This window comes from Aythya fuligula, chromosome 23 (assembly GCF_009819795.1).
Source record: "Aythya fuligula isolate bAytFul2 chromosome 23, bAytFul2.pri, whole genome shotgun sequence".
Taxonomy (NCBI): domain Eukaryota; kingdom Metazoa; phylum Chordata; class Aves; order Anseriformes; family Anatidae; genus Aythya; species Aythya fuligula.
In genome coordinates, this window is record NC_045581.1 from 3,381,426 (window position 1) to 3,491,471 (window position 110,046).

At 61.4% G+C, this 110,046-nt stretch overlaps 7 protein-coding genes across 9 annotated transcripts; 4 read left to right on the top strand and 3 right to left on the bottom strand.

Moving 5' to 3' along the window:
- Positions 1–5,419: 5,419 nt before the first annotated feature.
- AHDC1 (AT-hook DNA binding motif containing 1) lies at positions 5,420–12,591 on the top strand. Its single transcript, XM_032202463.1, has 3 exons — positions 5,420–5,581; positions 7,141–7,184; positions 7,348–12,591. Exon 3 carries the CDS (start codon positions 7,425–7,427, stop codon positions 12,354–12,356), a length of 4,932 nt encoding a protein of 1,643 aa, XP_032058354.1. The 5' UTR covers positions 5,420–5,581; positions 7,141–7,184; positions 7,348–7,424; the 3' UTR covers positions 12,357–12,591.
- Positions 12,592–27,316: 14,725 nt separating this feature from the next.
- Positions 27,317–55,589, top strand: WASF2 (WASP family member 2). The gene is made up of 9 exons (XM_032202312.1): positions 27,317–27,415; positions 43,244–43,397; positions 47,307–47,441; positions 47,964–48,117; positions 49,238–49,355; positions 50,501–50,631; positions 52,134–52,289; positions 53,992–54,512; positions 54,988–55,589. The coding sequence occupies exons 2-9, from the start codon at positions 43,268–43,270 to the stop codon at positions 55,143–55,145; spliced, it is 1,503 nt and encodes a 500-aa protein (XP_032058203.1). The 5' UTR covers positions 27,317–27,415; positions 43,244–43,267; the 3' UTR covers positions 55,146–55,589.
- Positions 55,590–65,317: 9,728 nt separating this feature from the next.
- GPR3 (G protein-coupled receptor 3) lies at positions 65,318–66,304 on the bottom strand. The gene has a single exon (XM_032202464.1). The coding sequence runs from the start codon at positions 66,302–66,304 to the stop codon at positions 65,318–65,320; it is 987 nt and encodes a 328-aa protein (XP_032058355.1).
- A 3,056-nt stretch (positions 66,305–69,360) lies between these two features.
- Positions 69,361–74,504, top strand: CD164L2 (CD164 molecule like 2). 3 transcript variants are annotated; one of them, XM_032202196.1, is made up of 6 exons: positions 69,361–69,469; positions 71,059–71,163; positions 71,591–71,668; positions 71,781–71,849; positions 72,362–72,527; positions 74,052–74,504. In XM_032202196.1, the coding sequence occupies exons 1-6, from the start codon at positions 69,373–69,375 to the stop codon at positions 74,056–74,058; spliced, it is 522 nt and encodes a 173-aa protein (XP_032058087.1). In that variant the 5' UTR covers positions 69,361–69,372; the 3' UTR covers positions 74,059–74,504. The 3 variants fall into 3 exon arrangements, with proteins under 3 accessions (XP_032058087.1, XP_032058085.1, XP_032058086.1); XM_032202194.1 differs by lacking the exon at positions 74,052–74,504 and adding an exon at positions 73,021–73,050; XM_032202195.1 differs by lacking the exon at positions 74,052–74,504 and adding an exon at positions 73,021–73,050 and having other exon boundaries at positions 71,784–71,849.
- A 2,976-nt stretch (positions 74,505–77,480) lies between these two features.
- On the top strand, positions 77,481–86,492 carry MAP3K6 (mitogen-activated protein kinase kinase kinase 6). Its single transcript, XM_032202465.1, has 28 exons — positions 77,481–77,751; positions 78,274–78,413; positions 79,017–79,040; positions 79,362–79,549; positions 79,752–79,920; positions 80,103–80,209; positions 80,318–80,488; positions 80,776–80,888; positions 80,978–81,137; positions 81,224–81,374; positions 81,468–81,575; positions 81,659–81,708; positions 81,801–81,896; positions 82,166–82,250; positions 82,344–82,477; positions 82,569–82,696; positions 82,788–82,924; positions 83,112–83,217; positions 83,365–83,531; positions 83,625–83,805; positions 83,888–84,038; positions 84,233–84,398; positions 84,490–84,675; positions 85,255–85,360; positions 85,483–85,690; positions 85,773–86,016; positions 86,108–86,184; positions 86,274–86,492. Exons 1-28 carry the CDS (start codon positions 77,481–77,483, stop codon positions 86,371–86,373), a joined length of 3,924 nt encoding a protein of 1,307 aa, XP_032058356.1. The 3' UTR covers positions 86,374–86,492.
- Positions 86,493–86,643: 151 nt separating this feature from the next.
- SYTL1 (synaptotagmin like 1) lies at positions 86,644–90,100 on the bottom strand. The gene is made up of 14 exons (XM_032202466.1): positions 89,973–90,100; positions 89,524–89,669; positions 89,334–89,439; positions 89,207–89,240; positions 88,940–89,036; positions 88,715–88,812; positions 88,200–88,307; positions 87,942–88,108; positions 87,752–87,854; positions 87,496–87,657; positions 87,343–87,421; positions 87,154–87,253; positions 86,867–87,072; positions 86,644–86,783 (listed from the first exon to the last, which is right to left on the bottom strand). Exons 1-14 carry the CDS (start codon positions 90,098–90,100, stop codon positions 86,644–86,646), a joined length of 1,674 nt encoding a protein of 557 aa, XP_032058357.1.
- A 6,537-nt stretch (positions 90,101–96,637) lies between these two features.
- On the bottom strand, positions 96,638–102,978 carry TMEM222 (transmembrane protein 222). Its single transcript, XM_032202401.1, has 6 exons — positions 102,863–102,978; positions 100,783–100,867; positions 99,995–100,026; positions 99,213–99,309; positions 98,923–99,053; positions 96,638–97,976 (listed from the first exon to the last, which is right to left on the bottom strand). Exons 1-6 carry the CDS (start codon positions 102,976–102,978, stop codon positions 97,889–97,891), a joined length of 549 nt encoding a protein of 182 aa, XP_032058292.1. The 3' UTR covers positions 96,638–97,888.
- Positions 102,979–110,046: the final 7,068 nt, after the last annotated feature.

Sequence of the window (110,046 nt, forward strand, 5' to 3'; positions counted from 1 at the left end):
GAAACAGGAGCTGCAGCCAGGAGTTTCCGCTCAACTCCGATAAAAAAAAAAAAAAAAATAGAAAAAAAAAAAAAGAAAAACAACAAAAAAAACACCCTGACACCAGCCCGGCCGTAAATCCTGCCCGGCCCTTTCTGCCTTTCTTGTCTAGCCAGTTTCTAAAATTGGCCGGGGGAGGCAACTGGCGGCTCCCCCCTGCCCGGACCCCCTCGGCCCCGCAGGGGCTGCTCCCCACCTGGCCCCGGGGCCGGCACCGAAGGGGTGCAGCGGCGATGCCGCGGGCTCAGCCGGCGCACCTGGCCCGGCACAGGGCCCCCGCCGCCCCCGGCCTCCCCCCGCTGCCCTTCCCCACGGCAGGGACCCACGGTGCCGTGGGGGCGACGGGACACGGGTGGGCGAGGGTGGCTCGGGAGCCCGTGGGGCACGTTGCCGGTGCCCCCCCTGGCCCCTTCGCGCCCTCCCCGGGCAGCCCCCCAGCCCCAGCGCCGGGGGAGCATCGGCTGTGCCGAGCGAGACCTCGGCACGGGCACGCATCCATCTGGCGCCTTCCAAATGTTACTGGCCTCGCAGCATCCCGGCCCCGCTTGGCGTTAACCCGCGGCGCACCGCGGCCTCGCAGCTGGCTCGGGGCTGGGGGGGAGCCGAGCACCGACCCCCCCGGTGGTCCCCAGCGGGGCGTCGGGGGCTGAGGAGCCACTTTGGGGTGCGTGCGAGGGGGTGGCACGGGGCTGGGGGACGGAGCCCGCTCCGTGCCGGGGCGGCCGCGGGTGTTACATGACCCGGCGTGGCCGGGCGCTGGGCAGGGACGCACCGGAGCTGTGACTCATGCTGTGGCTATAAGAGGGAGCGTGGGGAGAAAAGGGGGGGGGGCCGTGGCCGTCTGCGCAGCCTCAGGCCTGCCGGCACGCGGGGGGGGGCCCGGAGCACGCAGGGCAAAGCACCCCACGACGGCACCGGGGACGGCACCCGCAGGGGGGGACCCGCGTGCCAAAGCCCGGCACCCCCAAATTTCCCCCTTGGCACCCGGCTCCGCGCCCCAAAGGGCCGGCTGTCGGGGCGTCCCCGCGGTCCCCAGCGGGGAGGGGGCCGAGGAGGGGGCCAGGCCGGCTGCTCGCCTCCTGCGCCGGCTCAGCGGGGCGGGGGAACAAAGCTGGCACCGAGGGAAGCAGCTAAATTTAGCCCGTTTCCCTGCTAGCTCTGAACTGCGGCTCTCGGCTCCAGCCGGCCGAGGTGCCACCGTCTCTGCAGTCCATCTGTCGAGCGCTTTGGCGGCCCCACCTCCCCGGCCCCCCTCCCCGGCACAGCCCTACAGCCCCCCCCCCCCCCGTGCGCCTGGCGAGGGGACCGAGACCCCTCCAGGGACAGGGGCTGGGGGGCAGAGGGTTGGTGTGAGGGGGCTGCGTCCGTCGTGGCCAATGGCACGGGGTTGGGGGGAGCTGGGCATCGAGGGGAACGTGTGGGGGGGTCCTGACCCCAAAAAAAAAGCAAGGGGAGCATGCCTGGGGGGGGCTGTGGGCCCCCAGGCCTGTACAGGGGAAAATGGTGATTGCAGGGGGGTGGAGGCGGCAGGGGAGGGGGTCGTGGCTGGGGGCTGTGCTGCCTCCCCAGCTCCGTGTGGCCCCCCCCCCGGCAGCGTGGGATGCGGCAGCGGTGCCCGCAGGGGGGCTGCGTCCCCAGCTGGGTTTTGGGGTGGTTTCGGCAGGGAGCTTCCCACAGTGCCTTGCTGCAGCGGGGTGTGGTTGGGGGGGTGCCAAAACCTGCAGGTACCCGGCGCCGCCAGCCCCTCGGTCCCACAGCTCCCCCCCCCCCCTCCCCGGTGCCTGAGCACCCTGGGGTGCCTCGGGGAGGTGTCACCAGCTCTCCCCGTGGACCACATTTCCTTAGGGCGTTTGTCCCCCGCAGCACCCAAACCCTTCCCGGCGGTGCCGTCTCCCTCCCAAAGCACCGCGGGGGTCCGGCAGCTCCCTGCGTGGGGAGGGGACCCCAAAACCCCTCTGCTCCGGTGACCTGCGGCCCCGCGATGGGCAGGGGAGGCCGAGCAGCTCGGCTGGACCCCGTTCCCTGGGATGAAACGCAGGCACCATCTGCTCCCTCTCCTAATTACCACCGCGGCGCAGAGGGCGAGGCAGCAGGGGGAAGCGGCGACAGAGGGGATCGAACAGCCCCGGGAGCGGGCGATGGCCAAAGGCAGGGGGTGTCAGGGCTGTTCGTGAGCCCCCACGCCCCCCAGCACCCGCCTGCGGCCACCCCTGGCCCCCCCCAGTCCCAAGCCACCACCACCACACACCGGTGGCACCGCGGCGGTGGCCGGGGACACCCCACGGGGGTGAGGGGGGCGCAGGGAGGAAGAGGAGGGAGCAGGAGCCGCGTGTTTTGGGGCAGGGGTCGCGATGCTGAGGCCGGGGGGGTGGCGGTGGGGGTGAAACGGGGGGGTCTGCCCGCCCGCCCGACCCCCCGCACGGCGCGGGGAGGAGGTGGCCGGGGGGGGCTGGACGGAGAACACGGAAACCCTCGGAAAGCGCCTGCCAGGAAGCTGTCACTGGAGGGGATTTTCCATTGGTGTCAGCAGGCGCAGGACGGGCTCGGTGGGGATTTGCAGGGCGGGGGGGGGGGCCGGGTGCGTGTGAGCGAGCGAGAGGGGGGCGAAAGCGTGCAAGGGGGGGGCGGCAGCAGGCAGGGGGGAGCCCCCACGGTGCCCCCAAATGCGCGCGTGCAAGGGGGGGAGAGCCGCCACCGTGCCCTGGGGGTGCACGTGTGTGTGTGAGTGTGCAAGGGAGGGGTGGTGTCCCCAGGAGCGTGCAAGGGGTGTGCGTGCACGAGTGGGGCACCCCCCTGATGCCACAATTTGGGGGGGGGCACATCCATGGCGCGTGTGCAAGGGAGGTGCGAGCACACGCACCGGGGACGGACGTGGCAAGCCCGTGCCCGCAGCACCCGCGTGACGGGGGCGCCCAAAACGGGGGATTCGGGGCCCTCCCAACCCACCCCCGGTGCCCAGGGGGCCGGGCAGGCAGCGGGGTGATTGGGGGGGACCCCCCTGCGCCCCCGCACCCCACGCCAGCCCCGCGGGCATCTCGGCACGGGGTGGGGGGCGCGGGGCCGGCGTGTCCCCATCTGTGTGGCGGCTGCGTCCCCGCCGCCTGGCTGTCTCCCGGTGGCATCTCCGGCCCCACCCTGACGTCTGGGTGGCCTCGGAGCCGGGCACCAAACCACGGCCGTGTCTTGCGGGGCCGGCCCCTCCGCCGCAAGCTGCCGCGACGCCGGTGCCAAGCGAACCCTTCCGGGGAGGGGGCCGGGTGCCAGCGGCCCCGGGGAAAGGGGGGGAAGGAGGTGGGGGGAAGGACGCAGCCCCCCGTGCCCTCGCCGTGGCACCTCTCCCGCCCCGCGGCACCGGGTGGCCGTGCCACCCAAGCAGGAGCCCCCCCGGGAAGCCAGCCGGGGCCAGGGGGGGTGGTGGGGGGGAGGCCGTGCCGCCTGCCTCCAGCCTGCGCCGAGCCTGAAACCGTTAAACTAATTAAAGATTTGCAGCAGCAGGATTAAGCCCGGGCAGGGGAGGTGGCGAGCCCAGGTAGTCGATTAGTTCACCAGGCGAGGATATTGGATTTCTGCGAGGCGAGTCAGCAGTCTTCGGGGGCTGTTATCTTTGCGAGGCTCCAGGGGTCAGGAGGTGGGATGCAGAGGTGGCTGCAATTCCCACCCCCCCCCCCCCCTCCTGCCGCCCGCCTCGCCCGCCGCAGCGCCCGGCCTCGCCGCCTCTCCCCCGCCCGCCTCTCCCATCCATCTCTCCCTCTCGCTCGCTCCCTCCATCCCTCCTCTCTTGTGTGGTCTCGGCTGGTGTTTTGTAACAAGCAAGGAAAAAAAAAGAAGGGAAAAAAAAAAAAAAAAAGAAGGAAAACGGCCCTACCCCTGGCTAGCAACCCAGGAATGGCGAAGTCCAGAGCGCCTAATGCGAAACATGTGGCAGCTGCCTGGGGCTGAGCAGAGGAGGTGAAAGTGAGCGCGGCGGCGCGGCGAGCATCCCGGCGCGCCCGGCTCCCTCGCCCCCAAATGGTGGCGGGGGGCCCGTGGGTGCTGCCCGGCCCCTCGGCTGGGTGGGGGGCGCAGGTGGTCCCGGACGGAGGGCGGGAGGAGCGCTGGCAGCACGCGGGGAGCGTCGCCCACCTTGGCACCGGCCGCGTGGCCCCGCCGAGCCGAGGGCAGGAGCCCGGCACCGGGCAGGGTTTGGTAAGAGCCGGCGGCACCGCGCACGGCTGGGGGGGCGCGCACCCATGGGTGCACACAGCAGGGTGCCACGCACACCAGCAGGGAGCCCCGGGCATCCTGCTGTGCAAGGATTTGCGAGCTCGGAGGCGGCTCCGTGCGCTCAGGGTGCGTGCGAGGGGCACCCCACGGCCCCTCGGGGGCAGCCGGGGCGCAGAGGAGGGGACGCGGCCGTGCCCCGTCCTCCCTGGCGAGCCGTGCGCAGCGTGTGCGGCAGGGAGCGGGTCCCAGCGGCTGTTCTGGAAAGCCTCCTGTTTGCTTCCTTCCTGCCTGACTCCCCTCCAACAGCTCTCAGCTCCGGGCACATTAGCAGATTCATCAGAGACTCGACCGGTCTTTCTAGCACATATTTTCCTGCTCCACATTGCCCTTGGTGTAACTCTACACCGTGCAGGCAACACAGCCGCGTTTCTCCGCTGGGCTGCGGGAGAGGTGCCTGTGCCTCCGTGCCAGCGCTGCGCCCAAAGGATCGCGGGGAGACGGGGAGGGGGCTGAGGACGGCCTGACAGGTTTGAATTCTCCTTCCCTGCCTTGTTGATAAGTTGTCACGCTAATCCAGACACCGGGAACAGCCTGGATCACGCCGAGCGGGTGCGTGTGGCTGGGTGTGTGTGTGTGTGTGTGTGTGTGCTGGGGGAGGGAGAGAACAGGCAGAGATTCACACGCGGCTGGGGGGGGAAAATGCAGCCAGACGCAGGCACAGCCGGACCTCGCCGGGCTGGGGGGGGCTCTGCCGTGCTCCCCCCGTGCCAATGTGCACGGGCACACGGCCCCCGGGCGTGCTGGCATCGTGTGGGCACCACCGGAGCAGGCGGCACGGATCCACGCGCACACGCGTGTGCACACACGTGCACATGAGCGGGAAACGTCGCACCCCAGGAGGACAAACCCGAGGCTCGGGGGGAGCAAAGGGGCTCCCAGCCCCAAAACGCACCCCCGTGTGTCCCTGGGCACCCAGAAATGCGCCCCATCCACGTCCCCAAACATCCCCGGGGGGTTGCAAGCATCGTGGCGCAGCCGGCGAGGCGTCGAACGCGGGGGGCGCGGCGCGCCCAGCCCCATAGCGGTGCAGGGCAGGGGGCTGGGGCTGGTTTTTTTTGGGGGGGGGACACCGGGCTGATGCAGCGGGGGTCTCTGTGCTTGCTCGAGCAGATGGGAGCTCGGTCGCCTGCCAGCCCGGCGCACTGGAGAACGGTGCCAGCCTGCCAGCCGAGTGGTTCCCGCGCGCCCAGGGCTCCGGCCTCCACCAGCCCAGCAGCGACGGCGACGGCCCCGACCGCAGCTTCAAAGTGAACCTGCACTGCAAGCACCCGCGGCCCAGGTACCCCGGGGGGGCCCTCGCCCCGGGACGGGGAGCAGAGGGTGCACCGGGGGTGGGGGCGGGCGGCAAAGCCGGCTGCTTCTCTGCCTTGGCACTGGGGGGAGGCTGCGGAGCATCCCTGGGGGCTCCACGGCTTGGCAGACGGCTTGGCTTAGCGGGGTGGGGGCAAAGAGGGGTGCGGGGTGCTGGGAGGGGGCTGTGCCGTGGGTGTCAGCCCCATGATGGGTGCTGGGTGCCCCTTCCCAGCTTTGGGTGCCAACGCCACGCGTCCCTGTGCGCACCCTGGGGCTGTCCCCGCAGTGCCACCCGTTTGCAGCGAGGGGAAACTGAGGCAGGGGGCGATGCGGGGGCCCTGGGGCTGCTGCCACGGGGTGGTGTCACCGCGGGTGCTGCCCCGCTGCAGTTCCCTGGGGGTGGCAGATGAACAGGGGGTGTCCCTGGGGGGGGCAGGGAAGGAAGCAGGGCTGGGCACAGGGCAGGGGTGGGGGGCCAGGGGGGGTGGCACACAGACGGTGCCCGGCCGGGCTGGCCAAGGGGCTGAGGTCGCTTCCTGAGGCCACCAACTTCCCACGAGCAGTGGCCACGGGTGGGCTGGGAGGCGGGGTGACACCCCCCGGATTTTGGGGTGTCCCCGGTGCCTCAGCCCCCTCGTGCCACCCCGGAGCCGTGGCTCGGTGCGTCCCCATCCCGTGCCACGTCCCCTCCACCAGGATGCCAGGGGGGGCACCACCGAGGTCCCCCAGCTGTGTGCCCGCTGCTGCCCGGGGAAGCCCCCCCACGCGCGCCCGTGGGCTTGAGGGCACCCCCACGAGCCGGACCCCCACCCCTCGTGCTTGGCACGGGCAGGGGGGCGCACAGCAGCCCTCCCCTCCCACCCACCCCCGAACAAAGAACTTTGCTCCTCGCCCCCCCCGGCCCCTGTCCATCCCGTTGCCGTCCCCCAGCCGAGCCGGGCCGTGCCGGGCCGGGCCGGGGGGGGCGCACGGCGGGGCCGGGGCGGGGACCGGGGTGTCCGGGAGCGGGGCGGGCGGCTCGGCGGGCGGGCAGCGCGGCTCGCCGGGGACACCTAGCGGCAACGCGGCCGCAGGGCCCCCACCGCGCCCGCTCCCCCCGGCCCGGCACCCCCGGGGCACACCGCGAGGGGACGAGGATGGAGCCCCGGGGGGGGGTTGGAGGGGAGACGGACAGGGTGGGGAGGGGGTGGTGGGGATGGGGTGGGGGGTACAAGGTGGGGTGGGAAGGGAGGGGGGGTGTGGGGGGTGTTAACCCGAGCATCCCTGGACCCGCGTCCCCTCCGGCTCCGTGGAGGGGCTGGTCAACCTGTCCCCTCTGTCCCCAGATCGGAGGCAGCCTCCCCCTGCCCCGCTCGCAGCCCCGACGCCAGGGTGATGGGCACAGGCTGCCCTCTCGGCTGCGCCGGCTCGGGAGCACCCCAGGGAGGACCAGCCCCTGGTATGTCCCTTGCAGGGACTGGCGCTGCGAACCCTGGGGCACGGGGGGGGGGGGAAACCCGGGGACCCCCGGCTCGGGGCTAACCCTGCGCCCCGCTTCCTTTGCAGAGAGCTCACAAAGTGCAACAGCAGGAGCAGCAGCAGAGCCGAGGGTAAGTCAGCGCTGCGCCGGGCGAGGGAGGGGGCGAAGGGGCCAGTGGGTGAGCGGGGGGCCAAACGTGGGCACCCCCAGCGGGGAGGGAGCGGGCGCAGCCGGCCGCTTTGTCCGGCGGCGCCCTGGGGGGGTCCTCACTGTCCCCTCTCTGCCCCGTCCAGGTCCCTGTCTCACCATCCCCGACCCCCATGTCAGCAACTGCTCGGCCAAGCGGCACGCGGGGGAGGAGGAGTTCAGGATGCGCGTGAAGCCCCCGGGCCCAGTGGTAACGACCAGCGTTGTGCGCGGCTCGCCCGACTACGTCCGAGAGCCCAAGTTCTACCCGCCGGGGCACCCGGCGCAGCGGCCCCCGGCCTGCCCGGCGGAGAAGGCCTTATCCTGCAGCGTGCTGAGCTTCCCTGAGGGCTCGTGCCCCGCGCTCGGCCGGGAGCACCAGGCAGGCTCGCTGCTGCACGGCGACCCGGCCGACCGGTGCCAGAGCGTGCACGGCGGCACCAAGGCGGCCGAGGACTTGCTGGGCTGCGCCGGCGAGCCCCGGATCCTGGGGGGCAGCGCGGAGGAGGCAGCCGCCCGCGACCGGGCGCCCAAGACCTTCCCCAACGCGACGCTGGCCTCGGGCCGCTGCAACGTCGACAGCATCGTCGCCCTGCTCCGGAGCAAGTGCGGCAACGGGCACATCAACCTCCACCCTGTGGTGCAGCTCATCGACATCATGAAGGACCTCAACCGCCTCTCCGAGGACCTCAAGAGCAGCGGGGTGCACCTGGACTGCGGCAGCCTCCGCGGCGGCGGCGGCGGTGGCCACGAGGACGGCCGCCTCCTGCCCGCCGACCGCGACCTCCAGTACAGCTTCTTCTCGTCACCCTCCCTGGCCAACAGCATCCGCAGCCCCGAGGAGCGCGGGGTGCTCTGCAAAGCGGAGCCGCCGCGGCACCCCCGGCCCCCGGCCCGCGACGGGGAGGCCGAGGGCGGGGGGGGGAGCGCCCCGCAGCCTCCTCCAGCCTCCAAAGCGCCCGCGGAGGAAGCCGGTTGCTCGCAGCCCGACGCCGGCGACTACTCGGACCTGGCCGAGGCGGACATCCTGAACGAACTGGCCTCCCTGGCGTGCCCGGGGACGCAGCTGCTGGAGTCGCAGTCGATGGAAGCGCAGCCCCAGTTGCTCCCGGCCCAAGAGCTGGACTCCCAGTCCCGGCTGCTGGATTCCCAGTCGCTGGAGTCGCAGCCCCAGCTGCTCGATTCGCAGAGCTTGGAGCCGCTGCCGGAGTCGCTGGAGCTGCAGAACCTGGAGCCGCTGGGGCTGCAGTCGCTGGAGCCGCTCTCCGAGTCGCTGGAGCTGCAGTCGCTGGAGCCGCTCTCCGAATCGCTGGAGCTGCAGTCGCTGGAGCCGTTGGCAGAGCCGCTGGGGCTGCAGACGCTGGAGCCGCTGCCCGGAGCCCTGGAGCCGCAGCTCCTGGAGGCGCGGGCCCCGCTGCTGGCCACCGAGCCCTCGCTGCTGGAGGCGCAGCCGCTGGGGCCCGTGCCGGAGCTGCTGGAGGCGCAGGCGGGCACCGGGGACCCGCTGCGGCCCCACGGCCTGCAGCCCCGCCTGGGGGGGTGTCCCCTGAGCAGCGTGGTGAAACGCGGCCCCTGCGGGGGCCGGGGGGCCGGGAGGTGCGGCGAGGACCACCGCAAGTATGCGCTGCGCCGGACTGACAAGCCAAAGATGCTGTGCCGCAGGAGGAGGGCAGGGCGAGGGCGCCGGGCGGACGTCGCCCCCGAGAGCCGCGTCCTGCCCCTCGCCCTGCCCGCCGAGGTGCCCCCGGGGCCCGAGGAGCCCAGCACCCCGCTGCTGACCCCCCCGCCGCCCCCCGAAGCCCTGGACTCCGACGAGGTGCCCAAGGCCCCCGCGGCGGGGAAGAAGAGCAAGTGCCGCGGGGTGCGGAAGATGGTGGTGAAGATGGCCAAGATCCCCGTGTCGCTGGGGAGGAGGAACAAAACCACCTACAAGGTGTCCTCGCTCAGCAGCAACCTGAACCTGGAGGGCAAGGAGCTGGTGGCCAGCAGCTCCATGGAGCCCACGCCGCTGCTCAAGATGAAGAACAACGGGCGCAACGTGGTGGTGGTCTTCCCCCCCGGCGAGATGCCCATCATCCTGAAGCGCAAGCGGGGCAGGCCCCCCAAGAACCTGCTGCTGGGCCAGGCCAAACCCAAGGAGCCCGCCCCGGAGGTGAAGAAGAGGAGGAGGAGGAAGCAGAAGCTGGCCTCGCCCCAGCCCTCCTACATCGCCGACACCAACGACAGCAAGGCCGACTACTCGGACGTGCTGGCCAAGCTGGCGTTCCTCAACAGGCAGAGCCAGTGCTCGGGGCGCTGCTCGCCGCCCCGCTGCTGGACACCCAGCGAGCCCGAGTCCATCCACCAGGCCCCTGACACGCAGAGCATCTCCCACTTCTTGCACCGCGTGCAGGGCTTCCGCCGGCGCGGCGGCAAGGCGGGCGGCTTCGGAGGGCGCGGTGGCGGGCACGCCGCCCGTGCCTCCCGCTGCTCCTTCAGCGACTTCTTCGAGGGCATCGGCAAGAAGAAGAAGGCCCCCGCCGCCGTGCACGCCGACCCCGTGCACCCGCGCAAGAGGGGCCGGCCGGAGCCCGACCCCGTGGGCAAGCCCAAACGCAAGCGGCGGACCCGCAAGAACGGGGTGCTCTTCCCCGAGCAAAACCCCGGGCAGAGCTTCAGCGACAGTGCCTCCGAGTGGGCCGGGGAGAAGGGCAGCCCCTGGGCCCCCCACCACGGCCACGCCGCCGGCCAGCCCAGCCGCAACTGCAGCTACCAGGGGGCCGAGGCCAGGCCCTTCCACGCCGCGGCGCTGGAGTCGGGCTCCTCCGGCCGGGCCGGCTTCTATGCCGGCAGCGCGGCGTCCTCGCAGGCCGAGGTCAGCCAGGAGCGGCACAGCCTCTTCACGGGGTATTTCCGCTCCTTGCTGGACTCGGACGACTCCTCCGACCTGCTGGACTTCGCCCTCTCGGCCTCGCGCTCCGAGTCCCGCAAATCGGCGGCTGCCTACACGGCTCCCCCCAACGCCCTGGCGGGTCAACGGGGGGGCCTGGCCGCCTACCCGGCCCGGGGGGGCAAAGTGGCGGCAGCAGCAGCAGCCCCCGGTGCCGAGGCCGCTTTCCACGCGGCCATGCAGGGCCGCCAGGCCTTCCCTCCCGGCCGCCCCGCCGCCGGTTACGGGGTGGCACAAGGAGCCTCGGAGTGCCGCGGCGCCGAGGCCTTCCCCAAGCTGGTGCCGCCCTCGGCTGTATCGCGGTCACCCACGGCGCACCCGGCGGCCAGTGGCACCCCCGGCTACCCCCAGTACGGCGGCTACAGCGCGGGGCAGAGCGTGGCGCCCGCCAGCGTCTTCCCCCCGGGGAAGCAGTACCCGTCGGCGCAGGACTGCCCCACCAGCAAGGACTGCAGCTTCGCCTACGGCAGCGGCAGCAGCCTCCCGTCCTCCCCCAGCAGCGCCCACAGCGCCGGCTACGCGCAGCAGACGGCCGGCCCCAGCCTGCCGCTGGGCAAAGCTTCCTTCTTCAACAGCGCCGAGGGCGGCCAGTTCTCCAGCGCCGCCCACACCCCGCTGCGCTGCGACAGCCGGGCCAGCACCGTCTCGCCCGGAGGCTACATGGTGCCCAAAGGCTCGGCCTCCTTCCAGCCCTCGCCCGAGAACTGCCGGCAGTTCCCCAGCGCGTCCCAGTGGGCTTTCCGGCAGGGCTACGGCGGCTTGGACTGGAGCTCGGAGGCCTTCAGCCAGCTCTACAACCCGGGCTTCGAGTGCCACCTCAACGAGCCCAACGTCATCCTGGACATCTCCAACTACACCCCGCAGAAGGCCAAGCAGCAGACGGTCTCCGAGACCTTCTCCGAGTCCTCCTCCGACAGCACCCAGTTCAACCAGCCGGCCGGCTACCGGCGCGCCAACAGCGAGGCCTCGTCCAGCGAGGGCCAGTCCAGCCTCTCCAGCCTGGAGAAGCTCATGATGGACTGGAACGAGGCGTCCTCGGCCCCCGGCTACAACTGGAACCAGAGCGTCCTCTTCCAGAGCAACTCCAAGCCCGGCCGGGGCCGGCGGAAGAAGGTGGACATGTTCGACACGTCCCACCTCAACTTCTCCTCCTCGTCCTCCTCCTCCTCCGTGTACCCCTCCAAGAGGAGCACGGGGCCGCGGCAGCCCCGGGGCTCCCGAGGGGCTTGCGCCTCCAAGAAGGAGCGGGGAACGGGCAAGGCCAAGTTCCCCACCAAGTCGCAGCCGGTGAACCCCCTCTTCCAAGAGAGCACGGACCTGGGCTTGGACTACTACAGCGGGGACAGCAGCATGTCCCCCCTGCCCTCCCAGTCCCGGGGCTTCGGGGTGGGCGAGCGGGACCCCTGCGACTACGCCGGGCCCTACTCCATGAACCCCTCCACCCCCTCGGACGGGACGTTCGTGCAGGGCTTTCAGAGCGACTCCCCCGGCCTGGGGCAGCCGGATTTGGAGAGCAAGCACTTCCCCGCCCTCCCTCACCAGCTGGCGGCCCCCGGCCAGCAGACTGTCTTCGAGGCCGGGCTGCAGAAAGCCTTCTCGCCCAACTGCTCGCCCACGCTGGCCTTCAAGGAGGACCTGCGGGGGGGCGACCTGCGCAAGCTGCCCGCCTGCGACTCGCTCAAACACAGCATGCAGGGGGGGGCCCTGCCGCACGCCCCGCACATGGCCTGCCGCGACCTCCCCATGCCTCAGCCACACTACGACTCCCCCAGCTGCAAAAATCCCCCCTACTGGTACTCGCCCAACGCCAGCACCCGCAGCCCCTCCTCGTACGACGGCAAGGCGGGGGCCGGCATGCTGGTGGACTTCATGGGCAGGACGGACCCCTCGTGTCTCAACCCCCACCTGAGCAGCCCGAGCGGCGCCCACCCCCCCAAGGGCGAGAAGGAGCCCTTGGAGATGGCCCGGGCTCACCACCGAGGCCCCTACGCTTGCCCCCTGATCAATGACTTGAATATCTCCCCCGTACCGAGGGACTCTATGCTGCAGCTGCAGGACAACTACAGGTACCCCAGTTTTGCACCCCAAGGGCACCCCGTCATGGCCCCCGCCCAGAAGAGCGGGTTTTTGGGGCCGATGGTAGAGCAACAGCACCCCGAGGACACTTTTACGGTCACCTCATTGTAGTGTCTGCTGACGTGCCAACCGGACAACGAGGTTTTGTTACAGGGTAGGTGCGGGACCCCCCCTCACCTCGGGGCAGGGGGTCCGTGGGGTGCTGAGATACTGGGGTGGGGGGGCACGGGGCGCCCGGGCCCTTCTCACCCCCCCGCCCCGCTGTTGTGTTTCTCTTGCAGAGGTAATTTAGCCAGCACTTTTTTTCTGGAACACTTTTCAAGTTCTGTATTTAACTGGGATTGGAACCGTTTGTTTGTTTTCAAAAAAAAAAAAAAAAAAAAATAAGAAAAAAAAAAGAAAAGAAAAAAAAGGGAAAAAAAGAAAAAAAAAAGAAAAAAAAATAAAAAATAAGTGAAGCGAAAGAGAAAAAAATAACGGAAGAAGAGAAAAGGAGGAGAGAGACCCCCCCCACCCCAGTTTTTTTCCCCCCTTCATACTAAAACCCGCTCCGTCTGAGAACGCCCCGGCTCTGCTTTCCGGACTGCCGCCCCCACCTCCCGCCCCGCAGCAGGACAATCGGACGGACGGACGGACGGACGGCCAGCCGGACGGACGGACGGACAGCACCGGCCCCCGCCGAGCCCAGGGCAGAGCCGGCGGGCAGGGCAGGAGGCGGCCACGAGACCTGGGGGGTCAGCGGCCCCGAGCCCCCTCCCCGGTGCCGCGGGGACCCTCGGCCGCCCTCGGAGGGTCTGGTTTGTGGTTTTTGGTTTTTTTTTTTTTGCTTTTTTTTTTGTTTTGTTTTGTTTTGTTTTGTTTTTGTTTTTTGTTTTTTTTTTTTTCTGTTTTCCTCCCCGTTTGCTCGCTTGCTGGGGGTGTTTTTCTCGCCGGATGACGCCGATGGGTGTTCGGGAGAGCTGGCCGCACGGAGACTTTTGGCAGCTTCGCCGTGGGTCTCGGAGACGCAGCCGGCGCCCAGTAAGTGCCACGTGCGCCCCGCTGGTGCCTCTCCCCAGATGGCCGCGGCACCTTTCGGGGCTGCGAGCACCCATGGGTGCTGCCGGTGGTGTCCCGTGGCCGAGCACCAACCCGGAGACCTCGGCTGCCCCAGGGTCTGTGGGTGGCTGGAGCGCGGGGTGCTCGGTGCCGGTCCCCAGGGTGCGGGGTGCTGGAGATGGGGGCAGGTGGGGGCTGGACCCGGTGAGGGGGACCCCAGACCCCTGGGTACATGGGTGCTGGGTGAGCGGGACCCCAGATCCTTGGGCAGGTGGGTGCTGGGTGACTGGGACCCCAGATCCTGGGTTTATCGGTGCCAAATGGGGGATTTTTGGGACCCCGGACCCCTGGGCAGGTGGGTGGCAAATGGGGGAGAGCAGGACCCCAGATCCTGGGTGTGTGGGTGCCGGTTGGGGGATTTTTGGGACCCCAGACCCCTGGGCAGGTGGGTGCCAGACCCCTTGGCATGGGGGTGCCTGATGGGGGCTTAGAGGGACCCCAAAATCCTGGGTATGTGGGTGACAAGTGGGCATGTGGGACCCCAAACCCCTGGGCAGGTGGGTGCCAGATGGGAGATTTTTGGGACCCCAGATCCCTGGGCAGGTGGGAGCCAGACCCCTTGGCATGGGGATGATCAATGGGGGGATTTTGAGACCCCAAACCCTTGGGCTTTTGGGTGCCAGATGGGAGATTTGTGGGACCCCAGACTCCTGGGTATGTGGGTGCCAAACGGGCATGTGGGACCCCAAACCCCTGGGCATGTGGGTGCCAGATTTGGGGCATGCAGGACCCCAGTCCCCTTGGTATGGGGGTGTATGGGGAATGTATGGGGGTGGATGGGGATGTATGGGACCCCAGACCCCTGGGCAGGTGGGTGCCAGACTCCTTGGCATGGGGGTGCCAGATTTGGGGCATGCGGATCCCCAAACCCTTTGGCCTGGGGGTGCTGGATATGGGTTTATGGGACCCCAGGCCCCTGGGCAGGTGGGTGCCAGATTTGGGGCACGCAAGACCCCAGACCCCTTGGTGTGGGGGTCCCAGGTGGGGGGTTTGTGGGACCCCAGCCCCCTGGGCCACACGGGCAGCACCCATTCAGCCACGGATCCATCCCTCCTCCACGAAACCGGGCAGGGGGGGCCGTGGGGGCGTCCGGACGCTCACCCCTGTCCCCTCTCCCCCCAGGCAGCCCAGCCAGCGAAGCCCCCACGCCCTCGGCCCCCCGAGCCCACCCGACGGCCCCGGCCACCGGAGCAGAGAGGAGAGGAGGAGAGGAGAGGAGGGGGCCGCCGCCGGTGCCCCCCGGCCCCGCCGCCCCGCTTCGTCGTCCCCCCCCCCGGCCCCCGCCCCGGCCGTGGCGCCGGCGCCGCGCTCTCCTCCCGCCAGAAGCAGAGGGACTCTTTGGATTTATTATTATTATTTTTGTTTTGTTTTGTTTTGTTTTTTAATTTTTTTTTTATTATTATTATTTTATTAAGTTTCGTTTTCTGCACAAAAACCAGCAATTGTAAATACTTTTGAAGAAAAGGAGAAAAACAAAAAAAAAAAAAAATGTTTAAGGAAAAAAAAAAATTTAAAAAAGACGAAAATTCACAAAAAAAAAATAAATAAAAATAAATAAATAAAGGAGAGCCACACACCTGGGAGAGAATCAAAAAGTGACGGAGAATAAAAAAAATAAATAAATAAAAACTGAAGCGCAAGAGAGGCGGATATGCAGGAGAGAAGAGCAAAAACCCCACCAGTATGCACTGAGAAAATTTATTTACAGATCGATCGACAAAAAAAAAAAAAAAAAAAAAAAAAAAAAAAGTAACAATAACCTATTTATTGTATATAATGTTTTATTATAAATCGTGTCTTGTATATTGCATTCTGTACATCTGCTGTGGTTTTGTGGTGTGCAACTTCCGCATGGGTTCCTTGGGTTTCCGTTGCCTTTTTTTAATGACGATGATTTTGAGTTTTATTTTTATTATTATTAATAAGGACGACGCGTTTTTTTGTTTTTTTTTTTTTTTCCTCTCTTTTTTTTTTTTTTGGCAGTACACACCCAAAGATCCGAATTTGTATAAAAAAAAAAGAAAAAAAGGAGTTAAAAAAAAAAAAAAGGAGTTAAAAAAAAGGAGTTTAAAAAAAAAAAAAAAGGAGTTTAAAAAAAAAAAAAAGTTAAAAAACGAGTTAAAAAAAAAAAAAAGATTTAAAAAAAAAAGAAAAGAAATCAATAACACACCCTCTTTGTGGGGAGGGGGAGCTGGGGGGGGGCACGGGGGGGCCGCTCTCCTTCCCGCGGTGACGAGCTCAGGGTGTGCGTGTGCGCGTGGGTGCCGGGGGGGGTCGGCTCCTATTTTCTCCCCAACCCTTTCCCTCTGTCCCCCCCCCTTCATTTTGCCCTTTCCCCTTCATTTTGGCTCCCCCCCCCTCCTTCATTTTGCTTCCCCCCCCCCCCCCTCCCCAAACCCAGGGTTTGGCAACTTCTGTACAGCTTTGTGGATTGTGCAAAAAAAGAAAAAAAAAAAAACGTAAAAAAAAAATTGACCGACCCCTCCCCAAAAATGAAAACCGGTGCAAAAAAAAAGGGCAAAGTGCCCCCCCAAAAAAAGAAAAAGAAAAAGGGGGGGGGATTTAAAATAAAATAAAATAAAATAACCTGGTCAAAATAGCAGCCCCCCCTCCCTCCTCGTGTCGCCCCCCCCTCAAGCTGACCCGCGCAGTGCTTGTGCTGACCCGGCCGGAGATGCCGTGGCCCCCCCCCCCCCCGGAGAGCCCCCCCGGCCCCCGCTCTTGCCCTGAACTGGTCTTTTTGTGTATTTAGGAAGGAATTTTTCATAGGCACTTTTTTTATATTAAAAGAAACCTATATATTGAGCCGTGCCGCTGCGTCCTTGCTTCTCTCGGGGGGGGCGGCACGGCCTCGCTGCGCCAAGGAGGGGGGGGTAAAAGGGGAGTTTGACCCCCCCCCAAGGTTGGGGGGCTCAGCCCCAGCACGGCTACAAGGGGGGGGAAGGCAGCGAGCAGGATGAGGCCCCACGGTGGGATCCCTCCCTTGGGGTCCCCCAGTGGCACCAGTGGGCACCCGCTACTGGGAACGATGGGTGCCAAACCCCCCCCCCCCCACCCCCCTCCCCACGCCCCCAGCCATCAGCACCCACGGGTGCCACCCCCGGTGGGTGACGGAGGAGGCAGCGGCTTGGGGCTGCGGACAGGTTGAGGGCCAAAAGGGCTAAAAAAAAATGATTTAAAAAATTAAAAAATAATTAAGAAAAAAAAAAAAAAAAAAAAAAAAAAAAAAACAACTTCCAGGAATGGGCAGCTCAGCCCTGCAGCATCCTTTTTCTTTTTTTTTTTTTTGGGGGGGGGGGGATTGGAAGGATTTGAGGGGGGGGGGGCAGCAGCTACCTGTGGGTGGGAGAGGTGAGCAATCCCGGCGGGGTCACGGCTGCTGCAGAGCAGTGCGCTGGGGGGGGGGTCTGGGGGGGGGGGAAAAAAAAAAGAAAGAGGTTGCTATGGAGAGCAACACACGGCGCATACTGATGGCTGGGGGTGCGGGGGGAGCGGGGCTGCCAGCACCACGCCGCCGGGCTCCAGCGTGGCTGTGTGGGCGAGGGAGGGGGTAAAAGGGGGGGGCAAGGTGTTTTGGGGAGCCCTGACCCCCTCCTCGCCACGCTGGGGGCTCGGCATCCACGCCCCCCCCCCCCCCCGTGTTCCAGGGCTGCGGTGCGTGGCTGGGTGGTACCAAGTGAGCGTGGTGCCGTGCAGCCCCCCCCCCAAAAAAAAATAATGGAATAAAATTGTTATGGGGTTGGGAGGTGCCCCAGGGGGTGCAGCCGGGTCCCCGCACCCCTTTATAGGGCCGGGGTGCTGGGAGGGAGAGGAGAGGGGGGTGCCAGCCCCGGCCCCCCCCCAGTGCAGGTGGTTTGGGGTGTGGAGGAGGCTGCGTTTCCATGGGGCAGGGGACAAATTGGGGGGACACGGCTCCCCTGCGGTCCCCCCCATCACCCTGGGTGCCCCCTGGGGTCCTTGGGGTAAAGCTGGGGGCGAGGTGAGGGTGGAGGGGAGGGGGCAGGGGGGGGGGCTCTGCTGGTGCCTGTGATGCTGCAGTGTCCCCATCCCTGTCCCCAGGGACCCGCCACGCTCACTGCCTGCTGGGTGCAGCCCTGGTGTCCCCATCGGGGTCCCCCCCACCCCCCCAAAGGCTCATTCCCTTGGGGATGTTGGTGGGGGGCACCCAGCCTTGGCACCGTGGGGAAACTGAGGCAGGTGAGGGGGGGGCCGTGCCATGGGTGCCCTGCACCCTGCACCCACCCCGTGGGCGCTGCACCCATGGGACCAGGGCCAGCTCCGGGGGCTTTGGAGGGCACCAAACGCTTCTGCAGCGACCCCAAGCCAACACCTCGCCCTCCCCGTGAGCCGTTTCCCCACCATTTTGCCTCTTTTTGGCTAGCAGAAAGCAGCGAGGGGGCACGGAAGGGGCTGGGGGGGGTCGTGGCGCCCACCTTCCTGCGCTAACGAGGGCCAGAGCGAGATAGTGGGGGCAGAACCGGGAAATGAATCCCCCCCCGGTGGCATCACCCATCTGGGCCGTGCCCCGGCCTCGCTCCCGGGGTGCAGCGTGACTTTTATATTTTATTTATTTTTTAATAAATGCAATGAAATCCATCGGGCGGGCTCTGCAGCTGAGGAGCCTGGCGCTGGGGCTGATCACTGAGGGTTTATCAGCACGGCCCAGCGGCTCTGCCACCGTGCCAGGCTCTTGGCTGGGTCTCGCCAGCAGAGGCTGCTTGGGGGGGGGAAGAAAAAAGGACAAAAAGCCTTCAAAATTTGGAGGGGAAACGCTCGCTTCGCCCTTTCTTGATTTGCGCATTGAAGTTTGGGGGGAGCCGCTTGCAGGGGGTGCAGCGCCAGGATTTAGGAGCTTTTGCCCCCAAAATCAGCAGCCTCGGGTGCTGTGCGCGGTGCTGAGCGAGGCACCGAGGCGCTGCGGGAGGAGCAGGCGGAGGAAAGCCCCGGCTGTGCCTGGTCGGGGCCAACGGGGCCATTTTTTAATTAAGCAGCCCAAACGTCGCAGCCCTGCTCGGAGGCGGCTCGCTGCCATTTCGGCTTCTCCCATTCCCTCGGAAACAAAGCAGGAATTTGCCTCCCCTCCCTGCCCTCCCCTCCCACCTCCCAGCGTGGGGACGGAGCCCGGGGTGGGGGGGGGACACAACGAGGCCGTGGAAATGCCCCCGTTCCAAGGGGATCCAGGAGCAGGGATGGGGACGGGGCTGCGCACCTGGCACGGGGCGGCACGCGGGACCCCCGTACCCACCCTGATGGGGGGGGACCCTCTGTGCGCCCCCCCGGTGCCAGCTGAACCCCGACACCGGGCTTTCCATCACCACCAGGACATCGGCCCCGGTGCCAGGCGTGCCACCGCAGGTCGCCCTCGCTCTGCTTCGCCCCAGCAGCGATTTTGGGGCCGCGGCAGGGCCCAGCCTTGGCACCGCGCGGGGCCGGGGGCCGGCGGCGCTGTCTGGAGCTGCCCAGGAGATTTGGACACCCCCCCCCACACCCCCCAACCCTTCTCCTTCAAATTAATGGCTGTGCCGCGAAGAAAATTGAAGCCATTATTCTTAGCTCGCATCCTTTATACCCACGAACTTCAACCACTTGACATGCTAATCACAAGCTAACGAGGAAGGGAGGCGATTTCCCACGTCAGACCTGCAATCCAGTGCATCTGGCAGCCCCTGCCCGCCGCCAGCGCCCCTCCGAAGCCCCCCCCCAGCTGCTGGCAGCCCCCGCTGGCCGAACCGTCCTCGTCCCCTGCTCCGGGACAGCCCCGGGACAGCTTTGGGAAGGGGGCTGCGGGCAGGGGACGGTGGCGGTGGCGGTGTCCCCGGGACGTCCCCAGCGCGGGGAGGGCCCCCTGCGCAGCAGCGGGGGCGGCGCGGAGCCCAGCTGCAGCACCAGACCACCCCTGCTTTTCCCAGAGGAAGGGCCAGGCCCTCGCAAGCTATTTCCACCACCCCCCCGCCGGGTTCCCCGTCCCCCCCCCCCTTTTTTCTCCTTCCGCTCCTCCGGCAGCGGCTCGGGCCCCCCAGCACCCAGCGGGATGGCGAACCCGCTTCTGCCCGAGCCCAGCGCCCACAGCCCCGTTTCGGGGTCCCGCTGAGCCCCGGCGCGTTCGCTGCGCCCACCCAGCCCAAACCCAGCCCGTCCCCAGCCACCCCGGCTGGATTCGGCCCAGCCGCTGGCCGGGCAGAAAGCTCTGGAGTCCATTAACATTCCCCCGAGCCATCTAATCCCCTCTCTGCCCTGGCTCTGGCTTTTACTTTGTTTTAATCAAGCCCAGCCTGGCGCCTTTTAAATAACCGGGGCGGACGGCACCCTGCTCTGCGCCAACCCACGGGTGCTGCTGGCTGCGGGGCCACCGCTGCCACGGGTCCCAGTGCGTGCCCGTGTCCCCTGGTGCATGCCCGTGTCCCCCAGTGTGTGCCAGGGTCCCCCAGTACGTGCCCATTTACCCTGGTGCATGCCCATGTACCCCAGTGCGTTCCCATGCCCCCAGCGTGTGCCAGTGTCCCCAGCGTGTGCCATTGTTCCCAGTATGTGCCCGTGTCCCCCAGTGCATGCCCATGTGCCCCAGCGTGTGCCCATGTCCCCAGTGCACTCTCATGGCTCCCACGTGTGCCAATGTCCCTCGGCATGTGTCAGTGTCCCCCACTGTGTGCCCATGTCCCCGGAATATGCCCATGTCCCCTGGTGCATGCTCTTGTCTCCCAGTGTGTACCAGTGCCACCAGTGTGTGCCCATGGCCCCAGTGCGTGCCCATGGCCCCAGTGCATGCCGATGGCCCCCAGTATGTGCCACTGTCTCCCAGTGCGTGCCCATGTCCCCCACATATGCTCGTGTCCCCCAGTGTGTGTCAGTGTCCCCACTGCGTGCCCATGGCCCTCATTTGTGCCCCCAGCCCCCAGCATGTGCCCATGTCCCCCAGTGCATGCCCATGTCCCCCACGTGTGCCCATAATCCACGTGTGCCTGTAGCCCCCACCCAGCATGTGCCTGTGTCCCCCAGCATGTGCCCATAGCCCCCACCCTGTGTGTGCCCACGTCCCCAGTTTGTCCCCATAGCCCCCAGCATGTGTCCATGTCCCCAGTTTGTGCCTGTAGCCCCCACCCAGTGTGTGCCCATGTCCCCAGTGTGTGTCCGTGTCCCCAGTTTGTGCCCATAGCCCCCAGTGTGTACCCATAACCCCCACCCAGCATGTGCCCATGTCCCCAGTATGTGCCCAGAGCCCCCGCCCCAGCACGTGCCAGTGTCCCCAGTGTGTGCCCATGTCCCCAGTTTGTGCCCACAGCCCCCTCCCCAGCATGTGCCAGTGTCCCCAGTGTGTGCTGGTGCTGGAGCTGCCCCCAGCCCGGGGGGGGGGCTGCGGGTGGCCGCAGCAGGCGGGGGCAGAGCGCTCGCAGAGGTCTCCACTCTCCGGTAATTTTAAAAGCCGTTTTGGAGCCGGAGGAGCTGAGATCAGCAGAGCAGGGGCCAGGAAAGTGAGGGAATAAAAGCGAGGGCTGTTGCGGGCTGTTAGCAATATCTGCTGCCTGGCGGGGCTGCTGGAGCCGGGGGGGGCTGGCACGGGGCAGGGGGCTGTGCGCCCACCCTGGGAGGGGGTCCCCGTTATGGGGATGGGGTTTGGCAGCCAGGGTCCTTCCCTGGCACCCAGTGACTGGGGGGGACAAAAAGGGGGGGCTCCACGCCACTGCTCCTAAATCTTGCACAGAGGGGCCCCGGTGGGGGCAAGAGGGGATCGCCCAGTGCCAGTGCTCTGTTGGGGCACAGCCACGGGGGTCTTGGGCTCCATGGGGTGGGGGCACTCAAGGCACATCCCTGACCCCTGGGGAACAGGGGGTGCATGGGGATGGCACCCCCAAGGTGTTCAGGCTCCAGGAGGGGTTCTGCAAGGGACACAGGAGGCCTTTTAGGCTCAGTGGGGCTATGGGGTGGGGAGGGGGCAGCTGCGCCCTATAAAGGCTGAGGGAGCCCCGCTGGGGGCTGGAGCTGCTTGGTTGTGGTGGGGACCTTGGCTGTGCCCTGCAGGAGCAACCAGGTCAGGGTCGCATCCCCTGGGGCTGGCAATGGGTCAGGGTCTGGTTTGGGGGTGCTGGGGTGGGAACCTGGGGGCACCGTGGGGGTTTTTTTTTGGGGGGGTACGGTGCCAGCCCCGCTGTTTGTTTTTCCAAGGGCCCAAATGGTGCGGGTTATCAGCGGCGGCAGAAGCGCCGCGCTTCCTGTCTCGGTGTGCACGCCGGCTCCTCGGGGAGGGATTAAGGGGATTATATTATTATTTGTTATCACTGAGGGGGGAGAAAAAAAAAAAAAAAAGAAGAAGAAGAAACCTCCATTGCTGGGAACTCTGCCTAATCGGGGCAGAGATTAGCTCCTTCCCCAGGCCTCCACCCGGCTGGGCTGTGGCTGCAGACAGCGCCCACAGGCACCAGGACCACGGTGACCCTGCCCGGGATGGGGGTCCGGGGGGGACCACCCTGCAGCAGCCCTGTGGCTCTGTCATCCCTCCCGGCAGGGTGACACAGGGCCACCAGGTCCCTGGGGAGCCGCTTTGCCTGCAGCCACGTGGGGGAGAGGATTTGGGAGGCAGTGGTCACTGTGGGGAGCAGCGCCGTGTCCCTGGGCACGGTGCCACCGTGTCCCTAGGCACCATCGGTGCAGGGTGAGCCAGGGAGAAACGTTCCCAGCAGCGTGGGCAGGGGGTCTCTGCCTTCCCAAATGCCAAACCCATGGAAAACGGCCAGCTTGGGGTGCCCAGGATGCGCACCCAACCCTGGTCCCCTTCGTCTTGCGGAGGGTGCAGGGGGAGGAACGCAGCCCCAGGGGGAGGCGAGGCTCCTGGCGGGGCGCATGGCTGGGTGCCGCAGGCTGGGACGTGCCTCCCGCCCTTCCTCGCCCCGTGTCAGCCGCCCTCTTCCTCGCCCTGAGCCCTGCGGTGAGCGGTGCCCCGCTGCCAGCTCAGCCCTGCCCGCCTCTGACTCACAGGGAGCCGCCCCGGCGGGGCTGCAGGGCGGGCAGGGTGCTGCCATGTGCCACGGGCGTCCCCCTCTCACGGTCCCCTTGATGCGTCCCAACCCATCCTCATCCTCCTGGGGACGAAGGCCGGGTTGTACCACGCTGTTTTGGGGGCACGAGGGAGCCTGCAGGGCAGCGAGGGCTCTGGATGGGGGCCAGGAGGGGGACGATGCCGCAGCCGAGCTGTGCGCCCAGCTTTGTGTGGTGGCGTGCCCCAGCCCATCCTCCTCTCCATGCGCCACCCCCTGCCCAGCCCCATCCCCGTAGGGCTGAGGGCATCCTTTTGGGGAGGCAGAAACCCCCCCCAGCCCTCGGGGCACGGGGCACCCCAGGGCAGCACTGCGACCGGGAGCGCTCTGTGCGCTGGCGCAGAGGTCTCAGGAGATGGGGCTGCCTTTTCCTTCCTCTCCACAGCTCTTCCTGCAGGGCCGGGAGTCCCCCAAGGCCAGCCTTGCTCATTATATTGCAGCTCACCTATTCCTGCCCAGCACAAACAAGCGCACATCGCTAGTTATTTATTTATTTTCCCCTCTTTCCAACCCCCCCCCCCCCCCAACCACCACCGGTTTTGAGCAACCGGAGGCCGATCCGGGTTCAAACGTGGGGTGCAGGCGTGGGGCAGCCCCTCTCCAATTTCACCTTGGCTGTGGCGGGGCTGCAACCGGCGACACCGCGGCAGAAAGGCTGTCATTAGAGCTGCCTCTGCGCACCCTTCCGCTGATGGACCACGCTATTTTCTTTAGTCTTTTATTTACACTTTATTGCTCTTGTTTTTGCACCGGCAAGCGCTGCTGGAGTGCACAGAAATCCTTCAGATCTCGGCTGGCAGCAGAGCTCTGCCTAATCATAGTCATTATCTGGAAGCAGGTAATGGGCATCTTTCCCATGTTAATTTGAAAACAGAACCGGCGAGAGCAGGACGCCGGGGACGGAGCAGGCTCCCCGGGGGGTGCGCGGCCACCCCGCTCACCCCGAGGTTTGGGGAGAGGGCACAGGGGGCGCAAACATGCCAGGCACGGCCACCGCCCGGGCTTTGCATGAAATATAAATCCTCCTCGGGAAGGGATTTGGGCACCGCAGCTGGTTCCTGGCCGGCATCCCGCAGCCGGAGCCCGTCGGTGCTGCCGCAGCAATAAAATCGCCAGGTCTTGTTTTCGCGGCGAGGAGGATGCTGGCTCGCCCTCCTCCCGCGCCGCCGTCAGAACTTGCCCCCGGATCGGCCCAGCCTGGCTCGGTCCTTCGTTAACAAGGACTCGTCCCTTTTATCCCCGGCTGCGGGAGGGGACGGGGATGGAGGGGAGCGGGGAGGATGTCTCCCGTGGGCGAGCCTCCCCCTCGCCGGGGCCGGGAGGGGAAGGCTGGGTGGCGTTGGAGTTTCGTTTGCTGAGATACCATTAACGAGTGAGCAAAGGTTGCGGAGTCTCCATGGAGACAAGACAGCAAGCGAGACGAGCGGGTGTGCAGCCGAGGTTAGAGCTGATTAGTAAATGTCAGCGGCGCGGCAACTGCCCACCGCCAAGCTGGCCCGGGGCCCCGATGGGCAGTGGGCACCCCGTGTGTGTCCTGGGCACCAGGGGCTCCCCATCGTGTCCTGTGTGTCCTGGGCACCATGGGCACTCCGTGCATCCTGCACACCAGGGGTATCCAAAACGTCCAGGGGTGTCCTTTGTGCCCTGAGCAGCGTGGGCACCCCCCGTGTCCGAGGCACTGGGGGTATCCCATGTGTCCTGAGCACCCTGGGGACCATGGGCACCCTGTGTGCCCTGGACTCTAGGGGCACCCCACGTGTCCTGGGAACCACGGGCACCCCGTGCATCCCATGCGTCCTGCACCCCAGGAGCACCTCATATACCCCGTGAACCCTGCGCACCACGGGCACCTGCTGCATCCTGCGTGCTCCATGCACCCTGTGCCCCCTGAGCCCTTCATGCCCCCTCCACGCCGAGTGCCCCCTGTGCCCCCCACGTATCCCCCAGGCCCCAGGAACCCTGCACACTTCCTCGTGTGCCCCGTGCACCCTGAGCATCCCAGGAGCCCTGGGCACCCCGTGCACCCCGTGTGCCCCACGCACCCCGGCTTGCCACCGATACCAGCAGGGAGGTGACTTGTAGGAACCAGGGATTCGGGACACTGCTGGGTGCCCGTTCCCGGAGCATCCTCGCAGCTCTGGCGCTGCCAGCCCTGGCTGCCTTCCCACGGGGAGCGGGGCTGCAGCTGGAGCCGCTCTGCCTGCGCGCCCGCCGCCGTGCCGCGCTCCTCAGCCATTTTGTGAGGCACGGGGGGCAGCGGGGGGGCAGAGCTGCCAGAGGCAAGGACAGGGAAGGGGGCAGCTGGCCAGGGACGGGCACCCGAGGCTCCCCGGCACAGCCTGGGGGGGACTCGAGAGCCGCTTGGCCACCGTCCCCCAGCACCTCCGGGCAAGGATGCGGTCACGGCCTCGTGCGAGGCTGGGGTGGCACGCAGTGATTTTTGTCCCTCCCGTTGAGGATTTCTGCTCATCCCCATCCTCGGGGTGTGGAGAGGAGGGCTGAGGCTGGACCCGCTGGATTTTAGCGGGGAGCAGAGCCCAGGCTGAGGGGTGGGAGGGAGCTGGAGGGGGCAGCAGCACGGGGCAGGACCCTGCTAGGGTTAGGGGGGCTCGGATGCGGCCGGAGCCCACCCAGGGGAGAGGCAGGAGCAGCCTGCACGGCATTTCCCTCCAGCAAAAGGCACCTGGCAGGCGAGAGCATCCCTCTCACCGAGAAACAAGTGTCAGGGGGGTGCCGCGGGGGGGGCCGGATCCCGCAATTTAGCAGGTATTATTCGGCAGCTATAAACAGAGCCTCTCGCACAGGCAGGGGAAGAGATAAAGGTTGCGGCGCAGCTACAGATGAGGTGGTTCCCTTGAGGCTGTGACACCTTGAGATGGAAGCAGATCTTCTTCAAGGCGACGGCTGGCTGGCGGCCTGGAAAACCTGGAGCCCGCGGCCTCCCGCGGCACCTCACACCCAGGGGTGGGTGCTGGTGGGTGGGGGGCACGGCCGGGTGGCACCCATGGGATGCTGTGCGTGGAGGGGCGGCGCAAAATGGGTGGAAAAATGTCATTTCCATCACCACCACGCACCCGTCTTGGCCAGGGTGTGCCGAGGGGGGGTGGTGGGTACCTGGGTACCCAGGGCTGGGGGTGTCTGTCCAGGGAACCGCAGGACTTTCAGGGATTTAATCACTGGGGTTTGCCCCAAAGCACCCGCAGATGCCTCCAGCTTTTTTTGGCTGAACAGAACCGGGTGCTGGTGGCGGTGATCGGGCAGGGGAGGGAAGATTTGGGCAGGGGAGGGAAGATTTGGGCAGGGGAAGGAAGATTTAATGCCCCAGGTGCTGCTGATCGGGTGTGTTTGGGACACTGGGGATCTTTGTTCTCCCTCCTCCTTTCCTTTCCCCCGAGGGTGTCTCCTCCAGGCAGAGGATTTCAGCCCTACAGCAACCTGCCCCACACCGAGCTGTCCCCACACACCCCGGGGGGGACCGGGGAGGACACGGCCGAGCTGGAGGCTGGGGGAGGCTTTTTGGAGCCTCCACTGCCTCAGCCAGAGCTAAACGTGAAAAATCCGAGCACAAATCTGCCTTTGGTGGGGCCCACAAAATTTGTCATTCCCCACAGGCACGCAGGGTGCCAGCCCCGTGGCTACCAGCGTGAGCAGCTGGCTGCAGCCCCGCTGGGTGCCCTGTCCCTGTCCCCCCCCCCGGGCTCTGTGTCACCCCCCCAGGGGTCAGGGGGCTGCAGGGCGCCCCTCTGGCTTCATATCAGGAGAGCTCCTGGATGCAGCCCAGCTGGGTGCCCGGCTGCTGGGCACCCCCTGCGCCCTGTCCCTGTGTCCCCCCCATGCCTTATCCCTGTCCCCCCCCATGCCCCGTGTCCCCCCCTTGCCATGTCACCCTGTGCCCTGTGTCCCCCCAATGCCTTGTCCCTGTCCCCTCCCATGCCCTGTAACCTCCACCATACCCTGTGTCCCCCCTTGTCCATGTCCCCCAGTGCCCTGTGACCCCCCCCATGCCCTGTGTCCCCCTCCCCATGCGCCTATGTGCCCCCCACCCCATGTCCACCCCCATCCTCTACCCCCCCATGCCATGTCCCCTTCATGCCCCGTGTCCCCTCCATCTTGTGGCCCCCCATGCCCTGTCCCCCCTCATGTCCCCCCCATGCCCCGTGTCCCCCCCCATGCCCTGTGACCCCCCCGTGTCCCCCCATGCTCTGTGACCCCCCCCACCTTATCCCTGTCCCCCCCAAACCCTGTGTCCCCCTCCATGCCCCGTGACCCCTCCCATGCCCTATCCCTGCCCCCCCATGCCCTGTGTCCCCCCCCATGTCCCCCCCACCCCCTGTCCCCCCCCATCTATCAGGGGCTTCAGGTTCCCCCCCCCCCCAATGCCCGCAGCAGCAGCGGGGCCCCCCCACGCCCGGCCCGCCCAGCCCAGCCCTGTCCCCGTCCCCCCCCCTCCGCTCCCCTTTGGTCCCGTCCTGCTCCCCCCCCCCCGCTCCCCCATTGGAACGTTCCTCCCAGGGCCTGAGAGCGTAGAGGCGGAGGGCGACACCAAAGGGAGGCTCTTGGGGAGGGGGGAGAAATATACCCCCCTTTTCCTCTAAAGTCGCGGGTAATATCGTCGTGTTTTGTCACTATCAGACCCATGAGAAGATTTTAGAAATGTCGTGACTATGCTCGATGTCGTGGTTCTCCCCTCCGCCCCGGGGATACATCCCAAAGCTCCCCAAGGCTCCCCCCGCCCCGTCCCCTTGATGGTACTTCCCTCCCTGTTTACTCTCTTTGCGCGGCCGCCTTGGGTGGGGTTCTCCGGCTACTCTACTTTCGTACGCAAGTGGCGTAGGGCGGCTTTGATAGACAGCCACGCTCAGCCAATGGCATGGCGGCGCTGCTGGCCGGCGAGCCAATGGCGCGGCGGACCGGCGAGCGGGAGGAGGCGGGGCGAGGCTCAGTCAGGACAGGGAGGGGGAGCCGTGGAATGGCGGACGGCCGGGCTGGGCCGCCCTGGTGGTAGCGAGCCCAGGGGCCCGGAGAGGACAGCACCGGAGCGAGGTGAGTGCTGAGAGCAGCCAGCGGTGCCCCCTCCGGCCCTTCCCGGCCGCTTCTTGCCTCGGGAGAGCGGCGGAGGGGTTGGGGTGGGCTGCTAGGCCCTTGCCAAATAGTGAGCCACGGGGCTGAGGCGGGCGGTGGTTCCTGCCACAAAGTGAGCTTATGGGGCCTGTGAGGGGGCTCCGGTGCCCCCGGGTCAGGGGGGATAGAGGGGGGGCTGTGGCTCTGTCCCGGGCTAGCACTCGCCCGGCCCCTCCCAGGAGCCAGGGCTCGGGGCAGGGCGTGGGCCCTGGGCCGGCCTGAGGGGCTGGGGTGAGCTGGTGGCCCTGGGGTGGGGGGTTGGGGGTCAGGGGGGGTGTAGGGGGGGAAAGGGGGTTTGGGGGGGGGGTTAGTGGGGCTGGAGGTGTGGGGGGCTGGAGAGGGGGTTTAGAGGGGGTGAGTAGGGGGGTCAGGGGGCCTGGAGAGGGGGGTAGGGGAGTTGGGTAGAGGGGGTTAGGGGGGCCGGAGGGGGCATTAGTGGGGCTTGGGGTGTTAGGGGGGGCTGGGAGTGGGTTAGAGGGGCTGGGGAAGGGGGTTAGGGGGTGTGGGAAGGGGGTATAGTGGGGCTGGGGGTGGTAGGGGGGCTGGAAAGTGGGGTAAGGGGGTGTGGGAAGGGGATTGGGGGGTCAGGAGAGTGGGGTTGGGAGGATTGGGGGGGTAGCTGGGGGTCTGGAGGGGAGAGTAGTGGGGCTGGGGGTGTTAGGGGGTCTGGAGAGGGGGGTTAGAGGGGTTGGGGGGGTCAGGAGGGGGTTTAGTGGGGCTGGGGGTGTTGGGGGGTTTAGAAGTGGCTTAGAGGGGCTGGGGAGGGGTGTGGGAAAGGAGTGTGGACTCAGGAGAGGGGGGGTTAGTAGGACTGGAGGGGGAGTTAGGGGGTCTGGGGCAGGGGTTTATGGGGTCTAGGGGGTCTGGGGAAGGTTCAGTGGGGCTGGGGTGTTTGGGGGTCTGGGGAGCATCCCTCATTTTGTGGTCTGGTGCGGGCCGTGCTGTCGGGGTCTGTCAGCAGCCCGCCTCGGAGGTGGTTGTGGAGAAGCGTGCCCACCTCATACCCACACAGCCAGCGTGTGGGGCGCTGGGGGAGCCTCCCTCCGGGATGGGGACCCGCGGGCAGGGGCGTCCCGGCTGCGTGCGAGCCATAAAACGCCCAGCTCCCGGGGGAAGGCAGCCCGGGTGAGGAAATGTCTTTGCCACTGGTAAATCCCTGGGTGCTCGCGGGGAAGGGCGGAACGGGATGAGGTCGGGGAGCTGGGGCAGATGCGCTGCCCTGCCCCTGACCTCAGCCCTCAGCCCTTCGCCTCCTTCCAGGGGAGAAATAAGGTCGCTGGAGGATGTCCTCGGGGTTGTGCCTTGCTAGTTAGGCTCGTGTTGGGGTTGCTCCTTTGGGATACGCGTCGATGCCCTTTGGAGGGAGGTGAGAGATGGCAGCTCCTCCCTCCTGGCGATGATTTGACCTCAAAGAGCGTCCTCGGGTAGGATTTTTTTTTTTATTTCCTCGCCAGAAGTTTCACGTTTGGTGTTAGGTTCTGCTTTCGGCAGCAGCAGAGGTGCAGGAGTTCACGCAGGGCAGAGCCCTGGCGGGTCTGCACGAGGGGCTGGCAGCGCTGCGGGCCCGAAATAATACTGATAACAACAAAAAAAACTGGCATTACGTACACCTGCTCCACATGAGGCTGGAATTTATTAATCCACCAGCAACCCCCGCTCCTGTGTGTCCTTCCCTAGGATGGGGAGGTTGGGGAGCAGCGGCGGGCGCGTGAGTTTCCCAGCGGCAGGGCTGATGCAGAGCGTGACTCGGTGGGAAGCGCTCGGTCACATGAGGAAGGGGAATTGTTGTGTTTCCCCCCCCGGTTTAAGCACCCGCAGAGCTGCCCGAGCGCTGCCTTGCGACACTTTTCGGCCGGCTTCGCCTCTCGTTGACCTTGAGCGGGGTTTTTGTCGGGGGAACCGACCCGGAGCTCGTTCCAAAGCTTGGTTAAAAACAAACCCGCTGGAAACGCGGAGTGGGGATGGGGTGACTTTGAAAATCTGCTCCCTGTCACAGCCAAGGACAAGCTCCGTCCAGGAAGCCGGGTGGAGCAGGGCAGGCACTTCAGCTTTAAGCCTTTTTTTATTATTTTTTGAGTGCTGTTCCTGAAAGTTTGAATGGGAGAGCTTGTTCTAAGCTGCAGAGGCCCAGCTCGTTCTCATCTTTGGTGGAGCTGCGGTTGGTGACGCTGTCCCGGGGCCGGTTGGTGGCTGCAGGGCTCAAACCCAGGAGCTTTGCCTAAAAATGAGCAATTTCTGCGTGGGGAGAAGCCTCGCTCTGCTCGGCCGAGGAGCAGCTCTCCTCGCTGCCCGTCCCAAGCAGGGGTTGTACGAGGTTAGCCTCCAGCAGCCACCCGAATGTAAACTTCTCCCCGCACCGCATATTTGCGCTGCTTTAAAAAATAAACAATTTTTTTTTTATACCTTGTAACAAGTTCAAAAAGTAAATGTCCCAAATTCCAGTCTTTTTTTTTATTTTTATTTTTTTTTTATTTTTTAAACCAACCGAACCCGTGCTGACTCCTGCTTGTCAGAGTCTTCCTCCTCATAGCTGCAGAGGCTCCTTGGGGTTTTGGGAGCTGCTGTGGGGTGACATTAGCAGGACCCCTGCTTAATTTGTCCCTTCCCAGCCCCACAGAATCGGAGGTATGGCAGCAAAGTGCCTGCTCTCGCCCAGATTTCCCCTTTTGGGTTCTGCCTGCTCTGCATTCCTAACAAATCCTTCCAGCTCTGGTTTTCCGAAGCTATGCTGGGGGTGGGCTCGGCAGGAGGATGAAGAGGAGGAAAAAAAGCGATGTGGTGTGCTCCTAGCCACTTTATTTTGTGCAAACCCTCCCTGAAACGTGGTTTAGTGAAGTGAAAAAGGGGCTGGGGGGGCTTGGGGCCGCAGCCCTGGCCTGGTTTCCTGGTGAGCAACGCGCCGAGCGGGGCATTTTTCAGCTGCAATTCAGGAGGCATTTGCGAGCAGTGATTCATAACAAATAACACAACCTCCGTGATAACTGCCAACCCAGTTTCTCAGCATGCCTTGAATGTATCTCATTCTTCGGGGCTGGCCTAGGAAAAGTTGATTTCATTCACAAAGCTTAGATAATCGCGCGGCGTGGGCGGAGGGGTTAAAACTTCAGAGATTGCCTCATATGCACGGAGTTACGCTGGGAAATCAATCTCTTTTTTTTTTATTTATTTTTTTTATTTTGATGGTGATGGGAGAACAAAGGGGGTTGGGATCACCCTGCCCACAAAATCAGGCCAGTTTCCTTTGTCAGGCCACAATGAGGAAGATCTCAAGTGTAAATCCACGCTTTAATCCGCGCAGGTAGTTTGTTTTGGTAGGCTTTCTGGACTCTGATGCTGAATAATTTTGCAAGTGAGGCTTTTCCCTTCAGCTGTGTGTGCTGCACGACTTGGGCAAACCAGGAAAAGGAGGGAGCGGCGACGGTTGGTGAGTGCTGGCGTGTTCCTGTGCCCTCATCCAAGAGGGGCTGGGGGCACCAGGCAGAAACACGCAGCCCAAACCCACTCCCAGGGGTTTCAGCAGCCGGGACGGGGCCCGGTGTGGCCATTTGGGGCTCAGCCTGCTCCTCGCTGTCACTTCTGCACCTCACGGTGCTCAGGAGGTGAAGCAGAAGTGAAGAAATGATGCTTTCCCTGTGCTGAACGAAACTCAGGAGAGCAAAACTCTGCTCCTCTCCCAGCAGAGGTGGCGTGGCCGTGCTCGCTGCTGCCGGGGGCTGTAGGAGGCAGTTGTGTGTTTGTGCTGCGCCTTCCTTCTTGCTGCACAGGGCTAAATATTGGCGAGATCAGGCCCTCGCTTACCACGGATTAACGTTTATTGGAATATTTTTGGTGTTTATAAACGCCGGCTTTAAACCCCGTGTGAAAGTGGCTGCTGGGCATTAGGCAAACGCCTGCTCGGAGCAGAACCACCTCGCTGACATTGACTTCCTTCGTATTTTTGCAACTCGGTGCAATAAAAGGGCTGCGTGCCTCCTTTTTGAGGAGGGGAGGCTCGCTGCCGGGGCGGCCCATCAGCTCCTGAAGCAGGCAGGAGCTGCTGCAGGAGGTCAGCAGCCTCGGGGCTGATCCTGAATCGTGGTTTTCGGGTAGGTAGGGCTTTTTTTTCCCATCCCGGGAGGCAGCAGGGGGAGGTCCCTCCCCAGCAGGGTCGAAGCGTGAACTTCCACGTCGTGCTGTTGAGCAAGCAGCGCAAAGCGCTCGGCGCAGCCTCGGTCCAAAGCTCGCCTTCACCTGAGAAACGGCTCCTCGAGATCCTGCCTTAATTCCTGAGCTAGTGGGAAGCCTCCTGGCATTGGGCTCCTGCAGAAGAGGAGGAGCACAGGCGGATTTCACGTGTGCCTCTGCTGGGAGATTTGCTGGAGAGGTGGTGAAGGAGCAGGGGTCTCCGTTGGGGTCCCCAAAATGGGGTCTGCAGCGACCTGCTCTGTTCTTGTGGCACCTTCTCTGTCGTCTCGTGGAGTGGGATTTGGGAGAAGTGAGCTGTGAGGGGTGCTGTTATGGTGGGAGAGGAAGATGGGGGACTCCTGTGCATCAGCAGCGTCTGACATTTGCTCTTGAAGGCCCAAATCTCTGCATGGGAGGCTGTCACTGTGCCACTGCTCTGAGATCGCCGCTGACCTGTCTGGAAGGTTTCAGTTCTGCACAGGAACGGGGCTGCTGTGCTCTGGGGACAGGGACGGAGAGCGCAGCAAGAGCCCTGCACTGAACGTAGCTCCTTACTGCTGCTGGAAACCAGCCCCCAGCCAGGAGTTCACCACGTTGCTTTCTGCTGGGAAGGCATCAGGAGGAACTGAGATCTTCCCTTGTGCCACGTGATGCCGTCGGATCACCTCGGAAGGCGCTCGTTCAGTACGGCTGGTGATGGGTTGCTTTGACCGACTGCTTTCTGAAGCCAAGGCCCTCTTCCCACACGTGGATTTGAGCTTAAAACCCAATTATAAAGCAAAGGGGGCGAGAGGAGGAAGTGTCTCTTCACCCAGTGCATACTGAACGTGGGCCGTGGGATCCCTGCCCCAGGATTTCACAGGTGCCAGCTGTTCGGGTGCGCTCAGAAACCGATGAGACCTGTTCTTGGAAATGAAATCCCCAGCTTCCAGTGATGGTGTTTGTTGCAGCGTGGTCCGAAGGCCCAGAAGATTGCTGCACCGTGGGAAAGGACAGCAGGGAGAATCATTGCTTCTTGCTTGTTGTGTTTTGGGGCTCTCCTTTCAGCACCTGATACCTGGCACCCGTGGATGGGGGATGTCTGGGGGCTGGATGGCTGAGCCTGGCCGTCCTCGGTGTTGTTCAGGTCTCGCCTCCTGTTCAGTCGCTGGCGTTCCCTGTGATGTTACGGAGCCGTGTGCTTCTTCCAGGCCTTCGTTTCTCCCTGCTCGTAAAACTGGGCTAATGACTCTGACCTTTTGTTTGTAAAGCAAAAGGAAAAGGATCAACAAAATACTGGAGCTTATTTACTATCATTACCGAAATGATGAGCAATGCCACTTTGCGGTACTTCAGAGAGGCTTCGCTTATAAGATGCTGGAAATCCCTAGAGAGAGAGAGAGAGGAGAGAGGAAAAAACGTTTCAGTCAGAAAAGGAGGAGGGGGAACGCTCCTCCCAGCCCAGTCTTGTAAGTTTATCCTCCTGCAGCACATGAGGTGATGGCTCCAGCCGTGGCCCATCCCAGCTGGGCGTTTGGAGTAGCTGCTGATGATCTCTGATATTTTTTTCCTGTAGCAGCCGAAGGGGCTGGTGTCACTCAGCACGTCGCAGTGAGCCCTGCCTGAACCGTTCCCATGCCAGGGCGTTTTGCAGAGCACTTGGTTGACCCGGGGGTATTACCGCTAATAAGATGGAGTGTGGTTTTAATTTCTCATTTCCTCTTTTCACCGGACGCCCTTTTCCTACTCGTGAGAGTCTCGCTCCGAGTCCCCGTGCAGCAGAAGTCCTTTCTGTCACCCAAAGAATGAGCGACGCGAGGCTTGAAGTGGCATTGAGAGCGGGGCCAGCAGCCACAATACCTGGTGTGTCGGCGGGGCCGCGCTTCATGCATGGAGTGCAAGAAATGGGATTTAATTGGGAGGGAGGGGGAACGGCAGCCCGGGCTGAATGGCTGGGTGAAAGTTCCCCGACCACCCCTTAGCCCGGCAAAGAGTTGGTTGAGTGCTTGCCAGAGCGGAAGCGAGTTCCCTTTCAGGCACCCAGCTTTTGTGCACGGTAAGAAAAAGCTCACACTTCGGCTTCGGGCCTTGCAGCTGCAAAAAAAAAAAAAAAGAAAAAAAAAGTGCACACACCCAGATCCTGTTCTTTCAATACCAGCAGCTGCCGAGCCGATCCTGCGCTGGGGGAAGGCGTGTGGCTGTAAACACAGCTTGTGCAAAACCTTTCCCTTCGGTCTAGGGCAGCACGAAACAAGCGGCCGCTTCCCCTTCGGAGGCTCTGGTAGAGGCACGTGTCGTTAGCTCGTACAAAATAGCCTCGTGGTCGCTCAAGAATTCAGCCTTGTGTCGAGGAGGTTGCATTTAGGGGCCGGCTTGACACGAGAGGTTTCCATAAAGCAGCTTATCTGTAGCCCTTGTGGTCAGCTCTGGTGGGAGGACTTGCTTCTGCAGCATCCCAACCAGGGCCTTGAGCTCTGCTTCCGAAGAGGTCGGTGCAGTAACGCGATGCTTTCAGCCCCTCCGAAACACTTCGGGGTGATACAGAGCCCGGTGCTCGCAGATTACAGAAGGTGAGATCACCGCTGGGCTGGGAACGTGCAACATGGAGCCGCCAGTTGGAAAAAAAAAATTGTTTTTTTTTTTTTTAATATTATTATTTTGGCCGTCCCAAGGAGATTACGCAGGCGTCTGTCACCGCATCCAAACTGCAACTCGACCTCCCCTGTCAGACCAGGGGGCCTGGCGGAACCGCTGGGGCCTGCCTGGAAGGTTCTTCGGTGCCTCTGGCTGCGCCGGTGGAGAAAGTGAGCGCGGGGCTTGTCATTGTGCTGAGCGAAACCAGAAGGCTGCTGCTGCTCCCGGCTCCCCGCAGCTCTGCCTGCAAATCCCCAGCGGCAGCCCGGGATCACGCGCCGTGCCCGGGCGCGCACAAAGAGCAGCCCCCGCGTCTGCAGGCAGGTGAGGGAGGATTGGGGAGCCCCCAAAGTGGGGCAGGGCCCCTTCTCCTCGCCCTCGGGCACGGCCAGCCCAGGACAAGAGCAAAGAATGGCTCAGAAAAGCCACCAGGATATGGGGGCTCCTGGTGCTTGGGGGCTTGCCGGGTCTGCCCCGTTTCAGGAGCGCCTCCGTTGCCCTTTCTCCGCTCCTGACATCCAAAAAGCCTATTAAGGGTCCTAATGTGGCACCATATATAACATTTTTTTTGCCTCCCACAATAGAAAACCCATGTGTTATTTTGACTTTATGGAGACACTGTTTATAAACCACTTTAATTTAGATGCTCAAGGCTGTCCTCTCTTTTTTTTTTTTTTGGTGACAAATCCCAGCAGATAAAACACTTCTGGAAAATATCAGGGAGTCACTGTCTGCTTTTCTTTTTCTTCCCCTCTCATGTCAAAGGTTAACTTAAAATATTAATGCTGCGAAGATTCATTTAAGATATTTAAAACTGTTCAGGCAAGAATACATGTACATATTGTAATTACTTCCTTTTTCTTACAATTAAAGTAATTGGATTATATTTAATGAGCTATTTACATTTAATAATTAAGAAAAGACTTATCTTTGCAGTATTCCCCAAGTGCAGCAGAAGGGTGGGGGCACTCGGAGCTGTGATATAATTATCTAGGCGTGAGTTGAAACCGAAAGAGCAGTTGGGCTGCACAGAAAACACTTGGAACGGGTTTGTTCCTTCTTTCATTAATCAAAATAGTTTAGCGCGTGTTAAAGGAGAGGGGGCTGAGCTTAGCTGCAAACGCCGCGGAGTTGATCTGCTGCAGAGGAAGCTTAAAATACGTTCAGGCTTGGGGAATAAGTCGTTTAGGGGAAAAAAAAAAAAAAAAACACAACCCACACCCTCTCTTTCTGTGCTAATTGCCCTCGAAGGCGAGTGTGCTGCTTTGCACCCGGCGCTTTGTGAGAGCCACCGGGCTCCAGCCTCTCCTCCCGCTGCCCGAGGAGGCTGGTGGGGAGGCGAGGAGGCAGCCGTGCTCACACGCTCTCCTCGTTAGCAGTAATTCAGCCCGGGAAGGAGCTCTGGGGCCGTGTTTGCTTTAGCAGCCGCGCACCATTTGCAGAAGGTGGCCTGGAGCCTACCTGCGCTACCTCAAAATGGAGCTGCTGGGAGCCCTGCCGGGGGCACCCACCCGCGGCCCTTCCAGCTCAGTGCGGTGCCAGCGCAGCCTCCGAGCCTCGGGAAATGGGATCTGAGTCTTACCAGTGCTCCTGCCTGTGCCAGGATGGAAACAAAGCCACTTCTGCCCCAGAAAGCTTCATGGCTTCGCGGCCTCGACCTTTAAGGACGTGGTTTTGGGGCCACCCCGTTTTAGCGGGTGCTCTTGTTGGGGACCTCCTGTGGCTGGCCACGAGCCTGCCCCCTGGCCATGCCTCTGCCCCACGCTCCTGGAATATCCGAGAGCCTGCTGGGGCTTTCTGTGCCTCGGTAAACCAAAGTTACCTGCTGTGGAGCTTTTGGTGTTGGTCTGTGTTGGCCCTGACCTTGCACCCCTGCCAAAATGAGGCGTGGGTTTCTGGGGAAGCATTCTGCTCCTTTTGCTCTCCTGTTTCCTAGGAGGCAACAAAGCCCGAGCTCCTCGAGCGCTGGAGGAGCGCTGTCTCTCTCCTGATGGATATCCTCCCAGCAAAGACCTTGAAACCTTTCTGTTTCCGAGCTTTAATTCCTGTTTAATCAATAGTTCCGTATTCTGGGAATCAAATCTCTGTGACAGCTCTCTTTAATTGAACTAAACTGCCTTTCTCTTGTCACAGCTCTTCCAGAGTTTTTATTTCAGCGCGTTTGTTCTGCCTGCATCCTCGCCAGGCGCTGATAGGAACACCAGGTGACCCTCTTTGTTTAACTTGTTTTTCAGCTAAATGAATGAAAACATTAATTAGGGCAATGGTGTGTTTTAGGAATAAAAAAAAAAAAAAAGGCTAGGTCAAACTGCTGGCGCCGTTTGCGCTCAGCAGAAGCTCGGAGGATCTGTTTGTTCCCCAGCAGAGGCACCCCCAGCCTTCCACCCCCGGCCTGGTTCCTGCCAGCAGCTTCGAGCTCGTCCCTCTCCAGGAGAACAGGCTGGCGTTTACTGCAGCAAGATCATCTTCGGGAAAGCTGATAACAAAAGTTTAAAAGGAAGAGCCAAATTTTCCCTCACACCTGTGCAATCCCCTCGAGGGCAGTAAATGATGATGATAATGCATGAGCCAGACAAAAAAAAATGCAGAAAATGGCTTGCCGAGCTTCTTTTGCATTTTTCTGAGCCAGAGGACTGGAAAAAAAAAAGAAAAAAAGGGTATTTTTGCTCTGGGAAGCGAGCAGGCTGGCTGCTTGATGTCTCAAGGACTGCACAATGCTTCCTGCTGCGGTGGGACGGCGCGGTGGAGGCTCTGCCCCTGCCCCACGCCGTAGCCGACACACATTAGGGTCGTGTCACCCTAATTCTGGACTTGGTGGTCACAGTGGGTTGGTAATACACAGAGGGGTGCTTCGGGGGGCTGCCCGTGCTCTCCTCTAGGAGACAGCCTGGTTTTTTTTTGGGAGATGCTGCTCCAGGAAAGCTTCGTGCGGTGGTGGGGCAGAGCCGAGCCCTCTCAGCACCCGGGAGGAGACGTGGGCAGCTCTTTTCCCCCCCGTGCACGGGGATTTACCCGTGCAGCTCCCCCGTGGCTGATGGGGAGAGCAGAGCCCCGTGAAAGGCAGCAGCCCCGCAGCTGCCCAGCGCTGCTGACTCCTGCTCAGCTGCTGGCAGGCTGGGCTCTTAATGACAGATGAGCCCGTGACGCGTTTTTGGGAATGAATACTTGTTACAGCTGGCGGGATTGGAGTAGTTTGTGGCATCGCATGGCAGTTTGCTCTATAATTTCCCTCCCTATTGCTCGGATGCAGCACTGATTGCTAGGTCTCTCTCCGAGTGTGTGACTGTAGCATTCCTGATTGCTGCATCCCACTTCTCTGTGGCTGCATTGTGCGCTCGGATATAGCCCTGAGCGCTCAGCAGAGCCTTCTGCTGAATATTTTTTTTTTTTTTTTCCACTTCTCTGTGTGTGTGTGTGGCTGCTGCTTCCCTTTCTGCTAGTCTTTTGGGGTTACATAAAAGCCGGTCTCTTTCTGGCCATTACAGCTACATGGGGGAGTAGTTACTGCTGAGAGAAGCTTGAAATTTGAAGCAGAGTTGTCACAGACATTAGAAAGAACAGTCAGTCTGCGTTGGCAAGCTACTGAGTTAAGTCTCATTTCATACTGATGGGAATTTCAGATCTGATTATCTCCTTCCTCCCTCATTCCCAAACCTGCTGGTGTGTCTAATCCCCCGGCGGGTGCTCCTAAAGGCTGCTCAGCCCGAGGCTCGGGCTCCGAGGCTGTGGCCAGGCAGAGGATTTGGGGCTTGCCGCTCAGGGCGATTCGGTCACCCCGAGGTGCTCCAAAACCCGGCTGGGTTTTCCCTCCCCTTCCCCAAAACCGTGCCGTGTCCTCCCTGGGTGCTTTGTGCCGCAGCAGACACGGTGACAGATGACGGCACCGCCGGGGTGCAGATTTATTTGCAGATGGTCCCCGATCCGAGAGGTGGCGCGGCGCATCGAGCGGGGAATTACCCAGGTGACTCCCACTAACGCTGTGCTCCCCGCTCAAACACCGGCGAGAAAAACCTCGCCAGATCTCCCCGCCTGTTATTTACAGCCCTTTGTGTGCCTCGCACACCCCCGGCTCACCTTGCAGCACTGCCTGGGCTCCCTGCCTGCCCTACAAACCCCCCCCCAGACCCCCGGTGCTCCTCGCTGCCCCTCTCCAAACCACTCGTTCGGCAGCGTTTGCTGCGAGTTGCTGTTTGCTTTTGACAGAACCCGCGTAGGAAAGCAACTCCTCCATCCGAAAACGTCCCCGCGTTGCTTCTCAATGCTCGTAATCAAAGTCTGTCTCCTTTATTGTCGGGAACAATCGCCCAATTTCCCTGTGCCAGCCCTATTTATTAAAAATAGTCAATAAGGCGCAGCTTTGTGCGCGAGGGGTTTATAGACTGGCAGCCCTCGCTTGAAACGAACCAATTGTACTTGATTCTCATCCAGAGCTGGGATTCCTGTGTGATCTGCTCCAGCAGGGCTCACGCGGAGAGCAGTCAATGACTTGCTGATCAGGAATCTGGGAGCAGCAGGCTCGTCTTAAATTTACCTCGGGCTTTGCTCGAAGTGCTGGATTAGAGAAGGCAAAAATTGCACGCTGCGGGTTTTTTTTTTTTCCCCCTTTACTGGCCCGTGTTGCGCCACGCTTGTCCTCCAGCACCGCAAGAGCATTTACAGAAATAATTGCTGAACTCGGAACCCACTCAAAAATCGGTGAGCGAGGCGTTAAGGTGAGAGCTCGTCGTGGAGGGAGCCGCGTGAAGGAGCCCCGCGCACGAATCCTGCTCTGCTGGAGAAACACGAGGGGTCCCAGCAGGCGGTGAGCCGGCCCGGGAGCTGCTGGGGAGGACGATGGATCCCGAAAACGAGGTGCCAGCCGTGGCTGGAAGAGCACGAGGAATCGCAGAGCAGCAGGCAAGGCTTTTGTCGTCCTCAGCAAACTTTCCGGGCCGGCGCGGAGCGGGCCGGGGCTGAGCAACGCCTGCGTAAGCGTTTTGGGAGAGGGGAAATTCTGAGGAATTCTGGCAATGCCCGGCTGGAGGTGGGGCGGCGTGCAGCTGCGGGGAGGCGAGGGAAGGGAAAAGAGCCACGGGGCGAAGCTGGGCTCTGCGGATGGTTTGGCTTTTAGTCACCACCGTCCTACCACGGCGCGGAGCCTTGCTCCGTTCAAGCCGTGACTTGGAGGCTGCAGGAGCAGTGCTCGCCCCGAGCAGGTAGGGAGCTTCTGCTCCCAGTGGGGGAGAGCAAACTGTGAGTGAACCTCTAAAAGCCCCTTGCTGCTTGTTTCGAAGAAGGTGTGAAGCAGGGCGGGTAGGAGGACGAGCGTTTTGGACGTGGATCGATGCAGCAGCACTCGTGGATCTGGCGCACGAGCAGCACCAGCGCCTTTCCCAACAGCTCTCCCGACCAGCAGCCAGCAAGGATCGCTCAACTCTTCCCTCACACAGCTACACTGGGTTTCAGTGTGCTGCCTTTTTTCCCCAAATTCCCCAGAAATCTGTTGCAGGCAGTTTCCCCTCTCCTCCCCCCGGCAGCGGGGCTGCTCCGTGCCCGCCGAGCGCCTCCCTCGCCGTGTCTAATAAGCAGCGCCCGCGCCCCAGACTCCAGCACCGAAACAAATCTAATCTCGGGCATTAATAAGCGAGTGGAAATGCTTATCTTTGCCCAAAAGATAAGGATTTTTTTTTTTTTTTGGCCTCGCGATTCATTTAAATTGCTTCTGAATGGTAGGATTTAGCCCTAATATATGGGCTGCGGTGGTTACGTGACAGTGACTAATGCCTGATGACCACTCTGGCGAGCTGGGGTGGAAAACTGCTGTGCTGTTCTGCCCTGACTGCTGAAAGTAAAGCATCTCTGGATGGCCCTTGCTGGTAGCGTGCTGTCAATCACTTTCTTAATGACTCTTTTAAAGAATAAAAGCAAGAGCCTCCTGGAAAGCTTTTTTAGGCCTGGCCCTTCCTCGTTTCACTTCGTGTGGCCCTTCCCTGCCCCCAGCCGTGCCTCTTGTGCTGGCTTCGGTGTTTTGCTTCCTCCTTCTCCCTCCGTTCTCGTCTGTTGTCCCTTCTGCACTTTATTTTCGGCCCCTCCTGCTTTCAAAACACACTGCTCATTTTCCAATCCAGCCTATTAATCTCTGTCCCACCTACTCATGAGGCATGAAGGTTTTACAGGAGCCCATTAGCTGTTATCTCTGTACCTACCCGCCAAAGACTGATGGGGAAAAATGAGGTCTAACGGGGAAGTGCCGCCTTCTGGGGGCATTGACTGCTTTTTTTGTTCCTTGCTGCTGTTGGCACCAGGCTCTGGAGGTCCCAGATTTCCTACCTGCTTGCTGCAAAACCACCTGAAACCTCAAACTTCCTTGTCCTTTTCCGCAAGGAAGAGGAAATTTTGCTTTAAACCCCTCACTGCGGAGTCTGGCTGTTCATCCATTACCCATCCCATCCTTCCTGTGCTGTGCAGGGTTCACATCTCCTCGTGCTGCCTCGCCAGCCCTCGTTTGGGGTTAGGAACAGCAGTGGGGCCGCGGAGCCGTCCCCGTTGGAGCCGTCCCCGTTGGAGCCGTCCCCGTTGCCTTGGGAAGAGGCGGCGCCGTCGGAGCCATCACAAGGGCGAAACTCTGGATGCTGCAGAGTGTGGCAGGCTGTGCCGGGAGGGTGGGGGTGGCTGGCAGCACGAGCTAGGCTATAAAGGGAGGGTTTTTCTCAGCCCTTCTCGCTGCTGGCTGTCTTGCACCGGTGCAAATTCCTGCTGGAGTCGGGCAGTGCCCTCGCAAAAAAGCAGCCGGCAGCGCTGCTCCTCGCGTTTGGTTGCAAAACAGGCTTAAGGGAAAGGCTTTGGGAGAGGAAAGGTGCAGACAACGTACCCAGGCTGGTGTGGGGTTGTGGATTCTGGGGGCATTTCTCCATTTTTCTGCCCTTTTTTACCCCATACGTGCAGCGATTTGTGCTACCTGCTCCCCTCTGACCTGCCATACCTAGCATCATCTGCGTAATTTTTCCCTTGCTCACTGCAAGCTCACATCTCTCCCCCTCACAGAGCCATTTTTTTTCCTCTTGCTGTTTTCCTCCCATCTGTCCTGTGCCGTGGAAGGTTTCCAGCCGGGCTCGGTGTCCACCCAGGCTCTGCAGCTCCCACCGCATGTGCTGCCCTGGCCAAGCCCCGAGGAGCACGGGGGAGAAGCTCGACGCAGGCAGCCTGCAAATGCTGCCTTGTTTATGAGAGCTGCTTGTTGGTGCAGACTGCAGTCTGGGGGGAGCTGGGAAACTTTGTCTGGCTTAAAGCGCTAAAGCTGGCAAAAGATTGTAGGGCTTGGGCTGTAATCAATAAAACCCGGGGTGTTTCGAAGCGAAGGTCAGAGTCCTTCCTTATTTCGCCCTGTTCTTTAAATATCCCGGCAGTTACCCAGGGCTGCTGCAGCGTTTGGGCACGGCGAAGAGCGACGCAGACCTCGCTCCTCGGAGAATCTCTGCTGCTCTGGATTTGGAGGCAAAGCTCCCCTCTTCGGGGAGGTTTTGCAATTTCGGGGACCCTCTCCCGGCGCGGGGGCTGAGCGCACAAAACCCCCTCCCTGCTCGGAGGCGTTGCGAAATGGCAACCTCCAGCTGTTTGTCTGGGAGATAGCTCTTGAACTCCTCTGCCTTAATGGGTCAAATTTAGCAATTCAAAATCTGGCTCGGGAGGTAATTAGGAGGGATAATGCCCACTTCTTCCTCTTAACACCCTGATAGAAAAGCATCCAGGAAGGACTCCTGGACCTCAAAGATAAGCTGCCAGCTGCCACGGAGACTATCAAAGGGTGGCTCAAAGTCAAGAGCAAACAGCTGATTTTTTATGGCGCTGGGTTTTTTTGCTGCTGGTGACAGGAAGCCATGTTCCCCGAGCTCTTCGCTTCCTGTTTTATTTTTACACCCAGCCCCGGCAGATCAGCATGCCTATCACATGGGAGCTGGCTGCTCCTCTCGGGCTGCTCCTCTGCTGACCTAGAAAAGCCATTCTTTCCCCTTCTAAATTAATCAGGAGGTCGGGCTGGCTTTGCTTTCGCCGGGTTTTGAAGCTTTGCTGCGCTCCTCGCTCTTGTTCCCCCAAATTTCCCCCCTCTGGTGGAGGCAGACGCTCCGGGAGATGTTTGCAGCTCCCCCATTTGGGCCTGGCAGCGGAGATTTGTCGGTTCGAGGCACGTAAAAGCACTTTCTGCAGCTTAACTTCCTGCCACTTGTGTTTCCTTGATTTTTAAGAAAGCCCTGGAAGCTCGGCCTGCCCGTGGCACAATCAATCCTGATTCCTCCGAGCGCGCTCTGGCCCTGCATCCTGATTACAGCTCCCTCAGCGCTCCGCTGCCCCGGCACGAAAACAATGGTCCAGTGTAAACCTCAGCCCTGGGGGATTTCCCGAGGGAAGAGGGGTGCAGCCTGCAGGATAAGGCACAGCCACCAGAAAGTTTCCTGGTCAGCTGCGAGCGCTTCCTGTTGTTCCAGGAGAGCCCTGGCCGCGCTGCTGCAGGAGGGAGGCACCGTGCCCGCCTCGGCGTGCTGCGAGAAGCCGTGTGGTTTTGTGTTTCGTTGTGTTTTTTTGTTTTTTTTTTTTTTAACCTCTCCCGTCTTCATCCTCTCGCTTTAAGCAAACCTGAGGCGCCGTGCGTGAGCGCGGGAGGAAGGAGACTGCTCCGAGGCGGCGGATGGGTAGGAAGGGAACAACGGCTGCGGCGGTGCCAGCAGCACCTTGCGCGTGGGCGACGGCGTGTAGATCCCAGCGCTGCCTCTGTACCTGAGCTGGCGGGGCTCCGCTGTCACTGCAAGTCGTGGAACAGCAGGATCTTTATGTCTGAAGAACCAGTTTTATAAGGGTGGGGAGGAGGGGGGGAGAGGAGGCTTATAAATAAAGCCATTTGAGAGCAGGAAAAACGAACACCATGGCTCTGGTGTGCCTGGAATTTGCGGTTGAGTAATCCTTTCCTGTTTCTTTTTTGGGTTGTTTTTCATCTTTCAGAACAGTGCCTGAAGCAGGTCCACCATGCCGTTAGTAACGAGGAACATTGAGCCAAGGCACCTGTGCCGTCAGACGTTGCCTAGCGTTCGAAGCGAGCTGGAATGCATGACCAACATCACCCTGGCAAATGTCATTCGACAGCTGGGCAGCCTGAGTGAGTACCATGGCGAGCCTGCGCGTTGCCCTCAGGAGTCGCTAGTGCTCTTTATTTAGCTCCCTTTCTACTCTTGTGTTCCTATTTCTCCCCCATCTGCCTTCCCTGGGTAATGCTAAAATGTTTTCCTAAAGAAATCCGATGCTAATTTCATCTCCCTGGTCCCACTGCCTTCCCCATCAAAAAGAAAATGGGGAGGGGGGGGGGGGGGCGTGTGTGTGTGTGCGTGCGTGCGTGTGTGAAGGGCTGCGGCGAAGCTGCAGATGGAAGGATGGAGCACAACTCAGGCTTGTAAAATGGGAGGCTCTCAGAGCAGCCAGGATCTTGTGCCGGAGAATGTGCCTGTAATTGCACGCGCTACTAAATGGAGCTTGACTGTGTTGAATCTGCAGCGTGTAAGTAGTCTTATTTTTAATGAAAGATAATTAAAGCGCCCATGCAGAAGGCGCCTGCTTGCCCCTGCTGGTTGTTACCTTGGAAGACCCAAAGTCCCCAGCCTGAGCGAAGCCCTGCCTCCGGAGCGTGGGGGGCTCGGGGCTGCTCGCTCAAATGGCGGCGCGGGCTGGAGCCGTGCCGAGCTCAGCTCTCCGGTGGGCTGACCGACAGCCTTGGAAAGGCCAGAGGGAAAACGTGGGCCTACGTGCCATAGGAGGAGAGAAGAGTTAATTGTGGTCTCTCTGGGATGACTCCTTTCCTCCGTCGAAGCGCTCGGGCTTCTGATGAGCCACCTTTGCCCTTGAAGCAAACCTTTGATAATCAAACGAATATATTGTTTGGCTGCGCGGCGGTGCCTGCGAGCGCTCCTGCTTGCTCTGCAAAGCGAGCCCCTTGGCTTTTGCAGCGGCGTGAACATGGCAGGGGAGCTTTGGGCACGGCCTCTTGCCAGCAGGGAAAAACCAGGGCCGTTGGTAAAATCTGGGCCCGTGTTTGCTGCCAGTCAGTACCGCGTTCGGTCGGGCTGCAGACGTGTCGCTGCGCGGGCAGGGCCAGTCTCCCCGCTCGTATCCGACTGACCCTTGCTCGTTTATTAGGTCTGGTAGCCAAGACGGTTGTGGGGTGTGAGTTAAATCCATCTCGTGCATGTGAAATGAGGAGGAAGGAGGCAGGAAAGCCGTGCAAATCTCAGCTGCAGAGCAAGCTAATCCCAGTCCAAAGGCACGCGGGGGGTTAGTGTGGCAGAGCCCTGGCGAGATCCTCCAGATTTAGACCTCAGATATTCAGAGCTTCCCTGCCTCTGCCTCATCAGAGGCAGCAAAGCTCTGGAAGGCAAACTGCAGCCCGGTTCCTATACCGGGGAGCTGCCCCGGGATGGTGCTGGACCAATCTCAGGTACCTCGAGGGGAGCACCGGAGGGGGACCCTCGGGAGAGGTGGCTGCGGTGACACCGGCGTGCTTCTCCCTGACAGAGGGCACGAGGCAGGCGGGGAGGAACGAAGAGCACCACCTCCTACCCGCTTCCCTAGGGTCAGCAGTATTTGAAACGAAGCAATATTTAGACTAGCTGCTGCGGAGCGCTCGCCCCCAGATGACCAACCTCCTGCCCCCCTGCCTTCCCTCTCCCGCTTGGGAGGAAGAAATCTGCTCCTTCCTCGTACGGTGAGCATTACAGGAACGTAAAGCAGGTTCAGTAGGCTGTGACAGCCCTGTCAAGTGAATAATCAGCCAAGCCTAGTGCACCACAGTCTCTTTACAAAGATGCAAACATAAATCTTGTCAAACTTTCATATTCCAGTGAGTTTAGCCTTCGTTACTATCACAGCTGGTAGCACTTTGTATAAGTCGACTGTGCGTTTGTGTGTGGTTTTATAGAATCCACAAGCTAAAGATGGAAAGACCTATTAAATCATGCCGTCTGTCTTCCTGCCAGTGCATGACAGAGATAATTCTGATTGTAAGTTGCACTTTTGCAGTCGAAGTAACTAAACCAAAAAATGAATCTCTGCCTTGCCCCATCTAAAACTGCACGTGAAACACGGAACGGGAGATCCTGGCTGATGAGGCGGTGCCGCTGCGCTTACACAGGCAGGGCAATGCACACCTCCCCTTCTTCTTCCAGGGTCAAAACCACCACAGGCGATGCTGTTTGCGTTATTTTGTGCTTGAAATGGGCTGCTCAGCCTTGCAAACCAAAGACCTTATTTTTTCCCTAATGCTTGCTGCAGCTCCTTGCGAAATTTGGAAACGATTTCTCAGTTCTCATTAAGGTCGAACCGAATTACGACTTTTCCCTTCCGAGCTGTTGCTGGGGGAGTGTCAAATGATCCTACGGTTAAACGCTCGCTTCCTCTGGTCAAACGGGAGAGCCTGGGCTTCGTGAAACCTGGCTACAGCAAGAGCTAGCTGGCCCTTAGGTCTCCAGAAATAAAATCCTCCCCCTGAGTTTGAGGCAGGCTGGCTGGGCTCGTTAATGGAGCATATGCGGAGACGGTGTTGTCTGGGAGAGGGGAAGGAGTTCAGCTGAAGTCAACTTCCAGCATTTGCTTCCTGCAGACACTTCGAGCTGGCGTTGCCACCTAGAAGGCTGGAGGAGGTTGATTTTTGTTTTTTTTTTTTTTTTTAACCTGGCTTGTTCTCTGGGCTTGGCAGTGGAAGGAGAGCTGCATGGGACTGCGAACGAGTCGCTGATAAGGGAAGGAGAATGGACAGCTTCTGCTGGCGATGGTGTCAGCCAGGCAGTTGAAGGTGTCTGTAGAGGCTTTGGCGGGTGCCCTTGCTCGCCATGTGGAAGAGGCTCTTGCCTTTGTGATGTGACTTGGTGCAGACGTGCAGCTTTTCCAGAATTGCTGTGCAACTCGGGCTTCCAACTGGTTCTCCTTCCTTGAATGCCGGCGAGGATCGTTAGGAGTAACAGATTCCAGAGCAAACTGGCGGCCATCTGATGCTGCGCTTCAAAACCAGGCTGCTTATTGGGAGCAGCCTCGTACCCAGCAGCCGTGGCTGGAGATGTTTCCCATCAGTGGGAGCTCCACGGGCCGACGTCTGGTGCCAGTGCCGAGTCTGCTCGGCTCAGCCTTGTCCTCAGCACGCTCGGGGTTCCCGGTTTGAGGTTACGCCTGAGAGCAGAGCAGAAGGACAGCGCTCACTGCAGGCTCTGGGTTTGCTTTCAGTTTGCCTACCTGTGGTCAGCTCCTGTTTCTGTGTAGATTTTAAACTCCCGAGGACAGGGCACATCTTTTTGTTATGCTTCGAAGTGGTGCAGCGAGCTCCTGATCCAAGCCCCTGGGCGCTCGCGCCGTCCAAACGATGGATGATGTTTGTCATCGCGGCCCACTGGGCAATCCAAGCTGTTACAGAGAGAATATTCCCGTTTAAGAAGTTCCCCTTTGCTTTTGATTTAGAATAAACGTGAATGCATCATTTTTTCAGACACTGCCACCTGAAGGAACAAAAGGGTCAGTGCTTTCGTCTGTGGTTATAGCTCGGGCTGTAGGATCAAGGACTTGGTCTGCTCTCTAGTTGCAGAGCACTTTGAGCTTGTAAATACGTGCCAGTTACCCTGGAGGCAGGCCTGCTGGAGACTGGGAGCCTTTGAGATTCTCCAGAGCAATAAAAACCTAACTGTGTTTTCTTGTCTAATAAACAGAACAGCAGAGGATCTTAAAGGACCGGCAGACCCATCCAGATTCAGACCAGGATAATGTTCTCAGCCCCTCTTTTTTTCATCACTTTAATACTGACTTGACTGTGTGTTTCCATTGTTCCTTTATGGCCTAAAGATCCCTTAGAAACGCCAGGTTTTGGTGGAACTGAGCATTGTCTTCCTGGGTATTAAACTTAACGCTGACAAACTTGAAAAGAAAGTACGGTTCTTTCTTCTTCCTTCCTTCCTTCCTTCTTCGGGAGAACAAATCGGGAGGTTGCATGTGGGCTGTGGCTCGTGGGGGTAACGTGGACGCTTTAATATTGCAGGTAAATTTGCAGAAGACATATTTGGAGAGTTGTTTACTCAAGCCAACACTTTTGCCTCTCGGGTGAGCGTTCTAGTCGAGAGAGTTGACCGCTTGCAAGTCAAAGTCACTCAGCTGGATCCCAAAGAGGAAGAAGGTAATGGAGTGGAGCAGAGTCCTTGCAGACCAAGCGTGGTAAAGATCCTCGGTGAATCAGCACGCTTGGTTCGTGACCCTACAATAAGCCCGGTGCTGTGATTGGTGTTGGAATGGCTTCTCTTGGGCTAAGAGGGGCTGTTTCCTCCCCTCCCAGAAAGCACCGTGCTGCTCGTGTGGGCAGCCTTTCTGGCTGAGTCGAGACGTGGTTGTTAGCAAGTCTCCACGTGGAAACTTGCTCCTCAGCAGCTTGATAGCCACGCACTTCTTGGGGCTTGGGTGCAGGGGTTTGCAATCACATCTGTAGAGATACGGCTCTTGAGAGTTCCTGCAGCAGATCTTGGCACGGCATGATCTGAGATTTGCTGGATTTCCCGAGAGATCTGTGGGAAAAGGAACCTGACCTTAAGAAGTGCTAAGCACGCCAAGAACTCCAACTGAAATCAGATGTTTGCTACTTGATCTCCAGTGTCATTGGCCTGGGTCAAGCTGTTCTTCACTTGCTCTCTCCTCTCTCTTACAGTCTCTCTGCAAGGCATCAACACCAGGAAGGCCTTCAAAAGCTCCACTACTCAGGACCAGAAGCTCTTCGACAGAGATTCTCTCCCAGTTCCTGTCCTTGAAACCTATGGGACCTGCAATACTCCTCCACCTCTCAACATTCTCTCCCCATACAGGTAACGCTGCAACGCCTCCTTTGGCCCTGCTGCCGTTACAGAGTACCTCTTCCTGCCAATTTGCTGAGGAGGTCATCTCCCATCCCATGCTTTATTGCACTAACAGTCTTCAGTGGGAAATATTGTTGCCAAACTGAGGTCCACCAGGAAATCTCCATCCTTGGGATTATGTGAAACTTTGCTTTTGAGGCTGTACAAATGAGCATAGCTCGAAAATTATACGTTTGGTTACCCGCTGTCACTTTTGTGACTGCCTTGGGGCAAGGCTTGGCTGGCACTGCATAAACATGCTAGGTGTTGTGCAGATGATGCATTTTTCCTGTGCTTCGCTGTAGCCCTGTGGCTCCTTTCCAGAAAGCCGCAGTGCAAACTGCAGAGCGTACATCTGTATGTGGCTCTCACCCAGGTGGGTGCAGCATACTCCTGTAGGTCTGGAGATACGTCCTGTGGCCTTCAGTGCCTGGCCTGAGACATCTGGTGTGACCTACGCGGGCTGTGCAGCCAGTTCTTAGCAGTCCTGCCGTGCCATTTTCATCTCGTACGAAGTAGAAGTAAGGGGGTCAGAATGCAGAGACTTAGCCCACATCCATAAATATCTTTTGAACAGGTAAAAAGTAATTACAGATAGCTGGAGGCAGCTGTCTTCTGCCAGACGCGGCTGCACTGCAAAGTAGGAGAGTGTGTGTGTGCGTGCACGCGCGCTCATGAGTTTCAAGGACGCTGCCGGTCTGATTTAGGGTTCCTGGGCTGGGAAGAGCTTTTTTTCACACCAAAAATACAAGACAAACAAGTGGGAGTTGGAGTGAGAGACCTGCTGCTCTCCTGGCGGTTGTTCAGAGCGGCTGAGTTCTGCAGGTGCCGAAATCCAGAGTAATGGAGAGTTGGTGTGAGGGCGAAAGCGATGGCAAGTAGGAGAGCTGGGACGAGCGGTGGCTGCTGTGGGGCGGGGGGGTTGCTGCTTGTTTTGAAAAGGAGGACGGAGGCGAGAGCGGAGTGTTTGACCTTCTCACTGCAGATTTTTAAACTATTATCTGGGGTTGTGACTTGTGTTTTCTTTGGGCTTCAAACAAACGCGTGACTTGGCCCTTCTTTGTGTGTGTTTTTCCCTTCCCTCTTCTAGGGACGATGGCAAAGAGGCACTTAAATTCTACACGGATCCTTCGTATTTCTTTGACCTTTGGAAAGAGAAAATGCTGCAGGACACCAAGGATATTATGAAAGAAAAGCGGAAACACAGGGTGAGGAAATGGGAGATCTCTGCCAACAGAAGCATGTCAGGGTGGGAAAGGAGGTGGGAAGTGTTAATGAACCATGGACTCCAAAGTTGCTATCCAAAATTCAGGTTTGCTCTCTTAAGCTCTTCAGGGATCAATTCAGAGAAGTTTTTATCTGGTTTACTTTCATCCCTGTTAATTAAAAAAAGACAACAAAGATATCCTTAATCTGTTTTTCCAAATACCACCTTCTTTGTATGGTTATAATGGCTTAATTTGTAGTCTTCAAACATAGCGCTGGTGCAGTCAGTAGGGGAGAAAGTTGTATCGGTCTTTTTGGTACTTCTGACATCACACGGGGGTCTGTTCAGCATTGAAGTGGTGCAAATCCCACTGCCCCAACACCGTCGTTTCAGGTGCTGTAAAAAAATCTGCTGTGGGAGAGTAAAGATTGGCGAAAATATCCCTTCAGGAGTGCAAAAACAGGCCATAATGTTAAATTAGGGGCAATCAAGAGGCTTAGCAAAACCATCTGAGCTGAAAGCACCAGGTAGAGCTCCTGATTTGATTGCCAGAGGATTTGGACCCCTCTTCCCCAACACCGAACCCCACACCATAAAAGATTCAGTTTGAGCATACTTTATTTAGCTTTTTGAGCAACAGAAGTATTAAATATCCAAACAGATCGTGCTCCTTCTAAATCAAAATAACAAAGGAGGGAGCTGGGGCATGTCAGAACACAGAAAAGGAGCAGTTCTTTGTGGGCAGGCATCCACATTGCACACCCAAAGCACTTAACGCCAGCAAGGTGCTGGTGAGATTTGGCAGTCTTGATGCAGAGGCCAGAAGCTGAATTGATGAGGGGCAGCTGAGCTTTCCCTCTGCCCTCCAGGTGGTCATGCCAGGGTGTAACAATGGCATCATGTCTGGACTGCGCTAAGGAAACTGGATGCTGTTTTTTTGATGCTGTCTGCGCTCCGTCTCCTTTGTTTGGGAGGTCTTTGGAGCTTTCAGCAACCGGGAAAGTGAATGAAAAATCCTGGCCCTCTTTGAGAATGTATTTTCTTGAAACTGCTGCGTCTCCGTCCTATCCCTTCCTGTTCCCAGTGAGTTTAAAGCAAAAAGAAGGCTTTTGTTTGATCCCTCCTCCCTTTCCTTTCCTCCCGTAGAAAGAGAAAAAGGAGAATCCTAACCGAGGAAATGTGAATCCACGGAAAATTAAAACCCGGAAAGAAGAGTGGGAGAAGCTGAAAATGGGACAAGAATTTGTTGAGATAAAGGACAAACACGGTCCTGCTGGGTAAGCAAGTCTGGGGCTCTCTGCTCAGCTCCCCAGCGAGGGGGAGCAGGCGGGCGTTGTTGATTGTAATGCAGTGCACCCTGCTCTGCAGCTCCTCCAGATCTGCTACACAGCGTGGATCGATACCGCCACTAATCAGATTCTCCAAAGTAAATCCGTCTGCTGATTTAAAATTTGCTAAATAAATCAGGGAGCTACACGGTTGAAACAAGGTGGCAGGAACAGCTCCAGCAGCAGGTCTGCTCTCAGCTGCCTGCCCTGCGGGCACAGAGGTGTCGAAAGCTGCGGCTCCCCGGCCCGGCGCAGCGCCCTGCCCATCGCACCTAGCCTCTGGGCCTGACGCTGAGGAGCAGGGTGGCATCGTGGTAGTAGTGTGTGATTGCTTTGTTACATTTCACAAATGGCTCTTCACACCCCAAAGTTGAAGCGGGGGCAGTCCCCAGCCAAGTATTTTGAGCTGCAGATCTGTCTTTAGCTCTGCTGGCTTGGGAATTCATTTAACTTTTGACACCAGGCAGGCTGGAAGCAGCCCGCCTTCCCCACAATGCACTTCTCGCCTGCTTGCTCCTTGCAGCTTCCTTTCATATAAGAAAAATCTCTCTTTAAATCACACTCTCCAGCTAAAAATAAAACTTGCTTTTAGTTTAATAGGAGAGCAGGTTTGGTTTCTAGCAGAGGAATCGAGCAGCACAACAGCACCATTTTCTTGCTCCTCTGTTTTTTTGTGGGCATGCGTCCACGCGTTTGAATTCTTTTGTGGTTTGGAGCCCCCAGGAATTGGGGGGTTTCACCACCCCACCCCACGAGCTCACTGAAACTCGAACGTGAGCCTGGTCTCTTCCTTCAGCAATATTTCAGCTTTGGATGTTTGCTTTTAACAGCATCGCTGTTGGGTGTGCTTTCTGATAATCTATGCTCAAGCTTAATTTGTAATATATTTTAGTACCTCTTAGTTTTTGTCGCTGACGAGAGGCGCTGTAACTTGGAGTCTATCAAGTGCAAGCTGGTCAAAATGCACTCAGAAGTGTTTTTTTTTTCCCCTAGAATCAAATGTTAAGAAAAATATTTGGTTTTTTGTTCAATAAAATATACTCATGTGTTGTTCTGCTGCGTGGCAGCAGTAAATAAACATGAGAGCATCTAGCCAAAGAATTATGCAGAGTAAACTGTACGTGGCTCTTCATGTAGGATGCTCTGAGAAATAGACTTCTTTCTTTTAAATGTTGCTCTAAGGTTTTGTTTTGTGTATCCTGTTGTGGTGCTTGATAAGGTCCCACCTGAAGGCAGGTCCAACTGTGCTGTGAAAAGCCATTCCTGCTAGGAAACCTAATTTCTAAATCTTGCAGGTTGCTCCATCTACGTGGTTAATATCACTGCTGTCTGCTGGTTGAAAGCCGCGCAGCTGCGTGGCTGTAACCCTTCCAGGAGGCAAAGCGAGGGGGAAAATGACCTTTAGATGTTACCCTGCACTCCTAAACACGGCTCTTGCCTTGCTCCCTCAGGTACCCCTCTAACATGGTGTATCAGAACGGCAGCATCGGTTCCAACGAAAGCATGGACGTGAACTGCTACCCGCCACCGCCGCAGACTGACTCTATTGTGCCACCACCTCCTTCGTTCCCAGATGACAGCCTGCCTCCACCCCCGGTGGAATTTAGGTAAGCCTACGGGATCCCTTCTGTCACCGAGGAGTAGGAGGTGGTGTAAAAGGATGACATGAGACAGGCTGAGACAGTTCAGCATAACTTCCTAACGGGTGTTGTATGGGAACCAGGATGCTCCTGTCTGGAGGGGAAGCGCAACTGCAGGCAGGGACAGTGGCAGCTCAGCTCTGCAAATCCCAGCTGCCACTGTTGGTCCTGTACAGGAGGGCAGAACGGGCTTGGGAGAGAACTCGAGCAGACTCGTTTGGCCTTCTGAAAGACTGGGGTCCCACTCAGTGGTCTGGCTCTGCTGCATGCTTTGCTTCAGTCCCTTTTTTCCAGTTCAGTTGTTCCAGACTCGAGCTCCTGATAGAGCTTTGCAGAGAGCAGCTTCTTTCGCTTGTGGTTTTTCTTTCTTGTTGCCATTTGCCCTGTGATTTTTGACAAACGCGTGACGTGGGCACTGAAGATGTAGATGTAGTTAAATTTAAAGGACTCGGAACACGCCAGCCGACTTCTTCCTGGAGACTCCAGTGGAAGTTGAGGGCAGCTGCTTTGTACCAGATGAAATGGTGACTTCCAGTCACCTCTGGAGAGGAGAATTACGGTCCATCGGTGGCTTGAGACACACGGATTGAAACAAGAGAGTAGCTTTTTTTTTCCTTTAAGGCAGTAACAGTATGTCTGATAGACAGGACTGCGTTAGCTTGTCTCCATCTTATCCAAAGGCAACAGTGCTGCAGAAAAGGCTCTTCTGATGTGTCAAAGAGACCAAGCACTCCACTCTGCGGCATGTTCCTCTAGGGCAGAGCAGAAACGAGCTTTCAGATGAAGCTTAAGCTGCCTTGTGCGGTTGCTTAGATCTCTGCCTAGCCACGGAGATCTTCTCCTATCTGGTTTTGTTTTGGTGGTTTGTTTTTAAAGAATCCTGGGAGCGAGGTTTGATCTGCAGTAGCCTGTCATGGATCAGCGCTGTGCACTGCCAAAAATTGTGACATTTTCATGGCAAACGTACCAAACCTCTCCTGCCTTACAGTGCAACGAGATGTCGGATTAGGGCTTGCTTTACCCGTACACAGGACGTTAACAATATCTTCTGGGTAGAATTGTCTTCTGGTACAGCACAGCCACCATAAGTGGGAACTCGGTGTTTTCTTTAAGAGCACGTTGGGTCTCCACGTCCTCCTCTCCAGTCCCCGTGGCGAGCTCTGAGACGCGGTTGCTGCTCTCCAGCTCCGAGCCGTGGAATCCAGTGCAGAGATCTGTTCCTAGCAGGTGTTTGGAGCATATGCTGTGCTGGCACACCCACCAGTCCTTGTGCGATTTATCACGGTAGACATCCCTGCTTGATGTGTCATAAGGCTGACCTCAGCATGGAGGGGCAGTGGCTCGCGGTGCTGCAGCTCCTCAGCCAAGAGGCTGCTCGGAGCTCGGGTGTGACGCCCGGCCCCTGGCAGGGAGGTGAGATGGGACAGATGATGGCGTTCCTGCCAGTCCCCAGAAGCTCTCCTTTGTCCTCGTGGTGTTGGCCAAAAGAAACGCTGCAAGAAAACTAAACCCAAGGAGTGAGGTCTCGTGGAAGCAGCAGTTAAGCCCAGAGGTTAGGTTTTGTCCAGGCTGCAGCGAACACCCAGGATCTGCATTAACACCGAGACCGTGTGGTCTGACCTGGCCGCAGAGCTAACAGCCTCCTGTCTCTCTCCTTCTGTTGTGACAGCTATCCTGTAGACAACCAAAGAGGTTCTGGTTCTGGAGGGACCAAAAGATCCAGCCTGGTCAGCCCGAGTCACCCGCCGCCAGCTCCTCCCATCGGATCCCCCTCCGGGACCAGGCCGGGCTTTGCTCCCCCTCCGGCGCCACCTCCGCCACCACCGCCGATGGGGATCACGCCCCCGCCGCCCCCTCCCATGGGTTTCCCGTCCCCGGGGACCCCACCGCCCCCTTCGCCCCCTTCCTTCCCTCCTCACCCCGAGTTTGCAGCCCCTCCACCACCGCCGCCCCCTCCGGCGGTCGAATATGCCAGCGTGCTCCCACCTCCGCTCCCTCAGCCGGGCAGCGGCAGCGCGCCGCCTCCCCCACCACCACCACCACCCCCTGGCCCCCCACCGCTGTCTTCCAGTGGCCTGGATGGGCCCCCAGCACCACCTCCACCCTCGGACACCTCCGCCTCCAAGCCCAAATCATCCTTGCCTGCGGTTAGCGATGCCAGGAGCGACCTGCTTTCGGCTATCCGTCAAGGTAGGTTTTCGTTTCCATGCCCGCTTTCTCCACAGCCTGCAGAAGAACCCCCGGTGTCCTGAGAGGGAATTGGCTCACGAGCAGGGCTGGGACTGTCCTGCACCTTGGGGCTGGTCCCCTGTGGGTCCTCCTGGTGTGCCCACCCCGATGGCACCCTGCCTGGGTTGCATCCCCCTGCCTGTGCTTTGGAAATGGCCGTGTCGGGACTGGTGCGGTCCGGGTTTGCGGAGCAGAGTGCGTGGCAGCAGTGTGACCCTGCAGAGGAGCTCAGAAACCATTCCCTTGCCATTCCACCTGCACACCCAGCCTGTCTTGGCTGTCATTCACTATCAGTGTTATTCTACAGCGTGTCCAATGCTCGCTGGCACAGCACAGGCTGTCTTGCTCAGAGGACTGCGTCGCAGGACGGCTGCCTGGGAGCCTGCAGTGTGACCAAAGCCTTTTTTGATCCCCTCCGTTGGCTTTTTCCCAACAGGCTTCCAGCTCCGCAAGGTGGAAGAGCAGCGGGAGCAGGAGAAGCGGGACGTTGTGGGCAATGACGTGGCCACCATCCTGTCGCGCCGCATCGCTGTGGAGTACAGCGACTCCGAGGACGACTCTTCGGAGTTCGATGAGGACGAGTGGTCGGATTAACCACGGTCCTGCCCCCTCTGCTCCTTTCCTTCCTCGGGTTAACAACTTCCTAAAGAACCGGGTGGCCAAACCCGCCACCGTTTCCTTTTTCATCCCGTAACCAAAGATGTGCCAAGGGTTTTCAGACAACCACCAGCATGTCTCCCCTCTCCCTCCCCCTCCAGCTTTGGCAGGACTCTGTGCTCTTTGGGAAGCCTTTCCGAAAGGTCTCCTCGTGGACAGTGAGGATGGCGGCGCTGGGATTTAGCTGGAGGGAGCGTAACGGTTGCTTATTTAAGAGAGAGCTAAACCTCCAGATTCTCGATGCCACCAGGCAGAGCACATAAAACCCCTCCATCCTGAGGGATTTTTAAAGTAAAGATGGATGATCCTGTTGTGGCCACGCGGCCTTTCAGATGAAGGACATTTTCAGCTAGTTTTCTCATTGCAACAGCAGACAGTTGATCTAATGGCTCTTCCTTTCCAGTGAATACTGGTAGTGCTGCAAGAAAATGGGCTTTAAATGTCTGTTCTCTGCTGCATCCCGCTGTCAAATAATCAGTTTTTGGCAATAGTGCACAATTCTTTCCCCTCTGACCCCCCTCAGTATTTCCAGACTTCCCCCCCCCCGTGGGTGCGCTTCCTGGCTCTAGGGCTGCGGAGCGCATTGGGTGCAATGTGAGGAGGGGCTTGCTGGTTTTTTAAAAGCTGCCTTTACCTTCCTTAAATCTCCTGGGCTGTTTTGCCGAGCCTGCCAGCGGAGGCTTTGCACAGAGGGATGCAAAGCCCGAGCAGAAGGGTTGCTTGGCTTCCTGCTCCGGGGGGAGCAGAGCCGCTGCCCCGCTGAGCAGCGTCTGGGCGGTGGCAGCTCCGCGTTGCTGACCTCTCTTAAGAAAAAAAAAGAAGTGCCTAGAGCAGGGAGGTGGTGGGGGGAAGGTTCTCTGACCGCCAGGCACTTTGGCCTGTTCAGGGCAATGCTGCAGCCCCTTGGAAGAGGTGCTTTTCTGGTGCAGTGACCATGCATTTAAACAGGGACTTGAGTAGCAGAAAATGCTGGTGTTCCCCTTGCTTCCTCTTCCCTTCCACCGAAGGAAGGGAGTTTGTGTGCCTAAAAACATCCCGGGTGTGAACCTGAGTTGCCCGTTGGTTACATCACACCTACCCTACGTATTTTTCCCCACGTTTTGTTATTATAGTTAATTTTAAGAAAATGTTTCTTCTCCTGGCTAACCCTACAGATTCCCTGGCTGCTCACTACAGATACCGTACTGGCAGGGGGAGAGAACGGAGAACTTGAACTTGCTGACCTAGGTGTTACTGCTGTTTTATATTGCCTAGAATATATGCATATCTTGGAAATCCAGAAACCAGCCCCCCCAATGCTGCAGATGTGCTTTTTCTATGTTCATTTGGATGTGACTGTCTGCAAGGGGTTCCAAAGCCCTTCGGAGCTCCTGGGCCCAGCTGTTGTGGGGTTGGGACCAGCAGCACATCCCATTAAGACCAAATCTCCGACCTCTGTGCCTTTCTTAACTGTCAGGTATTTTGCCAACCTGTGCCTGTTTGCTCTTCTCCGGCTTGCCTCATTTAATGATGTTGCTGATACCCGGAATGCCAGGCCCAGCCCGAGGCTGCTAGGTTGCTGAAAATCCTTCTTGGGCTTTGATTGATGATTTCAGCTGTGCCACTGAGCCCTTACCGATTTCTCACGTGTGTTTGTACGTTTTTTTAATCTTTGACAGAGCAGATGAGGGCCTGGAGGATGGGTTTTATCCAGGGCGTGGGTCGAGCTGAGATCCAGCGTGACCCTGAGCACGGTCAGGAGAGATTTACAGGACCTCTGCGCCGCTCCGTTTTGTCAGCCAGTCAGCTGCAGAGCAGGATGCAAAGGGCACAGCCAGCGAGGCATCCCGGCGGGCTGGGAACATCTGAGCAGTGCTAGTTCCAGGTTCTGGAAGAGGGAACAAACCCCTCGAGTGCCAGTGAGCCGTTGTGCAGTGGAGGGACTTGGAAATGCAAACTGATTATTGCTGCAAGCTGGGGAAGGGGGGCTGGAGGAGAAGCGCTGCCGCTGTTTTTCTGCTCTTTTCTCTGAGCATCCTCCTCTGGCTTCTCTTGGAGACAGGTTCCTGGGGAAAACGGACCTTTAAGCTAACCCAGGCTGACAGCGTTATCACACAGGGAAGCGAGGAGCTCACAAATGCCAAACCTGGGTTAATTTTAAATTGCCTTAAGTAGACTCGGCCCCCGTCGGGCAAGGGGAGCGAGTCTTTCTGTCGCGTGAAATGCAGGGCAGTGCCATACTCCGTGCGACCCAGCTGGACGGGCTGGCAGGGCCGTGCCTCGGGGCGTTGGGGACAGGCTTGCCCCACGCTGCCTGTTGCACAAGGCTGCTGTGTGGGTGGGTGATCGGCACGGCCGCGGGTGGAGCCCGCTCCTCCGAGTGCCTCGCCTGCTTGCGGAGCCCTCCTGGCAGCGGGAGGGACGCTGCTTTGTCCGTGCAAGCCTGCTGTAACCGCGGCTGCTTGCAAACCTGCATCCCAAGGTGAGAAGCAAAACGGTTGAGATCCTAAGCAGAGGGAGTGTGGGCGAGCGGGAGGGCTCCTTTGTTTTGTTTGAAGGCTTTGACCATGAAAAGCTCCGGCACGGAGAGCCCTGAGAAACAACTGGTGTAAAGTGACCGTCTGAGAGTATCATTGCAAAATTGCAGAGCGCTGGGCCACCAAGCAAGCTTAATATTTCTTAAGCCAGTAGGGGAGGAGGAGAGGTGCCAAAAACAACCTTTGCAAGGCAGAGCAGCTGCGCTGTACTGCAGGGCTGCTGCCCCACATAGACCAAGGGCCTGCGCTCGACTCCCCTGCCATTTTTGCTGCTCATCGCTTAGCCCTTCCTTTCTTTCCGCATCAGGCTGGCGTAGACAGAGAGCCTCGAGCATTTCACAAAGCCAAAAAGCGAGAGCTGGCACACCCGATCCTCCCCTCTCTGCCTGCTGGGGGGGGGGGAAGGAAGCCCCCATCTTCCCATTTCAGCCCGACTCGTGTCCGCGGGGAGCCGCCGAGCCGGCGCAGCCATTTCGCCCGGCCGGGAGCCCTTTGCTGCGGGCGTGCACGTCGAGTTGGGGCAGGCCACAGCCTCCTCTCCTCCCCGGCGCCTCGCTGCTGGTTAAACATTCTCCCGGTGTCCTCGCCCGCAGTGCTTGGCTGCCGGCAGCCTCTCCCCCGCCACCCCTCCTTCGTGCTCGCAGGGAAAGCCTCGTCCCGGCTCCCCGGGCTCAGCCCGGAGCCTCATCTGCAGTCGGTGACCTTCACCGCTTTCTCCTCTCCTTATCAGACCCAAAGCACCAGACCAGATCGAGGGAAGGGGCTCCTGGAGGTCCCAGATGGCCGAGAAGCTGTGCGGAGTGTCATTTCAGGGAAAGGATATTTTCAGTCCGTGAACTTATTTAACGTGCCTCTCCTGGAAGCGCCTGCCCTTGGCATGCTCGGAGGGGAGCCCGCGCAGGGCAGGTGCTGCAGCTCTGGGTCAGGTTTCCTTGCTGTTGGATTTTGGGGGTGTTTTTTTTTTTTTTTTTCCTCTCTCTTTCGGTTTTAAACAAAGCCTTGAAGTGGGAAGTGGATCGAATGGTTTTTATTACTGTATTAACGTTCATTTTAATTCATTTCAGAAACTAACTCATTTCTCTTCCTGATTAGAATGTCTTAGAATTAGGCGAGCTGTAACCCTCCCGAAGTGCCTTATTTTCCTATATATGATATAAATATATTTATAAGAGTAATTATTCCACTTGTATTGTAGGGGTTTCTTGCTGAGCAGAGGATGGGGTGGGAGGAGGGACGGGGGCCGTGCCCTGAAAGCCCCCGGCCACGCCAGGAGGGTGTAGGACGGATACTCAGGGCGCAGGGCGTTACTCGCTTCAGACCAAAGGAGCTTCGGCGGCGAAACTCCGTTTAAAAACACAACAAAAAACCACCTCACGAGCAAAATCCTGTAGACTCGTTTGCTTCGGGTTTATTTTCACCCCTGCAAAGCAAAAGCTGGTGGCCAGGCCCTGCTGCCTGGGGTGCTGAGCTGCTGCCGGGGGGAGCGGAGCCGGGTCCGTACCTGCGCAGCCGGGCGCAGACTCGCTGCCTCCTGCTCTCCCGTGTCACGTCTGCCTGTACTTTTCTCTGTCGGTTGCCGTGTAAGCCAGGCTTTCCTGCTGCTTTTTTTTTTTTTTTTTTTTTTTTTTTTTTTTATAATCGGCTCAGTAACCCCCGGATGAAGATCCCAATTGCAATTTATTTTTTTTTTTGTAATGTACATGTAAAAAAAAAAAAAAAAACAAAAAAACACAAAGCAAAAAAACACAATTGTGATCCTTTTTTAAAACTGTAAACTTGATAAAAACCTTTCTATCCACTCGGTGCCTCCGTCTGTTACTGTGGGGGTGTGTGGGGAGCTGTGGGTGCTTCCTTAGCACGGGGAAAGGGGCTGGTCCTGGGCGCTGGGGCTGCTGCTGCTTGCCTGGCTCTTAATTTCTCCTGCCTGGGAGCGCGGCGGGGTGCCGGGCCACGTGAGTGCCCTGCAGGGCATCTCCCAGGACTGCTGGGCTGGAATTTGAGGAGCCTGGAGCGCTCGGCATTTCATCGAGGGCATCCAGGCTGCCGAAGGACACCGGGGCCGAGCTGCCTCCCCTAGGCCATCCCCGCAGAAATCCCCTCGAAATGCAGCCGGGACACGTTGGGGGGCACCGGGTGGGGGGAAAGAGCTGGCTCTGGGCAGCAGCAGCACCCAGGAAAAAGCCCAGAGGAGCTGCCGGCCTCGGCGTGCTCCCTGCTGCACAAAATGAGCCCCTGCTCCTGCTTGTGGAGAGCAGAGCCGCTGCGGCTGGGCTGGCAAGGGGCTGCCGCTGATTTTTTGCCTCCATTTCAGCAGCTCAAGGTCCCTGCTGCCATTAATCTCCCCAGCCAGAGCCGCGCTGGCTCGCAGCCCCGCTCTCAGGTGCGTTTTGTGGGCTCGGGGCGTGCCTGATTTTGGGGTGTGGGTCTTGCTGGTCGGGGGGGGCACAAAAAAAAGGATCCAGCCCTGCCTTCACCGTGGGCTGCGCCGTGCCAAATCCCCTTGGCTTCCAGGAGCCACCCGTGTGCTCGCGCTGCAGCGCTGCGCCTCTCCTGGCTGACAATAGTCCCTGGCTGCAAAACCTCATTAGATTAATTGGCCTTGCCAGCTTCTGAACAAGCAAGCCCTTTACTCGTGCTGGGGCGCCGAGGGCAGGGGAAGGAGGCATCTCCTGGGCCTCGTGCTGCGTGTCCCGGCTGTTGGCTCCATCTCGTGTCCGGGAGGAGCAGCCTGGGGACCCCGGCTCCTTTTTCCGTGCGCGTTTGGCTGCAGCCGGGGCCGCCTCGCTGCCTTTTGCTTTTCGGGGCCGCGTGCCAGCGCACCAAAGCACGCAGCCCCGTGCTTTTTGGGGGGTGCCAGCCCTCGCAAAAGTCATCTCCGCCTGCCTGCCGGGGGCGGTGGGAGCGCCGAGCTTTGTGCTGCTCCTCTGCAGGTACCTGGGGAGAGCTCCTGAAGATCGAGGAGCCTCCCATCGGCTGCAGCTCCCAGCCCGGGCTTTAGCTCGGCGCGGGGAGGAGAAGCCCAGCAGCGAGATTAATTGCGTGCTGGTGCTCTCGGAGCCCGAGCCCTTTCCGTGAGCAGCAGTTTCCTATGGCGGAGCTGCTCGCAGCTGGGGAGAGTCTCTCGGGCTCTGCTGTGCCTTGGCACTCCGGCCCTGGCCGGGGCGTTTGATGTGTTTGTGTCTGTCTGCCACGCAGCTCGGCACCGGCTCACAGCTGGCCGGGCTCCGGCTTCACAGGAGCCCCCTGTCTCCCAAGACCTATTTAATTTTCTCCTTCAAGGTGGTGTTAGCAACACCCAGAAGATGCTGCCGGCTGCCTTGGACGAGTGGGCTGTGTGTCCTTTCCACCACTGACGTCAGCTTCTCTCCCTTAATTCCCCCTCTGGGACCGAAGCGAGTGCAGGCGCTGCCAGCTCCGATCAGCGTTAACAGCCTGCTCTCCCCGCGTGTGGCAGCGCGCTGCCGTGCCAATGTCACCCCCGACTCGCGCTGCCTCCCTCCGCCAAGCAGCCCTGGGTGGTGGGAGAGCAGTCCCCTCGGCCAAGTCCCCGGGAAGGGCCCGCTGCCAGCAGAGAGTCCCCGCTCCTCGCACGTAGGTGTGCTGAGATGGCAGCTCAGCCCCTGTAGAAATGGCTGACTCCTTTCTCTCTCTTTCTGCCTCCTTTTTTTTTTTTTTTTTTTTTCCTTCCAATTTTTTATTTTTTTAATTTTTTTTTTTTTTTTTTCTCCTCTGCCTTTGCCGTTGCCTACGCGGTTGTGTGGGGAAGGCAATCGGCTCCCGTGCTGCGGATGGCTTTATCTGTAACTCTTCCATCTGCTCACAGCAGCTCGCAAATAACCACGGGGTGCCAGAGGAATTATGTATTTGGAGCTCAAGTTTCTGCAGGCTGGCAGGGCAGCGGCTCTGCGCCGGGCTCATCCGCTCCCACAAAGGCCAGCGCCTGCGTGCGGAGGGCTTAAAGCAGCCGGCGCGGGGCTGGGGCTGCGGCCAGGGCCAAATCCTGCTCCCCAGCGCCAAATTACGCTCCCCGTCACCATCCCCATCCCGGGGCGACTGAGACAAAGCCGCAGCTTCGAGCCAGAGAGGGAGCCCCGCTCGCTGCTCCCGGCACCCCGCGGCACCGCCAGGCAGCCCGGGGCTCGCGGGGCGATGCCGCCTCCGGCATCCGTGGCTACTGCAGGGAGGAAGAGGAGGCTGCGGGGCAGAAAGCAGGGCTGCCCCTAAACGGGAGGCTGCGGGGTGCGAGGCGGAAAGCAGGGTTCCCATGAGGGAGAGGCTGCGAGGGAGAAATCAGGGGTTCCCATGAGGGAGAGGCTGCTGGATATGAGACAGAAAGCAGGGTTCCCATAAAGGAGAAGCTGCTGGGTGCGAGGCAGAAAGCAGGCTTCCCATAAACAAGAGGCTGCGAGGCAGAAATCAGGGGTTTCCATCCATTCTGGGGGCTTTTTTTGTGTATGGTTTCCCACCCCAAGCAGCGCTCTCAGCTGGGCGAAGGCGTCCTCCCCCTGGGAAGCAGCCGATGCCTCCTGGGGCCAAGGCTCTGGTGGTGACCAGGACCGAGGCGCTGCAGCCCCTGCCCCCTGCAGCCCCTGCTCCTTCACCCCCTGCTCCTGCAGCCCCTTTCTCCTCCATCCCCTGCCCCCTGCCCCCTGCCGCCCTCGGCATTTGGCGAGGCGCTTACAGCGGGGCCGCGTCGTGTTCATTTCCTGCCTGCTCCCGCTTCCAAGGAAACAAAATCCCCCAAGCCAGGGCTGAGGTTTCTCATTTTAAATGGAACCCAGGCCAATAACCAGAGCTGCTCGGCCCCCTTTATGGCCTGCAGGTCCCAGCTCGGGGGGCCGGGGGCCGTGCTCCCCCCCCCAGCTGCGGCACGGGCAGTGCTCAGCTCAGTGGCAGGCAGGTCAGTTGGGTTTTGGGGTGCTGGGGGGGCTTTGGGGTAGCAGCAGCTCCCTCCCTCCTTCCTCCCAGCTGGTTACTGGGAGCACTGGTGCCCGCTGTCCTTGCTCCCAGCAAAGGCCACGAGCTTGGAGCCACCACCGAGCCTCACTGCTCCCCACAGGCTGGGGCTGGGGGGGCAAAACCCACGGCCCCACAGCACCCCGGACCCTTTGCTCCATGGCACGGGCAGGGTTTGGGGGTGAGGGGCTGCCCCGTGGCACAGGGGTGGCTGCGCAGCACTCGGGTGCCTCCTATAAATTGGACTCTATTTTTATAATTCCTTTTTGTGTCTTTTTCCACCAAAAAAGCGTGGCACAGGCTCTGTGCTGCCAGCTCCGTCCCCCGACGTCCTGGAGCACCCAGGGGTGGCTCTGGGTCCGCTCGGGTGCACACTGGGGGAGCGAAAAGCCCCAACCCAGACCCCGGCTTCCCCCCTTCCCACCCTCACCCCCGGCTCTCCCCATCCTACAGCAGGAGGGACTCCGCTGCAGGGACGAGCCCCAGCACCCGATTCCCACCCGGGGGGGGACCGAGGCCGCTTCTCGCCGCTTGCATCCCAATGGGACGATGCGGGTGGGATTTGGGGATTTGGGGATTTGGGGATTTGGGGATTTGGGGATCTGTCCCAGGGGAGGTGACGGGAGGGACCTGCAGGGCTCCCCGCCGCGGGGAGGTGGCTGTGAAGACGTCAGCAGGGCGAGCACGAGGCAGAGAAGAGCCGGGTGAGCTGCCGGGGGACGGTGACACGGGAAGAAATGGGGAGAAAGCGCCCGTGAGTCAGCGCGGCTGGGAACTGCGTGGTCCTTCACCACCAGGGGAGGTGGGGTTGGGAAAAATCCCCCAAAAAAAGGGACGGAGGAGTCCGTGGCCCACCCCAAGTGCACCCCTCGGGCATCTTCAACACCTGAGCTTTGCTCCTTTCCCCCCCCGGCTTAACCTCATGGGGGGCAAGGGGAGCCCCAAATTCCCCAGCCCCAGCCTGGCTGTCACCCCCCAGCACCCCACATCCCACCCATTTGGGGGTGCTCAGGGGCCTGGAGGAAACCTGCAGCTCCCCGGGACGGTGCTGGGCGGTGAGGGCAAGGGGCACGAGGCGCAGAGCCCCGTTCCCGGGGGGGGGGGGCGAGCTGCCCTAATTAACACCACGGTGATTAACCCTTATCAGCACCACCGCTGGGCACCCCGAGTTGTGTTCCAGTGCCCAAGCCAGGGGGGGGCATCAGCCCTCGCTCTGTTTGGGGCATTATTTCTGCCCTGGGGGGGGCTGCACGGCCGTGCCCCCCCTGCCCTCACCCTGGAGCTGCTTCGAGGCCGGGGACCTGGGTGCTGCCCCCCCCGGGGCAGGGATCCCGTTATCAGGATGTTTTGGGGGTGGGGGGGGGGCTGTCACTTGGGATTTCTTAATGGGGGTGCAGGGGACAAAGTGAGAAGGCCCTGCCTGGGCACGGGGGGGGGCACCAGCTCACCACCCCCCCAGCTGACACCACACAGCCGCACGTCACCGTATCACAAATTATACTTTTATTTCCCCCCCCCCAGTGGTTGTAAACAAGAACCAGCCCCGTGCCCTGTGCAACACCGCAGCGAGGATTCCCCCCTCGCATCCATCCCCCCCCCCCACCCCAAAAAAATGTGCAAATCCCATCCCAGTGCAAAGAAACGCTTTGGTGAGCGGCTGGGGGGGGGGGGGGGGGGCAACCGGCAGCAGGGCGATGGGGGGGCTCCGAGGGGACACCCCGAGGCTGCTGGGGTGGGGGGAACCGAGCCCCTGTGCGCCCCCCCCCCCCCGCCCAAAGCCAGCGAGCACTAGAGGGCAGCAAGCCCCAGCGCTGCGCCCGGCCGGGAGGGAGGAATTACCCAAAAAATAAATAATTTACCCCAAAAAAAAATAAATAGATGCGCGGACAGCTGGGAGAAGGGGGTGGCTCCGGGTCCCTCCTTCTCTGGCAAGCGATTTCCCCCACGTACATTCCACCCCCCCCACCCCCCCCAATTAATGTAAAAAATATATTTTAACTATCTGAGGTAAATAACGCTGTAAAAAGGCAAAGGGGGGGGAGGGACACGGTTCTGGTGTCGCCCCCTCCTTAAAAAAATAACGCGTTGTAAATAGTTCTAAAGAAAATATGAGGATCTGCCCCCGTCTCTCTCTCGCGCGCACACAGAAATATAGATTATATTGTGGATAAAAAATACGATTTTTGTGTTTTTTTTTTTCTTCTGTAAATTCAAAAAGTGGAAAAATTGAGGGCGGGGAGGGGGGGGGGTTGTGCACAGAAGGGGAGAGCCGGGACGAGCTGCAGCAGCGCGTCCCCGGCGGGGAGGAGCGAGATGAAAAAGGGGGAAAAAATAAAAATAAATAAAAGAATAAAAATAAGAATAAGAATAAAAATAAAAATTAAAAAAATAAAAAAATAAAAAAAGAATAAAAATAAAAAATTTAAAAAATAAAAAAATAAGAATAAGAATAAGAATAAGAATAAGAATAAGAATAAAAATAAGAATAAAAATAAAAATAAAAATAAAAATAAAAATAAAAATAAAAATAAAAATAAAAATAAAAATAAAAATAAAAATAAAAATAAAAATAAAAATAAAAATAAAAATAAAAATAAAAATAAAAATAAATGAAAGACCCCAACGACAACCGGGGCGTCAGACGTCGCTGGGCGACCTGGAGCGGAAAGGCATGGTGGGGGAGACGCACCCGCAGCACACGGCCCACAGCACCTTCTGGATCTCCTGGTTCCTGAAGGCGTAGATGACGGGGTTGAGCATGGAGTTGTAGGTGGCGGGGAGCAGCGTGACGTAGGTGTAGAGGGCCGGGTAGCTGTAGTCCCCCAGCAGGCAGTAGACGGCGAAGGGCAGCCAGCAGGACGCGAAGGTGCCCAGGATGACGGCCAGGGTGGCGATGCCTTTGCGCGTGGTGACGTAGTGGGAGCTGGCCAGGAAATGTCTCTGCACGGCGATCTGCTGGGCGTGCCGGCACACGATCCTGCAGATCTGCACGTAGAGCTGGAGCATCACGGCGAAGACCATGAAGAAGGAGACGGAGAGGATGATGAGGTGGTTCTTGGTCAGGGGCTTGACCACGCTGCACGCCGAGGGCTCCTTCAGGCAGTTCCAGCCCATGACGGGCAGCAGCCCGTAGCAGACGGAGGCTCCCCAGGTCAGCACCAGCATGATGTAAGTCCTGGTGACCGTCCTCTCCGAGTAGTAGGTCAGGGCGTTGTAGAGGGACAGGTAGCGGTCGATGGTGATGGCCAGCAGGCTGCTGACGCTGGCCGTGAAGGAGGTGACCAGCAGCCCCACCGTCAGCAGGCTGACCGCCTCCGACGGGACGAAGTAGACGAAGGCGAAATGCAGGATGAGCCCCAGGCCGGCCAGGAGGTCGGCCGTGGCCAAGCTGCCGATGAGGAGGAACATGGGAGCCCGGAAAGCCGGCGTGTAGAAAATCACCACCACCACCACGGCGTTCTCGCAGGAGATGATGGTGCCGGAGACGCAGAGCACCACGTCCCAGGGGTTCAAGGCCAGCGGCTGCACCACCGATTCCAGGTCCAAGGAGCCGCCGCTCCCGTTCCTGGCCTCGAACCAGCCCCGCTGGCCCGTGCTGGAGTTGTGAGGCCCGTCCTCCATCATGCTGCCGGAGGCCGACCTGCCGGAGCCCAAACCCAGGGGACCCCATCAGCACCCCGTGCGTCCCCGTGCCACCCAGCCCTGCGCACCCGTGTCCCATCCCCGGGGGCTTCCCCCAAAAAAAGTTGTCCCCATGATCCGGGCAGAGCGGGATGGAGCAGGGCACTTGGGTCACCGTTGGCCCGAAGAGGGCATTTGTCCAGCGGAGCTTTGCTTTGGCTCTGCTTTTTCTTCTTTTTTTTCAGGGAAAAAATAAATAATTTTTGCATTGATAAAGGAAGGAGGAAAATTAAATAAATAAAAGCGAACAGCTCAGCCCGCTCGCTCCTGCCTGCATTAGCTGCCCGGGGGGGTTGTGCATCACACAATAAAATGGGTGAATACTCAGAGTGGGTCCGGCCTCGCTGTCCTGCCCCCCCTGCTCATGTCCCCCCCACCCTTAAAAAAAAAAGGAGGGGGGAATGTTATGGGGATGGGCAGCAGCAGGTGAAAGGGGCGGCCCCACCACCATGGGGTCCAGCCCACCCCCTACAGCATCCCAGCGGGGGGGTCCCCTGCCGGGGGGGGGGGGGCTGGCAGGGATGCTCTGTGAGGGCAGCACAGCCCCGGGGCGGGGGGGGGGCACACAGAGGGGGCTCACACCCCTTCCTTGGTACCCCCCAGATCCCTTGTACCCCCCCCCCCAAAAAAAAAAAAAAATCCACGGTACCTCCCCAGAAAAATCCCGGTGCCTCCCCCAAAATTCTCGGTGCCCCCCCCCCCAAAAAAAAATAAATTCCGGGTGCCCCCCCCTCCCTCCCCAAAAGCGCTCACCTGCCGGGATGCTCGGCCACAGCCCGGGCTGGGGGCCCGCTGCCATGGGCGCCGCCGAGTTATAGCGACCGAACCCCTCCGGGGGGGTGGGGGGGTGACTCACCGCCGTCCCCCCCCCCCCCCCCCCCCAAAGCAGCCCCGCTCCCCCCGCTGTGACGTCAATAGCGCGCCGGAGCCAATCAGCGCCCCGCAAAGCAGCGCGGGCGCGCGCGCGCCGCATAGTAATCGCAGCGGGGCTGGAGCTGCCCATTCATAAAAACAGCCCCCCCCCTACACACGCACACCCCCAGCCCGGCCCACGCCCGCCTCCCCTTTATCCCCCCCCCACCTCAAACCTACACCAAAGGCCCCCCCCTACAGCTCGGGTTCCCCCCGCCGCGTCCTTGCGAAGCCCTTGTAGGGCCGTGATGCAGAGCCCTGCAACCCCCCCCCCCCCAAAAAAAAAAATCCCCTCCCCACCATTGCAGAGGTGTGGGGGCTTCCCTGGGGGAGGGGGGGCGTGGGGGCGGCCGTGGGAGGCTCCGCTCGGGGAAAGGATGTGGGGGTGGCCGCGGGGGTGTAAGGAGGTGTCCTCCCCCACCCTGCGTGGCTGGGGATGCTTGGCCCTCCCCGCTCCGGGGCCGGGGCGCTCCGTCTGGCTTTCCCACGCGGGAATAATTAGCCCTGAATAATTAATTCATCGCCGGGAGAGCCGGGAAGGGCTGGCCCGGCGCGGGGTTGCGGGAAGGGCGGCTGGCAGGGAGGAGGAGGAGGAGGAAGATGAGGAAGAGGAGGAGGAGATGCACCCCCGGGACCCTTTCAGGACCCCCCATGAGTGGGGTTGCCCCCACGGGGGGGCCCGGGAGAGACCTTACAGGGGCACGGGGCGGGGGGGGGGGGACTCAGTGCACCGGGATCCGCTGCAAGCATCCCATAGGAGCGCAGCGCCCCGGAGGGGGTGGGGTAGGGGGGAGACCCCGACGGTCAGGGGGAGATGGGGGGGCTCGGCCCGGCGGGTGCTGAACCCTGGGGGGGGATGTTGGGCCCCCCCGGTGCCGCGACCCCAGAGGGGTCCCACCGCCACCACATCTGGTGTGTGCAGTGTACATATGGCACATGCAGCGTGAGGTGGGATGTGCAGTGTGTGTGCAGTGTGTGTGCAGTGTGTGCAGTGTGTGTGTGCAGTGTGTGTGTGCAGTGCATGCAGTGCGTGCAGTGTGTGTGCAGTGCTTGCAGTGCGTGTGTGCAGTGTGTACCCACAGTGCGTGCAGTGTGTGTGCAGTGTGTGTGCAGTGTGCAGTGTGTGTGTGTGCAGTGTGTGCCCACAGTGTGTGCAGTGTGTGCCTGCAGTGCGTGCAGTGTGCGTGCAGTGTGTGTGCAGTGTGTGTGCAGTGTGTGTGTGTGCAGTGTGTGTGTGTGCAGTGTGTACGCAGCGTATGCACGGTGTGCAACGTGTAGGGGGTGTGTGCTGTGCGTAGGGTGTGCAGCGTGCAGTGTGCACACAGCTTGCAGTGAGTGCAGCGTCTGGGGTGTGCAGTGTTTGCTCAACATGCAGTGTGCACACAGACAGATGTGCAAGCAGGGTGCGCAGGGTGCAGTGTGTGAGCAGTGTGAGCAGTGTGCAGGCAGTGTCTGCACCATGTGCAGTGTGTGTGCAGTGCATGGCGTGTGTGTGCACAGTGTACATGCAACGTGTGCAGTGTGTGAGCAGTGCAAGCAGTGCGAGCAGTGTGAGCAGTGTGAGAAGCGTGTGCAGTGTGAGCAGTGTGAGCAGTGCGAGCAGTGTGAGCAGTGTGTATAGTGAGTATTGTGAGTAGTGCAAGCAGTGTGTGCAGTGCATGCAATGAGCGAAGTGTGAGCAGTACATGCAGTGTGAACAGCGCATGTAGTGCGAGCAGTGGGAGCAGTGCAAGCAGTGTGAGCAGTGCAAGCAGTCCATGCAGTGCGAGCAGTGCGAGCAGCACAACCTGCAGCCCTGCGGGGGGGGGGGAGGGCACAGCCGTGGCTTTCCCACGGGCAGGCGGGGGCAGCCTGGGGGCTGGACCCCCCCCTGCAAGGGCCGGGCCCCCCGGGGCGGGGCGGGGCGAGGCGAGGCCGCCCCCTGCCCGCCCCCGCCGCCGGGGCCGCCTCCCGCGGGCGCGCATGTGCCCGCGGCACGGCTCCGCACCGCTCTCCCGGGAGCTCCGCAGCTGGCACCTCCCGCCGTGCCGGGCCGTGCCGAACCGTGCCGAGCCGTGCCGAGCCGTGCCGAGCCGTGCCGGGCCGTGCCGGGCCGTGCCATGGCCCCACCGTGCGCTGGGGCGCTGCGCTGCGCGCTCCTTTGCGCGCTCCTTTGCGCGCTGCTGTGCGCGCAGGGCCCCGCTGCCACCCGCGCAGGTAGGGACCGGCCCCGCGGGGAGGGGTGCTGGGGGGGGAGAGGTGGTTTAGGGGCAAGCCCAACTCCGGGGTGATGTTTAATGAGGGTTCCCCCTATGAGCCAGGACCCTTCCTGGATCCCCTGCCCCGCAGCCCGGCCCGTGGCACCCCTGGGACCCCGCTGGCACCGGGTTGGGGCCGGGACCCTCAGGGTGTGAGGGGTGTGGGGGTGTCCGTGTGCGGGGCGCCGCGTCCAGGCCCCTCTCCAAAAGAAGTTGGGGTTGGAGCACGAAGCCCTCGTCCTCCTGGCCCAGGTGCCCACAGCCCCAAACATGGGTTATGGGAACCCCAAAGGGGAAGGATGGGAACCCCGGGCTCAAATTATGGGAACCCCAGAATTTCTGCTGCTCCCCTTCTCCCGTCCTCCCACTCCTTATAGGAACGGGAGCCTCACGGGACACCGGGATGGGGCGACCTCAGCCAGCCCCGCTGCCCCCCTCCCCAATTTCCCTCCCCACACCTGCCGGCAGGAGCGGGAGCCGATATTGTTGGGCTCGAACGTCTGTTCCTGTGCCTGCCGTGATAAAAATAACTGAAATTACAAACCTGCCTGAAACGCTGCGAACAAAGTCCTACTTTCCCATTGGTTCCCCGCGGGTCTCCAAGCCCCGCAGGGAGGGGGCCGGCGCCGTGCCCACCACGCCGTAGCCATGGCAATGGGTCCGCAGCATCCGACTTCCAGCCTCGTGCCACCCGGTGCCCCCTTTGCTTTTTGCTGTGGGGGGCACAGAGAGGGAAGAAAGAGGCCTCTCGGTTCAGTCAAGAGGAGTTTGAGCAGCCAGGCCTGGCCTGGGCAGCCTGCAGGACCCTAAAAGCCTGCAGGACCCTAAAAGCAGACCCCAAAGGGAGTTGGTGTGGCCGGGTGCCTCCCTGCAAACCACTGCCCATGGGGATGGGGCAGCAAAGCCTGGCACGAGGCTGACCCAGGAGGCCACCAGCACCCTTTTTTCCCCCCAAAAAAAGTCTGCAAACGAGTTCTCCCCTGGGAAAAACAGCTCCCGGCCCCTTCCCGGGATGGTGCAAGCGCGGTGGCGGGCGTGGGATGCGAGAGCTGGGTACAGGGAGGGCCCGGCCACGGCTCCCCGGAGTCCGCTGCAGCCTCCCTCGCTGACAGTCATCACGTTAAATTAATGATGAGCGCGTGTGGGGGAAGAGCTGGTGGCGGAGCAGCACCGCGAACGCCCAAGTGACTCACAGAGCCTGAGCGATGGGGAGCGGGGGGCACCGGGGGGGGTGGGGGGTGGGCAATCAGGGCATGGAGGTGCTGAGCGTGCAAGGTGAGGAGCAACCAGGCTGGTACTGCTGCCTCGTGGCTTTTAAACCTCCCCAAAAATGTCCCGGGACGGGAAGGGCTTGTGCTGTGCCGTGGATGCAGGCACAACACGGTTGTGGGCACGACGTGGTTGTGGGGTGGGGGGTGTCCCCCTCTCCTGGGGGCTGTAGCCCACCGGGATGGGGCTGGTGATCCTGGGAGCAGTGGGACGGGGACGGGCAGGTCCCTGCAGGATGGGTGCTGGCCCTCATCCTGCTCTTCCCCCTGGTTTTTGCAGGAGAGTGCGGCGAGCTGCGATCCTGCCAGACATGCACCGCCGGCACCGCCTCGCCCAACGGCTCCGCCTGCGTCTGGGTGGGCTGTGGGGCGCCCCAGGAGCCAGGTGAGGGGGGCTCAGCCTTGGGGGGGGCGGCACCAGGCATCCCACAACCCCAGGTGCCCGCAGCCAGCCCTTACCCCGCGCCTCCAGACCAACACCAGGCGGCTGCGCTCTCCTATGGACCTGTCAAATCCAGCTCAGCACCCTTGGGTGCGTGGCCCCGGCTGCTTTCCCCAGTTCAGGTCCACCTCGCCTGGCCCAACACGGTTCCATCCTCCAGCTTTAAAGCCTGTAGGGTTTTGGTGCCCCCAGCTCCCAGCCACGATGGGTTTGGGGCAGCTCTGGGAACCCTCCACGCGTCCGGGGTGCGGGTGCCGCAGGGAGACACGTGCCCAGGGCGGGACCCAACGGGGTGGGGGCGCAGCGGGTGGGGGCGCAGCGGGTGGTCCCGGGGTCCCGTTGGGAAACTCCTGCTCCCTTTATGCCGCAGAGACCTGGAGCTGCGTGCAGAGAGGGGCGGCAACACGGGGGACGTGCGTGCTCTACAACACCACCGCCCTGTGCCCAGGTAACCCCACACCCCCAAAAAAGCCCAGCCTTCGGGCTGGGGGGGGCGTGAAATCCCGGGAGGTGATGTCCCTCAGCACTTTGTCTTCCCCCTATTTCTCTGTCGCCTCCAGCAGCGCTGAAATCCCCCACCAAAGAGCCCCCACAGCCCCCTAGCAAGGAGCCGGTGACACATTCGCCACGTGAGTGGGGTTGGGGCTGGGGGGCCGGGGGGGGGGGGCAATGATGGGATGGGACCGACCTCTTCCCTCTGCGTCCCCTGGGGAGGGCTGAGCGCTGCCCCCCTCTTGGGGTTGCACTGAAGGAGGTTACACCGTGGCTGTGCCCACGGGGTGCCAGCCCTGTCCCTGTGGTCACAGCTCGGTCCCTGTCCCCCCTTTTTTTTTCCCTTTTTTCCTTGCCGGGGGGGGCACGGGGAGGACAGCAGCAGGTGAAGGGGCTGGGAGTGGAGGAGCCTCTTCCAGGAAACGGGATCTGGAGGGCATGGGGCTCGCTGCGGCCGTAACCGGAGCCGCTGCCCTCTGAATTATTGATGCCAGCGGGCTGCTCCGGCACGGGGGGGGGCCGAGGGGGGGGCACATCCCTGCCTTTCCTCCCTCGGACCCCCCAAATCCTCCCTCTGTCCTTGCTGGGGATGGCTCGGGGGGATGTAGGGGTACCCAAACGCCCCCCCCCTTGCTCCCCTTGCCCCCAGGGACCAGCACCACCAGCGCCCCGCTGACCGGCAGCCCCGAATTTCACCCCCCCGGATTTGACACGGCCAGCTTCATCGGCGGCATCGTGCTGGTGCTGAGCGTCCAGGCCGTCGTCTTCTTCATCATCAAGTTCATCAAGTCGAAGGACAGCACCTACCAAACGCTGTAAGGCTCCCGAGCACCCCCCCTCGTAGCTCTGTGCTCCCCGGGGGGGGGTCACACCGCCACGTGCCTGGGCTGAGCCCCCCCCTTGAAGCCATAAATCGGGGTGGCCCCGGGTCCCGTCTCGCCGTGTCCCGTCTCGCCGCTGAGTGTTGTCTCCCGTGGCTGTTTGTCCGTCCCCTCTTTATTTGGGGGGGGGTTGGGGGGGCAGTTTTGGGGTTGGGGGGGGGTGGCACGGAGGATTAAACCCGTCTCCTTGTCGGTGTCCTGCCTCCTGTCTGTGCGCTGCTGCCTGGCCCCATCCCGCCTCCGACCCCATAGGGAACACGGGGCGCCCCGAATCCACCCCATAAGGCTGAGCCAAGGGGGGGCCGTGCTCTTTTTCCCCCCCCCTCGCCCCTTTCTCCTGCCCACCCACCGTGGTGCTGAGCCCCTCGGGGGGGCTTCTAACGTGGGGGGGGCCGTGCCCCATCTCTCTTTCCTTGCACGCTGCCAGAGAGGACAACCAGTAGGTGCTGGGTGCTGGGTGGGGGCCGCCCCCCGCGCCCCCACGGCTTCACCCATCCCTCCCCCCTCCTTTTTTTGGGGGGGGGGGGCAAAGGGCTCCTTTCGTCTTTCCTGGCCTGCATGAGGGGGGGCTTCTCCGCTGGTGTGCTGTGCTCCTGGGGGTGCTGCCCCGGGGCGGGGTGGGGGGGGTGACCCCAACCCCGGTCACCTCCGTCCCCATGGAGGTTGGGTGCAGCCCCCGGTCCCCGTGAGCCCCTCTTTGGGATGGGAGCTGTGGTCCTGCTTAGAGATCACCCAGTAGTGTGCGCCCCCCCCGTCCCATGGGTGCCCCCCCTATCCAACGGGTGCGCCCCCCTTGTCCTATGGGTGCCCCCCCTGCCCTCACTGTCCCCTAACCCACCCCTCAGGGCTGGTTTTGGGGTCCCCTTTTCCTCCTGGCTCCTTCACCCCAGTGCCTTCACAGCCTGCGGGGTCCCAACCCCGTGCACGGTGTCCCCAATGTCCCCCCCCCGGTGCCCCCAGCCCCTCTCCGTGCCCCCTGGAGGAGCAGGGCCAGGCCCTTGCTGTGTGCTTTTGCTGTGCCTCTGTGTTGCTGCCGGGGATGGGGGGGAGGAACACGTTGATGGGGGGGTCCCTGTGTCCCCCCCCCCGCCTTCTGTGTGCTGTTTTGGGGAGGGGGGGGGTGCGTGCTGTGTGCTGTGGGGTGAGACTTGTAGCTCCAGCTGCCCCCATTAAACTCTGCGAGGTGGTGTCTGTGTGTCCAGCCCCTGTGTCGTGTCCTGGGGGGGCCCTGGGGGGGGGTCACGGAGCCTTTTTTGGGGGGGGGGGCATGGCTTAAAAACCCCGTGCCCCCCACCCCTTCCCTGCAGCAGCCCCCATCCGCCTGGGTGCGGGACCACCCCGTGCCGGGTGGGTGCCATGGGGTGGGTTCTGGGGCACCCCCTGCTTGGGGGGGGGCCGTGTGTGTGTCCCCCCCCAGGCCCTTTTTTTCTACGTGCCCTTCTCTGTCCGCTGCCCTAGGATCTGAGGCCGGGGCCGTGCTCTCCTCGTCCCCCCGGGGAGGCAGAGAAGAGGCCGGCGCTGCCGCGTCCCCGGGACCCTCCTGCCTGGCCCCCCCCCGCACCACAACTATGCAAAGCTGGCCTCTCTGCCCCCGGGGGGGGGCTGCAGGACCCCCCCTCTGTGTCCTGCATGTAGGGGGGCCGGGGCTGGGATGTGCCACCCAAGCCTGCCCCGTGGCCCTGGTGTGGCTGGGGACGTTTTGGGGGTGTTGGTGGCTGCGGTTGTGTCCCCCCCCCAATGGGGTGCTGGGGTGGGGGGGCCCCTCCAGCTGCAGCCCAGCCTTTGGGGCCCCCCCCAGGCTTACCAGGAAGCCGGGCAGTGGGAGGACACTTGGCCACAGTCACTGGGGGGGGGGTGAGTGCCACCCCAAGCCCCCCACCCCGCACCGGGCAGAGCCTGGGCTGGCGCAATGGGGGCCGAGACCCAATAAAGGATTTTCCTCCTATTTTTGGTGTCTGCGTCGTGGTTGCCCCCCTGTGCACCCCCAATCAGCATCACACCCTGCGGTGCCCTCTCGGGGGGGGGGACATCCCTCCTGGCCCTGGGGAGGCTGCAGGGGACGGGGGGAGGATTTGGGGAAGCGCTGGGCCCCCAGCCCCAGCAGAGCGCAGCGGTGGGGAGGGGGCACCTGTGTGGCCACATCCAGCCCCCCCAAAACCCCGTGCCCCAAATTTGGGGACAAGGAGCCGCGTTTCCATCCCGCAGAGGCCGGGTGGCTGCAGCCTCCTGGGCTCTGCCTGTCCCCAAAGCGCGCTGTGCCCCGTGTCCCCAAGTGCCCGACGTCCCCGCTCCTCCCTTTTGCCCACGGCTGGGACAGAGATGGCTGCGCAATGCCCGGCTGTCTGTCCGTCTGTCTGTCCATCTGTCTGTCCGTCCGTCTGTCTGTCTGCACGGCGGTTTGGCTGGCCGGGCAGCCCTTTGGCCGTGCCGTGGTTTGGCTGCCAGCACAAGGGTTTGGTGGCCCGGCCGGTGGCACCGCGGGGCCACTGGTCCCCTGTGCCTGTGCCCCTGCTCTGGGTCCCCAACGTGAGTTGGGGACCTCCTGTACCCAAGGCTGCCCAGTTGGGGATGTGATGGGGACACAACTGGGGGGGACACGATGGGAGACACGGTGTGGGGGGGTGATGGGGATGCAGGGGGGATGTGGGGACACAATGGGGAAGTGATGGGGATGTGATAGGGACGTGATGGGAGATGTGATGGGGGTGCAATGGGGGCGTGATGGGGACAGAATGGGGGACGTGATGGGAAAACAATGGGGACAAGATGTGGGGGATATATGATGGGGACACGATGGGGACATGATGGGCACGGAATGGGGACACAATTAGGACACAACGGGGACACGATGGTGTCAGGGGTGCAATAAGGATCCAATGGGGACACGGGGGGACTCCCCAGCCCCTTCCCCCCCCGGGAACCACACAGCTTCCCTCCGGCCCCACCCCGGCACGCATTGCACCAGCAGCACGGGGGGGAAGGAACCGGCCCCCATCCCCCCCCCCGGGGCTCTGCAGCTTCCCCTTTTCCCCCGTGCCCGTTTTGCAACCGGTGCCCATTGGAGGAGGGGGGGCAGCAGCGGGGGGGGGCAGCTCCGGGTGCTCCGGGGGGTCCACGCACCCCATCCCCATCCCCATCCCCATCCCATCCCCATCCCATCCCCATCCCCATCCCCATCCCCATCCCATCCCCATCCCCATCCCCATCCCCTCCCCTCCCACCCCACGCCCCGGGGCCGGGCGCGGTTCCCGTGGCCGCCGTTGAGTCAGGGCCGGGCCGGGCGGGGGCGGGGGCGGCTCCCGGTGCCCGGGGCGGGGCGGCTCGGGACGGGGCCCGGGGCGCGGGGCGGAGCGGAGCCGGTGCGGGACAGCGAGGAGCGGAGCTGGACGGGAAGGAAGGGCCGGGGGGTAAGGGACAGCCCCCTACGGGACACACCGGTTAGGGACACCCCCGATAGGGTCACCCCGGTTAGGGACACCCAGGTAGGGGCATCCCCATAGGGTCACCCCGGTTAGGGTCACCCTCGTAGGGGCACCCCCGGTAGGGTCACCTCCATAGGGTCACCCCGCTTAGGGTCACCCCGCTTAGGGTCACCCTCGTAAGGGTCACCCCGGTAGAGGAACCCCCAGTTAGTTACACCCTGCTAGGGTCACCCCCTGTAGGGACACCCCCATAGGGTCACCCTGGTTAGGGTCACCCCGGTAAGGGACCCCCCGGTAAGGGACCCCCCGGTTAGGGTCACCCCCATAGGGGCACCCCCGGTTAGTTACACCCCTGTAGGGTCTTCCCTTTTCTCGGTGCCGGTTTCCCTGGCGCCGGGTGCGCGTGTTCCCGGTGCAAGGCACGGGATTTCCCAGTAGGGTGTGGGGTGGTGGGGTGCGGGACGGCCCGGAGGGGAGCGGGGCAGCTCGGTGCAGGGTGCGGGACGGCTCGGGGTGGGGTGGGGGTCCCGGGAGGGTGTGGGCTGGCCCGGTGTGGGGTGCAGGCTGTCCCAGTAGGGTGCAGGACAGCTCGGTGCAGGGTGAGGGCTCCCCAGTAGGGTGCGGGACGGCCTGGTGCAGGGTGCAGGCTGTCCCAGTAGGGTGCAGGCTGTCCCAGTAGGGACCAGGGAAGCTCGGTGCAGGGTGTAGGACATGCTGGTGCAGGGTGCCGGCTGTCCCAGTAAGGACTGGGGCAGCTCAATGCAGGGTGCCGGCTGTCCCAGTGCACAGCACACGCTGTCCCAGTAGGGAACAGGGAAACTGGGCGCACAGTGTCCTGGTGCAGTGTGCAGGGCAGCCCAGTAGGGTGCAGGGCGGCCCAGTAGGGTGCCGGAAAACCCGGTGCAGGGCGCACAGTATCCCAGTAAGGAAGGGACAGCCCAGTGCAGGGTTCATGCTATCCCAGTAAGGAAAGGCCAGCCCAGTGCAGGACGCACGCTATCCCAGTAAGGAACAGGACAGCCCAGTGCTGGGTTCACACTATCCCAGTAAGGAAAGGCCAGCCCAGTGCAGGGTGTACACTATCCCAGTAAGGATCAGGACAGCCCAGTGCAGGGTGCACACTATCCCAGTAAGGATCAGGCCAGCCCAGTGCAGTGCACACCCTATCCCAGTAAGGATCAGAACAGCCCAGTGCCAGGTTCACCCTATCCCAGTAAAGAAAGGCCAGCCCAGTGCAGGGTGCACACTCTCCCAGTAAGGATCAGGACAGGCCGGTGCAGGGCGCACACCATCCCAGTAAAGATCTGGACAGCCCAGTGCAACGCACACACCATCCCAGTAAGAAAAGACCACCCCAGTACAACGCACACACCATCCCAGTAAGAAAAGACCACCCCAGTGCACATCACACCCTACCCCAGTGCCCACCAGGCCCCCCCAAAGTCCTGCCCCCGTTGTCCCAGCCATGGAAGCCCCGGGTCCCCCCCCGGCCCCGGCTGCCGGCAGCTGCTGGCAGGACCCTCTGGCGGTGGCGGGCACGGCGGGCCGCCCGGTGTGCGGGGGGCGGCGGCGGGCGCTGCGCGTGGTGTGCGTGCTGAGCCGCGAGCCCCCCGCCTGCCCCGCGCTGCGCCCCCTGCGCGACGCCTGCCGCGAGCTGCGGGCGCGCCTGCACACCCTGCCCTTCGACACCCTGGTGCTGGGAGACACCGGCACGCTGGAGCGCTTCTACAACGCCGGTGAGGATGCCGCCCCGCTCGGTTTTTTCAGCCCCATCCCTCTCGTCCTGCGTCGCCGGGAGCATCCCGCCCGCCTCGGGAAGTTTTGGGGCTGAGTGATTTTATTTATTTGGTTTTCTTTTGCGTCCCTGCGGCTCCCGGCACAGCTGCTGTTGCTGGCCGCTGGCTCAGCTCTTGGCTTTTCTGCCTCCCTCCCCTGTGTTTCCCCGGCCGGCTGGGAATTTGCCCAGATGTCCCCCTCTCGCAGCACGTGGGGCATCTGAAAGGGCGTTTTTGGGTTTGCCCAGGGCTCAGCCCTGAGGTGCCCCCCTGAGGGGCTCCCCCCTTGCTCCCCAGGCTCAGGCTGAGCCACGCGAGCACCGGGGGCTCTCCAGGGCTGGTGGCTCTGCTGGCTGCCCCTGCCTCGGTTTCCCCAGCGCTGCTGTCACCCTGGAGAGGTGGCTGGGTCCCCACTGAGGGATCTGCAGGTTCAGGGTCCCCGTCACCCCTCTGTCCCCTCTGTCCCCTCTGTCCGTCCTGCAGATGTGGCCGTGGTGGAGCTGAGCGACGCCGTCTGCCAGCCCTCGCTCTTCTACCACCTGGGCGTGCGGGAGAGCTTCAACATGCCCCACAACGTGCTGCTGTGCTGCCACAGCGCCCTGCCCGGCCTCCAGGCCCTGCAGGTGAGCGGGGACGGCCCCGGTGGCTGCGTGTCCGGGCTGAAAACGGGCCAGGGGTTTGGGCACCCGTGCCCCCAGGAGGCGAAGCTCCATCCATCCCCTTCCCGAACCCGGCTGAGTCCCCAGGGTCACGGCCAGCTCTGGCAGAGGTTTCCCTGTGCCCAAAGGGGATGAGGAGCAGGGTGATCGGGGACCCCCAGGGTGTCCCAGAGCAGGATCCCGTCCCGATCCTGCTGGGAACCTGCCCTGGGAAAAACCAGTTCCTCGGAAGCGAGTGGGGACGGTGGGGAGGTTCCTCATCGCTCGGAAAAAATGCAGGCGGGAGCACATCCAAATTGTCCCCAAATGTCACCCTGACCCCGGGGAGCCCCAGCACACCCCGTTCGGAGCCCTCTTTCCGCACAGTGGGGCGGGGAGGTGAAGCCCCCTGCCCTGGGGGGGGGTCTGCAGGGGGTCGGGGGCACCCGGTGTCCCTCGTGTCCCTCGCCATGGCTGGCTGCTTGCCAGGTGACGCTGGGCCCTGAGCCTGAAATCAGCTGATTTCTTCTGCGCTGGAGCTCATTAAGCCCTCCCCTCCCTCTCCTCCCTCCCTCTCTCTCCCCCCAGGAGGACATCTGCCAGAAGAACTCGGTACGGTTTTCCCCTGGCCTTGCTGCTGCCGCAGTGTCTGGGGGGGTTTCGAGCCCCTCCAGGTGGCCTCAGCGGGTGGGCGCTGCGCAGGGGGAGCGAGGTGTGCCCCTAAATGCAAGTTATGGGGTGCACTGCCTCGCTCAGAGCGAGCACAGGGAACGGCAGCGTGGGGGAGCGCAGCTGGATTCGGGGAGCGTTCACTCTGGAGCGTAATGATGGCTGTGATAACACGGGCTGCGTGGATGGGGCTGGGCGGCAAATTTGGGGAGAGGGGGCTGATTTGGGACCGGCACGGCCCCTCACCCCTTCTCCCCCTCCCAGGACCTCTGCGGCACCTACACCTTCATCCCCTACGCCGTGACCGCCCAGAACAAGGTGGTGTGCTGCGACGCCGGGGCCATGAAGTGCCTGGCCGAGCTCTTCCAGCCCAGCTTCGGCACCGAGCCCTTCTTCACCCCGCTGACGGCACGGCTCGTCAGGCTGCTGGAGGGGGTCCCCACCAACTCCTGGTACGGCTGCAGCCCCCCCCCGGGGATGTCCCGGCCCCCTCCTTTCAGCCCTGATGCCCGCGTGGGCTGGCGGCGCTCGGAGGGGAATTGCCACCACCCTGACCCACCCTCAGGGGCAAACCCTCCTGGCTGGCTGCGTGTGCCGGGGTGGTGCTCAGCCCCGTGTCTGTGTCCTCCCACCCCAAAAAAAAAAAACCCGCAGTGGCTATTTTCGGGAGACCATCCGGCGCGACATCCGCCGGGCGCGGGAGATGTTCCGGGGCGAGCAGCTGAGCCGGGAGCTGGCCCGCATCCAGCAGCGCCTGGACAGCGTGGAGCTGCTCAGCCTGGACATCATCGTCAACCTCCTCCTCTCCTACCGCGACGTGCAGGTGGGGATTTAGGGCTTGGGGGGGTCCCGGGATGGCATTGACACCCCTGGGAGCGCGCTCTGCATCCTCCCCTTGCTTGTCGGAGCTGGAATACCCCCAAAATTCGGCTGTTTGGGGCAAGCATCACCCTTGGCGTCCCCCTGGAGCCCCCCAGCTCAGCCCCAACGCCGTCCCCCCCCCAGGATTACGACTCCATCATCTCGCTGGTGGAGACCCTGCGGGCCCTGCCGACCTGCGACGTGGCCGAGCAGCCCAACGTGCGCTTCCACTACGCCTTCGCCCTCAGCCGGTGAGTGCCAGCAGGGGGGTGGCACGCGGCCCGGTGTCCCCACAGGGCAGGGGACCTTGGGACCGTGTTCTTGGGGCCGATCGCCCAGCGCCATCCTCGTGTCCGCAGGCGCAACCGCCCCGGGGACCGTGCGCGGGCTCTGTCGGTGCTGCTGCCCGCGGTGGAGCACAGGGACAGGGCTGCCCCCGACCTCCTCTGCTTGTGTGGCCGCATCTACAAGGACACCTTCATCAGCTCCAGCTTCACCGACACCAGGGCAAGGGACCGAGCCTTGTACTGGTGAGGCTGGGGACAGGGCTGGGGACAGGGCTGGGGACGGGGCCATCGGCGTGCCCTTTGGGGTCTGCAGGGTGCTCTGGCAGCGCAGCCCCCACCCTTTAAATCCCCCCAGCCACAATTTAAGGGCCGTGATGCCAGCCCCAGCAGGGCTTTTATTTTTCCTCCCTTTGCGAATTTTCTTGGCCAGCCCCATTTGGGACCGGTCCCATGTCACCGGGGCTGGATGGGGGGGGTGGGGGCGCAGTGGCCGTGCTGTCCCCAGGGGCTGAGCCCTTCCCTGTGCCCAGGTACAGCAAAGCCTTCGAGGTGGAGCCCAGCCTCCACGCGGGCATCAACGCCGCCGTCCTCCTCGTGGCCGCCGGGCACCAGTTCGACAGCTCCGTGCAGCTGCAGCAGATCGGTGCGTGCCCTCCTGGGGGGGCTGGGGACAGGGTCCCCCTCAGGGCCGTGCCATCGGGGGGTCCCTGACGGGTGGCTCTCCGCACCCAGGCGTGAAGCTGAGCTGCCTGCAGGGCCGCAAGGGCAGCCTGGAGGAGCTGCGGCACTACTGGGACGTGGGCTTCTGCCTGGGGGCTGGCATCTTGGCCAACGACCTGGGCAAAGTCATCCAGGCCTCCGAGAAGCTCTACAAGCTCAACGCGCCCAGCTGGTGAGCGGCACGCCGAGCCCTCACCCTCCTAGGTTGGGCTGGCTCTCCGTTTTGGGGGTCTGCTGGGACATCCCCGTGCCCCGCAGGTACCTGGTGTCGGTCATGGAGACCTTCCTGCTCTACAAACACTTCCAGAAGAGCCCCCCGGTGCCGTCGGCGCGGCAGGAGCTGGCTGATTTCTGGCTGGCCTTCCTCCTCGCCGCGTGCCAGCCCTTCGTCCCCGCGCCGCGCTGCCCGGTGAGATGCGCCTCCGGGGGACCCCCCTATGGGGCTGGCTGTCCCCAAGGGACGGGCGGGGGGACACGGGGTGACGCCTGCCCCGTGCCTCAGGTCCTCGTCCTGGAGCTCGGCAAGGTGCTGTGGCCGGCCCGGCTGGCGGTGCGCAGCGCCACGGAGGAGCACGCCGTGACCCTCGCCCTCGTGCACCCCTCGGAGGAGGTAGGGCTGGGATTTGGGGTTGGGGGGCTCGAAGGGGGTCCTGACAGCCCCCTCTCCCCTTCCTCTCCTTCTCCTCCCCGCAGAAAGCGGTGTCCAGCTGGAGCTTCGCGGCCGCAGACATCCGGGGGGTGAGGTGAGCATGTCCCCGGTCTTCCAAATTTGGGGGCCGCATCCTGACCCCGCTGCTGATGGAGCCTTGTTGGGGGGGGGTCCTTTACCCTCCAGCATCTGCAAGTGTGACGAGCGGGGCTGCTTCCTGTACGTGGTGCACGCCGAGGAGGATTTCCAGCTTTATTTCCCCTCCCAGCAGCACTGCCAGTGGTGAGCAGGGGGGGAACAGGGACCCCGTGGTGCTGGGGGGGTTTGGGGGATCCCAAAAACCCCCCGGGGGATGCATGGGAGGACACGATTTCCTCCCAAATTGACCTTAATTTGTGGTGGAACGGGTGTGCTGGGGGGGAAAAGGGATGAGCTAGGGTGGCAAAACCCTTGTGCCATCGGGGAGAGGGGAAAGGGGGCACGGGGGGGGTCGGTGTCCACGTCCCCAGCATCTCTGGGGGGGCTCAGGACCGTCCCCTCTCCGCGGGCAGGTTCTGCGAGCGGGTCCAATCCTTCCTCGCCGAGCAGGCGGCGGGCGGCGAGGAGCTGCCCAGCCCCACGCAGCCCATCCTGGAGGTGAGACGGGGTTGGGGGGGGACACAGAGGGGTGGCACGGGGTGGAGGGGGGGGTGACACGGCCGTCACCTCGCCCCCTCTCTCTCCCAGCAGTACAGCTACGAGTACTCGGAGACGGGCGAGCGGGTGGTGCTGGGCAGGGGCACCTACGGGGTGGTCTACGCCGGGCGCTGCCTCAGCACCCAAGTGCGCATCGCCATCAAGGAGATCCCCGAGCGGGACAGCCGGTGGGTGCCCCGGCACCCTGCTGGGGCTGGAGGGGACACCCTTGGGACCCCCGTCACCCCGCTGTGTCTCCGTTTCCCCCCCCCCGGGCAGGTTCTCGCAGCCCTTGCACGAGGAGATCGCCTTGCACAAGCGCCTGCGGCACAGGAACATCGTGCGCTACCTGGGCTCCGTCAGCCAGGACGGCTTCATCAAGATCTTCATGGAGGAGGTGCCCGGAGGTGGGCATCACCCCTGGGGGGCATCCACAAGGGGGGTCCGGGTGTCGGGGAGGGCCCCACGGCCTCAGCATGGGTGCCGTGCCCTCCCCAGGGAGCCTCTCGTCCCTGCTGTGCTCCAAGTGGGGTCCCCTGAAGGACAACGAGCCCACCATCGTCTTCTACACCCGCCAGATCCTGGATGGGCTCAGCTACCTCCACGACAACCACATCGTGCACCGAGACATCAAGGTGAGGGGCTGGGGGCTTCACTCCTGCCTCACCCCCATCGCCAGGGATCCCTCTGTGCCCAAACACCCGGGGGGACGCCCGGTGGCCCTGGCTGTTTGATTTTTTTGTGTGGTTTTTATTTATTCTGGGGCGGTTTTATTTACTTTGGGGTGGTTTTATGTATTCTGGGGGGCTCTTCCCGTGCCAGGGAGACAACGTCCTCATCAACACCTACAGCGGGGTGCTGAAGATCTCCGACTTTGGCACCTCCAAGAGGCTGGCGGGCATCAGCCCCAGCGCTGAGACCTTCACGGGTAGGGGCTGGGGGCCGGGACCCCCCCGTTGGGGTGCAGAGGATGAGGAGATGTCGGGGTCTCACACCCAGCAATGGGGAAATTACCCCAGAGGGGTTTGGGTGGGGGGATCCGGGCTCCTTTCCTCCCTCCCCGCCTTCCCCCCAGGCACCCTGCAGTACATGGCCCCCGAAATCATCGACCAGGGGCCATGGGGTTACGGGAAGCCGGCGGATATCTGGTCCCTGGGCTGCACCATCATCGAGATGGCCACGGGCAAGCCCCCTTTCTACGAGCTGGGCAGCCCCCAGGCGGCGATGTTCAAGGTACCCACGGCTTGGCCATGGCGCGGGGGGGTCCCCACCTCCAAAACGCCCCCAGCCAGGGCGGCCGGTCCCTCTGCAGCCCCGTCTGGACCTCTCCTGCAGGTGGGCATGTTCAAGATGCACCCGGAGGTGCCCGAGTCCATGTCGGACAAGGCCAAGACTTTCATCCTTCGCTGCTTCGAGGCCGACCCGGCCAAGCGGGCCACGGCGGCCGCGTTGCTGCAGGACCCGTTCCTGGCCAGTGCCAGGCGTGCCCGGGGCCAGGGGGTGCCTGCAGCAGGGGGTGAGCTTTCTGGGGGGGTCCTGGGGGGCTCCTGGCCAGAGCTGCCCACTGACCTGCTCCGTTTCCATCCTCTTTTTGGCAGATTCCCCCCGCCTGGAGCGCCGGGATGGGGATGCGGAGGGCACCGATGGCACCAGGGGACGTTCCTCGGCCAGGCAGGAGGGCGCAGGGGGGGGCACTGGGGGCAGCCCCCTGCTCCCACACTGCCCCAGTGAGGCAGCCCCCCGCTGCAGGTACTCGGGGTTAGGGCATCCCGGGCACCGGGAGGGTGGAGAGACCCCGGGGAGGGGGCTGGATTTCTGCCTCCCGTTGGGTTCTCCCCCAGTTAACCCAGTTGGAAGAGCGGGTGGCTCCTGGTCACCTTCAGGGCACTGGGAACATCGATTTGGGACACGGGGGGGGTTGATCTCACACCGCCCCTCTCCAGCTCTCCCCAGGGCTCGGCTGGCTCCGACCACAGCCTGCGCTCGTCCTCGCCGGAGGAGAGCGGCGACCGCTTCGTGCTGCGGCAGGACAGCAAGCGCCGCGCCACGCTGCTGCGCATCCTCGCCGACGAGGCGCCCGGCATCGCGGCCGCCTTGCAGGAGAGCCAGGTGGGGGCACGACGGGGGGCACCGAGCGGCTGCCGGGGGCTGGCGTGGAAGGAGCAGCACCCCCAAAGATCTTTTTTTTTTACCCATCCAGGGTGCGTCGGGGACACGGCTGGGCTCGGAGCACGTCGCCCTGCTGCTGGGCTGCCTGCGGAGCTACATCCAGCGCCCCGCGCGGCACCAGCTGCGCCGCGAGCTCCTGGCGCTGCAGGAGCGGCTGCGGGAGGACGGGCTCAGCCTGCCCCACCTGCGGGGTCCCCTCCTCGGATTCCAGGCGGTGGTGAGTGCATTGGGTACGGTGTGGGGCCGGCACCGCTCTGGAACGGTGGTGGTGTGGGGGCGGTGATGGTTTGGGGTTGGTGATGGTTTGGGGTCAGCGATGGTTTGGTGGCAGTGGTGGTTTGGGGTCGGCAATGGTTTGGGGATGGTTTGGGGTCGGCGATGGTTTGGGGTTGGCGATGATTTGGGGTCAGTGATGGTTTGGGGTCAGCTGTGGTTTGGTGGCAGTGATGGTTTGGGGTCAGTGATGGGTTGGGGTTGGCGATGGTTTGGGGGCGGCAATGGTTTGGGGGTGGCGATGGTTTGGCTTTGGTGATGGTTTGAGGTCGGTGATGATTTGGGGTCAGCCATGGTTGGGGGTCGACAATGATTTGGGGTCATTGATGGTTTGGGGTCAACGATGGTTTGGGGTTGGTGATGGTTTGGGGTCAGTGATGATTTGGGGTCGGCAATGGTTTCGGGGTGGTGATGCTTTGGTGCCAGTGATGCTTTGGTGCTGGTGCTGCTCCGGCACGGTGACCCTTGGTGTCGGTGACCCTTTGGTGTCGGCGCGGCTCTGTCCCGGCTCTGCCCCTTGCAGGTGAGGCAGGCGCTGCGCCGGCACCACGTCAAACCCCACTGGATGTTTGCGCTGGACGACGCCATCAGCCAGGCGGTGCAGGCGGCTCTCACCGTGCTCGTGAGAGGTGGGTGGCACCCAGGGGTGGCCAGGACTCGGGGTCAGGGTGTCACCGCTATGGCTCGGTGGGTGGCAGCCCCTCGGGAGGGGGTCATTGCCCCCCTCTCTGTGCCCACCTTCTGCCCCCAGACCTAGGAATGACGGCCAGCGGGCTGCAGGAGGCTGGTGACAAGGACACAGGTGACAAGGACGACCCCACGCCGCCCAGGCTCTCCGTCCCCAGCAGCCAGACCCCGTGGGACAGCACCAATTCGGGGCTCAGCACCGGCCCCAGCCCTGGGGAGGGGGGCTCAGCACTGGTGGCACAGCTCTGCCGCCTGCGCACGGAGACGGACAGGTAGGGCTTGGCACGTCGCTGTGCCCCCCCGGTGCCACCCCGTGTCCCCAGGAGCCGGTCTGTGTCCCCGCTCTCCCCCCAGGTTGCTCCGGGAGCTGGCCGAGAAGGAGCAGGAATGGCAGCAGCTGGTGCAGCGGGCACTTCGCTCCGGGGTCGGGGACGCCACGGTCCCCAGCCACCCCCAGCACCGTGGTGAGCACGGCGAGGCCACCACGGGGCAGGGTCCCTTGTCCCCGTCCCCAGAGCCCGTCCCCTGTGGCCAGGCCGACCCCCTCCTCCTCGAGTGGCTGCAGCAGCACGGCACGGACGCCGCCACCACGGCCACGGTGAGGCTGTGGGGCCCCGTGGGGCTGTGCCCCGTGGGCGGTGTGGGGCAGGGCCACCGGGGCGATGCCACTTGGCCACCAATTCCCACAGCTCCTGTCCCACGGCTTCACCCTGCGGGACCTGCTGGGCAGCGCCACCCGCGACGACCTCTTCTACACGGGCATCAGGTACCCCCGGGGGTGGTGGCACTGCAGGGGGGGGACACGGCTCGTCCCCAGTGTCCCCCCACCAGCCCCGTGTCCCCCTCCCCGGGCAGGCGCGGGCCGGCGTACCGCCTGTGGGCAGCCATCCTGGAGCAGCGCCGCGCGCTTGGCAAGGGGGGAGCGGAGCCATCCCCGACCCCAGGGACATCATGAGGTGGCTCTGGGGACACCGCCACCACCTCGCCGCATCCTGTGCCACCACGGGGAGCGTCAGGAAGGACAATTTGGGGACGTCCAGCATGGAGGAGGCAGGCTGCAGCGCTCGGAGCAATAAACACCCACCAGCCGTGCCGTCTGCTGCCGCTTCATTGCAGCCAAAAGTGCAGGGAGAGGGGGGGGCGCAGACCCCAGCCCCTACGCGGGGTTCGCTGGGGAGCTCAGTCCTGTCCCCCCGCCACCAAAACTGTCCCCGGGGGGTGGGAGCTATGCACGGGGGACGAGGTTGGTCCTCAGGGGCAGCAGCGCTTCCACCCAGCAGCCGGGCTGCTGCAGCAGGCGGCCCCACACCGCGCGCTCCTCCGGCGTCGAGTCCATCCAGCCCACGGGCAGCCCGTAGCTGCTCCCTGCGGAGACACAACCACCGTCACCCCCTCTTAACCACCCCACCCCAGCACCCTGGGGTGCCCAGGGCTCCCCACAGCCTCACCGGTGCCCAGGCTGAGGCGCACGCCGCCCAGCTGCCGCTTGGAGAAAGCCTCATGGTGCCAGAGGGTGAACTCGGCGCACGCCTCGGCCAGGTCCTTGGGCTGGAAGCCGTCGTACACCATGGTGTGGTTGAAGAGGGGGCTGAGGCTGCGCTTCACCACCCGCGTCTTCTGCCGGCTCGCCTTGCTGTCGTCGGGCAGCACGTAGCTGCGGGGAGCGGGGTGAGCGAGCCTGGCCCCGTATCCCCAAGCGGGGGGTCCCTTTTACGCCCCCCCTTTTTTCTCTTACCACTGCACGAAGGCGTCCACGGTGCTGCCCTGCAGCGGGACCAGGCCCTGCGCGTCCTTCACCCAGATGTGCAGCTCGCCCGTGGGGGGCAGCCCCGCACCTAGGGGTCAGAGGGGGGGGTCAGGGTCGCCCCATCCCCATGTCCCCATCCCCATGTCCTGTCCCGTTCCCCTCGGTGTCAGCGCTCACCTTCGGAGCCGGCGGGGATGAATTTCAGCGCCAGGTTGAGGTTGCCTCGGCTGGAGAGACCGTCCGGGGCGAAGGGCGTCTGGGGTGGGGAGGGAGGAGGGTTATGGGGGGCTGTAGGGGGGGATTTGGGGTTCGGGGCAATGCGGGGCTCACCCGGGGCTGCAGGGTGAACCACTCGGGGCGCGTGTTGGCCCAGTCCCAGGCGCCCAGCGCAATCTCCACCTCGCCCAGGAAGAGGTTCCTGCCCAGGCTGTCGTGGTGCCACACCGACAGGTTCAGCGTCCGGCCCTGCAGGTCCCTCTTCTCCAGCTTGTACTGGTGAGGATGGGAGGGGGGCACAGCAGGGTGAGGGTGCGAGGTCTGCAGGACCCCCCCCCAGAACCCCAACCCCCGGAGAGATCCGAAAAACCTTGAGGGTCTCGTTGAAGATGGGGTCCAAGCTCCGCTTCCGCACCGTGGTCTTGCGCTTGCTGCGGTTGGACTTGTCGGGGAGCAGGTAGGTCTTGATGTACCTGCAGCCCGAGAAACGAGCTGTGAAAGGGCTGTGGGGGGGGCATAAAGGGATCCGGAGCCCCCTCCCAAGTAGCCCCCTCACTCACGGGTCCGACCGCTGCTTCTTGGCCTCGGCCAGCTCTCGGCAGCGCACCACGTGGACCTGCAGCTCCTGCGTGGCCGGCTCGTAGCGCAGCGAGAACTGGACGCAGCCCCGCACGGGCACCCTGCCCAGCTCCCCGTCGCTGTACAGGCTCATCAGGCTGCCGCTCAGCTGCGGGGTGGGGGGCACGGGGTCAGGTCCCGGGGGCACAAAGCACCGAGCCCCCCCCCCAAGCCCTTCCCCAGCACCCCCCACCCCGTACCGTGGAGGAGCTGAGGCTGGACACGGAGGAGCTGGCGGTCAGCAGGCTGCTGGGGGGCACGTGGCCGTTCTGCGGGGACGCACGGCCCGGTGGGGGGGTCCCCGGCCCCTGGAGAGGTAAAACAAAGGGGTCCTGAGCCACTGGGGGGTTGGTGACCCCCCCCAAACAGCTCAGACCCAGTGCAGGGACCTGGGGCGCCCAGAGCCCAGCAAGTGCCCAGTGCTTGGGCACAGCTCGGTGCTGGGGGAACCCATTGAAGTGCTGGTTTGTGCTCCCCATACAGCCCCCCCAGCCCCATACAGACTCCCCCAACCCCATAACCCCCCCCCCAGCCCCATAACCCCCCCCAGCACCATACAGCCCCACCAGCCCTATACAGCCCCTCCCAGCAGCCCCATATAGCCCCCCAGCCCCATACACCTCCCCCAGCCCCATACAGCCCCCCACCCAAGCCCCATACACCCCCCCCCAGCCCCATACAGCCCCTCCAGCCCCATACAGCCCCCCCAGCCCACCTGCCCAGCCCCAGGGCTGCCGCGGGCAGGATCGGGCTCCTCCTCTTCATCTTCCTCCACGGTGGCCGTGCCGAAGGGGTTCCCGTCCACTCTGTCACCTGCAAGGACACAGTGTGGGGGGGTGATCCCTTTTCCCCCCACCCCAGCAGCACCAAAGCTGTTCCTCACAAGGCCAATTGGCAGTGTGGGGGGGTCCCAATCCCCCTGCCCCCTCCCCCACATTACCTGGGGGTCCCTGCCCATCCTGCTCCCTCTCTGGGACCTCCTCCTGCGGCGTCGGTGTCCCCAGTGTCCCCTCCGGTGCCGGGGCTGTAGGGCCAGGCTGTTTGGTGGCACGTTGGGGACAGGGTGAGACAGGGCACAGCGGCACCCTCCTGTCCCCTCTGGGTCACCAGGACAGGCTGGGGGGGGTCAGGCCATGCCCCGTGCCCCGTGCCCCATCCTTTGGGCTCGTCCCCAGCCCCTCAGCGGGGCGTCGGGTCGGGCACCCACCTGGGGCTCTGCCTGGGCTCCGTCCTCAGAGGGGCTGCGAGGAGAAGCACCAATTAACTTTTCTGGCCACGACAGCAAGCCCTGGAGCACCCATGGGTGCTGGGCCCCCCCTCACACCCTCTCTCACCTCTCCTCTGTCACCGCCAGCTCCTCGTCCTCCTTCTCCTCCACCAGCGGCTCGCCGATCGCCTCCAGCTCGCCCAAGCTGGGGCCACGCTCCGGGTCCCCAGCTCCTTGGGGACAGGAAGGGGTGGCTCAGAGGGCCGTGGCTGTGCCCCCCCCATTATCCTTCCCCCCTAAACCCCCTCCCTGCCTACCCCGTGGCCGCCTCCTGCGGCGGATGGAGGCGCGGACGAGGTCGGAGCCCAGGTGGTGCCGGTGGCGCTGGGCGCGCACATCGCAGAACCAGTCCCCGGTGAGGGTCCGCAGCCGGGCCGGGTCCGACACCGACTTGCGCAGCTTGCTGGTGGCATTGGCCAAAAAAAAACATCCCCCCGGTCACCCCCAGGTGCCAGCAGGGTCCCCGTGCCACCCGTGCCACCCGTGCCACCGCCCTCTGCCCCGTTAACCACCCCAAGTAGCCATGGGGCCACCACGGCGAGGGCACCAGCACCCATCTCCCACGGGGTTTGGTCCCCGATGCCCTCATCACCCACTGTGGGGGGCTTCACCCTGCCATGGGGAAGGGACCGTGCTGTCCCCAGGGATGTCTCACCCTTGGTGGGGTCCCCATGGGTGCCACTAGGAGGGATTTTGGGGGGCTCACCTGATGCGCCCCTCCTCGCGCCGGCGGAGCTGCGAGTCCCGGCGCAGCACCTCGGCGATGGCACGCCGCTCGTCCTCCGTCAGGAAGCTCAGGTCCAGCAGCGCCTCAGCGCCCAGCTCCAGCGCCATGGGTGCCGGGAGCACCCCGGGGTGCGGGGTCAGGCTGAGGGGGGGCGGCGGGCAGGGCTCAGCATGCCGGGGGGGGCTCAGCGGGGCCGGGCGAGGGGCTGCGGGGTGGCGGTGGGGTGGGCAGCGCGCAGCATCCTGACCCTCTGCGGGGAGATGGGGTGGTAGCATGGCACGCAGGGGCCCTCATGGCACGGAGCGCGGCCCCCCCACCCTAAATAACTTCAGGGGAAGCAGGGGGGGGGCAGAAAAGGGTGGTGGGGGCACCAGGCAGCAACAGGGAGCCGCAGGGAAGAGTTGCTGCTCCTCCTGCTGCGGCCCCGTGCCAGGGCCAGCCCCTGTTTGCCAAGGGCGTTCGCTCGGGGCCGGCTTCTTCCCTTCCCTGCTCCCAGCAGGGCCCCACAGCCGGGCTCCCGCGGTGCTCAGCGGGTCCAGGGCATGGGGACGGGTGGCACGGGGGGCTCGGGAAGCCAGCACCCCCCTCAGGTCCGTCCCAGGCGGGCTGAGAACGTGCCCAGCTCATCACACAGTTGCCTCACCGCCCTCCTTCCTGGCCCGGCGTTGGGAAAGCGCTGCCCGGCACGGGAAATTGCAGCAACGGTGGGGCAGGATCAGCCCCCCCCACCCCAAAAATCCCCACCCCAGGGCCCCATCGGGACGCGAGCACCGGCACGGCCGCACCCAGCGGGCACCCCAGGGGTTCCAGCCCTGTCCCCAGCCCCACGGGTGGCCCTGGTCACCGTGTCCCAGCCCCACAAGTGGCCCTGCCACCCCGGGGGGGGGCTCCCTGGTGTCCCCCAGCAGGGCCAGGCGCTGGGGAGCCCAGGCCAGGACCCAGCAGGGTGGTGCTGAGCGCCCCGGTGCCGGCGAGGACCCGGGTGCCGGCCACCACCACCACCCTGGGGACCTTCCACAGCTCACACCGGGCACCGTGACGGCACCGGGGACCCACAGCACCACCAGGAGCCCCCCCTCAGCACCCCCATCCCCACCCTGTCCCAAGGGGGGGGTTGCAAAACCCACCGGCAGCCTGCGCAGAGCCGAAGCCACCCGGTGCCCCCTCGGTGCCACCGAGCGGTGCCGGGGACGAGGGGCTGGCACCAGGACGGGGCGATGCTGGGGCCCGTCGCTGCCTCCCCCCCCAAACCCGTATCCTGTTTACATGGGCCCAGCCCGCGGGGGTGTCCTTGCCCCCCCCCCCGCCCCCCCCGGAACACAGCAGCACCCAAAATGTCACCGAGGGCTGGCCCACGCGCGCTTGCGGTTTCCTTGCCCCTCACAGACACCCGGGCGGGGGGGGGGGGGAAGCGCAGGAGGGGGGCAACAGGAAAAAAAAAAGCCAGCCCCACACCCACCGGTGTGCAAGGAACCCCCCCACCCCCAGACACAGACACAGGGGAGACCAGTTAAACCAGTCAAACCTCCCCAGTAAGCCGCAAGATGGGGGTGCGCAGCCCCCGTTCCCCTTCGCCAGCCCCGGTGCATGGGGTGCATGCAAAGGGCCCCCTCCCAAAATGCAGCCGAGCCCCCCCCCCCGGGCTGGCAGCCCCCTCCTGGCACCCCCCCAGCCCCCCAACCTGCACCCGGGGCCCCGCAGCCCATCACCGTGGCCTCGGGGCCCATCCAGCTCAACCCACACCTGCAGGGCTCCCAGCGGAGCAGGCAAAAAAAACACCCAAAAATGGGGGCTCCTGGAGCCCCCCCGAGACGAAGAGCGAAATTCGGAGGCTGCAGCCCCCCCGTGAGAGCAGCCAGACCCCAAATCCTACCCCCAGCCCCCATTTCCCGTGCTGTGGGGCCGGTAACGGGGTCACCCCCGCGGCCGCCCTTACCTGCCCAGGGGATTTTGTGGGGCCATGGGCCCCCGGCCGTGGTTCGTGGCCCCCCCACCCCGAGCCCCCACGGGGACCCTCGTCTCCAGGGGTGCCCCCCGCGCCCCGCTGGGTGCTGGAGGCCCTAAAGCTGAGTCAACCGCAGGCGAGAGCAAGGCGCCTCCTCGCCTCGGCGGCACGAAAGCAGGGACTGGAGCCAGCAGCACCCGCCGGACGGGACTGGGCTGCACTGGGTTGAACTGGGCTGAACTGGGAGGCGTCAGGAAACTGGGGAGAAAGGGAGAGCCCGAAAGGAAAGGGGGCAGCAGTGGTGCTGGGGTGGGTTGGAGGGGATGGGATGGGGCAGGAGGAGCCGTTCCCAGCTGGGGGGGGGGAAATGGGGAAGGATGCGCCCCCCCCCAGCAGGGAGCCTTACCTGGCCCCACCTTGAGCTGAACTGGGAGGAACTGGGAGGAACTGGGGGGACTGGTGTGAGATCCTCCCTCCCCACAGTGCCCTGCAGCACCCCAAAACCCAGCGTGGGGCAGTTTGGGGGTCCCGGGGGGGCTGCAGACCCCCCCCAAATCCCATAGGGCTCCCCCACCCCATGGGCACCCCCAGCCTCCAGCCCCCCTTGGCACACCTTCAAGGCTCGGGGGGGGGTCTCCCACCTTGGGGGGGGGTCTCCCCTTCAGGACAAACCCCCCCCCGTGCTCAGCCCCGCGCAGGATCAGGCCGGGTGCATCGGGCGGTGCCGAGCTTATTTTTAGGGAGGTTTCGGAGGAAATGGGGCTGCAGCGAGGGCCCTGCCTGTCCGTGGCCGTCTGTCTGTGCCCGTCCGTGTCCGTCTGTCTGTCCGCTGTCCTCTCCTCGTGGGGTGTTCGGGGCAGACCTCGAGGCTGGGCACCCTCCCCGTGTCCCTGCGTCCCCCCCTCGTTGCGCAGGGGATGCTCCGAAACCTCCGCGGGTCCCTGCTGGCACCGAGCCCCCTGCGCGCAGCCCCCCCAGCACCAAACCCCCCCAGGGAGGTGCTGAGGCTGCCCTAGAAAAGGACAGGGCAGGATTTGGGGTGCTGATCCTGGTGTGGGGGGGTGACCAGGGGTGACAAATTTGCTGGCTCTCGCTGTAGCCTCCCCCCGCAGCGCGCCCGGGGGCTGGTGACACCCGGCCACCCCCGGGGGACAATTTTCTTTGCACCACCCGCAGGATTGAACCCATTCCCCACCCAAAGCCCTTCCCAAGGGACCCGCACCCACGCGGGGTTTTGCCCCGATGTCCCCACGGTCACTCGTGGAGGGGCTGGGGGGGGGCACCCAGCGCAGGAGCAGCTCCTTTGGGTGCTGGGTGCAGGGTGCTGGGTGCTGGCAGCAGCCCCGCGGGCACCCAGAACAGGCTCGGCCTCATTTCTGCTCCCACCCACGTGCCCAGCCCCGGACCCGTTCCTCGGGTGCGCCAGGCGTGGGCGAGCCTGGGGGGGGGGAAACTGAGGCAGGGGACAGGGGGCAGAGCCGGTGGGTTTGGGGCTCCTTACGTGTGGAGGGCAGGGGGCAGCACCCCACGGGACCCCCGGCCTCAGGAGGGGGGAAATCGGGGTGTCAGAGGCAGCTCTGGGGGCTGAGCGCTGTGGGGAGCGCAGCAGGATGTGGCCCCCCCCCCGCGGGGATGGAGTTGGGGACGCAGGGACGGAGCCGAGCACCCCAGAGCAGGGGGATTTTGATGCAGTTTTATTTTTTTTACCCATGCAGGGATATCGCAGAGGTCCCACCCTCGGCTCCAGCCGGGGACAACAAGCAGGGGGAGGGACCCTGCGCTGCGCCTGCTCCCCCCTTGCTGAGGAACAAAACAGATGGGGGGGGACCGAGCATGACAGGGAAGCCCTAAGGGGGGGTAACCTGGCCCTAAGGGCGGCCCAGGCCCCGCTGCTGGCATTTGGGAAGCTCCAAAGATGCAAATGCTGAAGTGCTGCTTGAGATCAGACCTCGGGGGGGGGGGGGGGTCCTGTGATGTGCCCCCCCCGTGCAGCCAGCTGCAGCCAAGTGACCCCACTCCAAGGGCGGCCCCGTGCCCCCATCCCCATAGGGACATTCTTGGGGGGACATCGGGGGCAGTGGGGGCTGCCGGGGCCCTGGGAGCGCCCTGACCCCCCCCCCCTCGGTGCCAGCATCACGTCCCCAGCATCGCAGCCCCCCCGTGGTGAGGGGTAGGAGACGTCGTGGCGTTGCCGCCAACCACCGCAGCCACAGCGCGCTCCCCACGGAGCAAAAAGGGGTGAGAGACCCCCAGCCCCACACCCAGGGCGGGGGGTTTGGGGTCCTGGCCTGGTCTCAGCACCCCCAGCCCCCCTCCAGCAGCTCGCGGGGCGAGGGAAGCCACGGGGGGCTCCGGGCTTTGAGGAGCTGGGGGGCGAAAACCCCCCCAGATGCTGAGAAAAGAGGGATGCCAAACCTGGGGCTGCGTGGAGGGAAGTTATCCACAGCTGAATGAGATAAACCTACAAGGGGGGGGGACCAAAAAGCATCCTCCTCCCCAAATGCTCGGCTCTCTGCCTGCTCGGGGCCACGCAGGGCTGTGCTGAGCTGGCAGGGGGTTAGGGACGAGCCCAGCACGAGGCAGGGCCCCTTCCCCTAAAACCTTTCCCCTAAACAAAGGCCCGCAGAAGGGCCCTGGCTCTCGGAGCCCTGGCATTAAAGCTCTGGCACAGCGCGGGCTCTGCCTGCACTGCAGCAAAGGCTTCCAGCTCTGCAGCAAGCGGCTCCCAGCGCCATCCCCTCCCCAGCTCCCCCCCCCCCTTCTCTTCCCGACAGCAGCTCTGCAAACAGGACCGTGACTTCTGGCCACGCAGCAAGGGCAGCTCTGTGAAAGGAAAGGCGCGGGGGCCTTCCAGGGCCAGCTCCTCGCGCTGCCCGCAGGCAGGAGGCTGCAGCTCAGGAGGTCGTGGGGGGGAAAAGCTGAGCCTGCTTCTGAAGGAGAGAAGCCTTGACAATAAGAGAAGGCACCTGGAGACATCCACAGAAATAAGTTTATTTCCCCTACCGTCAGGATTATGAAACCACAGAAGCAGAGTTTAAATATTTACAAAGTAATCCAGCGCCCCACAGAGATCAAGAGAACAAAGGAAGAGGGTATGGAGGGGCTGGCCCTCGCCGAAGAAGAGCACGGCAGAGCCACGGAGCTCTGCAGCACGAGCACGTGCAAAGGGGAAAGGAGGGGACCAGAAACGCGCCATCGGGGAGGACAGGGACAGGGGGGAACCTTTAGGAGGCCGCGGGCAAGGAGCTGGCGGCGAGATGAAGGCAGCTGCAAGGAAAACACGTTCCTCACCCACCCACCCACCTCCCAGCCCGCTCTCCCCACGCATCGCCCGTCTCCCCGCGCTCCCGCAGCGCCGGCGGCGTGGTGGAGCAGTAAATCTGCCCAGCCCACAGCCAGCCTCTCTGCAGGAGCCCTCCTGCAGGCACAGGGAGGCCAGCAAGGCTGCCGGGGCTGGCTCCGTGCTACCTCTGCTGCACACCTTGCTGTGGAGCCGCCCGTGCTCCCTCTGGGTGCCCGGAGCCGTCCCACCCTGCTGGCGGTCGAGGTGCAGGGGAAGCAGCTCCGCAGCCCGAGGTCCCGCAGGGCTCGTTTGCAGGGGAAGAGCCTCCGTTCAGAACCCAGATCTGGTTAAAAAATAAAAAATACAAAGCACGGGGAGCAAACGAGAAGGATTTTCCCGGTGGGGAATGGCACTCGGCACTTTCCGAAGTCCCGGGAGCGGGGATCGTGGCCAGCAGCCCCGCTCCCGGCCTCCCCTGACACCTCGGAGTCTCAGCTTTGGCAACGCTCGTCTAGCTTATCGCTGAAACACTGCAGCAATGTGTGAGACAGCCCGAAGAGTCTCTGGGTTATTGCTACTGCGTAAGACAGGTTGGCTTCAGCCCTGGGGCCGGGGACTCCCGGCGCATCCTTGGCAGGACATTGAGGAATCGCGCTAAAATGACAAACTGGGGCAAAGGACTGATCCCTCCCGTTCCACTGGCTTGTCCTGGGGCACAGCAGCGACGCTGGGCAGCTCCGTGAGATTCCATCTTTTCCTTGCAAGGTTCTCTTTGATCCAGGTTTTGGCTTTCTAATTGGCCTCAGCACCCTCCAGCCCGCTCTCCGCTCGGGTTTAAAGGACTTCACGCAGGAGACGCCGCCTGCTTCAGCTCCAGGCACGTAGGGAAGGGCAGCGAGGAGCTCCCACCCCGCCAGGCCAGCACCAGGTGACAAGGACAACCGGGTGCTAGGGAGAACGGAGAGGTTTAAGGGGCTATTTAAGTGTGACCGAGGAGGAAATGAAGAATTTGAGAAGCCCAAGAGCCCCCAGCCCCCCTGTAGAGCTAGGGGGGGGTCAGGGGGATGGAAGCAGATGGGGAGGCACAAAGGGACGGCCTCCAGAGCCAGCAGGGGGACTGACAGGGCTGCCACATCAGAGGAAGCCACAGGGATGGCACGCAGACAAAAAAGAGCTTTCTTGCTGGCCACGAGCACTCCTTGAGGCTGAAATCCATCAGGTAGTGGAGTAAAGAGCCGGCCTTTCAAGGCAGGAGCGGAAAATCTAAGCCTTCCTCTGCAATCAGAGGGGATCTGCTTAATGGCACGCAGCCCTCGGGGGACACCCGACAGCCACCCGGCTAAGAGCTCCCCAGAAAGCAGCCGGAGCCTCAGCAAGCAGGGACCTGACCCCAGGCACGCTCCCTGCTCAGCACTCCCAAACCACCTCCTCTAGGAGCAGTTCTGCCTGCTCCAGGGCTCGGAAGGGCCATCAGACCCCCAGCACTGCCAGACCTTCTAAATTTTTCACCTTCCAAGTGCTTTCACCCCAGAGTGTGCTCTCCAGAACACGCCACAGCTCCCCAGGCAGCACCCCGGGACCAGCCACAAGACAGCAGTGCCCCGTTTGCTGCTGCAGATCCCAAGCAGAGCACGCCTGCCCGCCAGTCCCTCCACCTCTTTAAACCTCCGTTGGCCCCACTAAGCCCAGGATTCGGGCACTGCCCTGCAAGGCACGGATGCTTTCACAGCCCCAAAGCCTTCTGTCCCGGGAGCCAGTACCTGCTGCTGCTGCCGCCACCTCTGCAGGCGTGATTTCTGTGACATGCAAAGCACTCGGGATCAAAGGGAAGCTAAGCAGCTTGGGAGGAGTGTAACGACAATTTCAGGCATTCAGAGCCCAGGGAGAAGCGGGGAAGCTAGATTTTCTCTGGCACAAGCTAAAAGGGATTTGGCAGCAGACTCCCAGCTCTGCGACACGCTGCTGAAAGTGTGCAGACTGCCACGAGCCATACCCAAGCCCTAGTTTCCTGCTTTTCTGGGCTCACCAGCAGGACCAGACGCATCTGCCCCGCCACGGAGCGTTCCTCTGTGTGTCTCTCCTCAGAGGAGTGCTGCGCCGTCAACACCTTTCTGGCACTACTGGGGAGACCGTCAGCGAGGGCTGCGCACCCCCAGGAGGAGCCCCACACCTCCACTGTGAAACGTGTGCTGCAGGAGAGCCGTGCAACAGGGAAACAACTGCCCCTGGGAGACTGGAAACCCCAGGAGGCACCTGATGAGGTTTGCCAGGAGGAAGAACCCAGAGGTGATCAGAGAGAACCTTACAAGGTGCAGCTGCCCGCGCTCCTGAAGCAGGAGGCAGGGTTTGCCTCACACGGAATGCAAAGGTGCCCACACCTCTCCTTTCCTGATTGCGTTTCTACCTACCAAATTGCAGGGAGGGAGCAAATTCAGGGAGGGATCAGGAGGCTTCAGGACCTCTGCTGTTGGGAGACACCGTCGACAGAACAGAAACAGAAGGGTAAGAAGCCAGTCCCGGGGAACAAAGATGAGTTGTTACAATGGAGTGGAGTGGCCACCTTCCCCAGAAAACGCCTCCCGGAGTCCCACGCCTCCACCTCGCTGGGTCAAGCAGTCACAGTTTCTTCCTTCGTGTGCCCGCAGGACGGGGAGCTCACAGCTGTCATCACCGCAGGTGAAGTGTCAGAACGACCGTCAGGATCACCCCCAGGAAGAGGACAAAGGGAAGCCAGGTCTTCACAAATCCCCCTACGCTGCAAGATGGGAAAAAAAAAACACAACAGGGGAGAGTTTGAACATAAGAAGTCAGCAGAGGAAGGCAGGAGGGAGAGAAGAAAGTGATGGTAAGTGGAGAAACCAGGAGACAGATGTTTCTCTTATCCATTGCTAGCACTGCCACACAGTACACGTTAAAAATGTGAGGTTAAATCAGGTCCACAAATAACTGCATCATGAGCAACAGGGCTGGACTCGCCTTCCAGCTCAAATCCAGGTCAAAGTCTATAACTTTGGCATGTTTCATATCTCCACAGACAAACAATGAAACCCCATTTCAGTCAGCCTCAGTGTTCAGGCTGCCGGTGTATTTACCCAGCGCAGGGGGACCACGCTTGCAGGAAAGCTGGTTGGGCTCTTCCAGAAAGGCCAGACCCAGCAGAAGGGAAGCAACGAGAAACCTTTATTCAGGGCTGTCCTTGCAGAATCTCCTCTCCAGGCCCAAGGAGATAAAATGGAGATTAAGAGCTCTTTCTAAGAAGGAAAGCTCAGGGTTTCCCTCTCCACTCCAGCTGGAAATCAGACTAGTTTTAGTGTAAACAAGATTCAAGAGAGGGAAGAGAAACCAGCAATCCTTGGAGAGGAGCCATTCTGTGACCTTCTGTTCTGACCTAACCCAGCCAAAAGACAACACAGAGAGCGATATTTGCTCTAGTTAGCATTTCCCAAATTCCTGGCACCCTAAATTCGTTGCTAGGGACGGTATCTCAGGAGCAGCATCCAGTGCAACCCAGCAAACGCTCCTGGTTCTTTGCTTAAGAACAAGCAGTGAGAGCACCACCTACCAGCAACACTCCCCCATGTGTTGTGGGCAGGGGGTGAGATGTTCCTTCCTTTCCCAAGAGGCTGAAGCTCTGGAGGGATGGGAAGAAGGAAAGAAACAAAGCCCCTCTGCCTGCTGGATCTAGACTGCTCTCAGCTCACCTCACGTACTTCCCATAGAGGAGTGAGAAGAAGCAGAGCTTGACCATGTTCCAGGAGGTGCTGTTGTCGTATCTCATCAAGTTCAAGGCCAGAGCCACGTGAGAGTGGCAGTTATCGCAGCAGAGGTTGTGCTGGAACAGAAGAAGGGGCAGAGCGTTAGAAATCCTGCCTCAGGGCTCCCCAGCCCCGCCCACGGGGCTGGTGCAGGCCCACAGGTCCCAGTCCTGCAGGAAGGACCCCAACCCCGGGGAGGTGTCGCTCCAGGCAGGACGCGGGCACCGCAGCCGTACCATTCGGTGCTTGTACTCCTCCGAGGCATCGTGCACAGCCGTGTCCCACATGTTGGGGTTGGAGGAGTACACCTTGCCAGGATCCAGCTTCCAGTACCTGGGAAACGAGAACAGATCCCTTCCGTGATCCCTTGGCTCTGCTGCTGCTGCTCCCCTGCAATCTTTTTTGCCCTTCCCAGCAGGAAGCTGCTTGAAGGGCTTAGGAAAAAGGCTGCCTCTGGAGCCCAAGGAACTGCACCCTTCGAGACCAGCACATGCTGCAGGAACCAACACTCAGCACCCTCAGCCCTGGAGCACTCCGGACAGAGAAATTGCAGGCCTCGAGGCTACAGGCCCCTCTGAACGGCTTTCATGTGCTCTGAGATGAAGCCTGCAGGCCACTTAAAATGTAAACGTGATCTGACAGACACACAAAGCCCAGGAACCTCACCCCCTACCCCAGAACATCATTAACAAGATGGGAGTGATGACAGGTCATTAGCACGGGCACCATTTACTTGGAGCACTTGTTGCTAACATTCTTTTAAAATGTTTTGGCCTTTTTTTTTTCTTGTAAAGGCTCCGTACAGCTACAGTTATTAATGCCATTATCCTGCTGCCACGCTTCTAAAAAGACTGAACTTAACGTGGTTTCTTGAAAAGCACAGACACAGCAGCCGTCCACTTGAATTAGGTTATGTGAACAACGAGAAGAGCAGTGTTACGGCCTGGCTGCCTCCGTGAATTAAAGGACATCTGCAGGTCAGCTGCTCAGTTCCATACAAAGTCACGGGAGCACTTACTTCACTGGCTTCCCAAAGGCCATGTTGTCTTCCTACAAATAAAACAGAAAAAAGGGAGCTCGTGAGGACAGCCCCGCACTGCGTTCATGACACACCTCTTGCTGGAAACCTCTCAGCCCGTGATCACGTAACGAGGACACCGCCACGTCGCCTCAACAGTCCCAAAACACCGACCCCATCCGTGTTTTAGGTCTCAGCTGTGTTTGTAAGCTCTTGTTCAGGGGGTGAGTGCGTTCATGCTCTGTACGCAGTGGCATTACCTGGCTCCATGGTGTATGCACCGTGTTCCCTCCCTTTAAACTGTGAATGCCTCGTCAGCTCTAAGGTGTAAGTGTCCTAATCTTTAAGGAGCATTAATTATCCCACCTAAAATTCCCCTGCTTGCAGACTCCAGCAGGCTATAACGCAGTGTAGAAGATTGTCACACGCCTGATGCCACGCACCACGACAGCAGCAGGCATGCTGAGAGGTTTGAAAGCAGCTCCTGAAACTTGGGCTACTGCAAAAGAATTCAGGTCCAAACCTCCCCGTTAAGAGCACAGAGCACAAGATCCTTCACCTCCTGCTCCCCAAACCAAACTAGCCACTGTTTACCAACCTCCCAGATGATCTGCACTGGACAGCAACCTCCATGGCATTGATCCACGGTCTCGGAAACACCTAAAGCCATTACTCTGCAGAACTTGGAGCTGCAAAAGGCAGGGGGTGGCTCAGAAGCCCCCAGCAGAGGTGAGACGCAGACCAAGCACAGGGTTTGCCTCGCGTACCCGGATCTGTTGCCTACTTACCGAGACAAAGTACGGCCCCGCGAAGTCCCGGATGACCCCGGTCGACGTGCAGATGCCCATGTGGCCGATGATAGGGAAGAGCCACCTGCCGAGGCAACAAGGGAGGCGTCAGGCTGAGATATTTGCCCCCCGATCGCACCGAGAGCGTGTGTCCTGCTGCCAGGAGCCCGCAGGAGCAGCCACGCAACGAACTGCACAGCATGGGACAGGCCGGGAGGTGAAAGCAGGAGAGGTACAAGCAAAGGGAAAGCGGGCTTGAGCTGGAAAGGGAAAACACCCAGAGCTGTGATCCCTGATGAGCTGATCTAGTCGGCTCATCCGCAGGGTGGTCAGGCTTCAAGTTTTCACTTTTCAAATTAAAAAACATCATTTTTCAAGGCACTTTTCAAGTTTTTGAGTGGCTGCAGTTACAGGATGAGCAGGACTCCAGTGGCCTGCACTGCCTGCACCTCCCCGGACAGGGAAGGGCAAGCCCCAGGCTCCCAAACACCCCATTTGGGCTTCCGAGTTAAAAAAGGTTAGATCCTGATGAAACAGTGGTGAGATAAAGCCGGCCTTCCCACTTCAACGGCTGAGAAGAAAAGGTCCCCATGCCCATCTCCCCCTTCACACTGCAACTAGATTTTGGCACCTCAGGTGGAAAGCGGGGCTGCTGGCTCCAGGAAGAACAATCTCCCTCTAAATGATCTCTGTGTTTCAAAGACTCGTCCTCCTCCTCCTTTGATATTTGCAGCTCTGCAGCTCTTTATCTCCCCCTCGGATCCCCTGTGACCCCTACAAAGCATTTCAGGCCAAGCACCAGCGCTCACCCACACCCTCCTGCATCCTCAGCTTTGCTGCCCTCTCTCTGATTTCTCCCTCCCCTCATGGGACCGTGCCCAGAGACTACTATTTCAGGTGCCATTACAGCAAGGTTAAACAAGAACAGAATCACTGCTCAATTAGGGAGATCCTAAACCCACCGAAACGAGCAGATAAAGCCAAGCACGCCGGCAAGCGCAGCTGAGGAGATAAACTGCGCCCAGCTCCTGCTGATAACGTAACCTCACCACGCAGGGAAAGGCTTCCTGCAAAGTTTCAGCACTTGTATCACTTCACCTCTGCGTTTTCCTATCTGGTGCGATGCAAAGCAGCCAGGCGGCTTCGCTGCCTGCACAGAGCCGTGTTCTATCAGCCAGGAGGTGCAGCTGAACGCAGCCCTGTCACAGCTTTGCCACCTTCAAAGGTGTAAACAGACCTTCCTTCTCCTTACTTCTCCCCCCGACGCTGACTGGCTTTCAAGCCTCCAAACCCCAGGATGACAGGAAACGTCGGAGAAAGAAAACTGGGGCAATTATGCAATCTAGCGAGAGATTTCACCAAATAACGACGCTGAAATTTCCACTGCTAAAAAAATCAAGACGAAGATGCCTCTGCTCGATGGGGAACGAGCCCACAAACAAACAGGGACACCCACTAACTCCGGCAGGACAGCTCTCCTCAGCAGTCCCGGGGGGAGATAAGGAGGTTGAAAGCTTTGGAATGGGAAGGACGGGATGTGCAGCCTTGTGAAAAAGAGAAGATAACGATCAGGGCAGGTTCGTACACGCGGGGCAGCACAGGGAAGTTTTCTCCCGGCTGAGCAGAGGCCCGGCGCCGTTCCCAGCCCCACAGACCACGCCACGTCTTCGCCCTGACTTTCAGCCCCGGCTCAGCAAACATTCACACCCGGCTGCAATTGGAGGGGATGGGGACGGCGTGAAAATCACCCCCCCCTCCAGGAACCACATGTTTAGGGCTTCCCATTTTCCCACAACTGCAAGAAAAAAAATAAAAAACAAACAAAACAAACAAAAACACCTCCAAAACTCTCCTTGAAGCCTGCCTACACCCTGCCAACACCACAGACAAACCCAGCAGGGGCTCCCCTGGGGCTGGCTGCGAAGCCCCCGCGGTTTTGGGCCCCCCGAGGCCCCTTCGCTCCCCAGCCGCGACCCCCCCCAGGCCGAGCCGGTTCCCCCCCGGGCCCCAACTCCTGCGGAGACCCAAGCGGCTCCCGGCACAGCCTTCCCCGCCGAGCCCCCGAGGCTCCCGGCCTCACGTCAGGACAGGGATCGGGGTCCAGACGACGCAGTAGGGGAAGCGGCCGCGCTCGGCGTCCAGCCCGGCCCCCCCGGCGCCATGGAACTGCTTCATCTTGGCCTCCGCTTCCGCCATCGCCCGCCCCGCCCGGCCGCCGCGCCATGGCGTCACTTCCTGGAAACCGCGCGGCCGCTTCCGGGTGCGCCCCGTAACCAGGAAGTGGGAGAGGCCTGGGGGCCGCAGGGGTCGGGGACCCCTCCCCGAGGGACCTACCCCCTCCCCAAAAGCCAGGAGCGGGGCTCAACGCCCCCCGCAGTCACGGCTTCGCTTTACAGCGGGCTTCGTGCTCTGTAGCAGCCCCTCAGGCCTACACCGTTGGCACCCACAGCCAGGGACAGGGGGATCCCCCTGCGTGGGTGTGCCAATGGTGTAGGGACAGTGGAACCCTCCCACATGTCCCCAGGGGAAAAGCAGCACCCCCCCGGGACAGGAGGAATGCGAGGGAGGGCAGGGGGAGGAACAGCACTTACACCTGGAGAATCGGCTTAGAAAAATAACAATTGCTTTATTAGGAAGTTTAATTCAAACTCTACACGAGGAGGCTGAAGAAGAAATGGGTTTATTCCAGGTTTCCACCCCCACAACACACTCGGCAAAATACAGAGTGACGAGTCACTGAACGAGTGGAAGGAAGAGGGACAACGTTGCCTGCCACCAGGATGCTGTGCCCAGCAGGCACAGGAGAGCTGCCAGGCGTCCAGACCCCCCTCTCCTCTTCACATCCTTCTGTGTTCCTCCTGGAAGCTGCTCGTGTCCTCCTTGCGTTGCGATCTCGAGCTGCATTTCCAAGGCCCACAGTTAGCAGAGGTTTCCTTCCAGCAGTTTGTGGTGTTGGACGGCACGACGCTGGGGGGTTGCTCACAAAGCTCTTGCAGCTTATCCCTTCCAGCACGTGGCTCCTCCATTTTAGCTCTGTCACAGCACAGAGGCAAGGCAGAGCCAAGCACTGTGCTCACACAAGGAGCTGGCTTTCGTTATCCACAACCAAACCCTGTTACGATGAGAGCCACGTTCCCAACAGCATCACCAAGTTACAGCTTTTACATAATGGCCCCATTTTTCCTCATAAACCCTCTCCTTCAAAGCCTTCTCTCATCTCTACCTCCTGCATTCTACTTTCCATCACCTGACTTAGCTTAAAACTTAAGCTGAGGCCAGCCTTCCACATCTGTCAGCGTCCTCCCCAGGAGCAGTGCTCCGGGGACAGCGCGGTGCTTACACGCCCACTACATTACAGACTAAGGAAGCTTCCAGCTTGAAAGCCCAGGCTGTCAGGAGCCTCTGCCCACAGAACAGGCACATCAGAGGGGACCCAGTTTGCATTTGCCGGTATGGCAGTGGAAAGCATTGGCTAACAGTCTAGTTCAGACAGCCTACCTGCCCTCCGTACACACTAAATTGTCATATGAGTACTGAAGCTTCAGTTCAACTAGTATTGTGCTGCAGTCTATGTTTCCTCGCCTCTACAAAGCTCTCGGCTCGTCTACCATCCCACCTTGCCTCCTAGTCTAGACCACGTTTTGGAACAGATCCCTCCGAGAGGGAGGGCAGCTGCAGAGGCGTCAGGGCTGAGGCAGAGCCACCCACCCAGGCACCCACCGGGAGCAGCTCGAGTCAAGCTGCAGTGCAGGCACCGGCTCAGCATGACCTGTCACTGCGTCAGAGCTGATCAAGAGCCTGAGACTGCGCTCCTTGTAATCCGACGGTGAAGGGATTCACAAAACAGTCCAGTTCCAAAAGAGAGAGAAAGCAAAGGAAAAAAAGAATAAAACAACAACAAAAACAACAGACACTCGAGAGCAAAGCCATGCCCGGTGCTTTGGTTTCTAAAATGCTTCCTATTTTGGCACTTGGGGTAGAAGATAGACACAGAGGCTGTATGTGTTCCAGTGAATGCTTTTTGTTCTATGAAGAAAAATATTTGCATTGATTTGCTCCAAGCTAACATAAGTACCAGAGATTGTTGAAACACACGAACAGAGCCCAGTGTTCACATCAGCTAACGCGGTCCTGGCACGTTTGTCAGATTAGGCAATGGATTTGCTCTTCCTGCTCGTGTCTCAAAGGCTGCTAAGCAGCGTATCACCGGGGACCAGCTCCCTTGGCAAAGCCCCACGGCAGGGACGGCGCTGACAGCCTCTGCAGGACACACGGCCCCGCAGTGCCACCGCACGGCCTCCCTTCCCGCCCGGCCGGGGGGCATCTCAGCCAGCCTGCTTTATTGCCTCTTCAAACCAAACGCAGGAGGGCAAAAACTCAAGTGCTGGAGCACAGAACCCCACTTTCCTCAGGCTGGATTTAAAAAAAAAAAAAATCGATACGGCGTTCCTGCACCGCGCAGCTCTCGGTGGGGCTGTCAGGCAGGCAGAAGGGCTCTCCAGCCCTCACAGCGCACTGGCAGAAAACGGGTGAGCTGTAGCTGACAGCAGGGTCTTCCTGGTGACAACTGGAAGGCTGCTGTTGTTCTGCTATTGATCTAAGCAGAATACAAAACACCTGAAGTCAGCAGGGAAAAATAGCTGCAGTTGGAAAAGAAACCGGAGGTACGGGGGAGGGAGCAGGGGGGAGAGCAGGTAAGAAGTTTCCCATGCATAAAATTAACGGCCGGGCGTTTTATTGCAGCTATCTTGCCCGGCTACAATACTGGATTAAACGTAGGGAGCAGGAACGCTGCCATCATTGTTTTTGCAGCCTCTCATTTGACGAGAAACAAAAGGTTTCGCTCCCGTTCCTGCCAGCAACTTGCCACCAGCGGCTCTGCTCTCCTGTCAGCTTTACCTCCCCTCGGCCAAAAACATCCTGGGGACGATGCCTGCAGGGCCCAGCGTGGCCTCGTAGCCTGGAGGCACAGAGCCTCTCGGTGAGGAGACCCTAGGAAGGAGCAGCCCTGACCCCACACCAGTTTGGGTTTAGCCCAAGCACCCAGCACCGCTGGCGGAGCTGAGGCTGGAAGGGATTTTGCTACCTCCCCTTTCTACCCCGGCTCATCTCTGAGGCTGAAAGAAGCAGGCACCCAGCCAGCTCCCGTTCGGTAAGCAGCTTCCTTGGGAACCTTTCCCTGTTGTGACAGCTCCAACATTACAGGGACTGCCAGGACCAAACCACTCGAGGAAGAGGTCCCCTCCCCCTTCTGACATTGACAACCGCGGCGGCGGCGGCAGCACCACCGCGTGCGGGAGCCGACCGAGAGCGTCAGCGGGGCACGGGCTGATGGAGGACACCACGGCGTCCTTCCTCCGCCCCGGAGGTGATGCTGGGGCGGGTCGCTGTGCGTTTTTGTTGCTCCTCTCCCGTGGTCTGCGCCTGCTGCAGTCTGACAGCCTCTAATCGCTCAGCGTGAACCAGAAACGTCACTCTCATCTGTATTGATGATGGTGCTACTCACCAGCGCAAGAACATACGCAGGCTCAGCCACCCACCCCAAAAGCGTGCCCTTAAGCCATCTCGACCCTCAGCTTTCACCTTCAGGTCTTTTCCGCCTCCCTGTCACTCGAAAGCTGCTTTTCCTTCTCTCTCCCTCTCCACCTGACGCAGCCACAGGGCAACTTTTATGTCGCTTAAAGGGAAAGCCAGCAGTTTCTCGGGGACACGGGGCACACGGTGGAAGAGCTCCAAGAGCCAAGCGCAGCGCAATCCCCCAAAAAGGCCTACACCTTCCCTCCTTGCTTGCCAGCGCCGGAGGGGCTTCCCAGCAGTGTCATCTCCTGCAGCAGCAAGGCCTGAACGAGCCACAAGGAGCACAGCACGCGGGAGGGCTTAATTCCTCGCTGCAGCAGCAGGCAGCTTCCTGACATCCTGCTCCCATTTTGCTGGGAGGTGGGAGCCATCTTGAGCCCTTTGCAGCCTCGCTCCTGGCACTGCCAACAGGCGCAGCAGAGGGAAGCGAGCTCATCCCTAGGGCTGCTGGTGCTCCTCTCCCCCCTTCCCAGGGCGGATTGCTCCTCTCCCCCCTCCTCTATCCAATTCTCTTGCTCAAGTTACAAATAAAGCTGATTTTCCAGGTCCTTCTAGGCCTTTCCACCCACGATTCAACCACTCAGCTCCCCCTTGCCATGCTCCCTCTTTGTCCAACCATTCAGCCCAAGAGCTGACCTAATTAGCTGATTGCCAATTCCAGCTGTGGATGCACACTGCTTTGTTGGAGCAGAGCTGCCTTTTCAAGCAATAATTTATATCCGACAGGATCTGAAATGACGAGGCCTTCAAAAGGCCTTCAGCAGAAAGGTGTCTAACAGGAATTTCTCAGAGTTCAAACAGATTCTGAAAATAATGGACTGGTTTTCTAACCCAAGGCCCAGCACTGCACAGCTTGGAGGGCAGGGAAGCGTTTGGGAGGTTTTGCAGCAGGAGCCCAAAGGAGAAAGTGAGTTTGTGACATCCTCTAGCAAGGGATCACCTCTGGGTCTGAACGTGCATGTCCAGTGCACCACGCTTGTGTGAGATTTCCAGGCAATAAACACTCAGGATGTGCTATTTTCCCTACTCTGCTTTTCACCACCCTGTTCACCTCTAACTCTTGGATTAAGCAGGGACTCAAAGATTTTGTCAATTTTATCCCGACATAACACGATTCAGAGCAAGTAACTCCATCGTACGACCGTTTATCTGCCTGTAAGGTGTGAGCACCACCTCTCTTCCCCAGGCAGCCCTTCTCATCCTCACCCCGGCAGCGTGAGCTCGAAATCAAGCCAGAGGTGGGCTCTGCTCCCAAATGCAGCCAGATCCGAGTCCCCACACCTGGGTAACGAGCTAACACCAGCACTAACCCTACAGCTCCAAGCCCACACACCGTGTCCCAGGCTCCCCAGCCCCCTTCCCACTCGATTTTACAGGGGCAGCACCGGTGAACAGCCAACATCCAGCCCAACCAGGCCACCCTCCACCCACCCACCTCCACCTCCACCTCCACGGAGGAGGAAAGTGGAACAAAGCCACAATAATCCCCCAAACAAAACGACACCAAGAAGGAACTAGAACAAAGAATTGTTTAATTGCTTAACTCTTTCTCTTCCAGGGACCACAGAAACAAGTTTTCTGCTCCTTCTAACGAGGGCAGTAAGGCTTGTGTGTTACCTCTACAACTGCAGGGGCAAAGTTTACGAGATGATCATCTTTAGTACTCGAAAAGGCTAGAATTAATAATGGTCGGCGCAACACTACGAATCCTAGAGTCTCCTAACGGAGAGCCCGTTGCTAGAATACAAAAATAAAGGAGGCATCCCTGCATATCCCAGGCTAGAAAGAGTTAACCAGAAAGAGCAGGAAGAAGCTTTCCCGAAGAGGGGGTCGAAGTAAACGGCAGAGGTCAATAAAGCAACATCTTCTCCCTACTTCCCCAGCATGTTTTTTCCTTCACCAATAAATACAAATTCCTCATTAACAAGCGCCAAAGCAGGCAATCTGCCCGCAAGGAGGGGAAAAGGGGCTAGAGGCAGAAAGATTTTTCTCTCCCCTTCTCTCCCATTATTATTTATCTTTTTAATCAAAGCAGCCATTAAAAAAAAAAAAAAGCAATCCTCTGCAGAGGCAGGGAATCTTGTAGCTTTCACACTGCAACTGGCAGGTAAAAGAGCTGCACTGTCTCACCAAGGTAAAAACAACAAAAAATAGCTGCCACAGCAAAAGGTGAACGGGTGGGGACAGGTCTGTTCTTTTCCAAGCTTTCCATCTCAGTCTCAGTTTAAAAATCAAAGTCTGCAGACATTGTCTACTGAAAGCTGAAAAAAAAAAAGTTTGAGTGGGAGGAAGGGGGACGAGGATGCATCTAGTAGGAAAGCCTGAAGCAAAAAAGAAAAGGCCAGACCACGTCAGAAAGCCACCCGAGTGAGAATTTTCCTTTACCTCTGGGTTTTGAAGAGCACTGAGTGCCAGGGTGGCCTTGGGAGAGGTTGTGGACAACCAAACAGGTAAACTGAGCAAGCAGTCGCACCTCCTGCACTGGTACTGCGTGAAAACAAGCACCGTGCCCTCAGCAGCCAAGTGCCAGCAGCTATCCATCCCGGCAGAGCTCTGGCCAGTCGTTTCTGGTGGCAAGGGGCACGCTCCCGCACGACCGGGGCTTGCTATGGCTCGGTTTCACCCACGGGTGACAGAGCAGACGGACCTCGTTGTCTGAAGGGCAGAGATCAGATCCCAGTCAGCTCCACTGCGACTGCAAGGAGGGAGCTGGGGGGGCCTCTCTCTGCAGGGAACAGCATCCTTTGAGAGACGCTGCCAGCCACGAGGCTCCGTGACCTCTCTCCCTCTCGCACAAGGCTCTCTCATCTCACAAAGACTGTTCTGGAAGGGAGAGGAAGCCGGTTACCTTGATCAGCCAGCACTGTGCAGTCTCTCTCATCAACGCCTGGCGGCCAGAAGCAGCCGGAGGAGGAAGGGAAGGCCTCTCATCCTTCCACAGCAGGAACAGGAAGACCAGGGATTGCACCACATGGAAGAACAGCCCGAATGCAGCACACACACATGCGCACGCTCCCAGACACGCATCTCACCCCTGGGACCAAGGTTAGCGTGTTCAGACCTTCAGCAGTAAGAGACACGAGACAGCGCAGAGCAGTTAAGATCTCCAGGGGCTCTTTGGTCTTAGTTGATAGTCCTAGAAAAAAACAACCTCTTCAGATTGGGTTGTAGCACAGCTGTGTAAGATCTAGTCGATATTTAGTGTTTGGCAACTGCAAGAGGGGGGAAAACAGGGCTGCATGTTACAGGAGAGGGGAAGGAATGGAAGTACAGTGCTGCATTGCTAGGCGTAGTCCTGGCTGTGCAGCCAGAGCCAGTGCGTGGAGAATGGGAGGAGGAAGGAGGGTTCCTGAGAGGACCACTAATCCATCAGCTGTTACTCCACCAAGGTGGGAAGGGCCCGCCTCGGCCAAGACAGAGCAGCTGGCTGCATAAAAAAAGCTGCTGTCTGAAAGCTCAAAACGTGAGCTGCAACAAACACATGATGGCAACGATCTCAGCTCTAGCACTGGTGACACAGAGAGAAGGTGAGTACAGCTACACACGTTTTGGGCAATAGAGAGAGAAGCCCTGGGAGAGTGCTGTTACCAGCCCCTTTCCTCAGCAGCTTCAGCTACACAAGTCCTAGGCCTCCGATAAAACCTGCTCCCATTGCTGCCACCTTTCTCCCCAGGTTCACAGACCGTA

Coding starts and splice junctions, on each gene's coding strand:
- AHDC1 (XM_032202463.1), top strand. CDS start 7,425: ATGCGCGTGAAGCCCCCGGGCCCAGTGGTAACGACCAGCGTTGTGCGC.
- WASF2 (XM_032202312.1), top strand. CDS start 43,268: ATGCCGTTAGTAACGAGGAACATTGAGCCAAGGCACCTGTGCCGTCAG. Junction 43,398..47,306: donor TCGACAGCTGGGCAGCCTGA/GTGAGTACCATG, acceptor TTAATATTGCAG/GTAAATTTGCAGAAGACATA. Junction 50,632..52,133: donor GACAAACACGGTCCTGCTGG/GTAAGCAAGTCT, acceptor TTGCTCCCTCAG/GTACCCCTCTAACATGGTGT.
- GPR3 (XM_032202464.1), bottom strand. CDS start 66,304: ATGATGGAGGACGGGCCTCACAACTCCAGCACGGGCCAGCGGGGCTGG.
- CD164L2 (XM_032202194.1), top strand. CDS start 69,373: ATGGCCCCACCGTGCGCTGGGGCGCTGCGCTGCGCGCTCCTTTGCGCG. Junction 71,669..71,780: donor CACCACCGCCCTGTGCCCAG/GTAACCCCACAC, acceptor TGTCGCCTCCAG/CAGCGCTGAAATCCCCCACC. Junction 71,850..72,361: donor GCCGGTGACACATTCGCCAC/GTGAGTGGGGTT, acceptor CCTTGCCCCCAG/GGACCAGCACCACCAGCGCC.
- MAP3K6 (XM_032202465.1), top strand. CDS start 77,481: ATGGAAGCCCCGGGTCCCCCCCCGGCCCCGGCTGCCGGCAGCTGCTGG. Junction 82,697..82,787: donor CATGGAGGAGGTGCCCGGAG/GTGGGCATCACC, acceptor TGCCCTCCCCAG/GGAGCCTCTCGTCCCTGCTG. Junction 86,185..86,273: donor CTCTTCTACACGGGCATCAG/GTACCCCCGGGG, acceptor CTCCCCGGGCAG/GCGCGGGCCGGCGTACCGCC.
- SYTL1 (XM_032202466.1), bottom strand. CDS start 90,100: ATGGCGCTGGAGCTGGGCGCTGAGGCGCTGCTGGACCTGAGCTTCCTG. Junction 88,308..88,714: donor GCAGCCCTGGGGCTGGGCAG/GTGGGCTGGGGG, acceptor TTACCTCTCCAG/GGGCCGGGGACCCCCCCACC. Junction 87,422..87,495: donor GGTTCACCCTGCAGCCCCGG/GTGAGCCCCGCA, acceptor TCCCCACCCCAG/ACGCCCTTCGCCCCGGACGG.
- TMEM222 (XM_032202401.1), bottom strand. CDS start 102,978: ATGGCGGAAGCGGAGGCCAAGATGAAGCAGTTCCATGGCGCCGGGGGG. Junction 99,310..99,994: donor GCCTTTGGGAAGCCAGTGAA/GTAAGTGCTCCC, acceptor CTCGTTTCCCAG/GTACTGGAAGCTGGATCCTG. Junction 97,977..98,922: donor CTCTATGGGAAGTACGTGAG/GTGAGCTGAGAG, acceptor CCCATCTTGCAG/CGTAGGGGGATTTGTGAAGA.